At 46.6% G+C, this 134,328-nt stretch overlaps 23 protein-coding genes, 3 long non-coding RNA genes and 1 pseudogene across 28 annotated transcripts; 14 read left to right on the top strand and 13 right to left on the bottom strand.

The window, feature by feature from the left end:
* Positions 1 to 6,428: 6,428 nt before the first annotated feature.
* Positions 6,429 to 7,449, bottom strand: LOC117836862 (non-specific lipid transfer protein GPI-anchored 11). The gene is made up of 3 exons (XM_034716380.2): positions 6,994 to 7,449; positions 6,822 to 6,896; positions 6,429 to 6,743 (listed from the first exon to the last, which is right to left on the bottom strand). The coding sequence occupies exons 1-3, from the start codon at positions 7,316 to 7,318 to the stop codon at positions 6,610 to 6,612; spliced, it is 534 nt and encodes a 177-aa protein (XP_034572271.1). The 5' UTR covers positions 7,319 to 7,449; the 3' UTR covers positions 6,429 to 6,609.
* Positions 7,450 to 8,966: 1,517 nt separating this feature from the next.
* Positions 8,967 to 10,101, bottom strand: LOC117840236 (non-specific lipid transfer protein GPI-anchored 16). The gene is made up of 4 exons (XM_034720704.2): positions 9,686 to 10,101; positions 9,556 to 9,582; positions 9,417 to 9,452; positions 8,967 to 9,328 (listed from the first exon to the last, which is right to left on the bottom strand). The coding sequence occupies exons 1-4, from the start codon at positions 10,026 to 10,028 to the stop codon at positions 9,150 to 9,152; spliced, it is 585 nt and encodes a 194-aa protein (XP_034576595.1). The 5' UTR covers positions 10,029 to 10,101; the 3' UTR covers positions 8,967 to 9,149.
* A 504-nt stretch (positions 10,102 to 10,605) lies between these two features.
* On the top strand, positions 10,606 to 17,694 carry LOC117840237 (uncharacterized). 2 transcript variants are annotated; one of them, XR_004636969.2, is made up of 5 exons: positions 10,606 to 11,131; positions 11,219 to 11,309; positions 14,708 to 14,767; positions 15,896 to 16,020; positions 16,798 to 17,694. It is a non-coding gene; the product is annotated as an uncharacterized lncRNA (long non-coding RNA). The 2 variants fall into 2 exon arrangements; XR_004636968.2 differs by having other exon boundaries at positions 10,609 to 11,131; positions 15,917 to 16,020.
* A 496-nt stretch (positions 17,695 to 18,190) lies between these two features.
* Positions 18,191 to 20,603, bottom strand: LOC117836712 (uncharacterized). Its single transcript, XR_004636146.2, has 2 exons — positions 18,688 to 20,603; positions 18,191 to 18,540 (listed from the first exon to the last, which is right to left on the bottom strand). It is a non-coding gene; the product is annotated as an uncharacterized lncRNA (long non-coding RNA).
* LOC117836710 (non-specific lipid transfer protein GPI-anchored 15) lies at positions 20,524 to 21,517 on the top strand. Its single transcript, XM_034716188.2, has 3 exons — positions 20,524 to 20,919; positions 21,023 to 21,121; positions 21,213 to 21,517. Exons 1-3 carry the CDS (start codon positions 20,571 to 20,573, stop codon positions 21,329 to 21,331), a joined length of 567 nt encoding a protein of 188 aa, XP_034572079.1. The 5' UTR covers positions 20,524 to 20,570; the 3' UTR covers positions 21,332 to 21,517.
* A 149-nt stretch (positions 21,518 to 21,666) lies between these two features.
* Positions 21,667 to 22,577, top strand: LOC117836711 (uncharacterized). The gene has a single exon (XM_034716189.2). The coding sequence runs from the start codon at positions 21,842 to 21,844 to the stop codon at positions 22,397 to 22,399; it is 558 nt and encodes a 185-aa protein (XP_034572080.1). The 5' UTR covers positions 21,667 to 21,841; the 3' UTR covers positions 22,400 to 22,577.
* A 1,083-nt stretch (positions 22,578 to 23,660) lies between these two features.
* LOC117839586 (uncharacterized) lies at positions 23,661 to 24,314 on the top strand (annotated as a pseudogene).
* A 3,589-nt stretch (positions 24,315 to 27,903) lies between these two features.
* LOC117838567 (uncharacterized) lies at positions 27,904 to 30,588 on the top strand. The gene is made up of 2 exons (XM_034718641.2): positions 27,904 to 28,698; positions 28,878 to 30,588. The coding sequence occupies exon 2, from the start codon at positions 29,917 to 29,919 to the stop codon at positions 30,430 to 30,432; it is 516 nt and encodes a 171-aa protein (XP_034574532.1). The 5' UTR covers positions 27,904 to 28,698; positions 28,878 to 29,916; the 3' UTR covers positions 30,433 to 30,588.
* Positions 30,589 to 30,735: 147 nt separating this feature from the next.
* LOC117838565 (uncharacterized) lies at positions 30,736 to 31,833 on the top strand. Its single transcript, XM_034718640.2, has 2 exons — positions 30,736 to 30,949; positions 31,075 to 31,833. The coding sequence occupies exons 1-2, from the start codon at positions 30,867 to 30,869 to the stop codon at positions 31,664 to 31,666; spliced, it is 675 nt and encodes a 224-aa protein (XP_034574531.1). The 5' UTR covers positions 30,736 to 30,866; the 3' UTR covers positions 31,667 to 31,833.
* On the bottom strand, positions 31,741 to 37,369 carry LOC117838564 (glutamate dehydrogenase). Of its 2 annotated transcripts, XM_034718639.2 has the most exons (11): positions 37,051 to 37,369; positions 35,058 to 35,142; positions 34,829 to 34,969; positions 34,522 to 34,635; positions 33,718 to 33,939; positions 33,539 to 33,613; positions 33,145 to 33,261; positions 32,684 to 32,934; positions 32,457 to 32,532; positions 32,279 to 32,365; positions 31,741 to 32,170 (listed from the first exon to the last, which is right to left on the bottom strand). In XM_034718639.2, the coding sequence occupies exons 3-11, from the start codon at positions 34,934 to 34,936 to the stop codon at positions 31,985 to 31,987; spliced, it is 1,236 nt and encodes a 411-aa protein (XP_034574530.1). In that variant the 5' UTR covers positions 34,937 to 34,969; positions 35,058 to 35,142; positions 37,051 to 37,369; the 3' UTR covers positions 31,741 to 31,984. The 2 variants fall into 2 exon arrangements, with proteins under 2 accessions (XP_034574530.1, XP_034574529.1); XM_034718638.2 differs by lacking the exon at positions 35,058 to 35,142 and having other exon boundaries at positions 37,051 to 37,368.
* Positions 37,370 to 43,900: 6,531 nt separating this feature from the next.
* On the bottom strand, positions 43,901 to 44,340 carry LOC140221485 (small ribosomal subunit protein uS13z/uS13y/uS13x-like). The gene is made up of 2 exons (XM_072291163.1): positions 44,236 to 44,340; positions 43,901 to 44,188 (listed from the first exon to the last, which is right to left on the bottom strand). Exons 1-2 carry the CDS (start codon positions 44,338 to 44,340, stop codon positions 43,901 to 43,903), a joined length of 393 nt encoding a protein of 130 aa, XP_072147264.1.
* Positions 44,341 to 45,093: 753 nt separating this feature from the next.
* LOC117837817 (5'-3' exoribonuclease 4) lies at positions 45,094 to 54,362 on the top strand. The gene is made up of 22 exons (XM_034717592.2): positions 45,094 to 45,523; positions 45,610 to 45,712; positions 45,796 to 45,872; positions 45,951 to 46,142; positions 46,237 to 46,356; positions 46,436 to 46,498; positions 46,637 to 46,771; positions 46,909 to 47,073; positions 47,177 to 47,254; positions 48,330 to 48,416; positions 48,925 to 48,996; positions 49,102 to 49,200; positions 50,239 to 50,309; positions 50,930 to 51,058; positions 51,156 to 51,232; positions 51,358 to 51,398; positions 51,480 to 51,554; positions 51,702 to 51,853; positions 51,936 to 52,040; positions 52,129 to 52,204; positions 52,889 to 52,965; positions 53,188 to 54,362. Exons 1-22 carry the CDS (start codon positions 45,317 to 45,319, stop codon positions 53,954 to 53,956), a joined length of 2,970 nt encoding a protein of 989 aa, XP_034573483.1. The 5' UTR covers positions 45,094 to 45,316; the 3' UTR covers positions 53,957 to 54,362.
* A 5,529-nt stretch (positions 54,363 to 59,891) lies between these two features.
* LOC140221273 (H/ACA ribonucleoprotein complex subunit 3-like protein) lies at positions 59,892 to 61,433 on the top strand. The gene is made up of 3 exons (XM_072290659.1): positions 59,892 to 60,078; positions 60,174 to 60,216; positions 61,147 to 61,433. Exons 1-3 carry the CDS (start codon positions 60,025 to 60,027, stop codon positions 61,242 to 61,244), a joined length of 195 nt encoding a protein of 64 aa, XP_072146760.1. The 5' UTR covers positions 59,892 to 60,024; the 3' UTR covers positions 61,245 to 61,433.
* A 1,485-nt stretch (positions 61,434 to 62,918) lies between these two features.
* Positions 62,919 to 67,388, bottom strand: LOC117838047 (folate-biopterin transporter 1, chloroplastic). The gene is made up of 9 exons (XM_034717916.2): positions 67,051 to 67,388; positions 66,232 to 66,500; positions 65,964 to 66,028; positions 65,697 to 65,859; positions 65,160 to 65,308; positions 64,815 to 65,069; positions 64,046 to 64,214; positions 63,876 to 63,968; positions 62,919 to 63,370 (listed from the first exon to the last, which is right to left on the bottom strand). The coding sequence occupies exons 1-9, from the start codon at positions 67,316 to 67,318 to the stop codon at positions 63,089 to 63,091; spliced, it is 1,713 nt and encodes a 570-aa protein (XP_034573807.1). The 5' UTR covers positions 67,319 to 67,388; the 3' UTR covers positions 62,919 to 63,088.
* Positions 67,389 to 67,695: 307 nt separating this feature from the next.
* Positions 67,696 to 70,168, bottom strand: LOC117838048 (uncharacterized). Its single transcript, XM_034717917.2, has 2 exons — positions 69,412 to 70,168; positions 67,696 to 68,139 (listed from the first exon to the last, which is right to left on the bottom strand). The coding sequence occupies exons 1-2, from the start codon at positions 69,780 to 69,782 to the stop codon at positions 68,076 to 68,078; spliced, it is 435 nt and encodes a 144-aa protein (XP_034573808.1). The 5' UTR covers positions 69,783 to 70,168; the 3' UTR covers positions 67,696 to 68,075.
* Positions 70,169 to 72,533: 2,365 nt separating this feature from the next.
* Positions 72,534 to 75,337, top strand: LOC117838899 (pentatricopeptide repeat-containing protein At2g02980, chloroplastic). Its single transcript, XM_034719098.2, has 2 exons — positions 72,534 to 74,482; positions 75,072 to 75,337. The coding sequence occupies exon 1, from the start codon at positions 72,601 to 72,603 to the stop codon at positions 74,416 to 74,418; it is 1,818 nt and encodes a 605-aa protein (XP_034574989.1). The 5' UTR covers positions 72,534 to 72,600; the 3' UTR covers positions 74,419 to 74,482; positions 75,072 to 75,337.
* Positions 75,338 to 76,521: 1,184 nt separating this feature from the next.
* LOC117838902 (leucine-rich repeat extensin-like protein 6) lies at positions 76,522 to 78,261 on the bottom strand. The gene is made up of 2 exons (XM_034719102.2): positions 77,502 to 78,261; positions 76,522 to 77,398 (listed from the first exon to the last, which is right to left on the bottom strand). Exons 1-2 carry the CDS (start codon positions 78,053 to 78,055, stop codon positions 76,756 to 76,758), a joined length of 1,197 nt encoding a protein of 398 aa, XP_034574993.1. The 5' UTR covers positions 78,056 to 78,261; the 3' UTR covers positions 76,522 to 76,755.
* A 5,633-nt stretch (positions 78,262 to 83,894) lies between these two features.
* Positions 83,895 to 87,249, top strand: LOC117835846 (uncharacterized). Its single transcript, XR_004635970.2, has 2 exons — positions 83,895 to 86,246; positions 86,835 to 87,249. It is a non-coding gene; the product is annotated as an uncharacterized lncRNA (long non-coding RNA).
* Positions 87,250 to 90,358: 3,109 nt separating this feature from the next.
* On the top strand, positions 90,359 to 93,217 carry LOC117839832 (uncharacterized). The gene is made up of 2 exons (XM_034720259.2): positions 90,359 to 90,581; positions 90,855 to 93,217. The coding sequence occupies exon 2, from the start codon at positions 90,963 to 90,965 to the stop codon at positions 93,114 to 93,116; it is 2,154 nt and encodes a 717-aa protein (XP_034576150.1). The 5' UTR covers positions 90,359 to 90,581; positions 90,855 to 90,962; the 3' UTR covers positions 93,117 to 93,217.
* A 3,035-nt stretch (positions 93,218 to 96,252) lies between these two features.
* Positions 96,253 to 99,176, top strand: LOC117840485 (PITH domain-containing protein At3g04780). The gene is made up of 7 exons (XM_034720993.2): positions 96,253 to 96,611; positions 96,858 to 96,981; positions 97,576 to 97,624; positions 97,718 to 97,778; positions 97,903 to 97,949; positions 98,039 to 98,116; positions 98,852 to 99,176. Exons 1-7 carry the CDS (start codon positions 96,432 to 96,434, stop codon positions 98,898 to 98,900), a joined length of 588 nt encoding a protein of 195 aa, XP_034576884.1. The 5' UTR covers positions 96,253 to 96,431; the 3' UTR covers positions 98,901 to 99,176.
* A 52-nt stretch (positions 99,177 to 99,228) lies between these two features.
* On the bottom strand, positions 99,229 to 101,477 carry LOC117840484 (protein LIFEGUARD 2). Its single transcript, XM_034720991.2, has 2 exons — positions 100,151 to 101,477; positions 99,229 to 100,048 (listed from the first exon to the last, which is right to left on the bottom strand). Exons 1-2 carry the CDS (start codon positions 100,407 to 100,409, stop codon positions 99,582 to 99,584), a joined length of 726 nt encoding a protein of 241 aa, XP_034576882.1. The 5' UTR covers positions 100,410 to 101,477; the 3' UTR covers positions 99,229 to 99,581.
* A 149-nt stretch (positions 101,478 to 101,626) lies between these two features.
* On the bottom strand, positions 101,627 to 104,120 carry LOC117840483 (protein LIFEGUARD 2). The gene is made up of 4 exons (XM_034720990.2): positions 103,741 to 104,120; positions 103,529 to 103,642; positions 102,165 to 102,322; positions 101,627 to 102,016 (listed from the first exon to the last, which is right to left on the bottom strand). The coding sequence occupies exons 1-4, from the start codon at positions 103,988 to 103,990 to the stop codon at positions 101,810 to 101,812; spliced, it is 729 nt and encodes a 242-aa protein (XP_034576881.1). The 5' UTR covers positions 103,991 to 104,120; the 3' UTR covers positions 101,627 to 101,809.
* Positions 104,121 to 104,633: 513 nt separating this feature from the next.
* Positions 104,634 to 107,976, top strand: LOC117840480 (heat stress transcription factor A-2e). Its single transcript, XM_034720988.2, has 2 exons — positions 104,634 to 105,450; positions 106,734 to 107,976. Exons 1-2 carry the CDS (start codon positions 105,163 to 105,165, stop codon positions 107,463 to 107,465), a joined length of 1,020 nt encoding a protein of 339 aa, XP_034576879.1. The 5' UTR covers positions 104,634 to 105,162; the 3' UTR covers positions 107,466 to 107,976.
* A 522-nt stretch (positions 107,977 to 108,498) lies between these two features.
* Positions 108,499 to 111,070, top strand: LOC117840482 (stem-specific protein TSJT1). The gene is made up of 4 exons (XM_034720989.2): positions 108,499 to 108,955; positions 109,488 to 109,728; positions 110,445 to 110,565; positions 110,652 to 111,070. Exons 1-4 carry the CDS (start codon positions 108,762 to 108,764, stop codon positions 110,837 to 110,839), a joined length of 744 nt encoding a protein of 247 aa, XP_034576880.1. The 5' UTR covers positions 108,499 to 108,761; the 3' UTR covers positions 110,840 to 111,070.
* A 12,162-nt stretch (positions 111,071 to 123,232) lies between these two features.
* Positions 123,233 to 124,221, bottom strand: LOC117837935 (uncharacterized). Its single transcript, XM_034717751.2, has one exon. It carries the CDS (start codon positions 123,916 to 123,918, stop codon positions 123,412 to 123,414), a length of 507 nt encoding a protein of 168 aa, XP_034573642.1. The 5' UTR covers positions 123,919 to 124,221; the 3' UTR covers positions 123,233 to 123,411.
* A 130-nt stretch (positions 124,222 to 124,351) lies between these two features.
* On the bottom strand, positions 124,352 to 129,586 carry LOC117837933 (uncharacterized). The gene is made up of 4 exons (XM_034717750.2): positions 128,443 to 129,586; positions 128,154 to 128,289; positions 126,142 to 126,499; positions 124,352 to 125,228 (listed from the first exon to the last, which is right to left on the bottom strand). The coding sequence occupies exons 3-4, from the start codon at positions 126,481 to 126,483 to the stop codon at positions 124,692 to 124,694; spliced, it is 879 nt and encodes a 292-aa protein (XP_034573641.1). The 5' UTR covers positions 126,484 to 126,499; positions 128,154 to 128,289; positions 128,443 to 129,586; the 3' UTR covers positions 124,352 to 124,691.
* A 157-nt stretch (positions 129,587 to 129,743) lies between these two features.
* LOC117837932 (large ribosomal subunit protein uL4z) lies at positions 129,744 to 132,435 on the bottom strand. The gene is made up of 2 exons (XM_034717748.2): positions 131,268 to 132,435; positions 129,744 to 130,070 (listed from the first exon to the last, which is right to left on the bottom strand). Exons 1-2 carry the CDS (start codon positions 132,366 to 132,368, stop codon positions 129,957 to 129,959), a joined length of 1,215 nt encoding a protein of 404 aa, XP_034573639.1. The 5' UTR covers positions 132,369 to 132,435; the 3' UTR covers positions 129,744 to 129,956.
* Between the last annotated feature and the right edge of the window lie 1,893 nt (positions 132,436 to 134,328).

Raw genomic sequence — 134,328 nt, 5'->3', positions numbered from 1 at the left:
ATATAGTAGAAGATATAGCAGAAGAGAAAAAATGGAGAAAGAGTTTCTATTGATATCGCAGAAGATATAGCAGAAGAGGTCAAGGTAGGAAAAAAATAGAGAAAGAGTTTCTATTGATGTAGCAGAAAAAATGGAGTGCTATTTTTTAACCAATATTTTTTAAGCTATAGGCAGAAAAGTTATGGAGTGCCATTTTTTTTAACAAACATTTTTTTGAATGAACCGTGATATGGCCTTGGGAAGCCACGGGCAGGAAAACGAGTTTCTATTATATAGAAAAAAAATGGACGGAGTGCTATTTTTTTAACCAACATTTTTTTAACGAACCACGTAAGATAGATAGCAGAAAAACAAAAATACAATACTACGGTCGGGAGGTCATAGTCAGGAAAAAAAATTCAATTGATATACGAGAAAAAATACAAGACTAGACCCTGGGAGTGTTATTTTTTTTGAACGAACCGCACGAGATAGTGCGAGTTTGATAGATAGTAGAAAAAAATACAAGACTACGACCCTGAGAGGCTATAGGCAGGAAAAAGAGTTTCTATTGGTATACCAGAAAAAAATACAAGACTACGGATCTGGAGGTCATAGGTAGGAAAAAGAAAAGGAAAGGAAAACAAAAGCTAGGCCACAACCCTAGGACATAAGCAGGAAAAAGAAAAAGAATGGAAAAAAAACTAGGCTTGTCCGGTTGGATTGGGACATCAACACGGGTAACCACTCAACTTGAAACCACCAAAATCCGACCGGTTAGATTGGGACATCAACGCGGCCGCACAACTCTACCGCAGCATCCACCAACAAGCTGAATCTCATATAGTCGCCGAAACCTCCAGGCGTGGCCCCGCAAAGATCGAAAAATCGAAAGAAACAGACCACACTGCATCGCACCGAGAAGGCCACTGCCATACGGGCCCCTTTGTCATCATGCCGCTGCAACATCACACTCCACCTGACGGAGTGATACCACCAGATTCGGGCAGGCTGCCTCGCAGTCGCCACCACGATCACACAAACGAGCGGGGGCCTCGCCACATCCGCTGTTGGACTCCACCACGCTCTCGTTGCCTCGAAGAGACACCGCGCGGCGGCCTCACCACGCCCGCCACAGTACTCATGTTAGAGATCCATTTCTATTGTCGCCATCAGAATGACGAGCAATGTTGCCTTGCTTCCAAGGTCTCCATCCAACCAAGCCGCCGCCGCCGCAGATCAACTTCGCCTCGTTGCTCCACCTGCACACATAGCCTCCGCCGCCGTGTCAGCAAACCAAAGTAGTCGCTTGCGCCGTCTTCTGATGATGTACTGCGCTGGAGTAGCCCAGCAAATTTGAGCAATCCGCCACAATCCGTTGCAAGTCTAGTCGTCCCACGATGCCGTTGCTACGAGCGCCATCTTTCAACGCACTCCCACACCGCATTGACAGTTGTCGAGCAACGCTAACCACCGCAGTCCGCTGCAAGCAGCCACCCCGACAAAACGCGACAACCCCTGGCCACCACCAGAACTGCGATCACCTCCACGTGAGCTCAGCAAACCTCGTCAAGCCTGCCATCCTTCACCATGCCACCTTGCCCCCGTCACCATCGGTTGTAGCCTCCCATGAGCAACACGTCACCACCAATACCACAAACCGAGTTGGGTCTCTAGATACGATGCCTCCAAGGAGGGGACGACGCCAGTGGCGCCACCGCCGCTCGTTCAAAATCTGGACAGGATTTTCACCCAGAGGACCCCGTGCAGCAGGGATGGAGCTCAAGATGACAGCCCCAACGAGGAGAACGATGCCCTAGGGCACCACCACCATCACTGCTGGCAAGATCGCCAGCAAAAGTTTTCGCTTGGAGCATCCCACCCCTTGCACTGCACGTACTCAGCTCGGCATTCCTGGATCACAGCCATGGGAGCCCATCAGCAGCGCTGTTGTAGCGCTGCTGCCGTGCCTCCTAGCATCGCGACGTCGTCGCTCGACCACCCTCGCCTCACGCCCGCACGCGCGGCCGCCATCGGGCCTGCGCGCCCCGGAAGCAGCACCTCCTTCCCCAGGTCCAACAAGCTCGCTGCCCAGGCCACCCTATGCACGAGGCCCACAGCGCAAAAGGGGCGCCTCCTCCGCGCCCACACACAGGCGGGCCAGCGCGCTGCCATCGCTGGACCTGCCATGACCAGCGGCGCCGCGCCATGGACGAGGCCACCATGCACCGCCGTTTCCTTCCGCCGTTGGTTGGATCCACTAAAAGGCCGCGCGGATTCGACCAAAGAGGCACCGGAGCCCTGAGCCCTGACGGTACCCCATGGCCACGCGCGGCGCAACACTCGCCCATTGCCGGCCGTTGTCCCCCACGCCTGGAAGCAGCCTGTCGGCGGATCCGGCCGCGGGAACACCAGATCCGCACCCGCCAGCGTCGGCGCTGGATCCGGCTATCCTTGCCGGCGCCGCCACGGGCCGCCCCTCCAACGACCGAGGCGGTCGCGCTTGCCTGGACGCGCAGGAGAAGAAAAGGCCGCCCCACCGCCGCCGTCCTTGCGGGCCGCTCGTACTGCCGACGGCCGGCTAGAGCGGCGGCGCGGTGAAGTGAAGGGAGAAGGGAGGGAATGGTAGGCGGAGGCGGCAGTCCGCCCGCCCGTGTCGCCCATGCAGGAGCGACGCAAGGGGCTGAGCTGTGTCACTATGCTAGCAATATAACAAGTGCCATTAGATTTGAAGAATATTTCGATACGATTTACATTTCCTTCATGAAATATGTTGTCATGAAACTTGAGGCACTGATACTCTCTAAGGATTTGCACGTATCACTTGAAGCAATCACGTATCACATAAAAGCTAATCACCGGTGATATGATCCTCCAGTGCTTTGCTGACTTATGTTGCCGTTCACTGTAAAATGACGGTCAGTCCTGCATTTCAGCGTGCAATCAACCTATGACCTGAACTGTAAATGCCAGTAGGCATTGCTGTGCCTGTAGCAAACTGGTGTGTCTCACCAGCAAACATCACAGAGCTGTCATTTTCTACAGGCTCATACATTGAAACATCAAAGATGAAGGCGGCAAGTTTGAGCATTTAGATCCGCAGTGTCTTTCCCCAATTCCCCTCCATTTCTGATGGGATGTCTGGCAGTAGTAAACTGTAACAGCCACGTTGTTGCAGCTGATGTTTTCATGCATCGAGAACCCGAAAGAGGAGGTAGAGACGTCTTTGCCGTCTAATAAACATCGGAAGCCTTCCTCACCTTAAGCGCATCAGTCGGCCTGAAGTAGCCATCGAATTTTGCAAGTTGAGGCCCTCCGACTCCAAGTCCAAGCGGCGTGCACCCAGATTGCTGGAACATCTCGGCGCGGCAGATCCGCGGGCGGAGGAAATGCGCGCGACGGGGCTGCGCGGTGTCGTCCCGGGCGGCGCTGACCGCGGGCAGGGCGTACGCCATACGGCGCGGGAAGATGTCGGCCGGCGGCGGCAGCGGAGCGCAATGCGGCGAGCGGAGGCGCGCGGAAAATGGCGTAGTCGGGGCCTTATGCCGCGGATATGACGCTTGGGGAGGGTGGTGTGACGTCGCCGGCGCCGGCGATGCCAAGCCAAAGCGCGACGGCGCGAGAGCGCGCCAGGCCTGGATGCTCGGGGTGGACGGTATTTCAGCCCTAGAATATTTCTAACCGTTGGATCGGGAGGGTACGGCTACGATTCGATCTGCTGAGGAGGGAAGGGGCCGCGGCCGCTCAGATGGGCCAAGAGGAGGCCCAGTTTGTTGAGCCCATCCTTGTTCTGTTCAGGCCCGCGTTGGCGAATTCGGTCCACGTGGCCCTTGCGCTCGCCGTCGTCGCTTCTCCTTGGTTGGTGATCGAGTGATGAGTTGTTGGGCGTGGGTGCAGTTCCGACTTCCGAGTTCTGCTCTGGCTGCTCTGTAATCTCTCGTCGTACTTTTGCGGACTACAGAGACACCCAAGAGAGCTTTCTCTCACGAATCATGCATTTGGCAGTAACTGGTCTCTGCACTCACATATACGGAGTACTGCCAGATCCGCATTATGAAAAATCCTCAAGAGCTCCGGTTCCCGTACGTGCCTTCTCAATGTACTCGCTAACATAAAAATATACTAGAAGAGAAATGTTGTTCATGTGCAGCGATGTAACCCACACCATGTTATTATTCGTTTTCTGATTTCTCTGCTTATTGTTTTTCTCTTGCACATTCTTTGGATCAAGCTCAAATTCTACACACGCATGTAGTAGATGATCTGTAAGAAAAAAAAATATATGCCATCTAATCACCTGCAAATTAGTCGCCTACACTGGATGCCACCTATAGTGCTAGCATTGACATGTTAGCCTGCGTGACAACAAAAGTAAGACGAGCATCATCAATACAAAAATTCAGTTAAGTCTGAATCGCATTTTTCATATGCTAGACAAGGTGAAATAAACAAAATAGGCAGTGGTATATCAATTAACGCAGTAAAAATGGCTAGTATTTGTTCACACGAAGCAGATGAGTGGAATGGGGGAATCGTCTTGCGATTCAGGCATGTGCCTCTGCTGGCACCTTCCTCTCGCGTGGTGGAAAGGGAGGAGGAAAAGGAGGATAGCATTTGGCGAAGAAATCGTAAGGCAAGATGACAGGCCCAATGGTTTCGTAGTCGCAGACACGCCCGAAAAACTGCAGGCTCTTGCTGCTCATGTTAAAGCTGCAGATGTAATCCTCGTCCTCCTCGAGACCCCTCGTGTTCGGCAGCAGGAGGCAGAGGGCACCATCCGGCATCAGAACGGGATACTGGGGCTCCGGCGGCTCCACGTCCCTCAGCTTGGCGTCCATGACGCCAACCTGCTTCCAGAGCTCGATCCAAGGGCAAGGGAAACCCTCGTCTTCCCTCCACTGCCGGCGATCCAGGTCCGGAGTCAACACATTCACCATCTCATCGCCGGGACGGCCGTCGATGCAGACAAACTTGACGGTGTTTGGCTATCACGAGGATGACTTGAAGGCCAGCAAAGTCCATGAAAAACAGCCCAAAAGTTGCTCACAAGCCTAATTCTTATGAGCCATTGATTTCGGTTGGAATCAACGGTGGAGATCGCTTCTTGCAAGAGAAGGAAAGCGAAGAAGACCCTAGCCCCACTTCTCCCAGGTCCTGGACGCCATATTGGGAGAATGAGAGAGCAGAACACACACAACACAATCAAGAGAGGAGAGGAAGAAGAAGGGGAAGGAAATCTATCCAGATTTGGTGGCTCGGGATAGATCTGCCTCAAGCTTTCGAAGGCTCAAATGTGCTTGGATTTGCGCCAAATTTGATGAGCTCGTTCTACACTTAGAGTACTTCGATCTGGTCAGTTGGTTCTGGTTTGAGGTTTGGTTCAGCAGAACATCAGATTTGGGAGTGGTTTTATCAGTTCGGGTGACTGCAGTTTCAACACTGAGCAGTTTCGGTTGATGGTCAGTTTGGGTGGTGAAACGGTGTCCGATTGAGCTGAAACTTTGTTAGTGATTTGGGAACTCGTGAAACTAAAATCCTACCAAAATTTGTGTACAGTGGACCTGTAGTTTGTGAGATACGAACTGATTTGAAGGGGACAAGATATGTGTATTCTCTATTTGACATAGTCATACCTCTTGTTAGTGATTGTGGTTGCTGCTGCAAATGCCAAGTTACATTATGGTGAATGTGTTGCTGCTGATGTAATCCTTTAGAGGTACTAGAGAAGACTTCTTCTAACCGTTTGTTGATTTAATGGAATCTTGGAGTGGACAGGTTTTCCCGTGTAAATCATTATGTCTTTGAGCATGTGATTATTATTATTCCACTGCATATCTGTTCTCCTTATTGTTTATTACAAGATGAGGGATTAATTGGTATATTGGTGCTGCCATTTATCCCAACAGACGGAGCCCTCAGCGGCGCCGGTCCGGGTCACCTTGGTCATCTTCGCCTTCGTCGCCGGCTTCGATGGCCGATGCAATGGCTCCGGCGAGTCCGGGTAGTCAATCTGGAACTCATCCGGCATGTCGATGAAGACGGTGTCCACGGCGGAGCCGGTGGCAGCGTGCAGGTCGCTGCACGCGACACCTTGGGAGAGGTCGGTCCAGAAGGCCTTGCCTTCGCACGAGAACATCACGTCCGCCGAGAAGGGCTGAGCAAGCTCCGCCGGGAAGCGCTGGAGCTTCAGCTCCCACGGGCTGAAACGGGAGAGGCCCATGTTCCTGCAGCAGGAAATACGACGACATCCTTGAAACAAAAATTCTCTGACAGACAAATCTTTTTCCCTGCCCAGTGACAGCAACGGGCTTCTTTGGTAGCTACATCTATCTACTTTAAGGCTACAACTTATGAAATGAACAGCAAATCATAGCTTAGAGTTGATTCAAACCGAACAACATCAAACTCAATGCCGGTGAGGTAATGCAGAGGCGAAACTGAACTATTGCTGAAACAGAACCAACAAGGATATTCTTTATTGCGATAACCAGATACAAGCAATAGTACAAATGCGACGCCCAAAACTCAATGCAATGATCAACCAATTCACGGTACAATGACGCAACACATCCTGAACGGCAGTGAATCTCCAAACGCCGAGGGCAACAGGGGCTCGCTGAGCCGAGATGCTCAGACGGCATAGATGGCGACAGCCGCGAACGCGAGCGCCAGGCTCACCGCCCCCCGGATCGACGCGCCGCCGGATGTCGTCAGGTACGGCGACGTCGGCGTCGCCTTCGATCCGCCGCCGGTTCCTGCACCAGCTGTCCAGCTCCCGTGATGTAAGAAAGAGGCCGTGCGGATGTATCAGCTCAGTTAGTGGGCGACGGTGGATGTCTTACCTGCGCTCGCTGGCACGCCGCCGGACGACGGCGTGGTCGGCGTCGCGGCGCCCGGAGAGTTGCCACCGCCGGCAGCTGCAAGCAAAAGCAACGAACTCAGTTACAGTCTGCTTCAGCAAAGCAAGAACCACAGCTCGCATCACCCAGGGATTTCGTCGAGCAGAGCACTCACAGTTGCACTTGCTCGCCGGCGGGGTCTTGACGTTGCAGGCCTGGGGGAGCGCGAGCGCGCGCGTCTTGTCGATGGTGACGCCGCCGAGGGACGACGAGTCGCCGCTGAGCGCGGCGCAGAGGCACTGCGGGTTGGACTGCACGACGCTGGCGAGCTGCGAGCAGCACGACGACGGCGGCGCCGACACGTTGCCGCTGATGTAATTGAGGCACGGGTACAGGCTGATCAGCGTCGTCGTGCACCCGGACGACTGCGCCGACGACGACGCCACCAGCGCCGCCGCCACGGCAGCCACGAGCAATAACGCTCCTGCTCTTGCCGCCATTTCTCTCTCCTCGGTCGCTCCGCTAACTAACACGAGGGCAGAGATGCCTCTTGAGTTCTTGGATTTGGTGGTGAAGCTGCTAATTGCTTGGTTAGTGATCGCTGTGTGCTTGTGCTCTTTGGATTTGTGTTGGTGAGGTTTTTATAGGACTGATTGGTTTGGAGGTTGGATGGGTTGGTTAACTTTGGTGAGCGGCCATCAGCACATCACTCACCAAAGTGAACTTCTGAAATATAAAAAAAAACTTTGGTGAGCGGCCGCTTCCCAATCTGTCAGGAAGTAATCTTTTTTTTCTTCGATTCGTGCAGAAGTGGTTGCAAAATTGGCAGTGCTTGATTCGGGGGTATCTGCTGAAAAATTGGTGAGCGGAATATCAACATGGTGTCGGTTCTTTGCCGTGTTAGGTGCTGCTAGCAACGGTGCGGAGTGTCACGATTAGTCTTATTGGCTGCTGCTTGATGTGCTTTCGTTTCTGCTAGGAAGCAACGTGTGTCATCCTGAGTCCTGACCACCAAACCGCATATAGTTTCCTTCACAGATGTTTTTTTTCAAGAATACGTAGGAGAACTGCGTATCTTTGTATTAAGAAGAAAAATTACGGCCTTCTCAGGTTTTTTTCTCAGACGTTACTTCCTCCTAAGATAAAAAAAGTATATCCTCTATTTAAATATATAAGTAGTTTAAAACAAACTAGTTAGTTAAAATGAAGACTTTGTTCTAAACATCTTTTTAAAAAAGTAGTGACCAACAGTCGGAATCTAGTTTACATTTGGAAGCAGCACAAAGTTAAATTGTGCAAATATTTCGAAATAAAGGGGAAATTAATTGATTGTAACCACACAACTCGGTGCCATAATAAAAAGGGGAAAGTTTGGCTTGAACATGAGAATCATCTAAAATATTTCCCCACTGCGTATGCATAGCCATAAAGCAGAACAGCAAGGCTGCAGCATGTGTTTCTAAGCTGGAACTGTAATATAGAAACTTTTGCAAATGTGCACTGTCAATTAAGGACTTTTCCCCGTGTTTGGATTCGGCTAAGCTCTAGTTAAGTAGGAGTTGGCTGCTTGGCGCACAGGTGAAAGGTGACGTCCTACTTACTCGTATGGGCTATCCTAGGCTGCTAAGCCGCCAACCAGTTGACGTCTCTGCATCATTTCTTGTTGTTCAACTACCCCAATGACATTAGCAGATCCTTGCTACCTTCTTCTTGTTCTTTCCTCTTAGCTGACAGCATGCTTTTGATTCTGATAATGTTATTAAGCGTCTGCCGCAGATATCGACCTGTCTACGGTAAAACTTGCTGCATTTTCCAGATAGTAAAATGAGCAAGTTATTTTTATATGGACAATAAAGTGAATTGTTTAGATAGTAAAAAAATGATTTTTTAAAAAAAACTTCGTGCTCCAGATTTTTTTTAAAATAGTACCAATACATTTCATAGAAATTAGCTAGAGCCTTGCATGTTCTTTCTGCTTGGTCCCATCTGATATTTTTTCTGAAAAAAAAAAATCTGAAGATAGCAAGACGATAGGAAAACCGCATGCCAAAGGTGGCCAATGGTCAGGGGAAGCGATCGACGGTAGTGTCTAGTGGTGATAGTAGTCCGTCTAGATATCATTAGTTGTATGGTTTGTTCTCGATAAACTGAAAAATATAACTTTTTTGCATGAAAAACATATTTCATTCTGAGTTCTAATAATGTCCCTATCCTGATATACAAAATTATGATTACACAACCAATTCGATTCCCCAAAAAGTAATCTCCGAGTAGCAGTCCCTTCTGAAACCACATAAACACAACACATGCATCCTACGATACACATCCTAATCAAACGAAAATGGATGCAGCTATCGACAGCACAGTGGCGACAGCCGTGGACACGTGAGAACTCCTCCATGCCGAGCTGGGCACCACCACCGGCCTCTGGCTGAATGGCGGCGAGTCCACCGCCGGCGACGTCGCCCCCGGAGACTCGGGCTCCTGTGAAGATTCCGGTGGAATCGGTGCTGCAAAAACATGTCGATCAGATCTGTCAGTGGAAATTCAGACGAAGGAACTTTGCATCTTTGATATGATGCGAGCAGAGATCCTTACGCAGAGGGGGCAGCGCCGGAGCAAATGCGACGGGGCCTGCAAGAAACAGAGTTCAGTTTTAAACTGTTGACTGCTCTCTTCAGTAATCTACACTGTCCTGAGTTTAAGTTTGTCTATTCAGATAAGGAAATGTAATTACCTGGAGCTGGGATTTGTGTTGCTGTGTCTGCAATCACCGAGATCAAAAAGACATTTGTCAGTGAGTAATCTTGATCGTTGAAGAAAGATGGTTTGTCTATGCGTGAGGCGATGAGTCTGCGGCAACCAACCTCTGCACTGCAGCGGGACGGACGTGGAGCTGCAGAGCTTGGGGAGGGAGATGGCGAGCGTGCGGTTGATGGGGAGGCTGAAGGGCACGTTCCCGGTGAGGATGAGGCAGGCGCAGTCGGCGCCCGTGCGCACCATCTCCGCCAGCGAGCCGCAGCACTGCTGCGTCGGCGACCCGCCGCCGTTGGTGCTCCCCGTCACGAAGTTGAGGCACGGCGTGAACGTCGTGATCAGCGACGCCGTGCACGATGTCGCCACCGCCTGCCCCGATGCCGGCGCCGCCGACATGGCCGCCGCCAGCAGCAGCAGCGCCGCCACCGCCGCCGCCATCCTGTCGCGCCTCATGGCGTGCGCTTTTGCCCTCGGGTGCGTAGCAAGTTTGGCACGTACTACGGGCTTTTGGAGGCAAAAGGATTTGGAGCAGTAACCTGCGATCGTGATGGTACATATATGGAGAAGGTTTGGAGTGGTAGATGAAGATCTGGTCAGGTTGGTTGCACGAACCGAGCTAATGTTGTGCATGAATCGTGATCTTGTCACTACTTGTCGATCCAAATGCTTCTGTTCTAGGTCAAGTAGGAATGGTTCGTGACCAAACGAGAACAGAAAGAGAACAGGACGCATTGCTACCACTAGCAGTAGAGTTTCTAGACGTGTGCTAACAACTCTACAAACCAAGTTCAGGCATGGAAAGGATTTGGCGAGGAGTTGACCAAACACAGCACACACATGTCAAAGCTCATCGGCGCTTTCTGACCGGCTTACGTGGCCTGCCACCACGTTTAGTGGAGGGCTAATGCGAGAAAGTTCAAGTAAAAATGGAGATGGACCCGCAAAATTTCTCATCGCGGTCGAAATTAGGAAACGAAATTTGGGGCTATATGCAAATATTGAGGGCTTAATTTGCAAATAATTAGACAGTGATGAATAGCGGGAACCAAACTTGGGCCATTTTGCGAAATTATGATCGCCACCGGATCCATCGGCCGGCATCGCCTTGGTCCGCCGTGGGCTTGCGCAGCCGCGCCCCATCGTCGTCTCCATCTCCACCCACCTGGCAACCTCCCCGCGAGAGCCGACCCCGCGCTAGGGCTTCGCGGGCTCCGAATTCCGCCGCTAATGCTGGGGCCAGGGCCTTCCGCTCCTGCGCTGGTGGCGGGGGCCGGAGAGGAGGAATGGTGTGCGTGGATGGGCCGCGCGCAGGTCAGGCGCCGGAAGGAGCATGGCGGGCCGCCGCCGATACGGAGAGGGGGCGGGCGCTCCTCATCTTCTCGCCGGTGCTATTTTGCTCTTGGGGGACGGCGGCGTAAGCATCCCTCTTCTTTGGGTGCCTTGGAACGGGGATCGGGTTTGCTGCCGCATGGGCGGTGGATGAGGAGGAGGAGAGGAGGCGGCTGGTGGCTGCGGGTCGAGCTGGAGCCTAGCGCGAGCGGGCTCCGGCATCCATGGTACTGACTTACTATTGAGCAGTTCGTTTGTGATCGTCTGTTTCACATTGTGAATCGTTTCACATTGTTGGGTGTCATTGCTTGCAGGCTGTCTGCCATGGAATGCCTGGATGACCTGGGAGGAGATTGGCACCACCAAATGGTGATCTTGCCTCGATTAACGGAGGAACTTTATGAGGTTAGTGTGGAACTGAGACTGAGATTAGTACTGTAGTTGTTTTTTTGGCATCGTTTGGGCATTTGCATGGTGTTGGTTTCTTCCTAAATCTCGAGAGGTGAAAAAGAATGTGCAGCGTTGAGCCTCCGCGTTCTATAGTCACTGGTCGGTAGTTGGAACTGTAACATGAGGGGACCAGAGTAACTTTTCCAGTTGTCAACAAAGAGGCGAAATGCTTTGTTTTCATGTACAACAGAGAGTGCTGTGATGTGAGAGCCAACATGCTTGAAGTCAAGAGAACCTCACGAGAAGGAGAACTTCTGGAATGAGCAATTATGCAAACAAAACACACAATATCGACCTTTTCATAAGAAACAGGCAATTTAGAAACCATATCTTACCTTGGTATCTAAGACCTCTTGACGACTTACTTTTACGTGGGAGGTTATAGGCTTGATTGTAATAATAGAACCAGAAGAATTGTGGGCAATTTGTTAGGACTGAAATGCCAACTGAGGGGGGAGTGGGGGCAGAGGTAGATGGGGTAAAATAGCCAGCTTGATGGACATGGCAGTCTGGTAGTGATCGCAGACAAGCAAAGATGTCATGCCATCTGTAGTGGTGATTTAGAGGAGGAAGAGTAGAATGATTAGGGAGAAGTTAATATTGGGGCTGTTTCAATTTCTCACTGAGATGAACATGGGAAACATTGTGGGTGGTGGCACCATACAGCTTTGAAGAAGTCGGTTGCAGTTAATTTCCAATAAGGGTTTTCTTCATGGCAATGAAGGATTAGAGTAAATCAGTAACAAATCACTTAAATTGAGGTGTGTCCTGTAGTGTTGGTCGTAGGAGTTTAGGTGAGCCAGAGGAGGGCAATCATAAGAGGTCTAGTGAGGCCGAAGTCAGCAGAAGTGTCACTCTGATGGAATGAGGACAAGTTCATAGGTGAATAAGGAAGGGTATTATCTGTCAGCATGAACTAGCAAACGTTCGTCTATTAAGGATTGGTGACAGATTGTCTGCCTGGGGAGTCGAGAGGACTTTTTTTTTGGAACAAACTCGGGCGGGGGGGGGGGGGGGACCACCTACTTATGTATTGATCGAAGGCGTGAGCACACTAAGAAACAGTTACACCCTGGCATACCAGGGGGAAACAGAGGGCGGCAGCAGGAGAGGCCACAAAACAGAGGGATTCGAGAGGACTTCAATCTTCTGTTGAATCCCACTTGCTATGTTTTACTTGAATGTAAAAATAAATAATTAAAAATGGTGAACATCTTGAAAGGTTTATGAGATTTAGTAAAGGTATTTTTTAGATGAGTAAAATACACTAGTGGTCCTTAAACTTTTCCTGCAGACACCTAGGTCCCTAAACTCTTAAAATGCATATCTGGCTCCCTAAACTTGTTAATTGTGGCATTTAAGGTCCAAATCACCATAATTAGCACAAACTTAGTGTATGTGACATGCAAACGTGTCTCCTAATATACACTGTGCACGATATTTGAGCATGTAGTAGAGGCAGAGCTTGGGGACATCTCAGGCTCCACACAAGAGTGCCACATATCCAATTCGTTGCTGATAGGGCGATTTGAACCTCAAGTGACACAGTTAACATGTATCTATATGTGCACTTTAAGAGTACAAGGACCTATATGACACCATGGGACAAGTTTAAGGTCTGTTGGTACATTTTACTCTTCTTAGATGTTTTGTAACTGAACGGCATCCAGTTAGCAGCTTCCTTTGGAACTTTCTCCGATATAAAGAGGATTAGCTTTAGGTGGATAAAACCGTAAAATAATGGACTTTCATGTGTTTTGAATTGCAAAATTTGACTTCAAGTTGGATGATTAAGCAGAAGTGCTAATTTGTTACCAAAGGATTCTTACAAGCTACAAGTAAGTGAAGAGTTTGTTGTTTCACTGAACCTCAAACACACACATGTTCAAATAACTAGCTAGATGTGTCTTAGGTGAATTGTGTCATGTGGCATGGTCACCCAAGGTTCAAAAATAGACTTGCATTTGCTTTACCTTGGCATGTAATTAATGATTGCACAATCCAGCTCACAATTGAATGGTATGACGTCTTGTTCACACAGCAAGCATATCTGGAGTTCTTGACCTTTGTTGAATTCATTAGATATGGTGGCTACAAATACTAATTTACAGATTTACATGAAACAGAATGGCAACATTGAGTTCCCTTGTAATATTACCCATAAGGTACTCACATAGCACCAATATAACACAGCTAAAGGTAAATAGAAATAATGTTATATGCCATTAGAATACAAAGCTTAATGATAGAAGAACAACTATTAAACAGAGTATGTACATTGTAATCTACACTTATATATGGCAATCCAAAAGTTTACTTAAGAATATTAGACAAGTTGACTGGAAATTTATACAGTCAATATGTCCCATCTTTCTGGCTCGGTAAAATCTGATACTCCTATTTCATATTTTTGAAAGTAAACCAACTGCATACCATGTACTTAATTCATCATATACACTTCAGTTCGTTTTCACATTGTTGGATACTATAAATGGACAATTATCGCTACGGCGCGGTTTAGCAATGTAGATTGGAGATGCCATTATTATTCTTATTTTATTACTTTCCGTTTGTCGTATGCGTATCTGCTACCTCTAGCATTTAGTCAATCGTATCGTAAAGAGGCTTCTCTTGCCAGCGTCATTCTACCTGTTGCATTTAGATACTGATGACATGACGGTGTTCTACACATACCATTTATATACTGATGATATGATAGTGTTCTGTACGATTTATATACTGATGACACGATAGTGTTCTTGAGCATTAAGGAACGAATCTGCATTAAATTGTTGGGATTTTATTTGAGAAGGTGAACGTTACTGCTCCTAGGCCATCACAGGCTATATATACGCGTCCACACCAGAGCCCCCTCGTCTAGTCCGCCCCATAATCTCCGCGCCGCCTCTTCACCAGTAGCGGTATTTGCTTTCTTAACCTTCTTTTGCATGTCTTGGATATCTTCTGCTCCGATGTTTGTGGCTATTGTTGCATATAGTGGTCATGTACTCGTGTTTGCTTGGAATCCTAGAGCCGGCTGCCTGACCCAGGCAACAACACCAACCGCAAGTCACTGAAATCCAACCAACGCCTGGATTTGCTGCCTGAGTCAGGCAGAGTGGCTGGGGCCGGAACCAAACATGCCCATCATGCATAGCTTGGCCGTGTTTTCGATTATTTTCTAAACTCCGTATGATCCTTATGATAGGATAACTCCCATACTTCAATATTCCGTTCTGTATTTAGAGTCTTTAGATGCATCTCTTTTTTCATACCACTTCTCTCTCCATATATTTTTTTATTATTATACCATATGATGTTTCTTTTCTTTTCTGCATGCTTGTGATAAGCAGCTCTAAGATGTTGAGCTTCATGGGCTGGATTTGAAGCTGTTACCCTATCATTGTCTCAAGGTGAGGATGCTCTTATCTCTCTTTAAGATATTTGTACTTTATACATAGACCATGGGCTGGTGATGGATTGATGGGTAAAAATGGGAAGAATGATTTATTTCTGACCCTATAGCAGATATGGGGAAAATCTGCTTGGGATATGTTTTCTAAACGATGATTAGTGTGTGGTATGTTGCATATTCATACTATGGAATTTTACGAGACATATGGGTCAAGATACGGGGTGTGCAATATATACTCTATTTGAATCCAGTAGCCAGTAAATTAAAAGGTTGGAGTGTATGTTCTATAAAACGTGAAGTAGCTGTGAAATGTTAATAACCTTTACTATAGATTTTGATTTACCAATCTTTGACTCGTTGTAATGTGAATTTGTGAAGTGCATGCGGTTTAAGCTGTTAATTGTCACTAATCTAACATATTATGAGACTGTCACTTTCATCGGTAATGTTCTGTATTTTCTTTACGTGTGTACTATCCATTAGTTGATCTGTGACCGCTTTGAATCTGACCTGTATAACCTGAGTCCATGTCCTGAGTGACCTGTAGTCACATTCCTGGAAGGAATTGAAGTACCAAACTGTTTGTTGAGAATTTCCTGAACTACAAATAGGCCCTGATCTGATGTCGATCTTATATCAGCATGGGATTTAATCAGACACTGTTGTAGAATTTCCTAATGATGGTAACTTTTGTACAAGAAAAACAGAGGATAAAATCCAGGACCTGATCCAAGTGTCCTTTTGTGAATCGTGAATAGATTTGACTGGTGAGACTATAATGGATCTAGGTGCATGCACAAGACAAATAGATATTACTACTGATGGTCAGTGGTCACCTACATACTACAATCATGAATTCTGTTAATTGTCTCAGTAGATTTTGTCGAGGAAACTTAAGTAGAGCTTTAGTGGAAATCATCTCTACAGAAAGCATCAAATATATTCATATAACTGACTTGATCAGAGTTTTTGGAAAGCTTTCTTTTTTGTGGTTTGTATTGGGATTTTCGTTATGCATGGAAGGATTTTTGGTCTCTAGCTACTTAATCATTCATTGATGTCTTAGTTTTCACCTCTTATTCAATAAGGACCCTTGATGGATTTCATGGATATTGAAATGTAACAGTAGCTGCTTGGTGGCATTTAGATCCAGGGAACACAGCAAAGGCATATGAGTGCTCTGCTCCTGCAATACTGAATATGTCCGCAGAGTATAATGGTTCGTCTGAGATGGGTGTTGGTCAGCAAAAGGTAAGAAGATAATGGTTCATCAACCTTGTTTTTTTTAATCTTGAAAAGGACGAAGCCAAATACATTTGGACTATAGGCATAATGCAATACTTTTCTGAATGTCCATTTTTTTTTACTGAGTTAATGCCATGTTTCTTACACAATTACCCCGATCCTGATAAACCATAGTATGTCCTATTTTCTCATCATTTGAGATGATTATTAAGTTCTTTAAATGAATGTTTAGTTCAAGTTAATTATGAAGTAACTACCTTTAATGACTACATGTTATCTTTGACTTGATTCTCGCATTGTGTGCAATAGTAGCATGTAAGTTCACTAATTTTTTCTTAAATTCAATTTGTGTGAGCTTCTCTCAGTATTAGATGTATGTAAGGCTGAGTTGTGATAGAAGGATGTATATATTATTATATGTAACCTTACTTTAGCACAAACTCGAATTTGAAATTGCAGAAATCTCATACTGATTCTTCCAAATTATTGCAAACTTGGAGACTTAAGTGTTGGCGTCTCCATGTGGCATTAACTGTTTTATAAAATGTATGGTTAGACTTATTGATGTTTTTACTCCGTCTTTGCATCACCCTTTTCTTTTAGCTGTGACATGACTTGCCAGTAACATATAAGATAAAGGGTCAACCTCCAGTAATATCCTGCTACGAATACTACTTTCAAAAGTTAATATCATGAGTAGGAGTATTAGTTGGAGGTTCTATCTGTCAAAGCAATGTAAATAATCCTTCAATGTTTGTTAATTTTCTCATTTTTCAAATGTAGGCTGTTCGCCGGAGGCATCTTCCACGAGGTCCTAATGGGCGCTTTATCACCACAAAGGGCAACCAGGCAGCAACCAATGGAAATAGCGAGGTTCATAGCAGTACACCTGCAATAGGCTTCTATTGCCCCTTTGTCGCAACTAATGAAGGCCGGGGAAACGTCGGTGAAGTCATCCATTTTCCCTTGGTCGCAACCAATGTAGGTGAGGTCGCCTATGGCAGTGAGGTGCCAAGCAACCCCGCAGGAGACTTCTGTTGGCCCGTTGTAGCGACCAACGATGATGAGGAGAACATCGGCAAGGTTGCTTACAATAGCATCCTGAACCTTGAATCGCCTGATCCCACCACACTACTCAGGATCATGATGGGGAACAAGTACAGCACCAACAAAGTCTCGGAGCAATTCCAGAATGTGGCGCGCCTCCAGGCTCCTGACTTTGCCACCCTCCTGACCGTCATGAATAATGCTGGCTATGGTGAGACCGCAGACGACGGCCACTATGATGTGGACAAAGTAATGACGAATTTAGAAGGGTGGTAACCAGCGACAGGTCGTGGTTAGGCCGGCCTGCCCCTGCCATGATGCCATCATTGTATGTAGGCTTGCTTAGTTATCTGGTTGATGGCTATCTGTATGTTTTCTTTTGCTCGTGTTCTGACTCCAGATTGCCAGATTGTCTGGTGGTCAGCTCAGAAGGTTCCTGATTCTGAAGTTGTTTGGTTAGTAATAAGTCTATGCACTAAGCTAGCTCCCAAGTTCGAGTTCAAATGGACTGGATCTAAGTGTCTATTTCTTCTTAGGTTGGTCGAGTTTTCTTAGTAAAACCATATACCGAATTGGAGCAAATGGTTGTATGGACCTGGTTTTCGTATGGTACTAAATATTGGATTTTATTAATTTGGTAGCCATGTGGATTTGCGATTTTATTATGCGTGAAAATTTTTGCCTGTAAGAAAGTGCGAATGCTTCCAATAATTTGCAGAATTATGGAGTCTTTGTTGCAGGGACGCATGAGCATGGACGGACCGCACAGACCTGCATTTTCTTGTGAATTACCTGATCCTGTCAGATGCTGGTGTGAGAACTCGCACGAATTAGACTGGATTCTATTTTTTAGCTGAATTTGAATGGATTCTGAGTTCTGACCGAGTTGCATAGTGGATTTGTTTGGTACTTTTGTGTTTCACAAAATAGCTAGCACATAAATTCGCATTAAACGATGCACCACGATCAAAACATAGGCACATGAAGTCTACGGTAAATTGAATAGAGGAGTCTCAAACATCCATGCTAGAATCGAAACGTTCTCAGAAGCAAGCTTGGCCGTAGTGATAATTTTATAATGATCGGGAAAAACGAGAGCCATCCATCTTATTTAACGGTAGAAACAAAATAAAGGACGTAACTTTGAGTACCTAAAAAGAAAAGAAGTATCAAGGACTACCAAATTGGTAGGACCAAGTACAAAAAATAACCCTTAAATTTAATTTTTTAAATTATTTTTTCAGTCAGATAGTGGACAAAAATCACAGACAAAAGTACCAACAAAGTACCAGTGGGTACACTTTTAAACCAACACATAGAGCTAATGTATAAGCAAACACACTCATTCTACTTTGGCACGTCAACCCAACTAGGAAGAAAATCTAGGCAACAGAAGGTCCGGATCCAGCGGAGACGACGGGCTCCTGCTGTCTTGTTGCCTTTCATCAGCATGCTCCCTGACTCATAATCGATCCCTTGCTGTAGAACAAAACAATCATCCAGGATTTAGACATATATGATACGAGTGTGTAGCTATGACTGCATGTTATGTAGCTGACACATAAGGACAAGCATGATTTCACAGATCAAATGAAGCACAGTGTGGTAGTAGAAGTGTAGAACAACCTTACTCCCTGCCAGTGAAGCCGGCCCTGCTGCAGGAGGAAGGTGTTCCTCGAGCTTCGTCCTGCCTGAACCATGCTCCCTTCGGAAGAAATCGGAAGGGAAGATAACTGGATCACAGAAAGGGTAGTCGTGAACAAGCCCGTGGCATAGGAGCCTCTTGTTAAGCACGTCGACGCTGCAGACGTGACCCACCAAAGGATCTCCACGGGATCGTCGTCCGCGATAGGCAATCATCACGACGAAGAGGGCGCCGTCCGCCGTGAGGACAGGGTAGTAGGGTACTCCGGCGCCTCGTCCGGCAACCCCGCCTCCCTGAAGCCGTCGAACCCCCAGAGCTCTCTGGCAGAAACCTCCCACTCTTTCTTCCACCGCTCCCCAGGCAATTCCAGGGTCCACATCGTCAGCACGTCGTCGGCGACTTGCTCGGCTTGATCGATGCAGACGAACCAGATGGACTCCCCGACGCGGGCCATGGTCCGGGTCAGCGTCGTCCGCTCGTCCCTCACCTTCAGCATCTGCCCCAGGTCAAGCTGGCACTCGCGCGGCAGCTCGATGAAGCCGAAGTCCACGGCGGCGGGGTCGCCGTCGCTGGTGGCGGCGCGCAGGTCGAAGTGCACGAGGCCTTGCGTGACATCGCCCCAGAAACCCTTGCCATGGAGAGGGAAGGCCGCGTCCGCGATGAATGGATCGCGGACCTCCCGCGCGGGAAGCACCTCCCCTTTACCCGCCACGGGCACGCCGTGTCATCCGCCGCCCCCGCTGCCGGAGAGAACACGCAGAGAACGGGCGGCAGGCCGACGAACTGGAGCATCGGCCCAGGAGGCGACTTTTGAGCCATGAAGAGCAGCTCGCAGGCGCCGCCGCCGCCGGCGCGTTGGGGACGGACTTGTACGCATTGGAGGCTTTGTAGAGATCTGTCAGGTAGTTCATCATGGAGAGCGACGCGTCGACGTCGTCGTAGACGAGGAAGTAGGCGAGGTCGCGGCCGCACTCGAGGTGGAAGATGACCACGACGACGAAGAGGCCCTGCTCGGCCAGCACGATGCGGCCCACGGCATACATCTTGCGGCGGTCGCCAAGCTCATGACGCACCGACGAGTTGAGTGCTCGAAGCGCCTCGTCGCTCACGCGCGCGGACGGCCAGGGAGGAGGTGAGGAGCGGGGCGTCGCCGAGGCGCATGTAGAGCGTGAGCCCTTCCACCGCCTCCTGGCCGTGGTTTCCGCATCCGTAAGCCTTCTTGCTCGCGCACTCGATCCTAGTTCACCCTTGACCTGGATCGCCGGTAAGTTGCTCCACGGTGCCGTTCAGCACGTAGATAGGAGCGGAACGCCGGGGCGCAGCCATGGCTGACGCGCAGGGCTGGTGCCTGGTGGAGGAAGGGGGAAGTGAAGGGGAAGGGGAAGATCGACGTCGTTGACGTGACGTCATAAAAGAGCACTAAAGCCGCCGGCATCCGCGACGATATTCTCTCGACGACGTCGACAACCTTAACGCCGCATCAAAGAGATCGTCGACATCATAAGTTGGTTGCACGAACCCAGCTAATGTTAAATCCAGCTGCTTGTTGATCAAGATGCTTCTGTTTTAGGTCAGGTAGGAGAATGGTTCTTCACCAAACGAAGGAGCAGTGCGCATTGCTACTTTGCAGAGTTTCTAGTCGTGTGCTAAGTGACTCTACAAAACCAAGTTCAACCACGAAAGGATTTGGTGAGAAGTTGACCAAACACAACACGCACAGGTCCAAGCTCACCGGTACGGTGCTTCTGCTTCCTAACCAGCAGCTTACGTGGCCAACCAGCTCACAGGGCATCCAACTCAACAAGATTGTTGCTATAAATTAAATCAGAAAAACTTCGATGGCCACCTGTCAATCGAAGCCAAAATGGGGCCAGCCTACGCCGCCGCCGTGCGCGGCCTGGGCATCGCCGTGGCGGCCGCGCTCCTCCTATCGTGCCGGTGCGCGGCGGCGCAACCGTCGGCGGGCTCCGGCTGCATGCCGGAGCTGGTCCGCCTGTCGCCGTGCATGGACTACCTGTCGGGCAACGCCACGACGCCCGACGGGCCGTCGTGCTGCTCGGCGCTGTCGGGCATGCTGACGTCGAGCCCGGGGTGCCTCTGCATGGTGCTCGGCGGCACGGCCGCGTCGCTCGGCGTCGCCGTCGACGGCGCCCGCGCGGCGCAGCTGCTCGGGGCGTGCAAGGTCCAGGCCCCACCTGCCAGCCAGTGCAACGGTAAGTGTGCGCTTATCCAGATTAGCAGATTGACAGAGTACGAGGCGATGGCAAACTGATGATTGGGATCGACACGAGTTGAACATGTCGCGCGTTTGTGCAGCCGTGGGAGCTCCAACGTCGTCTCCGGCGGCGCCGAGGACAACGACACCGGGGGTTCCGGCCGCGGCGGCGCCGTCAGACGCCAACGCGAACCCTGCAGGTGCAAAAGTAACCGTACATAGTTCAGGTTCAGAAACTAGCATTTACTAATCACGCCATCATTTTGTATCTCTGAATGTCTGGCGCTGTAGGTACTGGATCGAAGTCTACACCAGCATCCACCCTGCCATACTCTGACGGAAGCACAGGCAAGCCTGGAGCGATCTTCATCTTCGCCGCCGCAGCACTGGCGTTTCTCCATCGTTTCTGAGATGCTGCGAGAGCTTCCTGTGTTCGTCACGGACGAACGATCGTTTCACACGAGCAGCTTGTACAGTTTGCGGTGTTGATTGCTTCATAATTCAGAGGGACGGAGCATCTTTTGATCCTTTTTGAACATAAAGCATCATTTGATGCATTTCAGAGTTCAGAATCAGAGGCTGCGTGCTTTGAATCATGATGCGTTGGATTTTGTTTTCCCCGAAATCTGAACAAGTTGCAAAAGTTGAAATCTGAGTTAGTCAGGTTTACCGTTGGACTTCCGTAGCCGCCCACACCCGACATGGACACCTCCACACCTCCTTCCTCCCGCCTTCGGCCTTCCAAGAAAGCGATAGTCTAATCTACACCAAGCTTGGTGGCCAAGATTCTCCCTCTCTCTAGTCAAAGTCAAACCAAGTCGGCTCTTGCTCTGCCTCATCCACTGGAAGTATAAGAACAGCTGAACAGAGGCCACTGCTGCTACATCGAGACATCAAAGCGGCAAGAACACAGATCAGCAATGGAGGAAGCCAAGCCCGCGACGGCGAAGGCGCCCGTGGAGGTGACGCTCCGGAAGTTCGAGCTGTCCGACGTGGACGCCATGATGGCGTGGGCGTCGGACCCGCAGGTGGCCGCCGTCTGCCGGTGGGACCCCTACGAGTCCACGGAGCCCCTGCTCGCCTTCATCCGCGACGTCGTGCTCCCGCACCCGTGGTTCCGCGCCATCTGTGTCGCCGGCGGCGGGGACGAGGAGCCCCGCCCCGTGGGCGCGGTGTCCGTGTCGCCGACGGGGGACCCGTGCCGCGCCGAGCTCGGCTACGTGCTGGCGCGCGCGCACTGGGGCCGCGGCGTGGCGACGGCAGCCGTGAAGCGGACGGTGGCCGCGGTGTTCGGCGAGGTGCCGGGGCTGGAGCGCGTGGAGGCGCTGGTGGACGTGAACAACACGGCGTCGCAGCGCGTGCTGGAGAAGGCCGGGTTCACGCGGGAGGCCGTGCTCCGCAAGTACGGCGTCGTCAAGGGCGTCGTCCGGGACATGGTCATCTTCAGCTTCATCAACGCCGATCCGGTGCCCGAGTGACTCGCACAAACAACGCGTTGATGCGAATCTGTTGGTGAATAAGTACATTTATAGTTTGTAAATCGGTGTCTGTATCGAATCTCCTCTGATTTTGGGTCTTCGTTGGCATTTCTTGGATGGAAACTCCATTGATCTTACATATGTACAATAGATCCATTGACGAGGAGATCGTAATTCAGATTGAAGCTGAACCATGGCGAGGTCGCCAATCCGGAGGTTTCTACACCTCATAGACGATCACCACCGCGCTCACACGGCCACACGCTACGCAAGATCGACACGACGCCCTTCTTCGCGGCGGGCGCCTGGCCAGGTCGTCGTCCACTCGCCCCCGCCCTCTCTGCTCCTCGGACGCGGCGGCGAACGCGAGGCAGCGGCGCGGTGCAGCACCGTGGAGGGGATTGCGGCGCAGCTGCACGAGCGCAATCGCTGGATGATGCCTACGTCCCCGCCTTTTCGATCCCTGCGCTGCGCTGCGCCGGCGGTGGGGGCGATGCCTTCCCCGTCGGCGTCCTCAGGCATCTCGATGCTGGCGTCCTGCCGTCCTCCGCGGCTCCGCCGAAGCTGGTTAAGACCCTGGGCCGCCATCACTCTGAACCAGTTATTATCCCTTAAATGAGGCCGCGGCGGAAGCCTCCGGGCTTGGCGTCCACGTCGGCGGTGGCCGCCGGCGATCCGAGAAGGGGCGCCGGCGGGTGGACTGCGGCGAAAACATTTGCAAATCAGCCCCTAATTTGGATCGTGATTATTCTCCGCGATCCATATGTTTACATAAAAACCCTTATTTGGATCGCGATTATTCTCCGCGATCCAAATATTTGCACAAAACTTCCTGATTTGGATCGCAATTATTCTCCGCGATCCAAATATTTGCACGTTGATCCCTGCTTTGTGCTTTCGGCTGCTCTCTCATGACCCGCGCCGCCCTTCCCGTCCACCGCCGCCCGCCGCGTGAGATGGACTTGGCGGAGAACCCAACCGATGGTGCAATCGGATAGTGCGGTCGTGGTTTCCGCTCGTCGTGGCTTTTTTTCGAACAACTCTCGTCGACGTCGTGGCTTCCGCCGTCCTCATCCTCCCTCCCTCGCGAGGTCGGCGGCGGCTATGCCGCCCCCCCCCCCCCCCCCCCCCCCCCACGGACACCTCCGGTGGCACACCTCGAGTCCTCGCCCGGCCAAAGCATCACCCAGTTCTTCCCCCTCGGACGCGGTGTCGAGAAGGTCGTCGGAGTCAATGACCACCGCCGCACCATCATCTACTTCACCCGCACCGCGGCCGTGCGCGCCGGTGGGACCCCTACGAGTCCATGGAGCCGCTGCTCGCCTTCATCCGCGACGTCGTGCTCCCGCACCCGTGGTTCCGCGCCATCTGCCTCCACGGCGGACACCCCGTGGCGCGGTGTCCGTGTCGCCGAGGGGGTCCCGTGCCGCGCGGAGCTCGGCTACGTGCTGGCGCACGCACATTGGGGCCGCGGTGTTCGGCGAGGTGGAGGGGCTGGAGCGCGTGGAGGCGCTGGTGGACCTAGCCAACCCGGCTTCGCAGCGCGTGCTCGAGAAGGCCGTGCTCCGCAAGTACGGTGTCGTCCGGGACATGATCGCGTTCAGCTTCTTTACACCGACCCAGTGCCCGAGTGACTCGCATTGATGCAAATCGGTGTCTGTATCGAATCTCCTGTGATTTGGGATGTTCATTGGAATTACTTGGATGGAAGCGTCAACAGAAGGGAGGATAAAGAACAAACCCGTCTTATGTTAGCATCATCCATTGATCTTACGTCTGTTGTCTGTACGATAGATACATCATACATCGACGAGATCAAAATTCAGATTGAAGTTGAACGATGGCGAGGTCGCCAATCCGGAGGTTCCTCCACCTCCTCATCGACGATCACCACCGCGCCCACACGCTGCGCAAGATCGACACGACGCCCTTCTTCGCGGCGGGCGCGTGCCCCCAACTGGGATCGGTGTCGCCGGCGGGCGGCGGCTATGCGCCCCACCCCGCTGCCGTCCCCGGTGGCACGCTTCGAGTCTCGTTCGCCGACGCCGGCGCCGGCGGGGCCTCGAGCGGCGCGGCGTTCAGGGTGTCGACGCGGCTCGGCGGCACGTACGCGTTCGACACGGCGCGCGGGGCGTGGCGCAGGGAAGGCGACTGGGCGCTGCCCTTCTACGGCCGCGCGCAGTACGTCGCCGACTATGGCATCTGGTTCGGGTTCTCGGACTCGGACCGAGGGGGCTTCGGCCTTCGGCCTGCGCGCGGCCGACGTCGTCGACGGAGGCAGGCCGCCGGCGCAGAGGCACCTCTGGCCCGACGTCGACGGCCTCGCGGCCCACGCCGACGAGTGGTACCTGGGGCTTGACTATCTTTCTTACCTCGGGGGTGGCAGGTTCTGCGTGACAAGGTTCTTGACCTCCACGCATGGGCGGACCCAGAGGGTAGTCCAGATAGGCCCAGGACTACCCTAAAATTTGGCCCAAACAATTCTTAGCAGTTCGCTTTCATAACCCAAAACGAAGAATTAGTCCAACAGCCCAAAAGAAAAAAGGGCCCTGCAGCCTGCTAATCATCCGTAAAACTTCCCATCGCTGACCGCGGATCCCGCTGACCGGTGACCACACCCGGTCCATCCCTAGGACTTAGAGCCGCGCTCTTCGTGGCCACCCGAAGCACGATATTTTGACACGGTCCAAAGCACGGGACGGCACGATAAATTTTGGACCGTGCTGGCACGGTACGAATGCGAGGGCCATATTGTGCCTAGGATCTCGGCACGGCTCGTATTTTGGGCTGTGCTCGGGTCGGCACAGCACGAAAATAGCATATTAGCACATTTATAAACTATATCGTCCTAATATCATTGGTTCTACGTGTCATATAGCCTAACATAGCTATTGCCATGAAGAAAATCACAAAATCTACCTTAATCATGATAACGATCGTTCATAACATAACAATGTTGCATTCTCGTATGGCCACAGACAGTCATAATATTCACCTACATCACCTATATAATAATGTTTGTTTCATCTATTAATTTTAGAATTTTTCCCTACGTATGAGAGCAAAGTATGTGCAAGTAAAATGAGCACCAATAAAAGACAAGCACATATCTCGTGAGGGCCGTGCTTGGGCTGACACGGCACGAAGTCGTGCCGGCGTGCCACGGGCCGTGCTTGAATCTAGTAAAAGACTTGTTGTGCCATGCCGGCACAGCACGACGTGCTTAACATGCCTAGAAGTCCAGGCACGATGTGGCACGAGGCACGAGAGGGTCAGGTTGGGCTCCCAGCTCTACCTAGCACATACTTGGCTCGGGCGCTCGCCGCTTGGCCACCCGTTCGACGCGTCGCGAGCCACTGACGCCATCTGTCCGTGTATTCACCTTCCCCAACTCTGTAGCATGCTATTCCCCTCACGGCGACGGGTGACATTTGTGTACTCTATTGTCTACTCCATCTCAATCCCTCTGTTGGGGAATTAGCCCACAATCACGGGCCGAAGGGACCGTTTCCCTTCGGAGCAATCCCGAGCTCCCGGAGGTACCTCTCCTCACAGGAAGCCACCCCGTCCTTCTCCCGCCTTCCCAAGCCATGGAGGTTAGGAAGGCGGGAGGCTGTGGAGGAGGGAGGCGGGAGGGGGTTCTGGAACCCCCGAAGGCAGCATACAGGGGTCAATTGAAGACCCCTGAGGTCCCCAGTGGGACGCGACGATGGTGGGACGGCCCGCGGGACAGTAGCGGGGAAGGAGGCTCCCGTCCAAAGTCGTCTGAGGCCCTCGCGGAAAACCTCCGACTCCTACGAGAGCATCCTCCCCCGAGAGGGATTGGTGGGCGGGGGCCGATCTTCGGGCTGGACCCCAAAAGCAAGAATCTTTACCTTTAGGCGTCATCCAAAGAGAAAAGGCGGCTACAGCGTCAGCCCTAGGTATGGGGGCGCCATGCCCACCCCCCATACGGAGAGACGCCACCACATTAGCCCTAAGTACGGAGGACCTCCGTACCCAAGAGAGGATGTTTACCTTACTACCCCTGCCGTCCCCTTCTAGCGGCTCCTCCTCCGGGAGCGCCGTACCGAGGGTTGAGGAGTCTTTTGACTGAAAAGGTCTCGTCCACCAAGGCTATAAATAGGAGGAGCCATGGGCTAAGCAAGACACAACATTCTAGCCACTCGGTCCCCTAGAAGCTCTTAGGATAAGTGCCTTATTCTAGAGCCACCCTCTAGTGTTTGGGCATTTTGTAACCACCAACACCCGCTTTCTGATTGCAAATTACAAGTATGGATTCACTGATTCAGTGATCGATGGGTGTGTCCATAGTCCATTGAGAGATGTGATTCAGTTGTTAGGGGTTGCTTAGCCAGATCAGTTTACCTTCTGGTTATTAATCCCACTGTTAAACTGTACTCCAATCCAACTTTCAATTGCAAATTGTAAGTGTAGATTCTAATCATTGTGATTTAGGTTATTAAATACCTGTATTCGAATTGTTGGAGAATTTTTGTAGTTTGATTACCAAATTGTGCATTGGATTATACCGTATTATGTATTAGTAGAATTTTGTACTAGGACTATCCTAATTTCAAATTCTGGGTCCGCCCCTGCCTCCACGAAGAACTTTCTGCACATCGCTGTTGTGACGGCGCTGGAGGCTACGCCCGACTTTTTTGTTTTTAGCCCTTTTTGCGAAAGATTCTCACAAATAGGCACCTGGCGGAACCAATTCCAAAAATGGACCCTTAGCTTGGCGCCATCCACGCTGGCGCCAAGCTACAACGTCTCGGCGCCATCCATCCTGGCGCCAAGGTCTATACATAGCGGCTGACGCGGCTGCCGACGTGGCGGGGGCTTGGCGCCATGGATCTTGGCGCCAAGCTTGGCGCCGTAGATCTTGGCGCCGAGCTTTCTACCCCGTCCCTCTACACGTTTCGAACTAAACAAGTATAATTATTTCAAGGAGTATGCAACAAACTAAGTTGCGGTTCAACTGGTTAGGGGGTGGGATTCTTATCCTGGAGACCTGAGTTCGAACCCCTCCAGGATAAGAAGCCCACCTCCTAACCAGTTGAACCACAGCTTAGTTTGTTGCATACTTCTCGGAATAATTATACTTGTTTAGTTCGAAACGCGTAGAGGGACGGGGTAGATAGCTCGGCGCCAAGATCTACGGCGCCAAGCTTGGCGCCAAGATCCATGGCGCTAAGGCTTGGCGCCATCCATGATGGCGCCAAGCCCCCGCCACGTCGGCATCCGCGTCAGCTGCTATGTATAGACCTTGGCGTCAGGATGGCTCGCGCCGAGACGTTGTAGCTTGGCGTCAGCGTGGATGGCGCCAAGCTAAGGGTCCATTTTTTGAATTAGTTCCGTCAGGGACCTATTTGTGAGAATCTTTCGCAAAAAAGGCTAAAAAAACAAAAAAAGTCGGCTCGCCGCGGGGAGATGCATATGGTCAGGAAGGCGTCGAGGTGCTACCACTTCTCCGCTCCCGCTGAACTTGGGTGGGCGTTCTGATGCATGAGTTGTCTTTTTGAGTTGGAACAGACACACGCACACTCTTGAACTACGAAGCATAAACTTCCCGTAGATTTGTTGCCGGACACATACCTTCTTTTATTTTTAGATAGAAGAACGTCCAATTTTCGGTGATATTTATTTATTGTTTTGCTCTCTGCGTGTGCGTGATGCTGTAAGCTTTGTGGCGTCGAAATTTCGCCATGGTCGGTGAACGTGTAGTGCTTTCTGGCCGCTTTATAAGGGCAGCGATGACCGCTCCCGGGCTCAGAGCCTCAGACCAAGAAACGCAGCACGCGTCCGCCGGCGACGCCATCATCCCACCGGCTCGGACGCCATGATGGCGTGGGCGTCGGACGCCATCATCCGGTTCGTCTGCATTGACCGTCACTCGTCCAGTCCCGGCGACCACACGGTGAACGTGTGGACTCTGGACCTGGATCACCGGCAGTGGAAGGATCACAAGGGCTTCCCTTGCCTTTGGAAAGAGATCTTGAGGCAGGCCGGCTTCATGGATGCTGAGGCGAGGGACGTGGTGGCCCGGTACCCCGTCCTGATTCCGGGCGGTGCCCTCTGCCTCCTGCTGTCCAACATGCCCGGAAAGCCTGGTTACATCTGCGGCTTCGACATGGGCAACAAGAGTCTCCTGTGGTCCGGAACTTCGTGACTGTGGTACCATTTATTCTGTTATCCTGCCTCGCAGTTTCTTCAGCAAGTACTATCCTCCAAGCAAGGGAGCACGCAAGAGGAACCAGCCTAGCAAGACAGAGCTGCCAAGGAAAGCCAGGTTTCAGGTTGATCCACTAGTACACCGCTTCATATGAACTTGTGCATGTCATTCATATTTACTGAATCTGCGGATTACTACTATTGTCTTGATTCTACAGAACTGTGCGAATCATACTTGCAGAATCTGTGTAATGGTGTTCCATTTTGTCTTAACCGTTCTATCATCGATTGTTTTATTTGGCAGAAATGGAGGGACTAAAGCCAGAGAGCATCTGATGAACATGCTGAAAGGCATCAAGATGAGAGTTATCTTCTACTAGATCTGGACTCTTCCAGAGCTTGCTTACTTGTTTTTTGAAACTGAAGGCCCGAGCTTGCTTACTTCATTACTTGTGCTTGCGTCTTAATCTTGATGCACTAAACATGCATGGATTTATCTGATTGCTTCCTGTTCCATGTATGTTCTAATGGTAGCTCCGTTATTAAGAACAATATATATTTCAGGGAGATTCCTATGAATATTCTGTGTGTGCCTTGCCTGATGATAATATGCTGGGTCTTGTGTATTTGTTTGGGATGTTTAAGATGTGTTTTCATGTTTTTGTCGATCCGTTTCTTTTAAAGTTCGATACATGTGGCTCGTGGTCAATCGGTTCAATAATTGGGTTTGGAATTTTATGCTCTATACAGATAGAGCAGGAGGTAGCAGATAGCAGACTCAGTGAACATCGTGTTTATTTTCTCTGAGTTGGATTGATTTGCATGCATGCTGTAGTCCTAGTTGTTGAAATGTTTGGGCTTGTTACTGTTATTCAGCTAGGGTGCAATATCACGTGAAATGGACTAGCTTTTTGAATGTTGATAACACAGTGGAAACCATAATAGATGGATCTAAAAGAACCCTTGAATTATTTGTAGGATGTATGCCTTGTCTTTTGAGTTCCAATGGCTTGGCGTTCTGATGCATGCCTTGTCTTTTGAGTTGGAACAGACACCATTTTGTCAAATCCCCTTCTACTGTCAGTGTGTCAACTAAACTTCCAGCAGAATGTCCAAAGTTGGGTGATTCTTGTTGTTTTGCTCTCTGCGTGATGCTGTCAAGTGCGAACTCTCCTCTGAAGTCGAAATTCCGCCAGGGACAGTGAACATGCTGTTGTGTTTTCTGGCCGTCTTATAGGTGCAGCGGTGACCGCTCCCTGGCTCAGAGCCTCAGACCAAGAAACGCAGCGCGTGTCCGGCGGCAACCGCGATCGGAGCCCATCATCCCACAGGCTCTAGCGCCGATGGCGGAGGTGACTCTCCGCCGCTTCGAGCTCACCGACGTGGACGCCATGATGGCGTGGGCGTCGGACCCGCAGGTGGCCGCCTTCTGCCGCTGGGAGCCCTACGAGTCCAGGGAGCCCCTGCTGGCTTTCCTCCGCGACACCGTGCTCCCGCACCCGTGGTTCCGCGCCGTCTGCGCCGTCCCCGGCGGCGCGGTGGTCGGCGCCGTGTCCGTGGCGCCGACGGCGGAGCGGTGTCGCGGGGAGCTCGGGTACGTGCTGGCCCGCGCGCACTGGGGCAAGGGCGTGGCGACGGCGGCTGTGCGGCGCGCGCTGCGGGACGTGTTCGCGGAGGTGGAGGGGCTGCGGCGCGTGGAGGCGCTGGTGGACGTCGACAACCCGGCGTCGCAGCGGGTGGCGGAGAAGGCCGGGTTCCGCCGCGAGGGCGTGCTCCGTCGGCACTACTGGCACAAGGGCCGCGCCAGGGACATGGTCATGTACAGCTTCCTCACCTCCGACCCCCTCCCCGCCGAATGATCCCATCCGGCCATCCCATGGCTGTTCCATGCGTCTCATCTTTCCTACGAAATCGTTGGTGTTTCTCCACAATCTTTTATGCAATCCAGAACAGTTTGTATCGATGCAAATGAAAACCTCGTCTGCCTGAATGAAAAACTGCTAATTTCGCATCAATGTTGTGTTGTTTGGAGGATGAAGATGTTTGGACCGGTGCCGTTTCTGGTGGGCCGTGCCGGGATATCGATGCTCTTTGGCTGGTGTCTTTGGACGAAGCAGCGCTCAGTTGTCACTTGTGAGTTCCATGAATTTCACTGGTGTGGTTGATGGATGATTGGAGTTGGGTTGTTTGGTACCGCACGTGGTGCTCCAAGAGGAACTGCTTCGCCGCTTGGCGCCGCGAATAAAGCTTCTCGGTGCCCCGTGTCCATGAGCACGACGTCATACCAGACGCGATGGAGACCATTCTGACCATCCATCTTGGCTCAAACCTCACACCATCAATCGAACACGTCACTCTGCTGCTAATCCAGATTAAGTAAAGCCCGATCCTTTTCTCTTTCATCATTTCATGAGATGTGGCGTGCAGGCGTGGGAGCCCACTTTGATTAGTGCGCCTGAAACCAGCCATAAAGCAGTGACAAGGCTCCACTAATGACACAGCTTAGCATCGGAGGCTCAGAGGATGGACCAAGAAGAAGCGCCGGCCCAGCCGGGGTCCATCCGTCGCGCGGACGCGGTCACGCTCCGGCCGTTCGAGCTCGCCGACGTCGACGCCATGATGGCGTGGGCGTCGGACCCCGAAGCCACGGCGTTCATGACGTGGTGCGCCTACACGTCCCGGGACGTCCTCCTCGCGTTCCTGCGCGACGCCGTCCTGCCGCACCCCTGGTTCCGCGCCGTCTGCCTCGCCGGCGGCGACGGCGAGCCGCGCTGCCCCGTGGGCGCGGTGTCCGTGACGCCGACGGCCGACCGGTGCCGCGCCGAGCTCGGCATCGTGCTGGCGCGCGCGCACTGGGGGAAGGGCGTGGCCACGGCGGCGCTGAAGCGCACGGTCGCCGCGGTGTTCGGCGACCTCGAGGGCGTGGAGCGCGTCGAGGCGGTCGTGGACGTCGACAACGCGGCGTCGCAGCGGGCGCTCGAGAAGGCTGGGTTCCAGCGGGAGGCCGTGCTGCGGAGCTACTGCGTGGTCAAGGGAAGGCTCAGGGACATGGTCATCTACAGCTTCATCTCCACTGACCCTCTCGTAGACTAGACTGATGATGGTATAGAAAGATGAGCTGCACATGTATCTGCAGATCTCACAACACGGTTGGGTGATCCAGAGTCTTGCAAAATAACCCAAATGGCATTGCTGCTTGCAAAACAAGAAGCATCTCATCTGTGAATTACAGATTTATTACTGATGTTTTTTCGCCTCAATTGATCTCCAACAAGAGATACGCACTTCGTGTAATTATTGACTGAACTTGTTTTTCTCAAAACCCCGTTGATCGTTAACCTAAAGAAAAATTAGGCTCGAGAAAAACGCGCGAGGACACAGAGACACAGGGCATGGTATGAGATGATGAGATCAGGCTTCCCATCCCCTGAGGACGGTGGCGCGCGCGACGCGGTTGACGCCGAGGGTGAAGGCGCCCATGCGGAGGTCGCAGTTGTGGCTCTGGCACATCTTCTTCACGTCCCCAAAGGCGCGTGTCATGTACGTCCGGAGCTCTGTGTTCACCTTCTCTTCATCCCACATGAACCCCTGAATGTTCTGAACAATCGAAGCACATGCCCATGGTTACATTTACATTGCACTGAACAAAGCACAGGAAATTGTGCAGTAATTGACAAGCAGTTTCAAAGGACAGGAACTACTGACCTGAACCCATTCGAAGTAACTGACTGTGACACCGCCGGAGTTTGCGAGTATGTCTGGCAGGATGAGAACGCCTTTCTTTGAAAGGATCTGGAGATGAATACAGGGGAAATCAGAAAACATTACAGAAAATAGTCAATTTCTTGTCAATCTGTCTTGAAACTGTAAAGACAAGACTTGCCTCGTCTGCCTCAGGGTCTGTGGGGTGATTGGCAGCCTCAATGATGTACTTCGCTTTAATGTCGTTAGCATTGTCCCTGCAAATCGATGATAGAAAGCAACATATTATTCAGGTTTGAAGTTACAGGAACAAAAGGTATATATATAACTGAAAGGCATTACAGTACTGATGAAATAGAAGTGATTTTTTCAGTAGGGTGAAATGTACAGCAATGAGAAGACTTTTACTTGTTTATGACTCCCCCAAGTGCTGCGGGCATTAAAACATCGCACTCTTCAGTGAGCAGTGAGTTTGGATCGATCGCGTCTCCTCCGTTGAAGCCCTTGATCCCTTTGTTCTCTGCTGAGTGCTTCACTAGTTGTGCGATATCAATGCCATTGACGTTCTTGATAGCGCCTGTGACATCACTGATAGCAATCACCTTGCCACCAGCTTCAGTGATCAGTTGAGCTGCCCAGGAGCCAACATTACCGAATCCCTGAAAAAAGGCAAGCGAGGCACCTATTACTGAAGAGGCAACCTCTGCAGATGATATTTTTAACTGTGACTGCTTGAAACAGAGGTCAGCTGACAGGGCAGCCTTAACCATGAAGTTGTTCTCGTAATCGGAGCTGAAAGGCGCAAATATTGCAATTCACGGACTCCAAAAAATTATATATAAACCATAAGGCTTAACCATATTATTTACCTGTATTACGAAACGCTGTCCTGCAATGCCTTTGCCATGCTCTGCAAGCAAAGCTTCAGTAGCAAACAGAACTCCCCTTCCAGTAGCTGCATCTCTTCCCAGTGATCCTCCAAGGTCCTGTATTGAGCAGGAAAATTCACAAAATATGCAAGACGCTGAGAAGATAAACCAGCTTCCCCTGAAGAATCAAATCCTTTGCTTCCATCCAAACAATCATTATGACTGCTAAACACACGATGTTACTGCAACCTAGATAAATTCCAAAGGATTGTTCTTGGAAAAAATGTTTTGATAACCTTTGCAGAAATCTTCTTAGTACCTTACAATTTTAATTCGGAAACATCATTTTCAGTACACATACATGTCCAGAATTGCAGGATAGATAGAAACTTACAACAGGCTTTCCTGTCACCACAGCAGGTGAGTAACCATGGAACTTTGAGTACTCATCAAGTATCCATGCCATTGTCTACATTCATAAAACAAACAAAATAGGTCATATTAAATAAAATATAAATATGACTAATTTTCATCAAAGTCTGTTGTGAAATAATATATACAAAAGAAAATAACCTGTGAGTTGGTGCCCATATCTGGTGCTGGAACATCAGTATGGATGCCAATCAAGTCATGGATTTTCTGAGTAAAAACTCGGGTAAGCCGCTCAAGCTCAGAAATGCTCAGTTCCCCAGGACTGCATCCTATTCCACCTTTAGCTCCTCCATACGGTATGTTGGCCACGGCTGTTTTCCATGTCATTAGTTGTGCCAAGGCATTGACCTCATCAGGATCAACCTGAGTTACATAAGAGTATTTAAATTTCAAGACATGACATGGTCATACATGATCTGGTTTTACTAACACCTTTCAAAGATTCTTAAATAAAGATAATCAATTTTATTGCGAGCTGTCCCTAGTTCTGATATATATTTGTTTTTCATTGCTTCAGGAAGATACTGCAAATCTAATCTAATAACATGAACAGCAGAGCACTACTCTTACAGTGGATTCCTAAGAAACCTGGAATTTATGCTTAAGGACTATTCCAACTCTTTATGCTTATATGGAAATACAGCCAGAATGTGACCCCATATAGCTCTGTTAGTTGTTCCTAGTTTTCAATATACTTGGTCTCAAAAAATAAATTGCAATATACTTTTGTTTTTCATTTCTTCAGGTAAATATTGGAAAACTAACATTATCAACTGAGAACTATCCTATGTACAGTGGGTTCCTGAGAAAATACTAGAATTTATGCTTAAGGATCGTTTCAATCCTTTATGCTTCAGGACAATTTCGAGTCAGCAAAAGTGTTGCAAGAATCAAATGCTGACAAGTGCTACCGAGAAAAAAGAACCGAGCAATATATTTGCATACCTCATGGTGGTATCTGATTCCACCCTTCATAGGCCCCCTAGCATTGTCATGTTGAACCCTAAAACCAACATAGGACGCTAAAGTCCCATCATCTTTTGGGATTGTGCATTCAACCTGCAACCACAAACTCCTTGTTACTCAAAAGTTGAACATAGTCTTTAGAGGAACCTTGTAGAATACTGAACCTATTCAAGTAAATATTTTTTATATGTTGGTCATATTCATCAGGAATACAGGAGCCAACACGAGCAAGTAAAACAACAGAAAACAGTTTCAGATCTAAAAAAAACTGTAGTGGTTTCATCACCTTGATCTCCCTGAATGGAATGAGCAAGCTCTTCTCCAGCTTGGAGTCGAGGCCCAGCAGCTTAGCTGCCTGCTTGAAGTTCCTGCTGGTTGCTGCCAATGCATTCATCCTGCTCGATGAAATCTCCCTTCAGAATCGCACCTGAAAACAAATCAAGAAGACCAATGGGATAAGCAGGAATCCAGAAAACCTAACCGCAAGAGCTAGAAGAAGCATAAACAAATCAAACCTGTTGGAGAAACCAAAGATATATTTTTCTTTTATCTTCCCAAGGCACAACAAAATATAGCTACTGAGGAGAGGCCACCCAAGCTCTGGAGGAGTTCCAATGTTAGCAGGTATACTATATATAGCTGCTTGGTGGGTTGGTGTATTTCAGTTTGGTCAAGAAAGTATAGGCAAGTTGTTGTGAGATGCTAATGGCGACAAAATGCTGTTACTGCCCTATCAATCTATCACACATCTGACCTCTATAGTTGTAATTAGAAGTATTTACTGTATATATGGGGCAAAAGAGTGATTGGGAACTAAAATAACTGCACGTGTTCTTTTCTTTTAGAATAATCTGCAGTCAATCTATGTGATGTGAAGATACCAATTCTTTACCATTGCTGATGCTGAGACTGATCTTTGATCTGGTCATGGATTCATGATTCAGACAGCCGCACGGAAGTCAGACACTCGGTGCTTATTTTTTGCAGGAAAGCACCCACAATTTCAGTCACAAAACCAGTATAAAGAGTGCTCAAGAAAGTCTCCAGCAATAGAAATATGCCCACTCCGCTACATGTGTACTTGGCTGGGTGACCTGGGCTTGTACTGATTGTACAGCCACAGTGTCACATGCTGAATATTCAATTGCTGATTTTCTAAAGGTCGAGATAGCACATAATGAATTTTTTTTTCTTTTGAAGTGATAAAGCATAAAGCACATAGTAAGGCTGCCTTTTTTTAAAAAAAATGAACCAGCAAGAGAGCTGCCTGTCCGATGGGTCAAAAATAGGTATGCAACATAACACGGCTGCCATTAGTTAGATACAATTATGACTTCTGGCGCGAAAAGGCTTCATTATTAACGTTACTGACACAAACCATTGTCTGTGATTCAGAAATACCACGAGGATAGGCAATTTTGAAAAGCACATGGCTGACTCAGCAATGACACGCTATGGAATTATTTAGGCCTTTAGTGCTGCATTTGTTAGTATAATATTAACTAAAATACAAGTTTGTCATGAATCGGAAGGTTGCTTTCACCCTCGAATAAAGCCTTAAGTTCAGACAATGCATTACACACGACATAGCCATAGGTGCGTAGCAGTCTGCAGTGCAGCATGTGAAGCATATGCCCATATATAGGCCAAATGATGCGGTGACAAGATCACATGCCATGAGTTAAGCAGTGCGGCTCATTTTAATAAATAGACTCGCTCAAACAATAATATAGACCTATTAGGATAGTATTCCACCTTAGTTATAGGATAAGGCCATAAGATAGCATTAGTGATTAGTTCCACCAACCCGAGAGCATATTCTGAAAAGTGATAACAGATCGAGAGAGAGAGAGAGAAGATATGCTCTGTCCTCATCTTTGCTCTCAAGAGTCAGACAAAATGCATTGGCTAGACAGCCAAAATTCAGCAAGCTAAAGTCCCCAAACATCAGGATGCCTGTATTATAATAGCCATTTTAGTTTGTCATTGTAAAATCTGAAGAGATGTTGAAATAAACTCCCTAAAAGGTAGATCGGAGAGATCTCCCTCTGAACTTTCAGAATCTTACTGAAACTTAGGAGGGCATTCTCTCTTATAACCAAGCAAATCATTGGAACGCAAGCATGATCTTGAAGGTATGTAGCTGAGTTCTTTCAAAATTAGTACCAGTAGAAGTGTAATACACGAGACCAATGAAACATGGCATATCTAATTTTTTTCCGGGGTCGATGTACGGGTGCCTGATAATTTGAGACTCATGCAGTGGTTGTGGGATATTTTCCTTGACCTAAATGGAAACAGACCAACCACTACATATTCTAGACCCAGCAGTACAATCATCTAAAAAAAAGGAATAAAATCGCAAGCAGGATATCAAGATGTGTAAACTAGTCTATACATCTCAGTGTAAACACTACACAGAATAAAACTAGCTAGATTCCCACGAGAAAATAAAAAATCTGAAGCTTTCAGTTCAACCGGAAGCAGTTTCAAAACAGGGTGCCTTACAAGCAGGGCTAGCAGGAAGGCGGAGAGACGAATTGACTCGACCGAGGAATTCTCCACCACAGTGTGTGCGCCGGTGCCATCAAGGCGGGGGATTGGAAGGGGTTTTATAGGGGGAACGCCTGCGACCGCGATGCATGGGATGTTTCTGCTGGGGCGATCAAGATATGGGGGAATTCCGAATTGGTGCTAAAGGCCTCGGCGGAGGGGAGAATTGGATGATGACGCCAGGACGACGGTGCTGGCAATTGGAAGAATTGGATCCACCTGTGATTCCAATTGCTTTGGGTTTGGGGTGAGCTGGGCTCGGTGCGTGTGCGTGTATCTCATTCCCTTCTCCGTGACGAGAAGTTGAGAAGAGCAGATAGGGAGAGGGCCCACGCCGTCCTCTCCCGTCTTCTTGGCCGTTCGAAGATGATCCGACGGCTGGATTTGACCTGTTTCTCCGGCTTTTTCGGCTCATAAAAGGCATGCTGTGCCATAGGGGTTAAGGTATTGTTTGGTTCTTTAGTTGCTGGACTGGACTAAACCTTAAACTTTAGTCCCTACTTTATTTATGCTGGGGACTAAAGACCATTAAAGCAAATGAACAAAGATCAAAATACCCTTAATCAATACATAAAATCCAGAAAAACGGGACAATAATGAGGGGCAGGGGGCGTCCTCTTGGGCCTTTAGTCACCCCCAAGGGACTAGATAATTAATCTCTTTAGTTCTCCATTTAGTCCCTCTGTTTGGAAGTTTAGGGAATAAGGGGGTGTTTGGTTGGGGCTGTTAAGTCCCTTTTAGTCCCTAAACTGCCAAATAGGGTGACTAAAAGTTGCTAAAGTTTAGTCCCTAAAGTTTAGCCCTTTAGTCCTAAGGGGTTGCTAAAAGGGGCTGAAAGGGACCTTGAACAGGGTGTGCCCCTCATTAATGCCCCGTCCCTCCCTCCCTCCACCCACCCTGCCCTTGCGCCGCCGCTCGCCGAGCCGCCGTCCTCCCTCCCGCCCGTCCCCCGCCGCCGAGCGCGCGGTAGCGCAGGCCGCCGCCGAAGAAGGCCGCTACATCGATGGCCTTGCGGGTGATGGAGAACGCCACGGTGACGGTGGAGGAGGAGGCACACACGACGAGGTCGGTGCGCCAAGCATCCTTGCGAAACGCCTCGACTGCGTCGTGGAGGAGGAAGCGTGGTGGGGATGCTGAAGGCGGGGGGCCGCGGGCGGACGCAATTGTGAGCGGGACGCTGCCGGCAGCAGCCTTCCTCCAGGTGGGCGTAGGCCACCTCGTACCAATCCGGCGCGTTGTGGGTGTCGCGGCGGCGGGCAGGCACGAACCCGACGACGGTGGCCTCGCGCCAATGGCCGTGGAAGTCGTCGACGACGAGGACCTCCACCTCTGCGTCGGGGGAGGCGTGCAGCCGGCGGCGACGGTGGCCATTGGGGTGGGAATTCGGGAGTGCGAGTGGGAGGGAGTGGAGTGGAGATTAGGGACAGTTTGATTTTTGTTCAACTCATTTAATGTCCTTTAATCACTGGAACCAAATAGGGATCGGGGACTAAAGGGGACTAAAGTTTAGTTTAGTCTCTACAGGAATCAAACAGAGCCTAAAAGAGACTAAAATTTTAATCCCATGAACCAAACAAGTCCTTAATATGTGAATATCTCCCTGTCCAGTGGTCCAGCCTCGTGTGATGACGCGGCATTCCAACTCATCCGTCGGTGGTTCCTTCTGCGAAATTTCACGCGATGATGATTCCAGGCAGTAATCCCCGCATTGCAAGATGCAAATAGCGTGCTCATCCAGGAACCAAGCTGCCTGGTGTGATCAACATGCTGGGCATGAGTCAGTCCATATCCCTAATGCAAAGGGAAGAGAATCATACAGGCATTCCAGATTCCAACTCGATGCCGCAACAGCAATGCGGGCACAATCACGACGTGACATGTCTTGCCAGCCTTGCGTCATCCACGATTACCGAGGGAGCTCTCCAATCCCAAACGGAGATGCGTTTCTGCAAATGGCGCGGTTGGGTTCCAACGGCATTTTGCATGACCTGAGCTCATAATGACCTAGCGCGTTGACCCCATTGTTTACCATGACTTGCTTTGCTAAGCACGATTAAAGAATTTGGCGAACAAACTGGGTGTCGATTAGGATTACACTTAGCGTGCAGAAAGGAAGCTCTTAGCATTCCCTTCCTTTCGGTTATGTTCGATTAATATTTTACAGGACAGTGGGCAAAGCGAGAACAGGTCCATTTTGAGCTGCAATCATTATGCGCAGGGTCATAAAACAAACCAAAAAGGATACTAGACTGTCACACCTTGAAATTTTTGAATTTCAGGATGTGATTAAAAAAATAATTAAATAATAATTTTCTCATAATTTTTTAAAAAATCAACATTTATTTTCTTGATAGGAAATTTAGTATTGGTTGTTCCTTTTAAATTAAACAAGGTTTTTCTGTGTGTTGCATTCATGCCGATGCATCTTGGTGTTTCTTGAGTGCAAAAGGTTTTAATATGCGTTTATACAATGTCCAGACCCTTCTGTGAATTTTCTAGCTTTTTTCTAGTATTTATTCTCATTTTTTTAGAGCTAAATCTTTTTATTAGAAGCTGCTAGAATCCTTTTCACGAGCGCCAAACATTTTATTTGGAATCATCGTGTTCCAACCTATCTCTATAGGAATTTTCATGGAATTTTTAAAATTTTACTTTTCGTGATTTAAATGAATTATCTAGAATTTTTCTGAATTTTTCTTTCACAAGAAATTATTTCTGAAAAAAATAAACCTATCATATCCTACCGGGCGAGCCTTAGGGCACGACCCGCTCTGGCCCAGCAACCGGCTCGCCAAGGCCCATCCGGGCCCAGCCGCCCAGTAGCACCGCTGCACGGCAGCGCCGCCGCTAGTCCGTCCTCGTGCGCGCCACGCCAAGGCCGCCCCCACCTGCCTATAAAAGGCGAGCGCCCGAGCCCTACGCCTCCTGCTGCAGCTGCCTCCGCCTTGCCTCGCTGCGCCGCCGCTTAGCTGCCCGCACACCCGCCGGAGCCGAGCGCCATTGCCGCCGCCCGCTACTCCGACTCGCCGTGGCGAAGCGCCATCGGGGGAGCCGCCACCGCCTGGAGCTCCGTGTCACCGATCCGAGGATGCCCCACCGGTCCTCATCGCCGAGTCCGTGCCGGAACGCCGCCACCCCGTGAACACCGAGCCAGCCACCGCCAGCTCCATTGTCCGTCCGATTCCGGCAGCTACCGCACCTCTCCGCCGCCGATGAGCACCTGCACGCGATCCCCTCTAACTCCTCTCCGTTTTCCCCGCCTCGGCTGAGCCCATCATCGCTCGGAGCGCCGCCCATTTTGCCGACCAGGAGCTCCGTCCGCCGGCCATTGAAGCTCTTTGAGCTTTTGCGCATAGGCCCCTAAGAACTCCTTTAATTTTTATCTTATTTCTTGTGTCTTGCGAGTTTCCCATAAAACCCCCTAGATCTTTCCTGATCTTTGCAAACCAGTCTTAGCCCTGTTCTTTTGCAGATCTTATCCCGAGATTTCACCTATTCACAGTGACTATTCACTGAGTCTAAGGTTTCTTCTTTGCTAGCCTCTGTTGTCTAGGGTTAATCACGACTAGATCCTTGTAATCTTATTTAGCTCATAGATTCTACGTTTAAGCTCCGTTCCTATCGGTTCTTGCTGCGTTAGATCAACTTAAATAGCAATGTTGATATATTATCTATCTTATAATTTGTTCAAAATATTAATATGATTAAGTACTTATATACTTTTCTAATTAAAATCTAATTAGAGTTCAACCCGCATTTTCATAACTAATATAAATTTGGTTAATGTTTATTTATACAACTCTTAAAAGCTAATTAGAGATACACCTTGATTTTTTTATAAATTAAAATTAATTTGATTAATATTTAATTAATTTATTTTATGAATAAAAGCTACGTAGGTTACACCTGGGTTTTTCTTTATTAAATATTAAATTGACTAATACCAATATAAATGTGTTTTAAATTATATTTGATTAGTTCAACTATACTTTATTTCTAAAATAAATGTTTAATTTACATAAATTGTACTTGAATGTTTATAAATAAAATTTAACTAGTTCCTACATCATCTTTTCATATATAAATATAACTAAGGATGTTTCTCTAAAATATCTTTACATTGTTTTCTTTATTAAAATAAATGAAGCACATAGAGTTTTCTCGTTCTTTTATAATTCAAATCTCTCGATCACTGTCTTTTCAACCATAGTTTCGTTCCCAGCGTTTCTTGCGTTCGCGTGACCTTAGATTCGAGCCTTGTCCTTTAGTGCGTTCTTTTAAAGCTTTCCTATGATTGATGTATTATTCTTAGTTGTACTTGTTTGTTTGCTTGTATGTTTGTATCGGTGATTGCTTCGAGTAGAAAGATCATTGTTTGAAAGATTTGAAGATTAAGAGTTTCAAGAGAGCAAGAGATGAAGAGCAGCAAGAATAACTTTTCTTTGGAGAAAGGCAAGTGTCCCTAACCATCCTTCTATCTATACTTATTTTACAAAAATACCATATTAATTGGAACATGGAGCGACCACCCAGGAAAACAATGCAACCACAAGGACTATATGGCTCTGGTCTTGGCTAATTAATTAGAGACTCTAGTTTAGGGTAATCTTACCGAAAGGGCAAGAGGGGAAGCGTTGATGGGGTATAACCCGACCCTCAGTCTGATCTACTCTATGGTAGCTTCACAGTCTTGAGAGAGGTTTATGCTCTACTTCGACTTGAAACCTTAGCGGGTTACCACTTGGAATCTTTGTAAAGGCCTCGTAGCATCCTTGTGCAGTCACACCTCCGTAGTGTGATGAGTGCTTGATCAGCACAGCATGGTTGGGTTTAAAATTCTTCTGAACTTTTACGCGACTTGTAGGTAAAGATGTACAACTTCTGCAAAGTGTAAAACTGATATATCAGCCATGCTCACAGTCAAGAGTGCCCTGGACCCTTAACATGATTAATAAACTTAAAATGGATTTAAATCATTATTCTAGTTATTTCTTTTACCAACCATAAGTGTACTCACCCTTGCTTACTGTTGCTTAGAAAAAGAAGGCGAGTTCTAGGCGTCCGCAGGCCCCAGTCGATTGCCTGTGAAGTTGGGAGCCTTCGTTTCTAGGATTAAACTCTAATATACTCTCTTGTTGTTTACGTGAAACTATTACTGTTATTCACTTATGATGTCATTATATGTATGAAACTATATCTCACCATACATATAGGTAACACTTTATTTTATTTTAAAACCGGGTGCTACGTAGACGCCGTGACAGTGAACTGGGGGAGGGAGGAACTGCGTCCAGACTCCAGACCAGAATGGCCTCTCGAGACTCCATATTCCAAATCCGCGGAGCATAGAGAGGATGAAGCACGACGAAAGGCAAAAAAGAGCAGATATGTTAAATAGCAGGACCAAACTAGAACAAGAAAATGTTCATCATAAGTGATGATGCGGTGATGATTCAACCCATTCCATTCAAAAACCAAATAAAAAAAGGCGATGATGGAGCAACCCATTCAACAAACTGAAGTAGCGCATAACACAGTACAGCTTTCAACATACAAACTCTTCAGAAGATATCACTCGAGATAACAACGAACAAGGTAAAGAGCCAATCCGCAGCAGTATCATCAAAATCAAATTACTCTTAGAAGTTGCAAAAACACATTGCATGATTGCAGGATAGAATATATTAAGGTTCCATAACTGCATGATTATCCTAGGGCTTATCGTTTCAGGAAACTGCCTGAACATAAACAGTTTCATACAGACTGTTTGGACATGAACCAACACATTAGTACGGCCAAGATTTGTCGAGATATACACCTTATCGCTTCTTGGAGACACCAACGGTCTTTCCACGAGTCTTGGTGTGCTAGCTGGCCACGGACACGGAGGCCCCAGTAATCAAGACCACGGTGGTTCCTGCAGAAAACATAACTTTCAGCACGCACAGTGACAAATGATAATTAGGAGTAGGAGTATATCACAAGTACTTAAGCAAGCAAGCAGCATATAAATAAAAAAATAAATAAAATGACACAAGAAAGCGCACTGAAAGGATGTGTAAATTAACATCAAAGCTCATTTCTTCTATGAGATAACAGTATAACACAAACTGATTTCCAAGTAACTAGTGATACCCTCCAGTGTCAGGATTGACAAGATGATGTGCATTTCCAAGCACTACCCACAGCTTGACACTAATTGCGGAATCAAACACATAACTAAATGATACTAGTAAAAGTAGAGCTCAACGATAACATTTCAAGAACCTGAAAAAATAAAATTCATAGCACCCATAACCAGACTTATGCAGTGATGCAGATGCCCAAACTAACAACACTTATCAGGTACCCATCTCATTTCACCAAAAAAACAGATGATGAAAACCAGGTCAATGTGCATATGAAACTGGACAAACCGGTATTCATTGTAGAGCAGGCCTTACTAGGTGACATTGTTGATACACCACATCATCAATTCAATGATGGATAATTCACATTTGAACCCAAAATTCCAACACAACAGAGATATAGCCACCCAAACACCCTTGACCTCGTTTAACATTCTTGCTATCCTGACTGGTGTCACTAAGCATTTCACAACTTGATTAAGCATTTCACAACTTTATTAGCCTGCACGTTTCAATTCAGTAGAACACAAGCCCAACCAAGAATCAACACGACTAATCATAGTGCTAGGTAATGTATTAAATCAATAGGTAAGTTAATTGCCATTTAGCATGTTCCGCAATGAAAATCACAACCACCCAAATGCCATATACAAGCCATTGAGCATCTTATAGCAGCATCATTTCTCAACAAATGTAAAGATTACTTTACTAGTAGCAGTAGCAACTAACAAGCAGGGATTAAAGGGAGTGGAGTGGAGTGGAGTGGTGACCTGCCTGATCTTCTTGAGTCTCTCGAGGTCGTCCCTGAGCTTCATGTCGAGAGCGTTGGAGACGACCTGCGAGAACCTGCCGTCGTCCTTGTAGTCCTTCTTCATGTTGAGGAACCAGTCCGGCACCTTGAACTGCTCGGGGTTCGCCACCACCGTCATCAGCCGCTCCAGCTCGTCAGGCGACAGCTCGCTGGCCTTGCACACCCACAACACACACCAAAACGTATCAGCAACATCATCACTAGCAAGATCTGGTAAGATCCGCGGTTCATGTCGATGTCGGCCTTCTTGCAGACGATGTTGGAGAAGCGGCGGCCGATACCCTTGATGGAGGTCAGCGCGAACATGATCTCCTGCTTCCCATCCTAAGTGATGAGAAGATCTTTTTGCCTACCACAACGACGAGAAGTAATGATGGGTGAAAGATACAACAGAGTTACGGTTATAAAATTTTGTACTCCTACTGCATCGTATGGACATGTAACTGACTGGCAAATAAATTTTACCCGAGAAAAAGATACTCTGACAATTATTAAACAGAGCATCGCTAAAATCCATTATGAAGCGAAAATCCATTATTGTTATCATACGGTCGACACATTTTCGTGTTTACAGACGGCCAGACGGGACTTGCGATATCTATCTTGGTCGCCGAAATGCCGAGATTTTTTTTTAGCACGAAATGCCGAGATTTTGTTTCGAATCACGAAATGCCTAGATTTTTACTGGCTTCGGTAACAAAACCTTACGAGATATTTCGATATTTGACATCCAATTTGTAAGCCTTTCAATATTTGACACTCATTTACAATAACATGTGGGGTCACTCTGAGTCATTGACATGTAGGTCAGGGTGTTAAATCTTCTTAGGAACTCAGGGTCAATTTTCGAAATTTCTCAAAACTTACCCGACATTTCTGAGCCGCGGTTACAAGCGCCACGTTACGATCCTGACCGTGGAAGATACGAATCGTACGGCATCCAGCCATCTCTTGCAGATTTGCAGGTCGTAGTTACTGGCTACTGCAGCCCATCATCTCCAGTTTCACCCCCCCGGACCGGGCGGGCTAGAAGCCGCACAAAAACTACCGAGCCGCAGTGGTCGAGACGGAAGAGCCCAACCCGCAAGCGCGAAACAATCGCCCTCCTTCCCGCAGCCTCGCCCCCTTCCTCCCCGTCCCCCACCCAGATCGAACCGAAGAGGGAGGAGGCAGCAGCAACCACCGCACGCCACTGCCGCGCTAGAAGCTTCCAGAAGCGCCGCCCCGCGAGAGGGAGGCCTGAGCACGGGGGAGATCCGGCGGCAGGGCAGGTCGGTCGGAGATGGGAGTCCCGGCGTTCTACCGGTGGCTGGCGGACCGCTACCCGCTGACGGTGTCGGACGCGGAGGAGGAGGAGCCCGTGGAGCTCGAGCCCGGCGCCTTCGTCCCCGTCGACCTCCGCCGCCCCAACCCCAACGGCATCGAGTTTGACAACCTCTACCTCGACATGAATGGCATCATTCACCCCTGCTTCCACCCCGAAGGCCGGGTACGCATTCGATCCTGCTCGATTCCGGCCCCCCCGAACCCCACCTGGTGTTTTCTCAGCTTGGCTGCGGTCTTTTCTCCCTGCAGCCGGCGCCCACCACCTATGACGAGGTGTTCAAGTCGATTTTTGATTACATCGACCACCTCTTCGGCCTCGTCCGCCCCAGGAAGCTCCTCTACATGGCCATTGGTGAGTCGCTGCTGCTGTGATGCTACTTGTAATGTACCCAGCTTGTGCTCTGAGTAACAAGCTCGGTCAATTTTGCCACTTAGATGGTGTTGCTCCAAGGGCAAAAATGAATCAGCAGAGGTCCAGGCGATTCCGGGCTGCAAAGGACGCAGCTGATGCGGTAAGTTATAGCTCTTGTGGTCATTTGACTCATGCAGGTGGTGGCAACTGTTTTCTCATTTGTGTTTACTTTGTTCAGGCAGCCGAGGAGGAGAGGCTGAGGAAGGAATTTGAGGCAGAGGGTAGGACTCTAGCCCAGAAGGAGAAGTCAGAGGCAATCGACTCGAATGTCATTACTCCCGGGACGCAGTTCATGTTTGTACTATCTACGGCGCTTCAGTACTACATACAACTGAGATTGAATCATACACTTGGATGGCAGTCTGTCAAGGTGTGTATTACACTGGCTTGGACTTGTAAATTAGTCTCAATCCTAGTTAGGCTGTAGTGTACTAACTGAGATATGCATCGTGTGTATTTTCAAGGTAATATTGTCTGATTCCAATGTCCCTGGTGAGGGAGAGCACAAAATTATGTCATACATCCGCCTGCAGCGCAATCTTCCTGGCTTTGATCCCAATACACGTCATTGCTTATATGGCCTGGTAAGTCTACTTCAAATTTTAAACTAGTAGTGCCTGTTTAAACTGAATATGCGTAACAATTAGCCACTCTATTCTCCAGGATGCTGATTTGATTATGCTTGCTCTGGCAACTCACGAGGTCCACTTCTCAATTTTAAGAGAGGTAAACTTCTGATAGTACTTTATTGGGAAGTATATTTATACACTTCTAAGTATGGCCCATTTCTGGATGTTTGATTTTGTCCTCTTTATGGTAAATTAGGAGTATTTCCGTAACTACATAATTCAACTGACTTTACAGGTGATCTCCATGCCAGGGCAACAAGAAAAATGTTTCCTGTGCGGTCAAGTTGGGCATTTGGCTGCTGAATGCAGAGGCCCTAGCCAGGTTGATAGTGCTGTGGAGCTACCTCCTATTCATAAAAAGAAATACCAGGTACTCTGAACTATATCACTGTTTGATCTAGTATATTATTTCTTGGAGTTCACTACGTATTTATTTCTAGTGCACATGTAAGATATGTTATCTTTTATCCCTGTTGGTTCACTACGTAACTATTGTCCTGTTAACAGTTTCTTCACATATGGGTGTTGCGTGAATACCTGGCAAAGGATTTGGAAATTGTAGATGCTCCATTCAAGATAAACTTTGAACGGCTTATCGATGATTTTGTGTTTATGTGTTTCTTTGTTGGCAACGACTTTCTGCCTCACATGCCGACTTTGGAAATTCGTGAGGTTTGTTAATCTTAAAAAACATCCATTATATTCATATAAGCTTTATTTTACTCATTAGATGATTTGTGCATAACTGTGATTAATTGCCAGCTGTATTCTGCAGGGTGCCATTAATCTTCTGATGAGTATCTACAGGGCAGAGTTCATATCAATGGGTGGTTACCTGACCGATGGGGGCGAGGTAACGTTTCATAGATGCAAATTCTTGTATTGTTTGGAACCATACGATTGCAATGTTTTTTTCGTGGTAGCAAATACTTACAGAATGTGGGAACATAGTCCCTCGACAGCTTTGTAGTGGACTGTTGGCTTTCTTTAACCATGTACATTGAGTTGTTAGATAAACATGTTGTATCGTTATGTCTATTTAGGGAATCCAATTGAGAAAGGAATTATCTCTTTATGGTTATGTTGCCATCTTGTATCATTATGTTTTCTGTCAGAATGTTAGTACTCCTTAAGCTTAATGATAACACATCTTGCAAGTCTGGTATTATGCAACCATATTGGTCTGAAAGCCAAGCTGGTAGGATCCAGTGAATTGCAGAAATTATAGTAAAATTACTTAAGTTGACTGTAGACTGATTTGAACTTTATACCATTGTTTGTGCCAGATGAGTTACGGGAGCCATGTGTGTGTCCAGTGGTGTATTCTGGACATACCCAATGTTCTAACTTTATACCATGAAAGCAACTGTTTTTACTTTTTAGAATGTAGGATGGCAAACCCAATATTTTAACTAAAGTAGCCAGTGGCTTTGCTGTGTTTGGCAAGTGTCTTTTGTTGCAACTCAGTAACAAATAACTTGAGTCATACATCATCTCTGATTCTCTGGTCGTTCTTTTCCTTGTTTCGCAGGGCCATTTTGCTAATTAATGACACATATTGGTTTTAGTTAGAGACATATATGCGTTTATTTGTAATATGATGTTCTTGCTGCAACAGTGGCATATTCTGGACATCATGCTGTTCAATAGCATACGTGTATAAGTTCATTATGCCACCACAGTTGACAATTTAAGCCATTTTGGAGTTCCTTAGTTTCCCCCACTGTACTGCTGTGGTGTAATTCCCAGATCAAGTGTCCGCAAAGAGTGAAGGTTGTTCTATGAAATCATAAGAATGACCTTTTGTTTGGTCTCATCATTCAGACATTCACCAATTTGCTCTGCTGAATGCCCATATTATCCTTTTTTTCCCTTTTAAATGGGGTCAATGCCTGAAATATTGACATTTTCACCATTCCAAAAAAAAGGTTGTATTGGACCGTGTGGAACATTTCATTCAGTCCGTTGCTTTCAATGAAGAACAAATTTTCCAGAAACGTGCACGCATTCAACAGGTACTTTCTAGCCGATCTTCATCCATGTTGTTCTTGATTTCTGTACTTCTATATGTTCTTTATGCATAAAAATCTAAGGAGATTGACCTCTTTAAACATGTACTTCTGTATGTTCATGTGGTGAAAATATATGATCGTCGTGAAGATTGTGAGCATCTTAGAGTGAGGTTAAGTTATTTCAGTGACTCTAGGCCAGTCATATTATGCTACGATTATAAGTTTATAGTGCAACATCGTTCTTTAACATCATGTCGCTATGTTAAGATACCATAGCGCTGATGCTTTTTTAAATGATCAATAATAGTATCTTTCAGTGACTTCTCGACATGGAATGCAGTTCAATTTCCACATGAGCATATGTTTCCAAATAATTTGAAAATTTCATGATTCTTGCAAATCTTATGTGTTAATACTTCAATTGCAAAAGCTTGTTTGTTAAATCTTTGCATTGACATTGCTACCTGAGAAGACAAATTGAGTTTATGTCTTTATGATTGCTAAATTGCAGGCACGCGAGAACAATGAAGAGAGAAACAAAATACAGAGAGAAAGTACCGAGGAGAATCAATATGTGGACAAGGTCTGTTTTTCCCATAAAATTTCTGAATATGTTTGTTCAGTAATGTCTCTGATGATTGTAAGTATGAAAATTGTTTGCTGTCCCTCATTCTCTTTCTACCTTCAGGTCAAGTTAGGAGAGCCAGGATACAGGGAGCGGTACTATGCTGAAAAGTTTAAAGAAGAGGCAGAATCAAAACCCATTGATCAAGTTCGGAGAGATGTCGTGAGTCTTCTTTCTAGGCACTGTTGAATCATGTGCAGCAACTCCTAACTAAATGACTAAATGTTACCATCGAACTAAGCTCTGAGACACTTCATTTTAAATTTGGTATATATTATAAGGTTTGGTAGATAACAAATACAAGGTAACCATGTTCTGAATGTTGTGACTTCATTTTAGATTTGGCAGTATATATATTATAAGGTTTGCTAGACAACAAATACTCAGTAACCATGTTCTGAATGTTGTCCTTAATAACAGAAACAGCTACGACTTAGACTAACTGGACTAATATTTGATGGTTCAGCGTTGGAAATAGTCACAAAATTAATACACCACCGAGATGCCTTTTTTGACCTTACGACATTAGTCTATCTGATTTCCTAGCACTTTACAGACTGGAACAATCAACCAGTTTTTTTTTTTTTGACTTGTTGGTTGCATGGTCAATTGCCGAATACACAAATAATGTTGATTTAGCTTCGCTTAACTTGATCTACATGTTTTAGTGTGGTTTTGCGAGTTAGTCTCAACCTACTATAAATTATTCATGTCTGATAGTGATTTTGAAACTTTTTTATCTTTTATTTCTGCCTATTTTGTTTAACATTACTTGCCCCAAGCCAGGGTAAAGGAGGATGGTTGTGATGCTGGATGAGCAATAGTAAAAACCCAGCCATCAGATTTAATCATAAATAAAAGAAGTTGTAGCGTGTGAATTTAGCAATCCACGTGTGCTTTGCTTTTTTATTTAAAAAATAGTACAATCCTTTTCTTTTGTTCATGTGGTTCTTGTTGGGTTTTTATCTCTAGCCTCCCAAACTTGCTTGGTATAAAGGCTTGTATTGTTGTTTTCGTTTGCTTATTAAATTTATATATTGTATTAAATACTTGGTTATGGTGTAGTAAAGTGTAAGATGAGCAGGTTTCTTTGGTAGGACTATGTGGTATACTCATACTGGCCCTTGCCTTTTGGCCAGCATTTGCTCTTAACACTGGTGTCATTGTTGTCTTCAATTGTCTAATTTATTCATATTTCAGGTCCAGAAATATGTGGAAGGTCTTTGCTGGGTTATGAGATACTACTATCAAGGTGTTTGTTCATGGCAGTGGTAGGTAAATATTGACCATCTACTGTGAGAGTATGCTACCACTGTTCGTTTGGTAGATAAAATCTAACTTCTAGATTGTCAAAGTATTGTTCTTCACTATTTCTGACCTTAAAGTCATGGCCGCTCTAAGTAGCCCCCCTTAAAGTTTCTTTAATTACACGGACATGCACAAGAAACCTAAAAATCCACTATTCTCAATTATCTGATTAGTTGTGGTGACTAGACAACCAAAATTTGGTAGCATTAGAATCAAATCATTGCCACTGATATGGGCATGTGGCATTATATGCTGTAATGCACAGATCAGTTGGTTCTTGACTTCTTGTTCCAAGACTAATCATTATATTCAAGTGGTAGCCCTGTATGACTATTTGAAGTACACACTATGCTGCAGTTGTAGAATCTTGAATAGGCTGTACAGAGAGCTCCTGGCAATCTATAGTGAGTTAGTGACTAGTATAGTGATCTTTTTCCTGATGGTTGTTTCCTAAGAGATAAGGAGTGTTTTAAATCAATATGCGTGCCTACTTGCCTAGCAATCAGATTGACATGCTCTTCTTGGTAGCACTTTTCTCGTGTTCAGTATGACATGCTAATTCCAGCCTTGTCATCCACGTCAGGTTCTATCCATATCATTATGCGCCTTTTGCATCTGACCTAAAAGACTTGGCTGAATTGGAGATTACCTTTTTCTTGGGTCAACCTTTCAAGCCATTTGATCAGCTTATGGGAACACTACCAGCTGCCAGGTTTGGTATCCCCTAAGCAAGTGAATATGTTCCATGTTTGGATGGAAAGAGTGTAAAATTTAATGAGTTCTGAGATGTTTGCTATATTCTTCTGTAGCTCCAATGCACTGCCCAAGTACTATGGGGATTTAATGACTGATCCAAATTCACCTTTGAAGTCTTTCTATCCCAAAGGTATTAGCTCCTATTATGTAACACAAAATAAAAGTATTCAGGAACTACCAAATACATAGGATGATATTGTGTATTTATAAAATCATACTAATTCATGATGCCTAACACCTTTAATGCACGCGCAGATTTTGAGATAGACATGAATGGAAAACGTTTTGCATGGCAGGTAATGCATATGGATAAACCATTCTTTTTCAGGCTACTGATTTGTTATGGAGATATATTTATGTTGAATTCTTTTATCCAGGGTGTTGCAAAGTTACCTTTTATTGATGAAACACGTCTGCTTGCCGAAACAAGAAAACTAGAAGATACATTGACAGTATGTATATGTTATGGTCCTTCTTTATGAACCCTCTTGGCTTGTTATTTTCATTGTGGTTGTACTTTATTCTCTCTCTGCAGCATTCTGGGTTTCTAATTTTTATTTCAATTGTTCAAGGTCTTTATGTTTTTGCTATCTTTGCAGGAAGAAGAGAAATTCAGGAACACGACAATGTTTGACATAATATATGTTCGGGAAACTCATCCATTGACTGCTCAGATTGCGTTCCTGTATCGGATGTACAACCATCTACCAAGAACAGATCCTTATGTTATTCCCATTGATCCTGCTGCTAGGTCTGCAGAAACACTAGATACTGATATTTTGTTTCTCTCGGCATTTATTTACCTTGTTGTGATATGTGAACACTATTTGCAGTGGTGGAATGAATGGGTTCCTTTGTTTATCTGAAAGGAACTGGTATAGCATCACTGTAACATCTCCAGTTAAGTGCTTCAACGGCATTGCCCAAAACAGAGTTTTGTAAGCATCTTATCTAAAAGCATACTATAAACTAAAAGATATCCTTTAAATATTCTAGCGCTATATTTACTTTTTCTATATTTTTCAGGAATGCTACGTATCTTAATCCTCAGTATCACAAACACATCCCGGAGCCCCCAGTGGGGGTCATCGTACCTGGGAAGGTATTTGCTAACCCACACCCTATGTGCATTTTGGTGCATATAATTCTTGGTCACACAAAAAGTGTAAGAGCATATATTTTTCTTTAAGGAAAAAAAAATGAAAACCTACGCATGTATAGTTCAGTGTTGTTTACATCAGCAATACAGAAATGTTATCTTCTTTCCATTTTGGGAAAGAGTAATTGCTGACTCATAAGCAGAAGTATTAGGTGATGTGTTGTTTAATATTTTCTATGTTTGCGCATATGTTTTTCTATGGCATTTTTCTTCAACATTTCATGTTTTGCAAGACGCAAATGACTGTTTGCTAACATTATCTTGTGAATACCATAAACTGTAACATCCTTGGAAATTTGTAATGATTATATATTGATCTGGTGAACCGAAGTTCTTTTCAGCTTTTGTATAAGTTGACAAATTTTGAAAAGGTTGGCAGCAAGCAAAGCACATTGTGGCACAATGACTTGTAAATGTGGAACACAATCATAATATCTTCTTCTGTGAATGATACTAACTTTATAGAAGTATGCTATTTGAAATATATGGTGACTTTTCTCCTCTTTAGAAATTTTCATGCTGGTTTGCTAAGCAGTTTAAGATAGTCCAACAAGTGTACCATCTTTTTACGAACTTGCTAAGCAGTTAAGATGAATTCAATAGTCCAACAAGTGTACCATTTTGTAGATATTGAAGCCTAGTGATTTCAAACCCTTTCCTGTGTTGTGGCATGAAGATAATAGTCGTCGGCAAGCAAGAGAAAGGTATGATTGATATTTCTTATGCTTTTAGCAGAATATTTCAACTTGGACTATAGAGTATTCATAAATTCTGGGCATCTCTTATAAATGAAATACTGTATAAGTTGAACACAAAGAAAGAATGCACATTTGATTCATTCTGCTTAGCCCTTTCTCTCTGTTAACTTGCAGCCTTACCAATATGGTCATCTGTTAGCTCTTTTCATGATATCTTTCCAATTACAGGCCTCAGGTTTCTGGAGCTTTGTCAGGTTCTCTCTTAGGACAAGCTGCACACCGTCTGGTGAAAAACTCCCTTCAGATCAAATCTGGTAGCGCTGCTGGGCTACTTGATATGCCATATAGAGGTGCACCCTATGGCCCTGGAAACAGACCAAGGCCTGCTGGACCATTGGGATATGAGAGGGGTTTTGTGGACAACCCACACCATGCACACACGTCCAGAAGTGTCCCGAACTCTCATCCTCAGTTCTTTGGTGATGCTCAAGCTAACAGACAGCCTATGCGGATACTGGAACGTCCAAACTCCGGAAGCCATGAAGCTGGTATCCATGCATCAATGTCAAAACTGACAATCCATGAAGGGCCAAGGCTTCATCAGAATAACAGGATGCAGAATTCCGGGTACTGGCCCAACCAACCACATCCTAATCACTATGCTGGACCCCCACCTCAGCAGCCTATGCAGAATATCAGTTTCACACCTCAGCGGCCTTTCCAAACTGGAGGATTCCCGCAGCAGCGACCAGTAAATGGGGTTCCACCACCATTACCTCCCAGTAACTGGATTGGCAAGCAACCAACTGGAGGCCCCCCAGGTGTTCCTGCAAAGCATGATCCAAGGACAGCTCCGGATAGACAGCTTAAGCAGGATAACCCAAGATCGCAACAGGATAAGAGACAACAGGCTACCAAGGTATACCGTGTCAAAACCCAAGCTACTAATGGTAACGGTTTGTCAGAGTCAGGTAAACAGGAAGAACCCGCAGCATAACTGGGCTGCTGAGCTGCTGGAGATCCGAATGCTGTGTTGCGGGCATCCTGCTGCCAGGAGATAAACAAGCTCGTGGTGTAAACAGGCATAGTGTTTCCATGTATCCCTGTAATTTATATTCGATTGTTGAATTGTTTTGTTGTATTACCTGAAAAGGAGTTGGTTACATTTAGGACAAGGGATTTAGAAGGAGCCTTGTTAGTTGTTAGGACAGGATATGGGCATGCACTGCTGTAGTAGAGCTGTTAGTTGGATAGCTGAAACTTTTGTGCTGACTGCTGAATAATCTCCCTTGCTCGGCGCGAAGGATGAATCACCTGCCCTGCTGTATCTTGTGAAAGAGTTGCGGGCAGGTATTCTTGGCCCTTCCGCGGAGCGAAGGTAAATAAACCTCGACTTCATGCAATATTCTGTTTTTTTTTTTTGTATAAGGTATATTTGGCCACTTTGGATCTTCAAGACAAGATGGCTGTCCGCACATCCGTAGCCAATTTTGTAGTTGCCATGCCGCTGGTATTCTGCCAACCGAGCGCATCTTGCTAATCGGGTAGCCTATAGATCAGGCAACACACCTGTTGCTGGCCAACCGAATTATAACTGAATTATGAGTCGTTTTGGATTGTATCTAGATATATGTAATTGCGTAGTAAAATCTATTGGTTAAAAAAGTTAAAACAATTTAAAATTTGGGACGGAAGAGTATAGCAGACAGAGCCAACATGATCGGAGAGGGCTGAACATATGAGCCACCCTGCTATTGGTGATGATCCGGGTCTCATTACATGTGCGCATCAGAAATATATTCTTTCGGCACAAGTGGATTTTGCACATTTTAGAAATTTATTTGTTCAATTAATTAATTGAGTTAAAAGAGTTGGCGACGACCCTTAGTGACCAATTCGCACACCCAATGCCATCTTCACTATCCAGTAATCAGAACTACATTTCTCATTCAAACCGGGCTACCAGGTTACAAGACACAGAGGTACGCGCAGGAGCCTTGGTGTCGTCCTGCTCCTCACCGCCGGTCGCTGACGGGTAAGGGAAGAGGAAGAAGAGGACAAGACAGGAGCAAGATTGTGGTTCATGTGAGCTAGAAAAGGAAAAGAAGGAAACCGAGAGGATTGCAATTGAAACGAAAAATTCACATATCTCAATGTCAAAATATGAAAGGTTTACAAATCAAGTATTAAATAGTAAATGACGTGAATTGAGATTCAAATGAAATATCTCTGCAGCAATGCAACATAACAAAACAATGACATGCCTTGACCTTCAAAAGAGCTTCAAATTTTTCTTAAAAACTCTTAATAGAGGAGCTAATATACATATCCAGTCTAATGGGGGGAGCTTGGAGTAATTTCCAGAAGGCCAGCACTGCAAATCTAAAAGGGTTAGCTATGTTTAAGTGTAAATAAGTACAATACATATCCAATCTAACGGCGGCGAAGACCAACATTGCAAATTTTAAAGGGTCAGTAATGTTTAAGTATAATAAATATTCCCTCCATTTAAAATTACTATTTATTTTAATTTTTTTAAATGCATAACTTTTAGTATACATCTAGATATATACTGTGTCTTGGTATATAGTAAAAATTATTATGTATTTAGAAAAATTAAAATGAATAATAATTTGAAATGGAGAAGTAGCTCAAATTATTATGTATTTAGATATATAATGACTTGACCTATGAGTCCCCCCCGGATGCCAAAGCTGTTGCTGCGCACCAGAATTACATGCTACTGTGTTTCCTTCTCCCTGGTGAAGGTGGTCTCAATGAGGAGTTCTTCATCTACCAGTCTGATACTGTGGTTCTCAAAAGGCTTGGCCCTTGTGGACACGCCTTCATCAACTTCAACGCAGGGAGCAATACTGGGATTGTTTGCCGTGAAGAGAATGATGAGTTTGCGGTAGCACACCTTACCGTGACCCCAAAAGAAGGCGGTGGCAACTGTGCACTGTGGAGCACTTGCCCAGTGACAGCGGAACTTTGCTACATTCTCAGCAAGGTTGGGTCATGGCGCACCACGTGCCTGCCACAATTAGAAAAATGATCTCTCATCTCGAGACTTTGTACCGATCAACTTTAAAAATATGAGTATTAGGTCTAACGGATAGTCCCTGGAGCACCCCCGTGACCCCCTTTAGTACCGGTTGGGACAACAACGCCCCAACCAGTACTAATGCGCTACCCACCCTCTAGTACCGGTTGGTGGCAACAGCCGGTACTAATGGGTCTCCAACCCGGTACTAATGTGGCACCCCTCTTTACTACCGGGTTGGGGCACCAACCGGTACTAATGGGCGCCCCTTTAGTACCCGTTGTTGCTCCTAACCGGTACTAATTTTCTTTTTATAAATACCCTCCTTCTTCCTCCAGCCCGAGCCATCTCCTCTAGTTCGAGCTTCACCCTATCCATGGCGAAATAGGGGGAGGTTTTGCTGGATTTGTGACCATTCCTTGGGGATTTCACTCATTCAAGTGTTCTAAATGTTAGAAACTTCATCCTCTCTTGATACATGGATAGTATACTAAGTTTTATGCTTTAGAGCTAGAGTAATTTGTGATTTTTAGAATAAGCTACAATGGAGAAAATTCTCAACAATAAGTTAGTTCATGTGTATGTACTTCAAAAATCAATTTTGCTAATGACACAGATGATGTGCAGGAAGGATAAACTCCTCGAGACAGAAATTTTCTGGGCAATACAAGAACAACTAAATGGATTTCTTCTGGACGAGGTCACAAATCCTGCGGAGGAGTTTCATAATGATGGATCAAATCTAGTGCAGAGTCAGGTTCAGAATAGTAGAAACAATATGTGTACGCACAATATGTCTATATATATGTGTAATATTATTCATGTATGTGTATGCACAATATGTATATATATAATAGTATCTCAAATGTTATATAAATGATAAATAGAATTTTATATATATTAGCATATTAGAACTAGTATACGTAAAGAAAATAAATATGAAATACGAATATAGAATAAATAAATAGAAAATAAGAAAAGAAAGGAAAAAATAGATTAGTACCGGTTGGGGAGACCAACCGGTACTAATTAGGCCGCTCTCGTGCGCGGCATGGTAGACTCTTTAGTACCGGTTGGTATCCCTATCTTTTAGTATCGGTTATTTTAACCGGTACTGAAGGACCCTCTCTAGTATCGGATTGTCAGTACCGGTAGAAGTGATTTCTCCAGTAGCGTGCCAATCCGCTATGGTGAGGGCGAAGCTCAAGAACTGATTTGGTGGCAAACAGATGCTGTTATAGCTTTTGGTGATTCTATTTGCTGGGTGGATTACTTGAGGGGAATGCTATTTTGTGACGTCTTCAGCCCAAACCTGGAGCTGCGATACGTCCCACTGCCTGTGATTCCTTACGAGGGCTATAGACATCCAGAGCTGGGTGATAGAGGTGGTGTGTTTGCGTACAGAAGTGTGTGCGTGACACAAGATGGCGCCGCTATCAAGTTCATTGATGCCGCAAACAACAACCTTTGGTTTAATGGCAACCAATCTGGTCCTTCCAGCATCACCTCCTGGATACTGAGCAGCGACAGATTCACATGGATGCAGGATGACACAGTAGAACCTGACCAGTTCTTTGGTCTCACCAGTTGCCTTGGACTTCCTCATATGCAACCAAAATGCCCCCTTTGGACATGAAGTATCCCCAAATTGTTTACTTTGCATTAAAAGAGGAAATATGTTCGGGGACACTGCTCGTTCCAGTTAACATGGTCAGTAAGACGCTCGGTAGGCGTACTGCCTATGCATTAAGAAGTTCGTTGTCGAGTGATGAAGATGAGAGCGACAGAACTTCGTGCAATCTGTTCTACAATGAACCCTTTCTACCTTGCGGCTTTTCCAAGTTCCTGGGTTTGGATGTGCCTTGCTCCAGGTAGTAATACCACAAACCTGTTAATCTATGATGGTAAATTTTTATCACTGATCACTGAAAAACTGCCATAAAGCAGTGTCATGTGACGATTTCGCATATCGTCGTGTATTGAGCGTCACAAATTATACCTCGTGACGTTTTTTTGCGTAATCGTCGCATATCAAATCAATCCGTGAGTTTCTAATTCGTCGTAAAATAGCCTCAGGCCTTACTTCAATTAGTCCCCATGTTCTTCGAATGGATCTCTTAATTGTTGAGAGGGTTGCCCAAACGCGGCAAATCCATGTATCTTTACCGATTAACCAATTTCTCGACGCTGGGGTTGATCCTAAAGAGATACCATCTTAGCCCAACCCATGCCCAACTTTAATGACGAAAATAAATATCATAGACAGTTGCCATATATGCTAATATTTGTCATGGAACAAACAGCCACGTTAGGAATAGGTGACATGGCTGATGATATGGAGGATACTGATAACGTGATTGATGACATGGCTGATGACGTGGTTGATGACGTGATTACTATTCTGTCAGTCTTCTTTGGTTATTCATCACTGTTTACCTTCTTTCATTACTCGTCACTTTTCCCAGGCTAGTCCTGTTACGCATTATTGACCAGCAAGATAGGTCAACTGACCTGTAGATTGAGCCTACGTTATGTCGCATTCCCAACTAACCTATCTTGCTGATCTCCCCTAGTTCCGGTGTAGAAAACTATTATCAACACTTCTTGTTCATTTCTAGTGAAGGGGGCTTCTCTGTGCGAGGGTGGGTGATGAAGGAGTACGACGACGCGCTGCAGCTTAAGGTGGCGATGCCGGGGCTAGGGAAGGAGCACGTGAATGTGTCGGCGGAGAAGAACATCCTGGTGATCAAGGCCTCAAGGGCGAGGGTGACAAGGACCCCGAGGACGTACGGCGACAAGGCCCCAGAGCCGAGGTCTTCAAGATGGACCAAATCAAGGCGGAGATGAACAACGGCGTGCTCAAGGTGACCGTTCCCAAGATCAAGGACAAGGAGCGCAAGGACGTGGTCCAGATCAAGGTCCAATAGGGGTGGGGATCGAATTGGTCCATCCAGGTCTTGTAGTTGCTATCTATGATTCTATATCGTAGTTGCAGTGCACTAGTAGTAGTTTAGTGGAGTAGTCGTTGGCTCGTTGCGAATTGAGAGAAGTTGCGAGCGAGAGGGATAAGTTTCTTTTTGGTGGTGGTGTTGTCTGCCTCATGTCTGAGCCAGCCTATTTACCTTTCTGTTCGTCATGCAGAGTTTAGTTTCTTAAAACACATGATGGCCACCGATGATCTCGTTATGAAAATCTTACGGTAATGGCATCTGCAGTTACTGATCGGCATCTATCTTTGCCTAAGCAGGATAACTCGAGGTCACGGCAGGGTAAGAGACAGCAGGCTACCAAGATATACCGTGTCAAAATCTAACAATGTTAATGGCTTGTCGAAGTCAGGCCAACAGGAAGGACCCGCAGGGTTGCCAAATCGCTGGAAATCCACACACCGTGTTTAACGTGCATGGGCATGCAGAGGGTTTACATGCATTCCCTCTTACTTTTGTATTACATGGAAAGGAGTTGGTTACATTTTGGGAAAGAGAGTGAGCTTTGTTAGTTGCTAGGACAGGGTAGAGCATTTGCTGCTGTTGTAAAGCTCCTAGCGGGATAGCTGAAACTGTTTGTGCCGATTGCCGAACAATCTCCTGCTCTCCATGCAAAAGGCTGACTCACCAGCTTGCTAAACACTGCATTTAGTGTCTTCCTGTTTGTGCAGCATATGCTATAAGTTTAGTAATACTGCACACTTTATACGTGCCATTCCCCCTCCTGATGGGCCGTGCCTTTGTGCCGGCACAAGGCCCACAGCTGCTGGTACGAGGCCAATCGTGTTCGGGCCGGCACAGTGGTGGGCTTGACACGGCACGGAGGAGCGCGGAACCACACAGCCCAAAAAAAAACAGAAAAGCCCACCTCCCGAGCCTCTTGTACTCCCGGTCTCCCCCATAAACCCTAGCCGCCAGGTACCGTGCTGAACTGCTGATTCCTTCTCGCCTCCGTTCCTCTCCTCCCTTCTCCCCTCCTCCGCCATCCTCTGGTAACTTTGCTACCCCTCCGCAACTCCTGCGCGTGGATTCAAGATGTATCTCCAGTACTACATCAACGAGAAGGGGGACAAGGTTTACACCACGAAGGTTTGTATGACCTTGCGCTTAATCTTCGCTGAATAGCTGATGGTTTTGAGGTGTCAGCCCGTGCTGATGTGCGTACCTTGTTTCCTCCTTTGCAGAAGGAGTCGCCTCTCGGTGTGCCGACGCAGTCTGCTCACCCGGGTACGCCCCTTTCGTTCAATGGAGTTCCTTTTGTATCTGCTGTTATCTTACCTGTCAAGATGCAATAGTATGGTTTTCTTGTGTTGTGAAGAGAGATGCAGTATACTCACGGTTGTCTAATTATTAGCGTGACTATGCATATTTGTTGTTGGAGCTCCGCTCGGTTATTTAATAGTTTTTGTGATTAGATATGCGCTGTAGATCCTTTTGGGGAACTTGTTATGCTTTTGTTAATCCGTTGCTAGACTCAACGTTTTTCAAACAGAAACATGGTTTATTTTTGTCAATTGTAGTTTCTGAGTCTTGGAACATTGATGCTCATGGAAGGTTGCTCGCTAGCACCAATTGATCCTAATTTCTCATTTGGTACTGGTGGGATAGGATCATAGGATACCAAGCATATTATTGACATTTTTGTATTTGTATCTGAATCAATCTTATCCCATCAAGATATAATTTCCAGTAATGTTTGTCCATTAGTACATTGTACTTTCAATTTCTTTTGAGATAAGGATTATGGGTATTTTAAGAAGATTGCTTGTGCAACTCTTCTGTAAGATCTTAGTCTACAAAATTTCAGATCATTCTTTCTTTTCAAGCAACAAATCCCTTTGCAATATGACTTCACCTGACATTCATATAGGACCGATTTTAGTCATCAATGGCCTTAACGTGAACTGTTTGCCAGATTAGAGTTTCATTCTCTTGTATAACTATTGGACTAAATAGACTATAGAGATAATGACCGGTTTTAGTTTTCTTGGGGTGAACAATTATATCCTACATGCGTAGGACCAAAAACAGATGTTGCAGGCAGAAATGGAACATGTGGAATTAGTTCCTTTTCATGGTTGCTTTTCTGGTCTTGATTTATACCTTTCTCTCATAGTTGCATCGTGAATTATCTGATATCTTTTACTCTTGGTGCAGCTCGCTTCTCACCAGATGACAAGTACGCTCGCCAGCGGTACCTGTTGAAGAAGAGATTTGGACTGCTGCCAACCCAGAAGCCAGCACTTAAGTACTGAAGTTCCAACTGTTCAACCATGGACGTTCAGGAGAAAATCATCTGTTTTGCTGCTTGTTGTTTGGAATGTAGATTAGCTATCTGAAAAGAAACCAAACACTGCTAGGTGCTACCATGGTATTTCCAGCACATTCAGACGCAATATGTAATGCTATGCTATGCTATTGACATATCGTGGTTCCTAATGTTATGTGCGCAGTGTGTCTATCACTTCATTTAGGCCATTGACACTATCATCCAGGATGAAGCGGCTCCACATGATGCCGTCAGATACTTTGCCGCCGGATGTTGAATGGACCTGGTCAGGAGGAACTGCTCGTTTCCTTGGTAGAAATAAGATCCAAACAAAACAACTAGGCTCGGGTGATTCCAAGTCAACCTGTGATGAAAACCAAACAGGCAATAAGTATAACGTAGTTAGAGTGTTACGGTAACCTCTATTTTCTTCCCAGTTTTACCAGTTCATGTCTTCCCGCTGGATGAAAACCAGTTTTTGGCCGGTTGATGTTGGAAAAGTTTAAATTTTGGCATAACTCAAGTTATGTCAATTTGGGACTCATATGGTACAATTAGCAAGTTTGGGGACCTGATTGTGCATGGGATGACACATCATTACAAGTTTGAGGACCAGTGGTGTAGTTTACTCTAATTTATTGGAGTACTCGTTGGCTCGTTGATGGAGAGAGGTGCCTCATGTCTGAGGCAGCTTATTTACCTTTCTGTTCGTCATGAAGAGTTTAGTTTCTTAAATCATGATGGCCACTGATCATCCTGTTATGAAAATCTTACGGTAATGGCATCTGCAGTTATTGATCGGCATATATCTGTACTTCCTTACTTGAATTCTCGTGGATTTACTGCGTTGCTCATGCTTTTGCGAAGCTGTGTTTGACGTTGCCTGAACGTGAACTTGTTGATGGTTCGGACTTGCAGCAAGCCTGCAAAGTTGCAGCCTGTTGAGTTTCTTGGATGGGTGGCGATTGATGATCTCTTGTGAAATTTGAGCCAAATGGCATGCCTAGTTACTGGCATACATGCCTGTTACCTGTTCTTGTTGGTTTCCAGCTGCAGAGCTAATCGATTGTGAAGTTATGTGTTTATCCTTGGTTAGATCTGAATGTGTCTATCCTTGGCTAATCTGAACTTGTCCTTCCTTGGTTAAACCTGAACCTATTGCTTTTTTAGATAATGGATATAATCCAGCTTCAACCTTTCTCTTTCGATGGGAATCAGTCCATAATTATTACAAAGTAGTAGTTTGTTGCCACACCCACATACAAGTTTGGACAACATCAACCGACTCAAAATCTAATTCTCAAATTAAAGGACCATCCATTTGAACTAAAGCAACGAACGAGATGGCAGCACTTCGTTGTTTTAGTTCAAATGGATATGGTTCTTTAATTGAGTTACATCTCAAAGGACCGACATGCTGTTTTCATTGCGCCTGGAGAGCGCTGGAGAGGGCTGCTTCTCCCCTACATCAAGGGGAGAGGAGTTGAGTTTTTGGCAATTGCTGGAAAAAACTTTGGTATTGGAGATCTGATTGGTAGTTTGCTGGAGTTCTCTTCCATCTCCAAAATCTTCTAAAGGGTAGTTTTTTTAGTGTTGGGGATGAATATGAACAACCTGCTATAGATGCTCTTACCTCCCCTTCGTACATTTTGAAAAGAGAAGCGGCGAACAATCTTGGTTCAATAAAATTGTTTACCCCTTGTACATTGTCAGCGCACCGTTCTTTATATACAGTGATGAGCACTGCACTGCTCTAGACAAAAAGCAGTCTGACATAAGTTTCTGGCGAAAGAGTATCCACGTCTTGTGAAAATCCATCAAAAGAGAACGTCAATCATTTTTTGTCGGTGCACTATCTGTAGGGGATTCATTAGGCAGGAGACCCAGAAGAGGAAGAGGTAGCAGGGAAGTGAGATTGCAGACGGCGATCAGCAGAGCCAGATTTTCATAATTGTCTCTGGTGACTCCCAAGAACTGAGTTAGACCTGCGCCCACTAGACCACCAGCAACACCGCCCGCATTTGAAATGGACATCAAAGTAGCAAATAAAGTTGCTTCCACTCCTGGAGGGCACAATTTCGCAGCCAACACCAAAACAGGCATGAAGGAAGCCTACAGCATAGGTTTATATATTAATTGAATGTAATTCTAGGTAGGAAAAGAGATGTTAAAAGCATGGTTCAGATCCAGACGTAATGATATTTATGAAATCCAAAGGGTCTTTTATGTTGAAATGGTATGATAAAGAAGAATTGTGACGAATGATGCCACATTCAAATCTGGATATTCGACTTTTGCATGAAACAAGTCGCTTTGGTAGCATATTCATATTTAACCTAATCTTTTGCCCTTGCCAATCCTGGAGTGGGTAGCAGTCATATAAAGACACTAGGTTGATGTCAATTTTCATGAGCAGGAACAGAAATAGCTCTATTGCAGCATATCACCTTACATAATTCTTCTGAAGAGTCCCAGTACATGGCAAAAATAAAAATGCTGATTGAACAAAATTATGTGAATTAGAAAATCACAATTTCAGAATTTTGCTACATGTAGTTCATGACTTCAAATATCCCAATGGTTATTCCTCTATAGTTGTTGCAAAAGTGTCGCATACCTGACCAAGGACTGTGATAATCAAGGAATCCCCAATGGAGAACCACTCGTCGCTTATGCCAAGCTTCCGGTTGAGGCCAGTGACAAGAAGAACCTGAAAAATACACAAGTAAACTAAATTTGACAACAAAGATTATAGCAACAACACAACAAGTAAGCACAGAAGAGGACCTGTGTCATTCCCAGAGCAGAACCTAAAATTGTTGTCACAAGAAAGATTTTCCTCAATGGAACTTCCTTCAAAAACGAATTGTACAATCCAATACCCAATAAGGATGCAATAGATGTAACAAGCGTGACACGTCCTAGAAATTCTGGAGAAAATCCAAGCTTGTTTGTGCTGAAAAAATGCATCAGAAAGTAGCACATGAGGATTCAACTATTTCAATGAGATGTCAATCACAGATACTTCTAATGTAAAGCAATACCAATTTATGGCCAAGTTCTGACTTTATGTATCTAGGGTATTTAGGCTTCTAAGTAGATGCAACATGATTCACACATAAATTTGGGCTTACAGAGATATTACTACAGAGAGAAATGTGATGAAGATGATACTTTGGTCACATTACAGAGAAGCATGCAACAAATCTAGTTATCTTCAGATATTGCTATGAAGGAACTCGTAATATACATAGCCCATACCTCATGGGATTCCAATTGATTACTAATTGTGGTACAAGGAAATCATCTTAGATTAAGGAACTTTCGAATGGAAGGAAATCATTTCGATTCAAATTGTAGCTACAAGAACAACACAAGCTAGATGCAGCATCCAGCAGCGTTCAGCAAGAATTTGAACTTTCTTCTGGTACTTCCAGAACTACTCTAATTATTTTCAAGACTCCAAAACTGTGATCAGACATTATCAAATTCAGAAATAAATCTAACAGAACAATCCAGAGCAATTAAGCAGACAAAATGAGTCTGCAGAACATACATAAAGAAAAACATAGCAGAGTCCGATTGTGGCGTTGCTTGCCAAAGGAATATGAACAAGGTGGGTAGGAATATGCTCGGTTGCTTTATTGAATTCCAAATCTGCATGATACGCTGCTTAGAGCTCTCAATCAATTCTGAACCTGAAACTGAAAGTGAGACAGAACGTTCGCCCAAAGGTAAGCGTTCTTCATTTACAAGAACTGCAACAGTAGACGTCATCAGAGGCAAAAGTGCCGTAACACCAAAGACAAATCTGCATTGAAGGGAGCACCTGATCAGTGAACTGTAACCACACCAAGAGGCTTCATCAGCTGTTATCAGGTTTGTTTGCTACACAACAAACCTTACGCCATAAGTGTCCACAAAAGAACCACTGAAGTATGCACTCACAACTCCACCAAAGGCTGAGGATCCCCAACATAGTGACTGGAGAGATCCAGATGTACTCTGTGATTCACCTCGAGCTCTCTCAACCACCATAGAATCAACCACCTGAAAAATTTTCAGTTGCGTTATAAAAACAAATAAGAAGTTCGAATATTTCTGTCCCAGAATGTGTTGAACACATGTATGAGTTCAGAGGTGCAGATGTATATCTTATGATGTTTTATAAAAAATTTAGAAATTAATTAATGAGAACTTACACCTGAGGCCTATACAGAGTTGAGTTGTTTCAACAAGATATAATGGCATGAATAATGCATCTGTGATGAGTATATCTTGAGTTTCTTTAGGTTGAAAAACTATTTGAAAACATAATTAGAGTGAGCACCATGGATTGCAATTGCATAAATGGAATGAACCAAGCATAAAGAAAATGTTAGAGAGATACACTCCAAAGTTGAACTGAAATATTGTAAACATGCATATTCTGACTCACAACATCAGCGACAGCAACTGCAAGAGATCCAAGAATAATAGAGAGTGCTGCACTGTATTTATCATCCACAACAGTCGCCATCAAACTCCAGGAAAGTGCTCCAAGGAGGCCTGATAGAAATAGGTATGACCTTCTTCGATATCCAAAGAGAGGGAAGGAATCACTGTGTAGGAAAATAACAACAGTACAGTATTGCAATTAAGTGCATATATATAAATAGAAACTTAGGAAGGAATGCAGGAAGGAGATTTGGTATTTTGGTGAAACCTGATAAAGCCATAGAGGGGCTTGACCAACCATGGCAAGGCTGAGAAACCAGATACAACTGCAGTCTAGAAAACAGAAACCATGTTAATATATGTATAGACATATATTACTAAAAAGTTAAAATGTTCACACAAAAGAGTTCCTAGAGAATAAACTTGATGTTCTCATACTGCTTATGCTCCAGTGAAACAAGCACACATGCCCAGATAATGAAAGCTGAAATGGACTAGTATCTGAATGAAGCAAATAAGAATTGTCACCATCATACCTCTGCTGGATCAAGATGAAGATCATCTTTTAAGTAGAAACTTACAGCAAGCCTGGAAAGACCTAAAACTCCTTGCACAAAATAAACGATAGCAACAGCCACATTATCAGGGGACAAATCAACCCCGAATGCTTTGAAGTAGCCTGACTTGGATCTGCTCTTTGAAAACCCATCTGTAGTATGTTCCCTCTTTTGCCACCCCTCATGGTCTGCATCACTTGTGTCCCCTCCTTTCAAAGTTCCCTGATGTCTTGGCGCTGCACTCCGAACTGAATGGTGAAAATGAAAGCGCAAGATATAATAAGCCTGCTCAGCATCCAAACATTACAGGTAGCTTCCAAGTAGGAAAAAAAACTAGCCCAGTGTTAGGCGCCACTAATTTGTGATGACCATTATTCCAGGAATTATGCTATCAACAAGGTTTATGAAAACTTAACTGAAAAAAAGGTTTGTGCCATCATTGTAACAATTGTTAACCAGGGTGCAGCAGTCATCATGATCATGACGCCAATTTCTCACCCGGACACAGAAAATATCTCCTAAATGTTTTCTGGATGACCCTATCCACTTTAAGGCACTCCCACGACGGCTTTGCTAAACTATTTTATCTAAACTCTAGAAGTTAGCTACAGAAAATTCAGTCATAAGCTCATGGCACTCCAATAGTACTTGCTTTCGCATACAATCACACGTTTCGCTCTATCTCCGATCGCACTGCAAAACCCCAGCTCAGAATTTCGTTAGTGAGTAGAACCGGAGCCAGTGAACGACACGCACGAATTGCTCTACGACTACGATAACTAAGTTTGCGCGGCTCACCCGTTTGACGGCCCGAGGAGGATGCGCTGCTTCCGTCTAGGCCGAGGGTCCGGGGAGCGGCCTCCTCGTCGTCGTATGAGTCGCGGCCGCCGGAGCTGCCACTGAACGCCGTCTCCGGCGGGCGACCGCAGCGGCAGCCGTGTTCCAGCGGGCGGCGGTGGCGCCCGTGGACGGCGGAGATTAGGTACGAGGAGGCCGTGGCGGTGGCGGTGGCCGTGGGGCTCGGGAGCGGAAGAGTCGGCGGGGAGAGCAGGAAGCTGAAGGCCATCTCCGGCGTGGTTGGCTGGTTGCGAGCTTCGTTTTGCTTCTCTCCTCTCCTCCCGTTTACTCGGGCTTCAGTCTCGCCGCGCCAACGTCTCTCTCTCTATCACCCGAAAAAGGCCCGGTCACACGTTGGGCCTGACTCCATTGAGGCCTACTAGGCTGAAAAGGCCTAGCTACCCAAAATGTAACTCCAAGGCCCAAGATAGATCAGGCCCAGCAATCCTACTAGTCTGGACTTAAATCCCAAATCACACGTCTGGGACAGCTGGTGCCAGATCAGAAAGTTTGGAAATTACCAAGTAGTGTGTCACTGGCATATGGTCCCTTGATCCACATGTCAACGTTTTTCAATTTATACCTTTTCATTATACCTTAATGAGATTTTAGTACTAAGCTAATTTTCTATTAGTATAAAGCTTTACAAAAGGTAGCATTCTGCCTGCAACTAGACAACCAATGTACCACTCTGAAAAACCAGCTGCAGCCTGCAGACCCAAACACAATCCTGATAGACTGACACCAACCTATGGCTAGGCTACGCAGCATCTAATGGCACGTACTGATGAGACTGGTTTACACATGACTGTTTCCCTTTTTTTTTTTTTTTTGAAAACTACACACGATTGGTTCTGGTTGGGCATCTTCGATGGAGCTCATGGAGGAAGCAACAAAACACCCTGGCCCTCCACTGGAAAGAACACATCATGGCTGATGCGAACCACCCTTTTTTTTCTCACAGAGTTTACAGGATTCTCCTTGACTCATTGGATAACGCAAACACATGCCGAGATGCCGTCTCCGTCGTCAAGAAAGTCTCCACGTTCGCTGTATGGAACCACAAGAGCATGATGTGAGATTAACAAACCAACAAGGCTCCAGCAGGAAAGGTTCTGAAGTCAAGCAAAAAAACAACATCCAAATGATTTCCCCATGAGCAGATGGGTCTCTAGAAGATGGAAACGAGAATTATGTCCATATAATATTCTCATCACCAAAAAGAACAAAATAATGCTCCTCTATTGTTTGATGGCTGGACATCCCAGTACAGTTCTATGGAGCACTTTGAAAACTTCCACAGAGAAGTCACTTCTATAAGGTGAAGTCAAATAACATGGTCATCAGTGAATATGGATTTCTTGTTGGAAAGCAGCGATGACCAATAATTTCAGGGTTCGATTGGAATGTCTTTATCTGTCTGTCTGTATTTATAACACTGCATTTTATGTATGGACACACTTGGTCCTAACTCCTAACTCCTAACTAAGAATCCATGTAAGAAGACTGATATACCAACCAATGTATGTGCAACTGACCTGCAGGTTATTTCAATGCACTCAAAAAGGAATACGCAGGAACAGATATGGCAATAGCGAGGCTATAAAAATAAATATTGACTGACTGCAGTATCAAATTGGATACAATATCATAGCTGAGAGCACAACAATGATAATTTCCATCCTTTTCACAAAACAAAGTTAAAATATTTTGTGATAAACACTAAAAAATAAATAAAGCCCCACATTTATGATTTATGTGCAAAATTGGCATGATCATCTAAACAATAAACACAAGCTTAATCTCTGCTAAAAGTGTACAATCATGCACAGATAAATGCAGTGTAGCACAAAAATATGTCCTGATTACTGGATTTGTAAGACCTACGCGTCGTCACATGTTGACGTAAACATTATGACCAAGTTTCTCAAGTTGTATAATACAAGACGACCTGTTCCATCATACGGTAGATTTATTGGAATAACAAAACAATGCCAGCCATCATAGGACTCGGACCTAAACAAATTGGAGGTATCTGTGATCCATCTGGCATTAGAGCATGGTTTCACACTTTCACTCAAGTCAACACCACATAAGCTGATTTAGTAAGAACCATGCTAACAGAAAATTAGCTTGCTACGATCCAAGCATGTAGAACATTCACCTAAACGATCTAAATGAAAGAGCAACCGAACATATACAGCAGGCATAGCAATTCACCCATCAATTAACTGGATATCGCACTAATCCAAGATTCCAAACTCATGGACAGTTGAAAGCTTGCAGCAAGCCAACAAGTTCAGAGAGGAAGATTAGACATACCTGGGCTCATATTCCTTAACCTCTGTCAGATCCTTCCCGAGCAAATCCAGCCACTGCACATTGCCTTTGACGGCACACTTCCCATCGCCGCAGTTGGCCTTCTTCAAGCAACTCTTCGTCGGCGCGGCCGCCGTTGCCACCGCCGCCTTCTCACCATCCTCCTGCTCCTCAGCCTCCTCCTCGTTGCCGTCCTTTCCGGCTACCGGCACCTCTATCTTCTGAACCGGAGGCACCACCTCCTCCTCGGCGACGGCAGCCAAGCGCGGCGCCGGCGCAGAGGCAGCGTCGCGGCTCGCATCTTTGGATTTGGGGAGGCAGGTGATGAAGCGGAAGGGGCCGGCGCAGTGGCTCTCACAATGCGAGAGCCTCATCAAAGTTGGGGATCAGAGCACGGGGAGCGGCTGCCGGATTAGAGCCCCTGGCTCCAAGAGCACACCACATCAATCGAATCTGGCGGGGGAGCAGATCGAGGCAGCCGCTGCGGAATGCAACCAAGAACCAAGCCTGCCGACAAGAGGAGGAGCAAATCTCTGTGCGGGAGCGCTGCGGGAGCAAGAAGAACTGCAGCAGGTTGAATCTTCGCACTGAGAGGTGTACTAGCTTGACAGAATGACAGGGAACAGGGGAAGGGGAGGGGAGAGAGGGGAAGGTGAGGTGGGTCTCCAAAGCAACCAAAAAGGAGGCGTGTGAGAGAGAAACGAGGAACCGAGCCCAACAGATAAAAGTTGGCCGCTTCGGCCGCTTCCTCCCTTCCTTCACTGCTTGCGCTGCAGTTGTAGGCTTGTAGCCCACGCCCCCTTTCACCCGCATTACATTGCTGCAACTGAAATGATCGATCCTCTTTCTGTCTTTCAGTTGCATTGCACAAACTAGAGAAAAATTATCAGAGACAACCGCTAAAAAACACCGAAGGGATGCTTTCTTTGGACGAATAGTTATCTTCAAAATCATGATTTTGTTGGTAGTTTTACGATCCATTAGTTCCGATATATCGTCCCTTCGCAAAAAAAAAAGATATACTGTTCAATTGTCATGCACATATGCTCGTGGAGTACAAACTCATGTCGTGCACTCATGCATGCTATATCGGCTTGTTGACTTTGACTATACCATCGTCAAAATTCATTGTTCAATGCAAACTAATTCCATATGCAATAAAAGCGAATCGAGCGCCAATGTATGGCACGTCGCCATGACGTTGCATGGCCGCATGAATTTCGGGCAATAGATTCATTTGGGTTCAATCGCGTTCATCTATTGGTTGACAAAATATCGACGTAGGAACCCGCCATCATCATTTTGGTCCGTAGTTAGCAACAGAAACAACAATCATAGCAACACGTGGTTCCACTCGCCGAGATCAGTGTCCAACCAAGCGTAGCGGGCTAGCAGTTAGCCGTCTCATATGGAGACAACATACGAAATGTTTTCACATTGATCAACACATGTCATACATCTCCCTGTGGTAAGGTTTGGTCACCACCGTTTGGTCATATCCGGGGTGCAATTAGTTTTATAATTAATTTATATTTAATACTTCTAATTAGTATCTAAACATTCGATATAACAGGCTCCTGAAGAACCAAATGGGGTTATAATGTAACTATGACTCACGCAGTAAACGGTAAAGTCATTACCCTTAAGAAGAAATTTTATTAAATTAAACTAACTTCCATGTTAATGAGTCGCCTTGTAGGACAAATAAAATTGGTTGTTTCATTTGGTAATAGGTGGCCGTAAACAAGCGCGAAGAAACATACGCTGCACAGAGCTCATCTCGAAGAATGTGTAGAACAGCTACCTGTAGTTTCGAAGACATAGCGTCCTAAAATTTATTTCGGTTATTGTCGCATGATACTAATTAAGAGTATTAAATATAGATTATTTACAAAACTCATTGCACAGATGGAGTCTAATTCGCGAGACGAATCTATTAAACCTAATTAGTTCATGATTTGATAATATGCTGCTACAGTAAACATGTGCTAATCATGGATTAATTAGGCTCAATAGATTCATCTCGCGAATTAGTATAGAAGTTCTGCAATTAGTTTTATAATTAACTCATATTTAACACTTTTAATTAGCATCGAACATCTTCTAAAGTTTAGAAACTCGTATCCATACACACACGTGTACACTACTGCACAGTCTCCGTACGGACCAATTTGAGCTGCAGACACGAGCGCATCTCGTCAAGCAGTCTCTTCAGGTCCGCGTCGCGTCCGGCTGGCAATGTTCCACGAGCAACAGTATGAACAAGCAGATCGAAGGAGGAACCGGTCGCTTCCTCGGCGCTTCCCATCCATACCACGCTGTCCTATACCCTAGCTCTGATGTCAGAGGTGGCCATTGGCTCTGGCCTCTGGCTCGTGTCGTGTGTGGACGAGCGCGCGCCCAAGCCCAGCAGGTCAAACGTGAACAGGTGCGCGCTCGCCTCACTCCGCTTGTCGGGTTCTCGGAAAGCGTACTAGGTGACATGGACGCGTCACGTACACGTATGGTGTACGTAGCTGTCTGCGGGCGCTGTGGCCTGTGGGTGTGTGTGAGCTGCTCGGTTCCTCGCAGCCGCAGCGCCCACCAACTCCGTTTCCAGGTCACGTATGCCACGCCTGCCGAGTCGCCGACGGGTGTGTGCATGCGCGGCGGCGGCGCGGTGCGTACACGGCTACGCGTAGTTTATACGCACGGGTGACGGGGTACGGTATAGCTGCTGCGTATCTCGAGGATATTATAAACTTGTACTCCATCGGCGTACGAGCGTATACAAGACAACTACTGAGGTATCGCCTCGATAACGGTGCATGAGGCCTTTGTTCCCCCCCTGTTTTTTTATTGAATATTATTTTGTCTGCTTTATTGAAATTCCATTTTATACGATAAATTTGTTCTATTTACATACAGAAGTACATCAGAAATGAAACTGCTATTTTTGAATGAAATTCAGTTAAAAAAATTCTGTTTGGTGGGGAGGACATAATTTTCAACATGCTTCTGTACTTTTTTTTAATAATAAACCAGCCTGGTCCGGCCCGATTCAGTTAGTTCTGGGCCCAGCTTTGTTCGGCCCAGGGGCCCATCTGCAATTACAAAGTACCAAGCCCCATCCCAAATCTCTCTTCCTCCGGATTACGATCCCCCCACTCCACTTGGCTATCGTCGTCCTCCACGCACGGCAACGGGACGGCCATGTCGTCTGCACCCCTGACATCCACGCCTCCCCCTCTCCTTCCCGCCAAATCCAAGAGCCCGCCACCGCACCACCCGCTCCTCTCCCACCTCCCGCACTGCACCAGCCTCCGATCACTCGCCCAGCTCCACGCCGCCGCCGTCAAGGCCGGCCTCGCCGCGCACCCGGCCTTCGTCACCAGGCTCCTCACGCTCTGCACCGCCCCGGGCGCGGCCCCCGCGCACCTCGCCTACGCCCGCCAGGTGTTCGACCGGGTGCCCCACCCGGCCGACGCCGTCTGGTACAACACCCTGCTCCGCGGCTACGCGCGCGGCTCCCCGTCGTCCTCCGCGGCCGCCGAGGCGGCGGTGCGGGTGTTCGCGCGGATGCTGGAGGAGGGCGTCGCGCCGGACACCTACACGTTCGTGTCGCTGCTCAAGGCGTGCGCCGCGGCGCGCGCGGGGGAGGAAGGGCGGCAGGCGCACGCCGTGGCGGCCAAGGTCGGCGCCGCGGGCCACGAGTACGTCCGCCCCACGCTCATCAACATGTACGCCGAGTGCGGGGACGTGCGCGCCGCGCGCGCCATGTTTGACAGGATGGAAGGGGACTGCGTGGTCTCGTACAACGCGATGATCGCCGCGGCCGTGAGGAGCAGCCGGCCTGGGGAAGCGCTGGTTCTGTTCCGGGAGATGCAGGCCAAGGGGCTCAAGCCCACGTCCGTGACGGTGATTAGTGCGCTCTCGGCGTGTGCGTTGCTTGGGGCGCTGGAACTGGGGAGGTGGATCCATGATTATGTCCGGAAGATAGGGCTTGATTCGCTCGTCAAAGTCAGCACTGCGTTGATTGACATGTATGCAAAGTGCGGGAGCTTGGAGGATGCCGTTGCTGTGTTCCAGGGGATGGAATCAAGAGATAAGCAAGCTTGGTCTGTGATGATCGTGGCCTACGCTAACCACGGGTATGGCAGGGAGGCCATTTTGCTGTTTGAAGAGATGAAGAAGCAGGGGATAAAGCCTGATGATATTACATTCCTTGGTGTGCTCTATGCCTGTAGCCACTCTGGTTTGGTGAGTGAGGGGCTTCAGTATTTCGACGACATGAAAGATAATGGTACCATTCCAGGGATCAAGCACTATGGTTGCGTGACAGATTTGCTAGCTCGATCAGGGCAGCTGGAGAGAGCTTACAAGTTCATTGATGAACTACCAATAAAGCCCACCCCCATCTTATGGAGGACGTTGCTTTCTGCTTGTGGAGGCCACAGAGACGTCGAACTTGGCAAACGTGTCTTTGGGAGGATTCTTGAGCTGGACGATTCTCATGGTGGTGACTATGTAATATTCTCGAATTTGTGCGCAAACACTGGAAAGTGGGAAGAGATGAATAGTGTACGGAAACTGATGAATGAGAAAGGTGTGGTAAAGGTGCCAGGCTGTAGCTCAATCGAGATAGATAACACAGTTCATGAGTTCTTCGCAGGAGATGGGAGGCACCCCAAATCACAAGAAGCAAGGAAAATGGTTGATGAAGTGATTGACCAACTAAAACTGGTTGGTTATGTCCCTGATACTTCACATGTGTTTCATGTTGAAATGGGTGAGGAGGAGAAGGCAACAAGCCTGAGATACCATAGTGAGAAGCTCGCAATTGCTTTTGGGCTTCTAAATACAGCTCCAGGAGCTACACTACGAGTTGTGAAGAATCTCCGTGTATGCCCAGATTGCCATTCAATGGCAAAGCTTGTCTCAATGGTCTTCAATAGGCGAATTATACTCAGAGACCTGAACCGCTTCCACCACTTTGAAGATGGACTCTGCTCTTGTGGCGACTACTGGTAGATTTTAGGAACAGAATTCTTGTACCACAATATCTTCTTCATGTACTACAATGCTTTCCACTCAGGTATGATGAATCTGTGCATCCATCGAAAGCCTACTAATGACCAAAGATTCTTTTTAGTAACAGTGATGAAATGATAATTATTGATCCAAATCTATTAGTGAATATCTAGCACTCAATCATGCCCTAAGTCCATTAACTTACTGATTTTCTGGGTTGAATGCATGTCATGATCAGCATTACTCACTGAGTTCTGCCTACCACTAGGATTTGGTTTATCCTTCCCTGTTGGTACAATTAATGTACCCTTGCGGTTTACATTCTTGTAAAAACTGAAAAAATGTTACCATGGTAATTAAGTAATGAATATTTTTTATAAGAAAACATGCCTTTGTTTGCATTTCATTGATACCGTTGAATCTCATTGAATGAAACCAGCACGTCATCAAAGACTGTGCTTTATTGCCTTGTTACTATGCTAGGAACCAATACTCTATATCTGAGGTCCTTCTTTCGGAAGTCTAAATATAGTCATAATTGTTGCTCAGAACTCACATGTTATGTTCTACTGACACAGTAGTGTACTGTTTCGGTTCCATTCCATCATAACGGCGTTATTTCACAAATTGAACAATAAAGCTTGCCTTTTCAGCTGAAATCACACAACTAGGCCTGAACTAGAGGAGCAACTGCAAAGACACAGCATGAATCTGAAAAGAAGAATAGCTCAAGCAGAAGCATCCAGCCATCCACCATGCACACATATTGTAGTTTGCTGAGATATGCTGAAATTGCAAGTAATCCATGTAAATTGGTTAGCAGATCTTTGTTTTGCATCTTCTTTCTAATATAACTATGTATCAGGTTACCTGCTATATTACCAGACTTGATTATGTGATAAGCTGGCCCTTAACACTATGTCTGATTACTTAAAAAGGGCAGTAAGAATGGTGTCATCAGCTTGTTTGTCATGTTTTAGGGAAAATGGCCACATTACACTTGGTCTACTACTGGTTTAGTCATCCCCATTGCCACAATTCATATTCTTCTTCCACCGTGTACAAATCTGCACAACTTTTCTGCAGTTATTATCTGTCGGTCTGTCCCTCAATTGACCGACTAGTGACGAATAGGTCAGCCATCCCATGCAGCCGAGCCTGTCCACTCAGTTTCACTATTAAGACCATATTCGTCAATCATACTTGCGAATATCATGTTACCATCAGCATCATGTTTATATACCATAGCCATCTCTGTCATCCATCTCCAGTAAATCGGTGGCATGCTTTACACTAATGGATATACTTAGAAGTTAGTACACCATATGTTTTTCGGTTATGTAATCTTTTAATAGGTTTATCCGTGCGACAAGGACATGTAGAAGTTACATGGATAAGATAAAAACGCATGTTCAGTGCATGAAGAAAACCCAGCCTGCCTGGAGCCAGCCAAGATGAGAGGTAGGGGAAGCTTCTTTCCCTTTGAGTTGATCAACCATAGAGTAAAAGAAAACGCTCTTTGCAGCTGGAATCCATGAGCAGCACTTTTTTAATTCCCCTTTGACCAATCCTTATCAAAAGCATTATTCCATTACTGTTCATCATTTGTGTACCTGAACTAGATTCTTTTTAATTTACTATGCTCTGTTTTTCTTGTTCCTCTGTTTCCTTAGCTTCCATATCTGACTAGGTCATATATTATTTCAAACATAACTTTTTAACAATGGCTGGTATCTAAATTACCAAACTGGCTCGCAGTAATGTACCAACTCTCATAAACCCCCAACGTTTGCATGATTAAAACATTTTTATAATCTTTTCAACATGTAAAATGCAAAACAATTTTTTTATCCTTCTCTTTTTTTTCTTTGTTTTTTCTCCACTTTAGCAGTGGTCCTATTTCTGTCTAACACGGTCCCCATCTAAACTGTAGCTCTGGTTCAACTATTTACTGATGAAAAGGTGATAAGAAATAAGTATTTGCAGTTAGCTTTTCAAAAAAAATGTATTTGCAGAAGTCGAACTGCTATGAGCACATTATTTTCAAATGATTTAGCTATGACTTTAAGTACTAGAACATTAAAACCCCAGTACAAGAAACAATAAAGGAATACACTGACAAGTCTCTTTCACCAAACTTTCAGTTGAGTTCTGCAATGCAAATACTTTTTCTTTTTTCAAGAACACGCATACCATTCCGAAAAGCAAATCTATGAATCATTATTACTCTTTTGTTGAAAAATAAAGATTACAGTATATACCATGTGTATGCACTCACCCTTTAATTTTCGCACCACAAAGGCAGCAAGCAATTACATGTTACAGTATTACCACAGATCAGTACGCCGGCGGAGGGTGAGCGTGCACGGGAGGGGGTGGCGGTGGCGCGACGCACCCGTGGGCGTCGCAGTGCGCCTTGGGCCGGTGCAGGAACGAGATGCACTCCTCGCCGGGTCGCTGGTCGGGGCGCCCGGCGATGCAGTTCTGCCTGTCGTCGATGCGCGGCACCTCGAGGCACCGGTGCGGCTCGCCGCAGAAGAAGTTGTACGAGTAGGTGAAGTTCTTGAGGTGCGGCAGCTCGCAGATGCTCTCGGGTATCTCGCCAGCGAGCTGGTTGTGCGCGACGTCGAGCTGCTCCAGCGCGCGCATGTTGCCGATGGTGTCCGGCAGCGTGCCGGTGATGCTGTTGAAGCTGAGGTCGAGAACGGTGAGCTTGTCCAGCTTGCCGATCTCGGGCGGGATGCAGGAGGAGATGCCGCTGTTGAGGAGGATCAGCTCGTTGAGCGTCCCGGCCATGTCGCCGATGCTGCTCGGCAGGCAGCCGCCCACCCGCGGCAGGTTCGCCAGCACGATCACCGACGCCGTCGAGTTGGTGAAGCTCTCCGGCAGGGTGAACTCGAAGTGGTTGTTGTTGATGAATAGCGCGTCGATCTTCTTCTCGAAGATCGCCGCCGGCACCTCGCCGCAGAAGTTGTTAAACCTTCGCACGTACATATGCAACACATCAGGTGCACTCATGAAAAATCTTCGCAGGTTCGCAGGTTCAGCTGTATTTGTGCATAGTATAAGGGTGCTGAGCTTACCTGATGTCGACGTACTGGACGTTGGGGAGGCAGAGGAGCTGCGACGGGAAGGGGCCGGTGAGCTGGTTGTTGCTGACGTCGATCTCGTGGAGGAGGTGGAGGGAGCGGAGGGACTCGGGGAGGGAGCCGGAGAAGCGGTTGGAGTTGAGGTGGAAGACGGCGAGGTCGGACAGGAGGCCCAGCTCCTCCGGGAGCGTCCCGGCGAGGTCGCCGTGGTTGAGGTCCACACCGGCCACCGTGCGCTGGCACGAGTCGTCGGGCGCCGCCGCGCAGTACACGCCGAAGTAGTTGCACACGTCGGGCCCGCACCAGTTCTTGGTCAGCTTCTTGGGGTCGTCGGTGATGGCGCGCTTCAGCGCCTGCAGCGCGACGTACGCCTTCTCCAGCCGGGAGTTGTTCGTGGCCGCCGCCGCAGGAGGGGACGGCGGAGGCATGCTTGGCGCCGGCTGGGCCGAGGCCAGCAGCGGCCAGGCGACCGCGAGCACCAAAAACACCACCGCCGCCGCCGTCAAGCTCATCCTCGTCATGGCCGGCCGGGCCGCGCGTTCCTGCATGCAACGGTAAGGACAATGGAATGTTTGGTTGTGCCTACTGCTGATTTGTGTTCAGTGCGTGTGCTGTTGCCGTGTGTTCAATTTGGTATATATAGGCGCTTCATTTGGGGCTCCTGTGACTTGTATTTTAGGCTTTGTGTGCGTGCATCATTTGCTCATGGCTTCTATCTTTGTTTAATGTGCTATTGTGTTTGGATCATTGGCGACGGTTGACCACTTCGTTTGTGACGATTTTGTTCGTGTTGAGGGGCACGACAAAAGGGGTGGAGTGACTCCCTTTTTCCCTACCTAATTGACTCGGCTGCTCGTGAATTCGTGATCCTTTCGCTTTCTTGCTGTTGTGTCGAAGTTTTTGGCCCTTTTCGTGGCGGTGGGCATAGTCAAAAAAAACCCAGGACCAGTGTTTGTTGCTAGTGACAGACATTGTTGTCCCGTGCTACTCACTTGGTTCAGGATTTGTACCAACATGGAGCGTAGAGCCATTCCCCATTTATTGTTAATGAATGGACAACTGAGTTCTTCCAATTCTTGTCTTGAACAGTGGGGGTTGTTCTTGTGACTGCAAATCTCATCCTTTTAAATAAGATGATCTTGAAATCTCACCCACTCATAAGATCCTGTTACTGTTAGTGCCTTTTTCACTGATCTTGATTGATTACGTTCTTCTTTCTCTGATTTTCAAATCATGCACACTAAAAGATGGTTTGTAGTGCTCAATCAAATGATGACATGAGAAAGCCAAGTATCGGTACCTTTAAAATCGTATCAGTACTAGTACTTTTCCTTGCACTAAAGTAAAAGACATAATTGCCTTTGGGTCTAGTTATTCCCCGTGTTTGTTGGCCGCTTGTGCTATTCCTTTAACTTTGTTTATAATCTTTTTTAGCCTCTATGCTTATGCTTGCACGACCTAATCAACAGAAACAACCAAAATTATGCCGCCTGCACGAATTTTGACGATCTGGCGGCTTCAAGGATGCTTCCTGTTTGGAATAATAGTAGAGGGGGAGCAGCTTTTTTTTTCTGTATTCACTATTCTGTCTCAGTCTCAGTCTCAGTGGTCATCAATTTCAGCTAGTGTTATAGTCTACTTTTGTGTGAGGATTTAGCCGATCAGCCATATCACTTTGCTACTAATAGCCTAATTTCTTCTTAAAAATAAATTAAGCCCTATTTCCTAGGCCTTTTTGCTCTACTCTAGAAAGATTCTTTTTAACTCTATCAATGATACATGACTCCTAACTCCTATCTAAAGAAACAAATACTCGCATTTAGTTTTGAAGGTATGAACAACCATTGACTACAATTTGAGTAGATGAAACAGGGCATATAGTTGTTGTACTTTTTTTAGCTGAAAAGTTGGTGTACTTAAAACCAATAAATAGTGGACTAAGTAATCAGAATGATAACGCGTTGGATCACGTCAGGCTCTGTAACTTTCCAATGGGATAAACTGAAATCGGCAGGTTTATCAATTTGCCAGTTGCTGTCATGCCTGATAAAAACTCAACAAACACTATTATATATATATCTGTGATATTTTTAAGAAAAGAATACGGGCATAGAAAAATATTGAGATATAAATACTACTTGTCTGTTGGTGCAGAAGTGTTGCTTATGATAGGCCTGCATCTTTGTTCCAGATCTCTTTTGAAATATATCTTGGTTTCAGATGGTGGTCAATTCATCGCATTATATTGCGGATGTAAGGTGGTGGGTCAACCATCCTCCATAAACCCTATCTTAATTCATCCTCTTTCTCTTGACCAGTGGGATTTTCTCATCATAATCTGATCACATGATTTGCACTACCCCAGGCTGCAGCTCGAGACCTTCACATCACACCCCGGCACAGAACCGTTTGCATCAGATTCTGACGTGACCTGCGGCTTGCTGCTGTTGTTCATCGCAGCAGCACAATCTGGTGGCACGTCAGGTTCGTTGAATCGCCCATTGCATTGGCCGTTGGTGAGATATTGCTCTCGTTTTCGCCCATGATGTGTTGATGTGTGATCCTTTCATTTGTTGCCCTGAATATGTAATTTTCATTTACTTTAATAATGTGGTTCTAGTGCATTGGTGCCATGGTACAGCGCCCATTTAAGCATCATCTGTTAAAACATCGGTTTCTCCAGTTGTGCAGGCACTATTTGGAAAGCAACAATGCCGCTGCAATCTCTAATGAACTGGTACCAAGGGATACGGGTACCCATGGATCCCCTCAACCAGGATACTGGCCGGATCTAACAAGTGGGCCTACTCGATCAGGGCGTGCGGATCAAGGATGTGAAGATACTTAGAGTACAAGGTAAGGAAGGTCAGATGATTCAAGATCAGCTCGGATATTGCAGGACGCGGGTTGTAGCCGAACTCTGCTAGGTTTCCATGTAATAGCCGACTAGTCCAGATCCAAACCGACTTGTAATCCCTCAATCAGCAGCCAATATAAGCGGCCAGGGGCGCCTCCCGAGAGCAACCAATCCAATCCCAACAATCTCATCTATCTCGATTTACAAGCAATACAAACCACTAAACATACAGGACGTAGGGTATTACCCTCCGGAGGTTCGAACATGTCTAAACCCTTTGTGTCCCTCGTGTTCTCGCAATCACCTTCGAGTTATTGATCTTGCGATCCCCTCTGTCTATAAATTAACCACTTGGGTAACCCTCTTTGGACTGCCGGGCCACAAAATACGACACATGTCCTATAAACTTGCCCTAAGAAATAATAATCCCTCAAAATTCTCGTGTTTCTTTCGCGAGACGGCCCTCGTATGTTTCTGGGAATTTGTTATCATTTCTTGGTCAAGTGTTTGCTAGTTGTTGCAGCTGATGGAGATGGCTGTTCTAATTACCAAATAGCTATCATTCATGCTATGCATGCATGCATGCATGCTAAGAGTTATTGACACGCTTACTTCTTCTAATTGCTCCCAGTTTTTTTTATTGCTTATTATGACGTCTTAGCCGCTCCCCCTGTGTCGGCTGCTTGTGTTGACCAAATACTCCATATGGCATTATGCTTCTGAATTATGCCAGGGGTCTGTGCAACCATCATTGGAGATAATTTCAACCCAAATGTTGGATGATGTGTCATACTACATACATGTATTGATCTGGTTCCGCTTTGCTGAGCATTTTAATTTATATGAGGTCGCCGATGGCATGCATTTTTCGTAGACGAGAAGGTACAACATTCATCAGGTTTGAATTTTCAGTTTGATAAAATTAATGCCACTAGCTCGATGGAGTTAGTCACGTTCCACTACTGGAAAATTGAGCATTCGTCCCTAGGCTAATTACGTGTTACTTTTTGGACCCGGTACTAATGTTAGCATTAGTAACGGATCTAGCGGCTAGTCCCCGAGGAGACCCCCGTGACCCCTTTATTACCTGGTGGAAGCTTCACCCGGTCCCCTTTAGTACCGGGTGGAGGCTTCACCGGGTACTAAAGGTTGCGAATTAGTACCGGGTGAAGCTTCCACCCAGTAATAATGTGCCTGAGGGCCTTTAGTACCCGGTGGAGGCTTCACCCGTTACTAAAGGCCCCTCACACGTCAGCCCCTCCCCCCAACTTATCTCTCACCCCACGCGCTCACCCGGCCCACACCCTCCTTATCTCCCACCCCTGCTCCTCTCTCCCTCCCTCCTGTCGCCGCCCCTCTTCTCCCCCCTCCGCTCACCCCTCACCTCTTACATGTGGCGAGGAGCGGCGGTGGGGCAAGGAGCGGGGGAGGCAAGGGAGGGCGCGATGGAGCTCTGGCGGGAGTGCGCGACGGCGGAGCGTCAGCAGGAGGGCACGGCGAAGCTTTGGCGAGAGGGAGCGGCGGGTGAGGCCTCCCTCCCTCTCTCTCTCAGATCCGACGTGTGGCTAGGGCGGTGGCGGGGTACGGCCAAGGAGGGGCTGAGGTGCTGTGCGGCTAGAGCTCCGGCAGACAACGACAGGGTGCGGTCGGGCGGGGGCAGGATCTAGCGGGTCCGGTCGGGGGATTTTTGTTTTTTTTTAATTTTTTAATACGCCTTTAGTAACAGTTATTTGACCCGGTACTAAAGGTCCCCTTTAGTACTAATCTAGCGATACTGGTTGCACAACCAGTACTAAAGCGGGTTTAAAGGCGCTTTCCCTAGCAGTGTCCATTCGTCTTAAGACATGTTCATACATGCTTTTTTTCCTGCCCAATTAGATGATTGTAAACAAAATTTTCCTAGGTTCTAAAAATATTTATTCTGGGAAAAATGCTGACAAATACTACGTCGACGACATTTTGGTTAGTAACTGTTCATTATGAAAAGTGTATAGTACGATATGCAGAAAAACGCATGCATATAGTGATATAGACACGCCGAGACGACGTCTGCTCTGCTCTTACGTCACAACGAAGACTAACGCGTGCAACTTGCACTTCGCAGATCAGATGTGATCTTTTTCACGATAAGCTACACAAGAAAGAAAGAAAAAAGTATCGCGACAAAAAATAGAAGCTTCCTTATCTCGTTTGGTTCTCGGCGTCGTTAGGAACGGTGAGGGCTACGAGGCGACCATTTCCATCCCATCTTGGAGAGGGGAGGAGAGGGATTTGCTTGACGTGTGCCTGCCCAACCACTGCGTGCATGCTCGATCACCAACTGCAGGATAGGAAGATTCGGTTACGTTTGGTCACGCACGCGTGTCGTGTCAACCGCGGATTACTATGCGTAGCACCTACACTACACTCCCATTTATTTTTCTCTCATTTTAATCTTTTTTCAATAGAACTTTACCTGTTGTAACTGCAAGTAGCTGCTTCTCAGTTCCAAATTGTAAGTCCAACTTTTTGGAAAAGTCAAAGTATCTCAAGTTTAATCAAATTTATACAATAAAATATTAATATTTATGTAAGTGCATATAAGCACCGTTAGAATTTTTATTAAATATATTTTCATAATATAGTTATTCAGTACCATAAATCTTTATAACTCTTTTTATAGTTTTGATCAAACGTAAAATAATTTGACTTTCTAAAAAGTTAGAATAATTTAGAATTTGAAATAAATGAAGTATTGTGCCAGATAAAGTAATACCCCGTGGTCGGCCGGCAGTCTGTAAAATGTGATCAGAGCATGTACGATATTTTACCGCATCGGCTCGATAACGAATTGAAATGAGACGGTCTGAACGACGACGAAACGATGTACATTGCTAAGTCCTCGTCAACGCGCAAACGGCGTGTGCGAGTGAGAACAAGCAGTGACATGGTCCCGACCGTAGTAACTACCCTGACCTTCCCTTTTTCCCTGGCAGTGCGTGTCAGCGTGTGGCATTTCACAATGTAACAGTGCACGTATGGGACCGGCATTAAACCGGAGAGCTCACGCACGTAGATTATTAATTAAGGATGGGTTTGGTTCCGTAAATCAAATTATAGATGATCATAGATGGTGTAATTCAATTAAATTCTTTGAACCATATAATTCATTACTCTTAATACTCCCTCCATCCCAAAAAAAATGTAACTCTCATTCCTCGAGGAGTCAAACTGTTTCAAATTTGATCAAATTTTGTCGTTGTTTTGTACCGCCAACTAGTAATTGTACGCTGCGTTCTCCTCACTTCCGATAGCTTGCACACGAGACACAAAGGAATTATACTAGTTCGGGAAGATACCTACATCCAGTTTCGGCAGGAGTCGTGTTTCTTGGATCGAGTGTACTGGGCTTACAACAAGGTGCTTGCAAGCAAGCGTTCATGCAATGTAGGTGTGTGTGCGAATGCGAGAGAGAGGGAGAAAGAAGGCCCGATTCCTATTATATAGTTCAGGGACTGGACGACAAATGTTAAGAAATGGAGGGGGTCCTCGACCTCAGAGGTCGGGGGTTGTGGCGTGGTCGGGTCTTCTTTGTACCAAGGGGATTCTTTGTCCTATCCCCTTGGTTGGTCGTGGGCTTCGCACGCCTTGTACGGTGACTCCTGTGCGGCATGAGCCGCTTATGCACGGCCTGGCCTGTCCCGCGGTGTGCTTCTATCCCGTCCGCCAACCCCATGGCAGTGAACGGAACGGGAGCCGTTGCTAACGTCCGTATCGACAATGAGTGGGCAGGCTTGGGTTGGTGGTCGGGGCGGGGCGTGTCGCTCGTCTGGGCTTTCCCCGACCTCTTTAGTATGATTACGGCCATCCCACGCTATCACGCCCGACGCTGGGCCCTGCCTTGTCTGCGGGCCTGTACGGGACCTAACGTGGGGGCAGAGTCTTGACCTTGATGGGTCGCTCTGGCGGTGCTGATGATGACGACATCGGGGCGCGTGGGCACGTACAACCGCGCGCGGCCTCGTCCTTCGAGGTGTCCTGGGCAGTCCAAAGGGTGTAACTTCACCCTCGGACCCTCTGGCTAAAGGTCGGCTCCCCTCGCCAGGTCATATCTCCGCGCGGGGCAGTCAGGAGGCCACGTCCGCATTTAATGCCTCTGGTACAACCCAGTTCTTCCTGAGTCATGAAGTGGGCAGGGTGTTGTGGGGCCTTCGCAGGTCCTGCCCTGATCTTGTAACATCCCCAAATTTAAAACACTAAAAAATAGGGACTTATTAATTTTTTTTAAATAAACTAGATTTAATCCTTAATTCTCCATCCCTATTTAAATTTCATAGAATATATTCATTCATGCATAGACATCATTTGCTTGTGCATTTGTGTGCTCTAGAAAATAGGAAAGATCCAAAGCTCTTAAACATCTCTCCAACTTGAACATCTCTCAAAATTTGAACCTAGTTCAAATTTGAATTCAAACCCTAAACCCTCTCAAACAAATAGCTAAACCTCCTAACTGGGCTGCCACCCCTTCTCCCGGCTCGGCTGACTCGGCCCGCTTCTCCCTTCGGCCTGGCCCGCCTAAACCCTCTCCCCTCTCCTCCTTTCGGCCCGACTCGCTCGGCCCCTCCTCCCCTTCCTCCCGTACGGCCCAGCTTGGCCCATCCCACCGCGGCCTCGTCGTTGTTGTCTTCCTCCTCTCCCCCTTTTCCCTCTCTCGCACGCCCGTGCATCCCCCCTTACACGCCGGCGCGGCCACTGCCCGATCCGCCTCCCCCGGCCGCCTCCCAGTCTGGTGACGAGCGCACCGCACTATTGCGGGAACGCCTCGCCCACCTTCCCTGTCAGGAAGCCACCTCCCCTCTCTCACCGCCGGCCACACGCACCTGCACGCGCGACGCCACGGCGTGGCCACGACGGCCTGCTCCTGCCACTCCGAGGAGCGCCCTGCGTCCGCCACATCACGCCACGTCAACCCAACCCCTCACCCCACGCCAGAGCCTCCCTCTTGCCCTCTGCACCTGCACCGCACCGGCGCACCCCGCACATGCCCGCCATTAATGGCCGGCGAGCTTATCCGCTCGCCGCTAGCTCCGTCCGCCGGCACAAGCCCATCTACGGGAAATTCCCGGGGCTATAAATAGCCCCGCCACCCCACCTCTCCACCTCGCACCACCTGCTCTCCTCTCCTCGCCGGCTTAGGAAACCGCCGCGCCTCCTCCACCCGCCGCCACGCTCTATCCCCTAGAGCCGGGCCGGGTCGAAGTCGAGGAGCACTGCGTGGCGTTAGACACCCTCCCCCGTGAGGCCTTGGTCCTAGAGCGGCCGAACCTCGCTATCCCAGCTCCGCCGCCGCTCAACCCCGTCGCCGAAGACGCCGTCGCCTCTGGTCCACGCGTCCACCATCCCGGTCCACGCCACAGTAGACCCCGGCGCGTCCCACTGACCACGTTGACCCGTCCCCACTTGTCAGCCTCCCATCCGTCCCAAAATTGCTAGGTACTCCCCACTTAGTGCACACCAAATGTTATTCTACCCATTCCTTTTATCCAAAAATTCCACCAAAATTCCCCAGAATATTAGATGATCCCACAAGCCATTTCGAACAATCCAAACTCTTTTTACACATCTCTAAGGTCTTAAACCGAATTCCCTAAACTCAAAGAAGCGAGCTGCATCAAGTGAATGTGCAGATGCACCTGCACCAAAGCGGCTCAGGCCATCCCATCTGCCCACGGAGCTTAAGATTGGTTATTCTGGTTCAGCTGGTAAGCCTAACCCGCTGACAAACCTCTCCGAGTTTGGCTACTCTGGATTTATCAGGGTAGGGAAAATCGCTTGCAAAACTGAAATAAAGATACCAGAGATTCTAGGATATCTACTCCCTCCAGAGTGATGTATCAGAGGTAAGTTAACCTCTGTTCAGTTTATTTGCAAACTAGAGTAATGGGTAACACAATCTTTGCAGCATGTTATTTGAAAATTGCTGATGCATTGCCATGTAGATTGCCCCGTGCTGTGCCAGTGGGTTTTGTTTCCTACTGTAATTTGCTCAGTTGAAGCTTGATTCACTGATATAAGCTCTTTTTCTGTGAACATAAAACTTGAGAAAATTTCTAGTTCTTTGATATTCTAACTGCAAATTGTAGTAGTGGATAACACAGTCTTGGTAGCATGTTGTTGTATAGCCAAAGTAGATCGGTTCACTGAGTCACACATAGTATTCTTAATGTCTCTGCAATGTGTTATCTGAATTTTCATTGAAATAAGTAGCCAAAGATATTGTTGCCAACTCTAAAATAATCTTTATCTGCTGGATTCATGATCATATTTTCTTTGTTATGGTTAATCCTACTGTTGCCTGTAAGGCTGTACCAATACTATGAGCATCTACTTTCTTGAACCGTACATCATTTCTTGATATTCTTATATGTTGTAGTTGTTAAATATTTGTTTAACGAGACATCACTGATGGGATGCTCTTTGCTTTCCAGTCGCGCCTGCCTACTATGCCCACCTTGCTGCATTCTGTGCTCGCTACTATGTGGAAGGAGAAAGCTCGGACGGTGGCTCGACCCCTGGTAGCAGCGGACAGGCAGCTCGTGAGGGTCCTGTGGAGGTGCGCCAACTTCCGAAGATCAAGGACAACGTCAAGGACGTTATGTTCTACTGCTGAACTGCTCCAAGTTTGGTTAATGATGGGGTGTTCTCTTTTTTGATCGGGATGCCAAGATGTTGGTGAGAAGTGGTTGATGGTGGTAGTTTTCTTATGATGGACTTGTCCTGATTTTGGTCCTGGTTACCGTACTGTCATCTTGGTATTCGAAGTAGCTAGATTATAACTGAGCTTGTTGGTTTTCAAGGCCTGAAACTCTGGATGGAACCAATGCAAGTACTCTTTAAGTTTTATGTTCTCGATGGCTGCTGTTTGCCCATCTGCCTTGCTGCTCGGTTTGCTTAACATGTTGTGTTTCTGGAGAAAATGAGATTTATTTGAATCTTTTTTATTACATCGGTCCTGATCTATTTGGTTTTGGACTTTGGATGGTCAAGTCCCTTTACAAGTTTGTACTTCATCAAGTTCGTGGCTTGTAACTTGACTTCCAATGAGTTAACAGAACCAAATGGATGTTGACAATAGCAACTGTGGGCCCTTTCAAGTCTTGACGGGTTCGCAAGTTTTATTCGTTGTTGTTTCTGGCCTGCTTCCACTGTACAAAGGATAGAGTGGAATCCTTTGCTGCATTGTCATAATTTCTGTAAGTTTGGATACAGGATAAGATTTCATTGCTGGTGTGTCCTCTGCTGGGTTTTGGTCTGCTTGCCATGGGGACACGGGCGCTAAGGTCTTGCGCCTCCTTGGCGGGACTCTGCAAGTGATGCCATCCCACTAATTCCAGAGTCCAGGAATGCTTATCAGAGTGAAAAGTGCCCTGTTGTTGGTTTGGTTCGTGATTATTGCCTTTGGTTGGAATTCAATAAGCCGTTTTGACTTTTAAAGGTCTAGACATATATTATATCTAGATGCATAATAATATCTATGAACTTAAAAAAGTTAAACGACCTATAATTTGGAACGGATGGAGTAGTACGTATCTCCATTCTACTGAAAGTAGTTTTGATAGAGAACTATCAGCTTGCTAGGTTGTAATATCGTACAAGTACAAACTCCCAAAATGGGGAGAAATCAGTACTGTAAAAGTGTGTTCTCATTTGGCACAGGATCTATGTCGAGGACGCATACTTGACTGTGATATCCATGTGAGCAGACGGCAGAACCGCCATGCAGCAGTTCAACGGATCCAGTTCTTTACTGCCTCCGAGGTACTACTTCAACGCCTGTAGCGGTAACGCTTGAAGTTGAAATAGAGATGGAGAATCCCACGCTCAAACGTACACTTGAACCCTTCTTGTGCGAGTATTCCCATTCCTTGTTCACAATAGGGAAAGCCTGTGGAGGAAAACAAATTGGGTAAGCTGCCCCTGGATAAAGCTAAGGAAAATAAAACTAAACAAATGCAGGCACAAAGCTTACAATATCCTCGTATATCTTTCTCTGTACTGTAAGTTGGAGCCTTTTGATTTATCGACATGATCAGGGTAAAATATATGGAACTTGTAGCCTTGGACAATTTTAGGAGGTGGGTTGTCATGGTCATAATGAGTTTGGTTGTATTTATTCCATTCATATCCAGTATGCACCCGATTGAAGTACTTGGGCTTTCTTGGTCGATACTTATTGTCATGCACTCATGCCACCAGTACACCTGCGAGCATATGGACAAGCATATGCCATCAGCAACCAGCTGAGTAAAATGTTCACATGCAGTAGGTTGATGCACCGTACCAAAAGTTGCTAAATTAGTGTGTAAAGCTCGTTACCATCCACGGTTATCAAACCCCAAATATATCATTAGCCATATCTGTCAGGGAAGTCGAAATATATATTGCTCTGTTTGCTTCAGCTTATCAGCCACAGAACAATATTTTTCTCTCACAACAAATCAGCCGTTTCAGCTTTTCAGCCGGCTTATAAGTCTAGCCGAACAGCCCCATACTCAACTACAAATTAAATGAATTTGGAATTCGATAAATATTATGAGATTATTTGAAAATTTTTGATAGTGTTCTATATGGTCCAGAATATATATAACAAGATTATTTGAATGTAACTATAGGTCTTTCAAGAGCAGCACTAAAAAATTGTCACAGTTATGCGAGGTCCCAGCTGGATTCTGAGAACCCCCTCACCAATCCAGTAACTATGTGGATACACAGCTACTGTCATGTTACAACGATAGAAAGGCAGTAGGATACAAAGTATGTCCAGAAGGCAAACAATGCAAACCTGTGAATCAAGGTTCCCTTCCTCCATAGCTCCCATCGTTTTTATGGTCTTCATCTCCATCTCATCAGGTACTCTTGCATTTGCTTTGATGGCTTCCTGAACTTTTCTTTGATGCTCCAAAACTACAGCTTCACGTTTTCGGTCCTGGAGATAATAAAAAGCACAGAGCATAAGTCTGAGTTTCCAAACTCATTCCAAATGTCTAATCAACTCATGAAAAGCACAGAGCTGCTTGGTCTGCTTGAAATTTTATTTTTCCTGAGGATGAAGCTTTCAGATTCGTTTGAATCTTTTTTATTGCATCGGTCCTGATCTTTTTGGTTCTGGACTTTGGATGGTCAGGTCCCTTTTACAATAAGTTACAAACTTCATCAAGTTCGTCTCTTGTAACTTGACTTACAATGAGTTAACAGAACTAAATGGATGTTGACAATAGCAACTGTGAGCCCTTTCATGTCTCGACTGGTTTGGAAATCACAAGATTCGTTCGTTGTTGTTTCTGCCTGTATACGCTGTATAAAGGATATAGTGGAATCCTCTACTGCTCTGTCATAATTTTTGTTTGGATACAGCATAAGCTTCCATTGCTGGTGCTGGGTTTTGGTCTGCTTGCTAAGGTCTGTCGTCTCCTTGGCCTGCAAGTGATGGAATCCCACTAACCCCAGAGTCCAGCAATGCTTATTTATTGGTTCGGTTCGTGACTATTGCCTTTGGTTGTGTAAAATTCATTTAGAGACCAGCAAAAGCTTCTCATTCAGTTGGATGCAGTCTGGGCAGCGTTCCGGCACATGGACGGCCACTCTGCCAGGCTATACAGGGCTACAGGCTGCTCTAGGTACAACGTGCAAGAGCAACCGCAGCCATACTGTGAATCGGTAATGCTAAGATACAGGATCCGGATCCTACGGCTGCGAGTCATCCTATCTCCCTTCCACCGCACGCCACTCTCCATTTTCCTGCCCGTTCCCTTTCTCTCTCACCCGAGGCGACTCCGCGGCGGTGGGAAGGAGGACGGCGGAAGTTCACCGTCGACCCTCGGTCGTGTGCCGGTGCCGCACTGTGCCTGCCTGCGGCCTGCGGTACACGGAAGCAGCCCGGGCCGTCAGCCCGGGCCGGCCCACCTGCCTCGCTCGCGGGCTCGCTTGAGTGGCCTCGCTCGCACCTGGGCTGTGCCTCGCCCGGCGCCCGCACACTCCTCCACTCGACCTCAATCACCCCTGGTCTAGAGACAGACCCTCCCCTACCGACGACGACCGGCGGCGCGGCGTGGGGGCGCCGGGCAGCCAATCTTGGCCTCCGCGCCGAGCACGCCCCCACCCAGCGCGGCCCGCGCCGGCCATCTCCCTTCCTCCGGAGCGCCACGCGGTGCTCACCTCACCTCCTCGTCTCGTCGGTAAGGAAAGCCTCCCAGCTTGACCGGGTGGCCGTCTGCTCGTTTAATCTTGTCCCGTACCATCTTCCCTTCGCCGTGAGCTCTCGAATCCGGCTCTTTCATTCGGGCATGGATCACTGATGCAAGTTATTAGTTTATCTTCAAAACCATTGGAGGTTCAGTCGAACCATCCAGTGTTGTTACTTCAGTTTTACTGGCCCTTTTACTTCTCTGAATTCCGGCAGTGCCCGATTCTGATTACGTTTCCATTTCTCGTTTTCATCTTGATTACAGCGGGGGAATCGCGCGCTCGTAGGAGGGTAAAGATGCCAAACCTCAGCGCGAACCCACAAGCTGTACATTTCCAGCTTCGCATGATGCTGTGACCATGTGGCTGCTTCGATGGCTCTGAAGGCTGTGTCTCGCGTACGGCCTGCGAGATGGCGCCTGCTATCAGTCAAACTCATGTACCGTTCGTGCTCAGATATGGCTTCTTCTGCTGATACAGGAAGTTCTTCTGAGTTTGATTCGGCGATCCGGTCGCTCAATAGCAATCTGCAGCCAGAGAGGCTGACCCGGGTTATTGATTCTACTTCTGATTCTAGCTTGGCTCTGAGGATCTTCAGATGGGCTTCACATCAGAGGTACAACGTTCGTACGGTCGACACCTACAGCTGTATGATCTCCAAGCTTACTGCTGCTGAAAATCGGGATGATATGGACAGCCTCCTCGGTGAGATGGTCAGATTTAGGATCCCTGCATTGGAGCAAGCCCTGAATGAATTGGTTCAGTCCCTTAGCAGTAAGAACCAATTTGATGAAGCTTTGCTGGTTATCCAGCATGCTACCTCTGCCAAGCTCAAGTTATCAGTCTCAGCTTGTAATGGCGTGCTGCGTGGTCTGGTCAAGCAAGGGAGTGGCCTGCGGTCATTCATGCTTGTGTACATGGAGATTGTGAAGTCTGGACTGCTTCCTGATGTGGAAACACTGAATTGGTTAATTCAGGCCTTGTGTGAATCTGGCCGTGTAGACCTGGCACTGATTCAGTTTGACAGGATGAGCAAGAAGAGATGTTCTCCTAACAGCCATACCTTTGAGATACTCATCATGGCGCTTTGTTCTCACAACAGAGCAGATGAAGCAGTGGAACTCTTTTGTAAGATGCTGCAACTAGGATGCACCCCTGATAGTAGTTTTTATGCTCAAGTAATTCCCCTATTTTGCAAGTTCAGTAAAGTCAAGGAGGCGATTAAGTTGCATCAAATGATGGAAGACAATGGCCTTCAGTTGGATATGCATTTGTACAGTGCCCTCATTAGATGCTTATGTGAGAATCAACTATTGGATGATGCGATAATGATGCTTAACAAAATGATAGCATCAGGTCATGCTCCAATGGCAAGTGCATATGCAGACATTGTGGATTGCTACTGTACATCATCCAAGTTCCGCAAGGCTTTGAGCTTTCTGGAGGAAAATGACGTCACAGATTCAGAACCATATAATGTGCTGCTGAGATGGTTGTGCATAGATGGCAGATTGCAGGATTCAGTAAGATATCTTGAGAAATTGCACAACAGAGGTTTGGTTGATTGTGAGTCATGGAACATTGTTATAACTCACTTCTGCAATGAAGGAAACATTAGAAGAGCATCTGAGCTCATTGGTAGAATGGTTGTTTCTTCATTTACACCGGATGAGAGTACCTATTCTGCCATTATATCTTGTTACTGTCGATTAGGATTGTACATAGATGCCTTAGGTATGTTCAGAAGGGTAAGTGTTAGAAACTTGTCCTTGAATTCAGAATCTTTCTCACAACTTGTTGAGGTTTTGTGTCACACAGAGAGGATCCAAGAAGCTATTGAGGTTTTTAAATATCACTCTAAAAGAGGTTGCAGTCTGACAAACAAGTCACTTGATATGCTAATTCAAGGGAGTTGCTTGTCGGGAAGGATTCGCGAAGCAGTGCAGTTGCGTTCATTAGCTGTTTGCACCGGCACTTTTTGTAGTTTTTTCACTTATGACGTAATTATTCAAGCACTACTCCATTTGAAGAAGGAGAAGGATGTATTGGTTCTCTTTGCACAAATGGTGATGGAAGGTTATCTGTTGGATGGGTACGCATACACTAGTCTGTTGCGCTCTTTCCTCACCAAGGAAACAATTTTTGAGGCTGCTATCTTGTTCAACAGAATGGTGAATCAGGCCCTTGTTCCTGACCAAGAGACATTTGAATTGTTAGTCAATGATATGGCCTTTTTTTCTTTTCTTAATATGGTTGCACAAAGTTTACTGAAAGTGGTAAGTACAAGTGGAACCGTGAGCCCCAGAATATATAACATTATTATTTACGGCCTTATTAAAGAAGGCTTCAAGAATGAGGCATGCAAGTTTCTAGATCAAATGCTAGAAAAGGGGTGGGTACCTGATTCAAGGACACATCAGGTCTTGGTTGGCAACATTGGTGGCGAGAAGGCTAGAGAAGTTGATCAAGTCTACCAGACAGTGGATGATGACAATGTGAGCAACATATTGTTAGAGGGGCTAGATTGAGGGTCGTAGACAGGCTTTTAGATTTTAGTCGTTGTACTATGACAAAGAGAGGAATTCCATTGATGATTTGAACTCCATATTTGGTACAATGTTTGAACTTTGAGGATACATTGTTTTGAGTTGAAAGTTCTCAAGAAATACTATCTCATTACTCCCATAAAAAATGCCATCTATTATACTAGTAGAATAGTAGAAAGACCTGCAGAAAAGATAATGAGAGGGTTGTATGATCTAGATAGACCTCCAGCAGCAAATATGACGAGTGACTAAGCTTTTCTGCATAACATCATTTACTTTTCTGACATTGCCGTGTCATTTTTGTGACATCATTTACTTTACTGGTCGGCTGTGTTTTCTCCCGTCAGGTTTGGGTTCTGATTTTCCAACACCTGGGTCTGATACATCTAGCCCCTGAATCTCCTGAGACCCGCTTCTTTGGATGGTGGAGAACTTTTTTGGCTGTACCTAAGGAAATGCATAAGGGCCTTAATTCTCTGATAATTCTGGTCGCCTGGGAGATTTGGAAACACAGAAATGATTGTGTTCGAAAAGGTTAGGCCAAAAACTCAGGAGGTTCTTAGGGCTATAAGCAATGAGGGCGGCCTATGGTGCATGGCTGGGGCTTCCAGGCTGCAAGAGCTAGTGTCCAGGTCGCCGCCCCTGGGAGTTTAGGCTCTGTAGGTTTTTGGTCACCTCTTCCTAAATCTGGTGGAGCCTTAATATAATTGCTGCTGTGGTGTGTGGGTGTTCTTGTACCTGGGTAGGGACTAGCCAAACCCATATATTTTCTTCTACCTTTATGAAATGACGCGCAGCTCTCCTCCGTAGTTCGAGAAAAAAGAGCAATCTTTGCTATCTAGGAGTATGTCATTACTTAAATTGTACCTGGGTGCTCTGCCTGAACTATGCACTACTATATTTGTATCCATTCTTGATTATTTATGTTATGCACTACAAAAGCAGGCTGGGTCACTTTCATATTTTTAAGTTTCTAACTTTGTATATAGCACCTTAACATTGGTCCTCTGTTTTTTCATACTTTCATGACTTGGTCCCTGTATGCTAGTGCTTCTCACTTTAAACTTTCAATGTGGAAGCACACCAACACCCCAACATTGCATGGACCACTGGGGCATCTGCTAGGTGTTACAGTAAGAGTGTGATGACAAATTGCTCCTGGATGAACAGTGCACCATGTCTTCTTATGGACTTACAATATGAGTGCAGGCAATAATATCTTCTTGGCAGCCTGTCAGGTACTCTATCAGTTGAGACGAGGCAGAAAGTAAAAAAGATCAAGAAGAAAAATATAAGATCCGGCTTAGAGGAACAAGAAAATGAAGAACTCCATTGTTTACTTGTCTCAAAGGTTGAAACCTCTTTGTTCTAACTGCAGCCTCCAGGTTCGCACTCTACTCTTGGATCCACTCTGCAATTGCGTGTCTGTTTGATTCTGTTTGCATACATTTGTGCGCTCATATTATTAATAGCTGAAGCAAAGGTGTTATATTTCAGTACCTGTTATCCAGATATAGGACGAGGTATACCCAGTTTTTCTGGAAAGATGGCAGAACCACCAGTATTATCCTCCCTATCGGCTGCTGCAACTCCGGATGTATGACAAACCCTGGACGTGAAGCCACCAATGCATCCTTTGTAGAGCTCACAGTAAGGTCCTCCACATAATCAGAACCACCAAATTTCAGTGGTGAAATATTGTGCACTTGCCCGTTTCCATTCATTGCTGATGGTAAATTGGTGACAGAAAATGGTGGAATCTCCTGTCTTCATGTAACCTTAGATTATGTGAAATCGGCCTGCCCTTGTGTTATGTACGTGGTGACTGTTGATAAATTGTATGCTATATAGGTCGCCAACCTTGAAACTCTTGCCCATTTCTGAACTAACATCAGCGTCGTTGCCAAATTGGTGGCCGAGAGATTTTTTTTGTTATTTTTTCTGCCTGTTTGGATCCCTTCAAAATCCCTTCATTTTGAAGGAATTGGAATCTATAGGCTATATATCTTATTCCACAACTTTCCAAAGTTTAGATACACGCCTATCTTAAATTCATAGAGGTGGGAGATGGAAATTAATTCTATAAATCCCCATACTATGTTTCTAATGTGAAACCTATAACACGCTCTTCGACTCGTTGCCCTATAGTAGAAGTGCAGCATATAAATATCTCTCTCGTTCGACCAACAATAATATACAAATATATTCCACGTACAACTATATTAGATTAATCAATTTATGTCTAAATTATGATTATTAGAATGTAATTTAATTCCAAAGATCCAAACGGAACCTGCGTTATTGATCTGAATCCGATCCACTGATTATTTTATCTCGATATCAGCCTTATTGTATAGTCCTATTTGATCAGAGACATAAAAAAATCATGCGTGTAGATTTGTCTCAACTACTTTCATAAATTGGGTATGGTGACTATACGGGGTCTCGTTCTAGTTCTACCGAACTAAGCTGACGAACTCAAAGCAACAATTAACTTCACAATGAATTAGTATTTTGTTGCTACTTTACATTAATCTAGTAGGGAGCTTTGCCACTGGCAGGGGAGATGCTTGATGCTTCGCTTGGACTGGACCCTTTAGCAACTCCGACGAAGTCCTTAACTTTGGATCCTTGTTCTCACAAATAAAGCTTGCAATTTAAATTCTTTCTTTTTTCGCCCAAATTTTTTAAAATTCTTTCTTTTAATTCTTAATGCTTCAACCGACCACTTGCATCTCTCTCCTCCACCACCTCAATATGAGATTGAGGGCCTCACGCATACGAGTGGCGTCGTAAGGCTTTCCTCTCGCATCGGCTATGCGCATGGTGGTGGATGGCCGGAGGATCGCCGGTATCAAGTTCTCATACATGATGCACCAGTACATCATTTTTTTTCAGAGAGCGTGTGGGGGAGATAGAGCGGAGAGAGGGAGGGGAATTCATTTTGTCCCTTTCTTTAACGAGTTGCAGACCATTTTTAATTTTGGAGCTCTTGTCCATTGTACAGGGACTAGGAATACGAGTTCGACTGCTAACCGCCTTTGACGCACGCGGCCCGACCGCACCGCGTCACGGAAAGATATCAGCATCCCACCGGCCCACCCCACCCCACCCGGCCGCAACTCAACTCGCAAGTCACCTCACCAGCCGGATTCGCTCGTCCACCTTCCCTCCCGCACGCGCGCAGGCACGCGAAGCACCTCTCGAACGAACCGCACCTCCTGCCTCTCCGGCTCTCCCTCTCCCTCCCCGCCGCGCGCCCGCCCTACCAGCAGCTTCGGGAAGCCGAGCCAACCCATGGCCGCCGCCAACACCGCCGCCGCCGGCGCGGCCACCCCGGCCCCCGCCCCCGCCGCCCCGGCCGCGCCCGTGCAGGTGCCGCGCGGGCAGGTGGATCTGGCCGACTTCATCGACTGGACCGGCGTCGAGTGCCTCAACCAGGACTCCTCCCACAGCATCACCAACGCGCTCAAGCAGGTACGCTTGCCCGGTCGAACCCTAGCTCGATTGGTCCCTCCCTCTTCTGGTTACAAAGGATTTTAGATTCTGGTGTTCTTCCCGCGATTTCGGTGGGCTGTTTTCCCCTGTTGTTTGGGAAGATTTTCCTAGGGTTTCGTCGGTGGTGGCGTACTGGCGTCGTACCCGATCGCTCGTGGTTAGCGAGATCGTGTTGTATTTATCTGCTGCGAGTTTCTAATGGCGATTGCGTTGTGCTGCTTGCAGGGTTACAGGGACGACGAGGGGCTGTACCTCGCCAGCGATTCGGACGAGCAGCTGCTGATCTACATCCCCTTCATGCAGGTGGTCAAACTGCATTCCGCGCTCTTCAAAGGGCCCGAGGAAGAAGGTGAGTTTTGCGTGCGTTGAGGCTAGATTTGCGCCCAATTGACAGCTTAAGTTAAGTGGGTATGTCTAGTACTTTCCTAAGTTAAATGCAATAGTGATAGCAAGAGCACATGATTCATGTTTGTGGTTTCATGAATTACTGTTTGCTCCTGATTAGGTGACCTCTTATAATGCTTTCCTAATTGTGGTCATGTGCTCCTCAACTTTTTTTTTCATATTCCCTTGTGTTCAGACTTGCAATGGAGGTGCTTGCTTGCATCTATGTCTACTTGCATTGGTACTGCAAATGTTTCAATGGGTGTTGTCACCATTTTATTGCCACCCTGTACTTTTCAAACAAATATGCGGATTGCATTTGGACCTAATTGAAAACATGTTCCCATTATGCTTACAATTTAACTCTCGGTCTTTTTTTGTATGTGTGAATTTCCTTATAGAATAAGGTTGATTTATTCAACTGTTGTTTCCGATTGCAATAATGCATGGGATAATATTCAGACAATCTCTTTGTTGATGGAACTGCATGTTGATCTGTCACCACAATTTTCTGGTTGTCCCTGTTTTTCAAATAATAATGTCTCTTTTGTCATCACAGGCCCCAAAACAGTCAAACTCTTCTCCAATAAAGAGCATATGGGTTTCAGGTATATGGCCTCTTGACTGGAATAGTTTGAGCTTTTCAAAGTACATTATCTTTTCTATTTGGTCTAACTGTAATTCTGTGTAACAAATGGCAGCAATGTAAATGACTATCCACCAAGTGACACTCTTGATCTATCCGCCGATCACTTGGCAGAGGTATGTTGTCTTCTGAATAACACTCTACTTGTAAATATGTTAATTGAAGGTCATCTGTGTTTTTTACATCACGGCTATATAGTTTTGCTCCACACTGATGAATCTTGGCATTTCTTCACTGCAGAACAAACCCGCGACACTAAAATATGTCAAGTTCCAAAATGTTCGCAGGTATGTCATATTAATGGTTTGTGTGCTTTTGCTCCCTTATTTCTGTGTTCTATCACTGTTTTTAATGGTCTATTGTTTTATCATTTCAGCCTGACTATATTTATTGAGGACAATCAAAGTGGAAGTGATGTCACAAAAATCCACAAGATTGCGCTTTATGGAACAACGTAAGTTTTTCTTTTCACTTGTTTGCTTACAGAGTATCAGCACTGGGTACATACTATTCTGTTTCCGTTTTGGTCGGTGCTACATTTTTTTTGTTGGCAAGAAGCCTTGTTAGTGTGTATAAGATAGGAAAAGGATGGTAGTTGTCTAAAGTAAAAGTGACTGAAGGAGATCCAGGCTGTAATGTCACTAACTTATTTGGGGAAGGCAAAATTGCATTTCTGGAATAAGAACAGGAATTGGAAAATCTATGAGCTAATTGGATTTGCGACAATTAGTGTCAGGCCATATACATAGACATTCAGACTGATTAGCTGCTCAGTGATCACTGATCAGTAAGATATATACCTGTGTGATGTTGCAAGGGCAGCCTTTGGGTATTGATTGATCCAGCTATGTATTTTACTGTTTCTCCCATCGTGGCCTTTTAACTTTGCAACAGATGTAGGGTTGAAAAATAGGCCTTATGTGCTTGCACATTTGTACAGGCATATTATGTTTAGGTATATCAGAAAAAAGTAGCTAGGAAAAACTTCTGCTCGATTTAGTAACTGGCCATTTTAGTCAAAATGGAATTGTTAGAAGCAATCATTTTACTGAATCAGATCAGATTGTGCTTGTGGGGGAGGGAGTCCATCTTTAGTCATTGTGAACTATAGTTTCTAATGCCTTCACAAGTGCATGTATGATGTAAATTGTTGTTTTCCTAAAGCTAAAATTGTTTGGTTTTCATGCAGCGTGGACACAACAAATATGAAGGACTTGAAGAAGATAGAAGAGCACTAAAGACCATACAAAGTTTGAGCATGTTCCAGTCAGCGTATGGCACATTAGAAACAGTTAACTGTTGAATTGAGCAATTTCTAGTTGATCCTGGCCAACTTTTTGGCGTATTTTTATACATGCTGAATTCAAAGAGTGAGTCTGGTGATGCCGAAGCTATTGTCTCTTGGCACCTTGTAGTCCTGCTATGTATGGCTTGGGTGTGAGTGATTGATGAAACGATATTTTTCCCCTCCCAGAAATCTGAATTCATTTCACGAATGAACCCAAATTACTCCATGCATGCATTGTTCGTTCGTTGGTCTTGCTAAATTTGCAAGCAATGTTTCGTCCCTGGGAAGTTTGGTTTTCTAGTGAACATTTCTGAAGCTGATGAATGCATTGTCGCGGCAATTTGTCACACTCACACGGTCCGTTGCTGGCCTGATGGTGTATTTTTGCGGCTGCTGTGAAGTAAACGAATTGGATTATATTGGCTAACATTTCCACGGTAATGTCCAATCACAGTGGTTCTGTTCTATCCTATCTAAAAATACAGATTGTCTTTGCAAATTCTTCGCAACCCATCCTGGTAGCTTATACATAACATACAGTATGATCTAGTATGCTCACGATTGGCAGCCGGCAGAGCTGTCTCATCCTCACGATTGGCAGCCGGCAGAGCTGTCTCATCCGTCGATGGCTTCATTTAAGCACTCTGAGGATCGCCTCGAAGAGGTAGATGATGTCGAGGTAGAGTTCGATGGCGGCGATGACGTACTCGTCGTAGCTGAAGCGCCTGATGAGGTTGTCGGTGTCGTAGATGATGAGCCCCGAGAAGACCAGCGCGGCGATGCATCCGTACACCATCGTCCCCGTCTTGCCCATCGGGAACAGGATCCTCACAAACGAGAAGACCATGAGGATGAGTACCGCGGCCACCAGGAATGGCCCCATGAACTCGAAGTCGTAGCCTCTCTTGGCCGCCCAGAAGGTGTAGGCGGTCAGGCCGGCCACCACCAGCAGCGTGATGGTCACCGCCTCCAGTATGATGACCCCATTCGCGTAGAGGCAGACCAGCCCGACGCTGAAGCTCAGGCAACAGGTGAAGAGCGCCAGGAGCACCAGGTTGATCGGGTGCCGCTTCCGCAGGAGGATCATCGGGATCATCACTGCGGAATATATAAATGCACCGATATTTATATATATGTATATGTATATATTTGCATCTCGTGCGACGCGACGAGAATTAATGAGGCCGCCGGACGACGTACCGATGAAAGGGGAGATCATGACGCCGATGATGGCGGCGAGCGCGGCCCGGGTGCCTGAGCGGAAGAAGGCGCCGATGGCGCCGACGAGGTTGACCGTGGCGGCGACGGCCACCGTGAGCAGAAGCTGCAGGGTGACGATCATGTACACCTTGCGGACGAATGCCCACCGGATCTGCGGGCTCTCCATCATGTACGGGTACATGCCGCCCGGCGGGTAGCAGGCCTCGGCGTCGTGGCTGCACTTGCCGTGCTTACCCATGGCTGCCTGCCTGCCTGCAGATCGCCTCCTCGTCGGTCTCCCGCGTGCCCGAGAGCAGGGAGAAGGAGAGGGAGACGGCGAGCCGGTGGTCGGTTCTGGTGGCTCGTCGATTATTGATGGGATGGGTTGCGCTGGGGAGGGATGTTTAGGCGTATCGGAAGCTTTGGGTGGTGGAGAAACATGGCGGGAACTGCAGGGGGACTTCTATTCTTGGTGCGGTCAAAATGTCGGGTTTCCGGTTGTACATTCGACGAATCATCATTGTGGTATACAGTACTACAGAACTTTCTGGTATATATTTTTCCGTTGCAAGAAACCAAGCTTTTTCTTTTTCTTATCTCAAGAAAGAAAGAAAGAAAAGAAAGAAATTGCCAGCTTTTCTCAACTTAATTTGAAGGCACGATCTCCTCCTCACCCGCCGCCACCCCCTCCTTCCTGCCGCCGCTCCTCCAAATCTCCTCCTCCGGCCGGCATCCAAGGTCGAAGAAACCTGACATGTGGACCCCACAGAACACACTCCATCCTACCGTTCCAAAAGTTAGGTTGTCAAACGGTGTTAGCTTTCCAAAAGACAGTTTTCGGAAAGTCACCCTTCTAGGGAGCAAAAACTAAAAGCTAATTTTCTGGGAAGTTTGGAAAGATAAAGCTCAAACAAACAGAGTCTAAGTTTAGATGTTTAGGCCAATGAATCAAGCCTGAAGAGTGCTGCAATTTCACTCAAGAAAGTGGCGCGAGAGAATCTATACATATTCTGAAAAAAAAAAGAAATAGGCTGCATGATTCCCAGGATTTCAGGGCTGCAACAATATCTGACTACTGAATAAGCAACCACATTCAGTGGGCACCAGGATCGCCAATCGGTGAATGGCTCTTTATGCTGATTCAGCAATCAGCATACAGTATCACTTTAGCCGAGTATTTCACAAATAGCAGACTTCAGATGCACAGGTAGCGTCTTCATCACGTCGCGTCCAGTTACCTATTACCAGCATTTTTCAAAGGAGTGGCATTGTTAGATGAAGATTTGGAAAACTTCGTCGGGTAGGATATGACCAGATTCTGTGCATACACGATTGTGCATTCATACCAATTTGCAAACCAGAGCATCTACGTTCAGCAATGCGTTTGAATGCTTCACCAAAGAAGATGAAAATAAAATAAACAAAAAATCAGGTCGTTTTACACAGTGCAGCACACCGGCATTCATACTCTGATCGTGCATAGAAATAAAACTGCATTTCATCTTTTCAGAAGCTGGTAAACAGTTTTGGTGGTTCCATACACAACGTTTTAACTACGGTAGCAACGACAGAATCTACTTAGAAATTGGAGTACCCATGAGCATTCATGGAATTTGTGATATGCACAAATGTACGTTCTCAAGAGAAAGCTTGGCAAGCTCAACTATCCGCTGCCCTCAGCACTTGCAGCAGAGACAGGAACAGGTTGATGACGTCGAGGTAGAGTGAAACTGCAGCCCATATGTATTCATCATATGTGTAGCGCTTGATGATATTGTCCGTGTCATAGATGATGTAGCCACTGAAGATAAGCGACGCCAGTCCACCATATATCATCACAGAGATCTTGCCCAGTGGGAAAAAGATCTGTGCAGCAAAAGCTCTATTAGTATCGTGCATCATAAATCAGCATAAGCAAATAGGTAATTAGATGATCCATAAAAAATCCACCACGGAAAAAAAATGGCATAATAAAGATACAGTATTCAAGGGAAACAAGGTTCAGCCATCCAACCTGGACTAGTGAAAACACCATGAGCACCATGAGAGCAGCAAACAGGAAGGGTCCAAGGAAGTTGAAGTCGTGGCCCCTCTTTGCAGCCCAGAAAGTGTAAGCAGTTAAGCTGATCACCACCACTGCTGTAAGAATTGCAGCCTCCAAAATGACTTTTCCTGTACACATAACATACTGCAATCAATTCCTTCATAGAGAACAAAATTTGAATTGATACGAACACCTAAACATGTTCAAAATGAGAACATCAGCAAAGCATATTGCAATCACAAATGGCAGCAATCCAGTCAGTAGATGAATTAACTTCAGACAAAAGGAAGTGGTCTCATTTCATAGTTTTGCAATATGTCAAAGGGCACTTCGAACTTCAGGACATTATACATATGTGCATAATAGACACATGTAATTTATCTAGGCTAGATTATAGACATATTTTGTTTGTACTGTCAAAAAGTTCATAACAATGACCGCATGGAGTTGCACTGCTATGCGGTGCCCATAAAAACAACTATAAAGGTAGAAACAAACAAAGGATATGTATCTCTATTCTCTAAAAGAAAGACCTAACAAAACTCCAACTTCTACCGGAGCATGTGAGCTCGAAAAATATAAACGTGTAAAAGGGAGAAACAAGATGAAGGTTTTTCACTCATTGGTTTCTTTGTCACAATAGGAGAAAAAAATAAAGGTTTTCACTACTGGACAGCCTTTCAATGAAGCCTAAACAAGAACTAACAATGATATTAAAAAAAAAAGACACAGACGGTGCAACATACCAAATGCCTTTGTGTTGGATGGGCACATCACAGAGATGCTTACACCTAAAGTTTATAATAGACCACGGTAACTAGCATCATGTTTGCTCAAAATTTGTGCAGGCTGATCTAAAGCTTCTAAGCTTGCTACGGAGCTGCCAATACACTACACACAAACCTGTGATCTAAAAATGGATCTATGAATGGGAGAACTTCAGATGAATTCTAGTTTTGCAGGTTCTGTGGTATATCACATTCTTTCGGCCGAAACATTCATCAACTTGTATGGACTCCAGCATTCCAACTATATGCTTGTGGTTGTAAACACAGAACAGATCTAGAATGTTAAGACTGGATTTCATTGCTAGCATTCATTCACTTGCTGAAATTTTCTGACTGATCAGGTATACCAACCAGAAGAAGTCCATAATTCGGTTACAGGACCATGAAAGAAGGGAAATCCTAATGCAAACATAAGCTCCAATTTGCTACAATCACTGATTGCCTCAAAATCAATTCGAGATGCTCAATTAGACCAACTATATAAATTCATTCACGCTGTCACACTTAACGATGATTTTAGAGCAAGTAAACAACTGAATAAGTTACCACTGGTGAAGGCGCATGTCATGCCGACGGCGAAGCTGATGGCGACGGTGAAGAGGCCAAGCAGCAGCAGATTAACCGGATGCTTCTGGTGGTAGTAGTGCAGAGGGCACAGCACTGCACACAAACGAAAGCAGACCCAAACACATCAAGGTTACACACCAATTTCAGTTCATTAAAAAAAATCCCAAAACCCGAGGGGGAGCTGGGCTTACCGATGAAGGGCAGGATGAGGAGGAAGATGTAGAGCGCGATCCCGGCGTTGGAGGAGACGAAGAACAAGGAGATAGCGGGCACCTTGACGACGAAGGCGGAGACGACAGCCGTCATGGCGAGCTGGACGGAGAGGATGACATAGATCTTGCGGACGAACGCCCACCGCAGGTCGGGGCTCTCCGTCATCCCCGGGTACAGCAGCTCCGACCCGCCGGCCTCGAGGTCCGGCGCCTTCTGGTACCCCCACATCGCCGCTGGCCTCTTGAGATCGCCTCGCTAGGGTTTCGTACGCCGACGGAGACGACGACGCGGGTGGCGACTGGCAACTGGCAAAGACAGGACGAAGACGGAAAGCAAACTGCTTGTTGTTTGTTGGCTGGAAGACGTGGATGGAAAGAAGACCACCAAAACAAACGACCTTCTCGATGCGGATGCCTTCGAGGGTAAGGAATTGTTATGTGGGCCGAATTGAGCGCGGGAGATGGTCCATTTATGGCCCATTGCATGCGCATGCGGCCCGTGATAAGAGAGTGGGCTCAAGCCGCCATCGCTCTCTGCCCACCTGAGCCTGACGCGTGTCGCCGCGTCGTCGTCTTCGTTCTGAGCTCTCTCCCTACCAAATCTCCCCCAGGTGCTGAAGAATTTCCATCCCCATTTGCGTTTCCACTTCCACCACCGCTTGCCGGATCCCTAGTCCACCTTCCGTGTCTATCTATCTCAAAGCGGCAGCCGCTTCCCGCCACTTGGGCGCGCGCCCTCGTGATCCCGGGCGACCGACCGAGCTCGCCGTCTCGGTCTCAGGTGCGGCCGTGCTGCTGGTTTCGCTCTCTAGGGGCGAGGGGTAGAGAGAGAGAGAGAGAGAGAGAGAGAGAGAGAGAGAGAGAGAGGGGGGGGGGGGGGGGGGGGCTTGGGGCTCTTTGCGCTTTCTTTCGGGGCTGTCCGGCTGTGGGTCACTCCCGTCGATGCCCCCTGATTTGGTTCGCGGTACCGGCGCATGACCTTGCTCGGAGAGATCTCCCTTTTGGTTTGGCGTCAGGGCTCTGGGTGGTCACGCGGCTTCTCTCTTCTTGGTGCGTTTCACATGTCCGAGTGCTGTGATTTCTGTCCACTGGGGGAGTGATTCTGCTGCTGTTAGGTGTGCGCGGGTCGGGATGGGGTGAACTGAAGTGTTCGTGAAAAGACCGGGGTTATTACGCCTGTCTGCTTCCCTGCACCTTGTTCTTGTGCCCATACTTCTTGCTTTTGTCACGCCTGAACCGTGTCTTGTAGTATCTGAGGCTTGGCAGTTGGCAAGTAGCAGCCTGTGCTAACATTAGATAAACCATTTCTGGTCCCAGGGCACAAAGGTGTACCAATATTACATACTAGTTCTGCTCCTTGCTGAGGTGAGATTGTTGGTTTGATCTGTTGATGGGGCTGCCATGAACCACGGGATGTTGAATTCTGTCAAGGTGGAGAGCCGACCGTCAGAGGTCACTGCCAACGGCCAGCCTAGGCCAATGGATGGGCTCCATGATGGTGGCCCGCCGCCGTTCCTAACCAAGACATATGACATGGTCGATGACCCAACCACGGATGCTGTTGTCTCTTGGAGCGCCACCAATAATAGCTTCATAGTTTGGGATCCTCATATCTTCGGGACGGTGCTGCTGCCAAGGTACTTCAAGCACAACAACTTCTCCAGCTTCGTTCGGCAGCTGAACACTTATGTAAGTTATTAACTCCATTGATGTTTGGTCGTATGTACTATTATGCGTTGGCCTGAGATCCTATTTCCTTATTGGTGGAGTGAATTGCAGTTAGGATTTGAGAATTGCCAGCATTCATCAATTGTGATTTTTGAATAATAGGTGAAACCGGTAGCTTGCTCTGTTGCACAGAAAAGCATGTGCATATGAAGAACTAATCTATAGCAATTAGCATGATAGCATGTGTGCTCGTTTTCTTTATATGCATATAAGAACTGGGAAACCAAAGTTGCAAGTTTGTGTGGAAGTAATGAAAGCAAGGTAGTCAGGATCTAGTTGAATATTGATTAAGAACTTATTACGCTTAGGAGTAGGATAGCACGAGCTAAGAGTTGGTTAAAACCTAGAAACCAACAAATGTACTCTAATAACCATATAATTGTAGGTGGAAAGAAAATCTGTAGAGAAGAGAGTATGTTAGACTAACTCGGTTATCACCATTAGAGTGAGACTGCAGATACTGTGAATGCTTAATATTACTAGCAATCCCGAAACTTCTGATTTTTTAAGATCTTTTGTGAACTGCATAATAGAAAATAATGCAGAATTGTCCTTCATGTGAAGTAGTTTATTTTGGGCTTGTTGCTCCTTAGTGCATGTTGGATATGTGTTTCTATAAAAATTGGATGACTTCATTTTCCTGAAGCAGTGGTCCGGTTTCAATGCTAAAACTTCTATGGTCTGCAATTTGTTTTTTCTGATCTTGTAAAAACTTGTAAAGCTGGCACCTGGTATCCCCATACCCCAGCTAACTTCATTCTTACAACTTACAATCGATGTTGAGATCATATATGAACTGCACAGACACCATATGGTCCGACGAAATTCATCAACTTTGTTAAAAAATGATGCACTGTACAATTTTTACAGGCAGGCAGGCAGGCCATCCCCTACGGTTTGAAATGAGCTCTTATTCTCCCTGAATATATTTGATACTTACTTTCCTGTTGTTGGCCTTGTGATAGTATTTTGGTGAGCAACTGGTTTCTATTCTTTGCGTCAAAATAATATGAATGGGTGTAGGGTGAAGAAGAACATTGGCTAATAGATTTAAGATTTAAACCATGAAAACTGAAACATGTGGTGAACTGTAACTGGTGAAAGATAAATAGTTGATACTCATCATAGAGTTACACTTTTGTCATTTTATCTGACCTGAAATTATTTGAGTGGTTCATTCTCTGTCAATGGAACATTTTCTTTTCCATTGCATCAAATGGTGATTGATACTATCGGTTTGGCAGGGTTTCAGAAAGGTGGATCCTGACAGATGGGAATTTGCTAATGAGGGGTTTCTGAGAGGTCAGCGGAACCTGCTCAAAAACATTAGGCGCCGGAAACCTCCACACTCATCTCCAAATCAGCAATCTCTTGGCTCTTACCTTGAGGTAGGGCATTTTGGATATGATGAAGAGATTGATCAGCTGAAGAGGGACAAGCAGCTGTTAATGGCTGAAGTAGTGAAACTGAGGCAGGAGCAGCAAAATACAAAGTCAGATCTACAGGCCATGGAAGAGAAATTAAAAGATACCGAGCAGAAGCAACAGCACATGATGGCATTCATGGCACGAGTAATGCAGAACCCTGAGTTTATGCGTCAACTGGTCTCCCAGCACGAGATGAGGAAGGGGCTCGAGGATGCCATCTCAAAGAAGAGGAGGCGCCGCATTGATCAGGGACCTGAAGCTGATAGCATGGGCAATGGTTCTAGCCTGGAGCAAGGGTCACATGCAGTGTTTGAACCACAAGAGCCAGTGGAATCACTTGCCAATGGTGTTCCATCTGATCTGGAAAGTTCATCTGTTGAGGCAAAGGGATTTGAGGTTCAACAAGGTGTTTCTTCCGGTGGCTCTGAGCGTCTGAAAGGCAGGCCAAGTGGAGAATTAAATGATGATTTCTGGGAGGACCTTTTGCATGAGGGGGGACTCGGTGCAGAGGCTGGTAATGCAGTTGTTCAGGATGATATGGACATGTAGTCTCAGAAGGTAGCCTACCTCAATGGAAACAACATAAACCCAGACATCAGCAGCTCTTGTTTTATCACAATGGCTCCGAGTATCTTTACTGTTATCCTCGTTATATCGCTGCCTGGACCTGATCAGGTGTCCTTCAACCTATGAACTGCTCTATCTTTTACAGTTGTTAATATAACACATTCAGTTCAGCATGTGGAGTTGAAGTATTTAGATTAAGGTGTCTCTATGGTCTCCAGAGATAATCATAATTTGTTTCACATGGCCGACACTGTTTGAGCAAAGACCATGGTCATGTTGCAGGCAGGCTATTAGTGTATCAGTTCTAACTAATGGCAGGATACAGCCGAGTGGCCTGCCTTGTAGGGAGGGAAGACCAGATAGCTTGATCCTTCTATCTCTGCTGATTTACCTATTACGTGAGAAACTACTTCATCTCGGAACTTGGCATTTCACTGTATATATATCATATTATCACCGTATCTGTGAATAACTGTCTTGGTTTCCCCACTTATTTTAAGTTGTCTTTCATTTTCATTTTCTCATTGCTGTGGGAAATTGTTATCATGTGGAGCTCCATGCTCTGCTGTGCAACTGATCTGAAGTGATCGTGCCGCTGAAACTCACCTGATGTGATTTGAGACGTTCTGAACCTGAACTTACACGTACCCCAGATATCCTAAAACACATTCAGATTTCAGGAACTCTGCGTACAAAAGTTGTTTTCAACTTCTGAAATGTAGAGTATTTATCTGCCAAGATGGTTACTCATCTGAAATGTAGATTATTTATTTCCCGAGATGGTTAAATTTGGCACTGTAGTTTTTTATTCTCACTCCAATTGTCAAGAAAAGGAGTATCGAAACGAAATAGAAACTAGTTTCCCCTTGGCTCGATGCTGTTTTGGTTTCATGGCTACATGGGCCCATTCCCGAAATGGGCCTCCACAACTTTTTCCCGTTTGCCTTTTCTTCTTTGATTTGAAAGGAATCCCCGTTTGTCCTTATCCTCTCCGCGCCCGACGAGTGCGCGGCGGCCGGTGACTGGCAACGACAGGTGTGCCGCGGGTCCCGCGGCGCCGTGTGGATCAGTCCCGATCCTTCTCCCGCCTTCCCCGCGCGCGGGCGCCGGCCACCGACGGCCACGTACCACCGGAATATAAGCCCGCCATCCATCGATCCTCTCCTCGTCATCCCGGAATCCTCCTGGCGATAGATTGGGCAAGCTCGCAGCGGAAGCGTACGAGGTGTGGAGAGAGCGAGAGCGACGCGCGGATCGCAGCTCGGTAGAGGCGACGGGATGCTGGCGGTGTTCGACCGGGAGGTGGCGCCGAGCCCCGAGGGGCTGCGGCAGCCGGGCGCCGCGGGGGACGGCAGCGCGGCGGGGCTCGCGGACCGGTTCAGGGAGGCGCGCCCCGACGCGGTCACCGTCAACCTCGGCAGGTCCGGCGCCATGGCGTACTCCTCCCACGGCCAGAGCCCGCTCCTCCCCAGGTAAGCTTGTCGGATATCGTGCAGGATCGCCCTCGCCGTGTCATTGTGTTTGTCTAGTTTGCTCGTGTGTAGCATCTCTCCTGTGACAATCCTGCATGATTATCAATCACTTATCTATTTTCCTGTATGCAATTGTCTGCTTCAACTTAGCAGTTAGTACCCGTGTTAGCATACACAATTTGGTGAGATGCTTACGCCTAGGATATCAATATATGATCACAGTCGCACGGATTCAGAAGCGAGTCAGCAAGGAACGAACAACCATGTCCAGGCCAACCACGCGTTAGCATCTAGAATCAGATTAAACTAGTTTCCTGATCAGGTTACTGAAGAGCCAGGAACTCTGCTCACATGACTGTTGTCAGGCGTTTCGCTTGATCCTTTTATCAGGAAATTCTCATTAGATAAAGTGCTACTCTGATGCCCGGCACAGATACTGTTTTTCCTTTTTCAGTGATATTATGCTGTACCGTGTCTTGAAGACTTTTAATCGAGTTGCAGCTTCCCTAACCCGAACCGTTTGTGTTGGCAGGTTGTTTGGTGCAGTGGATGGCATGTTCTGCATGTTCCAGGGCACAATTGAGAACGTTGCTGTCCTCAAGCAGCAATATGGATTAAGTAAAGGCGCTAATGAGGTCAACATCGTCATTGAGGCTTACAGGACGTTGAGGGACAGGGGTCCTTATCCGGCTGATCAAGTCGTGAGAGACATAAGCGGAAAATTTGCATTTGTTCTGTATGATTGCTCCACCAAGTCGGTCTTCATGGCTGCCGTAAGTTAATCAATTTTTTGCTTTTGTTGTATTCACATCTTATGAGCAAACATTTTCAACAATAACTTAGCTAGTTCTTTTTTAAAAAAAATTGTGCCTAGTAGTACTAGTACACTCTGTGGATAGGAATCCAAAATTGTGAGTTCATTTGGGATCCACGTAGAATTTGAATTACACATATATAACTGAATGTTTTGCTTCAGTTTGGGTCAATGCTGAGTTTCTTGAGCCGACTTGTGAATTATCAAGTTTTCTTTTCTTTTTTTAAAATGAGCCAGCAGGAGAGGAAAGCCTGACGGGCTGGTTACAAACGGTCTATACAAACTGTACACTCACATCCTGCAAAGAATGAATCATCAAGTTTTCCATACAGAGTAATAATGCAGGATCAACAATATCAATTTCCTGCTAGATAGGATTATAGTATCTGCTCCTGATCAATTGATCATGGCCATGAATGAGACTATGACACATGTAGGTCTTTGAGGTGTTGAGATCCTTAGTTAGTTAGTTAGGTATCAGCTTCAACAAGAACGGCCATCGTACTCTGTTTTCACTAAAATTAATGTTCTTGATGCTTCTGTCTAGCATAACACTTGTCAGCATCCTACACCGAAAGGACGGATACAGCTGCATTTTGTTAACTTATTCATGGTCGTCGTGATCATTCTTGGTATGCATGAAGCAATTGATGGTTCTTGTTGGTGACCTTGCAGGATGCCGATGGAAACGTCCCATTCTACTGGGGAGTCGACTCCGATGGCCGTCTTGTGGTGTCTGACGACGATGAAATGGTGAAGAAGGCCTGCGGAAAATCCTCTGCCCCGTTCCCTAAAGGTAAGAGAATAATCAGCAAAGCAACCACCATATACGATTCTGTCGTTCATACCTGATCCCTTGGCGCTGATCTATGGCTGCACCAGGCTTCTTCTTCACCACGCCCGGTGGGCTGCAGAGCTACGAGCACCCGATGAACGAGGTGAAGCCGGTGCCGAGGGTGGACAGCAAGGGCGAGGTGTGCGGCACGACGTACACGGTGGATGCCAAGGCCAAGAAGGACACCAGCATCCCCAGGGTCGGCAGCGCTGCAGACTGGTCTGCGCAATACTGATTTGGTTATCTGTGTGTTGAGCAGCTCAGGTAGCATCATATCCCCGGGGTGTTTGTCGTAGTAGACCGATGTTCATATGGAAGCCATCAGTCTTGTTCTAGTGTTTACCTGAATAAACTGTTCGTTCTCTGCCGCTGTTTATAATTCAAGACAGAGGTTTCTAATGTTTAAATGAGCATGACTAGCTGTTGCTTTGGTGTAAGAACTTGAATGAAGATGGGTTGCTGTCTACTGCTGATCACTAATAAGGGGGTGTTTGGTTCCTTGAGCTTGACCTCAAGTTTAGTCCGTGTCACATCGAATCTTCGGAGTCGGAGGTTAATTAGGAGGACTAATTATAAAATTAATTGCACGTATGGAGACCTATTAAGCCTAATTAATCCATCATTAGCAAATGATTACTGTAGCAGCACATTGTCAAAATCACGGACTAATTAGGTTTAATAGATTCGTCTCGCCATTTAGCCTCCATCTGTGCAATGGGTTTTATAAATAGTCTATGTTTAATATTCCTAATTGGTATCTAAAAATTCGATGTGACGGGTGCTAAAATTTAGGGGCGGAACCAAACACCCCTCGGTACCAATAACGATCTGGTTCACTCCCTGAGCTGCTGAAGCCATCGGCTCCTCTCGAGTCACCAGTGGGCATGCTTTCTTGTCTGCAGATGCCCAATGATTGCATTGAGAATACAGACCGTGTTTAGTTGCAAGTCTCTGAACAATTGGCTTGCAACTCTGGATGCAGTCATGCAGATAAGATCTATGAGACCTGGCTGAAACCCAAAGTAGTAGTACTGGTAGTAGCATATTGCGCTGCCAGTTGAGCATGCTTGTGTGAAGAAGAAGTATCTCAAGAGGACCGGGAGGAGCAAGTGGTGGGAGGCAGACACGGGCGTAACTGTTGGCGACAGTGTTGGATGCAACCGCCGTGTCAGGCATTCGCTGTGCGCGCGCATTCCTCTTGATTGTCACCAATAATTTGCGCGCATGGGCCGCCATGGACCGTCGCCCGTCGGAGGACGGAATGAAAGCCCGGTTCAATGCCATGTCGCTCACGGTTGCGCCAGACGGCAGACTGGCTCGCATCCCATTCCTTCCTTCCATCCTCTGATCCTCTTCACAAAACCTGTGTGGCTCGTTTCTTTCACTGTTCACCGTGCCCTGCCCCGGAGACTGATCACCGCTGCAGATGGCGTCGCCTGCTTTTCTCGATCGCTCCCGGTTGGTGGCGGCACGTGCCGTCGGATCCAAGATGGACGCTCCAGATCAGTCCATTGATGGAGTACCTCTGGCGGTCCGTTGCGCTGGCTTAGCAAGGAGCTCCCCAAAAAGAGGGGAACGGAGGACGCCGGCGACACCTAGGCGGCGCGTGCGCGGCGCGGCAGCTTTAGGTAGCATGCACGCATGCATGGCAGCGCACGCGGGAAGCACGCATGCGATGCGATCATGCGATCGATGCGAGGAGGGAGGGGTGCATGCAGCATGCAGGCGCGCGTACCCATGGCCACGACAGAAGAATACTCTCGAGCTAGCTAGCTGCTGTACTACACGAGTATAAACTATACGCGCGCTGCTAAGTAGGAGTGTAATCGTAGCTTAGATCGTGTGGTATACTGGCTAGCTACGCTACGCGTACTTTATCATGTAGCACACGGCTGGATCCGTACTAGAAACGACTCCCAAAACGAGCATGGCAGCTGCCGCAAGTTTGCTAGTACTCGTTAGGTTTTACCTCTGTAGAGATCTGAAGAAAACAATAGCCGTTTAACAAAGGGACAAACACTATACTACAAGATAGTACGGCCCTGAACTAATTTTCTTTTATTTGAAAGAACTACAGTGTGTAAAAACAGAAGGATCAGAGTGAGTTGTGAGTAGTGTAGAGGGAAGGGCATGCAGGACCAGGGCTGCAGCTTGCTGATCTGATCCATGCAATGCATCGCTGACACACGAGCCATAGCTAGCGATCGGAGCCAGGCGTTAATGCGGCCGTAGCATACAGCTGTATGCTTACCTTTAATTCTTGTCTTGCTCGACCGATCGGTCGTACACATACCACGCTGATACCGCCATGCCATCCGCCAGGCCACCCCGCCGGCCCGAGAGAGAGCGCCGTCCGGTCCATCACAGACCTGCCGGCGTCCTTTTTAGGTCTTGCCGGCGAGTGATTATTGATGGTGAACTCAAATGGTTGCTTGCATCTATAAGACTATAATCTCACAAAAAAAGTTTTTCAAAAAAATAATCTCACAAAGAAGAGTGCACAGACAAGAGTGCTTGGTTCAATTTCACAAACAGTATCCTTAGTTTGTATTAGTACTCCCTCAGTTCAAAATTATACGTCGTTTTAGTTTTTAGATTCATAAATTTTATTATACATTTAGATATACATGTCTAGATGTATAATAATATCTATAAACTAGAAAAGCTAAAATAACTTGTAATTTGGGATGGAGGGATTACATATTCTCTCCTCCTGTTATAAGGCCCCGTTCATTAGTCTCTAATGTAGGATTCCTACGTCGTCCACCTAAATATACAAGCAACTAGACATCTTTTAGAGGTTTATAATATAATCGATTAGGAAGGCTTATACAGAAGAAGCCCTCCTAAACAATCTATCCCTTGTTACTGTATTCACATTATAGGTCATTGCATCCGCTAATTCTTCTAACCAAATACTATTGTTTTTAATCACATATCTACTCAAACCTACTTCCAGTTATTTAGGACGACATAAGATACACAATGTAGCTCTCTACGAGGGTAACGAAAACACGTCCAAAGCCGCTGTAAGCGATCACTGACTTCACAGACGGGGCATCCGGTAGCGGGTCATGCATGCTGCGGCACGATCAAATGTTTTGGCTGGCTGACGACCTCGCCGTTTTGAATTTGATCCATTGTCTCTGCAACGGTGAACGGTGAGTAGCTAGACACTCGTTATATACAGATTACCTGATCAGAGTGAGACGCTTCCTTTAGCTTTGATGACTCTTTGCAGGGTTATCATCGAGACAAAAATGTTTGTATGGGTGGCCTGAGGCTGGGCCAGTTGGCTTCCTCAAGGTAGTAGTGTCAGCCAAGCAACCAGGAAAGCCACTATGTATATCTTAAATAAAGGCACCTGAATATTTAACATCCATTTTTCAGCTGGGGGCGCATGACTAGCCATAGCGCGTTGTATTTGATTAAAAAGCAGCGAAGTAAAGAAGTTGGAACCCTAAATTTATAATATGAATATTAAAAAACCCCATAATAATGTTTTATTCCATTATCAGAATAAGGAATTCAAATTCCCATCAAGAATGAAGACGAGAAACTAAGAATATGTCACCCTCCAAACGGAATTTCTGGTTCAGTTGGGAGCTTTAATTTGGTGCGCTCCGTTCTTTTTTCATATAAAAAAATTTGGCCAAGGAAGGAGGGGACGAGCATCTTTCGTTTGCACCCACGGAACAGCAAAAAAAACAGAGAGGATCAAGATAATCACATATTAACAGTCTGTATTACTGTTATCCTCTAACTAAAAGATCGACTAGCACTTCAAATCAAGTCAAGCCCAAAACCTAGCACAAAAGTAAGAGCATTTTTGTATCCGTGAAAGGTCTCAAATGTAGCGGCACCAAGTCCGTGCGCTGGTCTCCTGCCGAAAAATTGAAGGGCCTGACTACGACTTAATCAGCGCATGCATTCAGAGACTTTTGGGTCACATCAGGCAGCAGCAATATTGTATATCCGGCTATTCGCCTACCCCCGGCCCGTCAGTACCATGCTCCCCCAAATTTCACAGTACATCTCAGTCATCACCATTCAGATTTTGGCACCATTTATGCACGAGAGTACTAAAATCAGAACAGATGTAACATTATGCAATCGATTTCAGCTAATATGCTAGCTCCAGTTGCCAAAGAAATCAGTAATACGTACACTGTTGCAATACAATATTCAACCCTAAAAACAAGAATTTGAGAAATACAAAGAAATTTTACAGACGAATTGAAGAACAAAAAAACTAGTAAATACTTCATCATGCGATCACGACAGCCATGTGCAACATTGAGGACCGCGCAAGGCCAAGTTCTCACTTATATCGACAAGGCAAGAGCCACTCGAGTAAATACAGGGTAAACATCGGTAGATTTGAGTGTTTCTGGAGGACTGTAAGCAAGCTAGAGTGATAAAGGACATAATTAATATTAACAAGGCAAACACGGAGTGATTCAAATAAATAAACGGTAAACATCTGTAGATTTGAATATTTCTGCCCAGTCCTGCAAGCAAGCTAGAGGAATAGGACATAGTTATGAACTCTAGTTAGATTATATTCACACTCCAAGAAGAAGTAATTTTCACCACACACTTTTCCCCCGAAGAATGTACCTGAACATGTTATCACATTTAAGAGGATTCACGTAACCTAAATACCATAGTCGATTAGCTACGAAAATATTTTTCAGGATTTACAAGACAAAAACAAGAATTATCGTGGGTGCTCAACTAATCAAGATCATGTGCTTTTGCAATCATGGAACAGGTAGCATGGATCAGGATATGCAGCTACATGCCAAAGCTAGGAGCATCTGATTGCAAACAGTCGGATCAGAAATCATGCAATGACTGGACGCAACCAAAACAAGCAAATGATTGATCTTATCAGTGATCCATACTAAATGAAGCTGGATAGGACCACAAGCACAGTCAGCTCTGGATCAGAAACTAGCATTTAGACCACAAAGCAGCAGGAAATGGAAGCAAGGAATATTCTGCATTTTTGGATGTTGCCCTCGCTGCGCAAGAGAATTATTCTACCCGTTTCGTAGCTACCACGAGTTTGTTCGGCAAAAAACAGCACGGTGACTAACATAGACGAAAATGAAGCCAAGGAATGCACCAACAACAATTTACATCTTTAAGCAGTGAATCTATCATTATTCCGAACCTAACAGACGACACTAACAGCATTGAATCTTTTGAGCAGTGAATCTATCAATCAGAACCAACACCAACGTCAAGTGGACCAAAATCATACAACAGATCAATAAACATGTAGCGAATTAACTAAGGAAAGGAAACTGCTCATCAATGAACAGAACAAGTAATGAAACTCCCAAGAAATGCAAGGAATTAGACGCTGGAAATAATTAGAAATTGTTGGTACTACCTCCTTTGCCCAGAAAACAATACTCATCGTGATGTGCCCAACGATGGGAAGAAGTGAGGCTGCCGCAGCATGACCTAGCAAGGCATGACCACAAGAGCTCGAACTTCTGTTCCTCTCGGTGATCACCCAGAGCTAGATCATGCTGGCAGCTTCACTCATTCCCTTGGGCAGTTCCAGGCTACATATGTTGCATAAAATACCATGACTGGGTAGACAGAAGCCTCAAGCTTAGATCCAAAGCTCAGTAGATGGAACGATCTCTAAGAAAACGAAAAAATCAAGGGGGCGATGGCCGGTGAATCCAAAAACTAAACTGATCCCTCAAGATCAGCTACCTACTCCTATCCATCAGAAATTTGTTCCTTGATCTGATCTGGCATGGGATCAAGAAATCTAAGCCCCGAGATGTCGTAGCATCTCAAAATCCAAAGATTGTGGGCAGAAGGAAGGAGAATAGGCAAGAACATGGCAAGCTTCAAGTCCTAGAGAAAGAGAGAGAGGGGGTAGATGGGCAAGGAAGAGAGATGGTGTACAACAACAAGCAAGGCGAAGGGCAAGATTTATAGAGGGGGTTGTGGTGGGGAGATGTAACAATATTGCAACTTTGCAACTCCAAGCTGCTCAGAATAGTGGTTGAGTGAGAGTAAAGTGGAGTGAGAAAGAGATTAGAGAGGGATAGAGGGGGAGTGCAGTGCAGAAGAGGCCAAGAGGCCTAGGAGCTATGCGTAGGTCCTAGGGTTCTAGAGGCCTAGGGGACCTAGACAGCCACCGCTGCAGCGCTGGAGGCGTAGGGGTGTCAGGGCAGGGGGAGGGTGCAGGGCAGTGCAGAGGCAGGCTGCAGGAGGCGGCAAGAAAAAAGAGATGGGAAAAAACATTTGGTTCGGTTTGATGGATGGATCGGGGATGGGGAAATCAAGACAAACCCAAGCCGTACCCCATGGGCGCCACCTTTATGATTCATCAGCTTTGCTTTTGTGATGCAGCTTTTCTCACAGCAGCAGTGCTTATGAAATTGTTCAACGTCCTCATGTCATCAAGCTTTCAATCCAGGTAAACACAACCGCAAATTTTGGCGTCTAACTAACGCTTGTGTGCAAATCACACGTCATAGAGACCATAGTCCAGAAAAATGGATTGATATGCAAGTATGCAGCAGGGACTTCAGGTCACATGGTTGGCCTTTCGCCTGAAAGAAGCACATCAAACTTTTACACAAAAGTCAACAATGAATTCCACAATTCAAACACTCCATTCTCTGAATTTGAACACAAACAACCAAGCTTGAAACATCGAATCTGCGAAACTTCGTATTTCGAAGATATTGAGCTCCAAAATAAGAAACAACTCACTTTTGGGATTTTACTTCTCAAAGCCTTAAAAACGTACCAGCAAAGCAGAGGCATTTTTTGTGACACAAAATCTAGTAAATGATCATATATATAGGATCCGAAAGCATAAAAAAGAGCTAGACTAATCGCTAGGTTTAGATACGGATAACGTGATATTCACATAAAAGCAGTTCAATGAAGATACTGGCTGCTAGGAAGGAAGGATCACTACAAAGGACATATTGTGCATGAGCATTATGCTTCAAAATCTTGAAGCAATGCTCCTTTTCTACATAACTAAACTGTGTGCGTGATGAACTGATAATCATCAACACTAATTATCACTAGCAATGCTAAAGGAATGGAGGTTGGCAGGAAGCACGTACTGATGCCTTGGAACTAAGGCCAGTCCCAGCTCATAGTTTTATGGTACAGTTACAGTCTCAGTGTACAATTTCATGGCACAATTACCACTTGGTAACTGTGACTATTGGGTTTTATCATGACGAAACCCTCCCTCATCTCTCCTCCTAATGACCATGGTTATAAAACCAGTGAGACTGACCTAATCACCGGTGGAAGTGATGTCATCAAACTAGAGCATACAGCAACGCCCACGAGCCATGCATCACCAGCTGCAGCAGATTCTGAATTCACGGCTTTGCTTGAGAATAACTTCTACGCACTTTGCAGTCACATGCGCATCCAGGTTCGTGCACAGTGCCGGGACTGCTGGGCGCTGAGCCTGGGCACTGTGTGCTGAGACTGCAAACACCCAGCTTCTGTATGGATTTACAAGGACCATACTGAAAACAGCTCACTATCTGTATGGATTTATCTGCAAATTCAAGCGTTACAAACAATCCCTCCCCAACCAAACATTTCTAACTGTTTTGATATTAAGAGTAGTTAGTAAGTCCAGCATCATCAGAAATATATTGCATGTAACTTTCATGTCAGAATAGTGGTTGTATAGTAATAAAGCGGAGAAAGAGACCGGAGAGCTGAAGGCGCGTGAGGAAGAGGGTCGTAGCAGGATAAGCTGGAGCCTGATAGGACAAGCTAGCCTCGTCTAGGCCTAGGCTCTAGAGTCATAGAGGAGACAACAACGGCAGCAAAAGTATTGTAGGCGCATGGGCGCCCCAGGGAGGACGGCTATAGTGCAGTTATCCGAGCCCGTACGAATACTTCAGTAAAGAGAGAGCGTCACAGAATCACAGTGGGTATTTTTTTTTCCCCATAGGACGTATGAGGATTATTTTTTTCCATTAAAACATGAAATTTTCATGATGTGCTAGTTTTTGCCCGTTTCATTTGCTAAAGAAATACGATTATGGTTCCATACTGCATGCATCATATTGGCAGGAACACAAGACTTAAGGTTGTGCAAGTCTCGGCGAGTCCACACAACTCCAATGGATGCAGGTCCTCGACTTATTGTGCTCAAAGTAAGGGTTTACGTGGATTTTAAATTTCTCTCTGCATAAACTCTTACACTCGTTTATAACTATCAAATTATTCCAAACTACAGGATGCAAAATCTGCAAATCTCCATGCTCATGCAATTTTACTCCTTTGTACCAAAAGCTTACTGTACTTCCAACAGTTATACTTCTGTTCATGTTCCTTGTGTGGCTGAGGATGTGACAATACTTGGCAAGCTACCTGAGCTATATAGCTAGGGGGAGCTAGCCTGGTAGGACAGCCACCAGATCCTCCTAGTGAAATCAAATACTGTCGACGATGCCTTTCTTCTCCAAGGCGGCAGAACTGCAGGCAGGAAAAAGGTGCCCAGCCGCTAGGCCGCTACTGCCTTTTGCATGAGAGGCGTGCATGCATGCGTGTAGAGGGAGGGAGACTACTCAATGCTCATTAGTCAAGTCCTTGTTGACTGTACCTCGGCTTAGCAAAAGAGAGCAATGCCAAAAAGAAAAGCCACAAGGATACGCCCCGCTGGTTTATTTATGCCTTCCCAGTAGGTGCTTTGTTAGTTTGGTGATCTGGCTCAACTTCTCAAGGCCTTTTCGAGATCTATAAAGATCTTGTCTTTTCTATGGCATGGCGAGGAGCCGAGGATGAATGCTACCTTTGAATAGCATCAGGAATAGATATTCTTGCAGTGTATTTCAGGTTTCTGAATCCGTTTCTCCAAATTTATGACTAGACATTAAAAAATTTCATGAAGGTTATGGAAGCTGATGTTTAAGTTGATGGCTCATGATTAGATAACTTACCTTGCTCTTGCTGCCGGACCAGCGTCCGCTTATCCGTTGCATTTGCCTCTGATCTCTTTTATGTCTGTTTAGCGTTGAAGCATATCATTCAACCACAATTTGAGGATATGAACCCTGTTGCCAGTGGAAATAGACGCAATGTCAGATGCATTCTCATGCAGGAACAACTTTGAAGTGCACCATCTGCGTGCATGCGGTAGTAAACAAATTATAGCCCAAGTTTGAAATTATCATAACAAGTTTGCAAAGGCAAATTCAAATAAAATTTAACATGTCACCCTTGCACAGGCTCGAGAGTTCTTTTTTCTGACTAGATGTTCATCCAATGAGAAAAAAGGGCAGCATTTTGACTGTTTAAGAATAGCTTCTGCTTTTACCCTAGATCCACATTGAGCTAAAAAAACCAGCATAATTCGTTGTCCATATGGATCTTTGCAACTACAGCCAAGCCAAAACCGCATGCGTGAAGCGTCATGTCCTGCATGCATGGATGGAATCAGGCAGCTTGCTTGTACGTCTCTCATGAGTAAAATGCAGACAAATGTGCATTTGTCAAAACTGTTCAAAGCAGCGTTCACAAAAAGGATGAATCTCAGTGTACAGTCACACGGTAAATAAGTACAGCCAAGAAACGTCACTTATAGTTGCCAATACCTGACGAAATGTGCCCAAAAAACCAGGCAATGTACATTCCGTTAAATTGCACATAAACAGATGCTTCCTAGTTTTAACAGGCATAATTTTGCCGACTATCTGAGCAACTAAGATTCACAATGCAATGGCAAAGACGGTGCAAAAGGAATGCAGAGGGAAATGGGCAAATGGCATCTTGTATATCAAACTGTAAGTAAAGAAACTGAGAGCAGGAACACAGTTTCTGAGAAAAGGCGGATTAACAATATGCAGGCGTGCGTCTTGGCATACCATATGCACTTTGAATTCACCGGTGAAGTTAAAAATAATAGCATCACCCGACTTCTAGTTTATTTTAGTCTCAACTTGCAAAACGACGTACAATACCTCGTTTTGCACAAAGCCCAAGCCAAAATAAGCCCTCCAATCTATCCTCTTCAAATTCAATACGCGCATGCCTGCTGTGGTCCACGTACCACTGTCCATGGCCAGTACTATACTGGAGCAACACAATTCACAAAAATACTATATAGTATCAATATAAAATTCCAGGTAAAGCACCATATGCAGAAGCAGTCGCTGCACTGATCTAGATCTCTTAGCAGGTGCAGGCCTAGAGATGCTTAGCAGATTTTAGGTGGTCCTCTTAGGCATGTATGCATGCGTACTTGTGCTCCCTCTCCTCTCGCATCCAATGATCCAAAGCCGAGGCAGTGTACTCTCCACTCTCGAGCCTCGGCTCCCCCAGATCAGCTGAGCTGGGTGCTGTCCTTGCTTGGGAGAGGGCTGGAGGGGTGTGGTATACTGGTATGTGAGAGCAGTGACAGCAGCTTGAGCTTGAGCAAGGCTGTGGCATGTGTCACTGTTTCCTCTGTACTTGGACAGGACCAAAGAATGCAAGGCGAGTTTGGATCGGCGCAAAATGGTGGTACTGTTTTGCGAGAGAGTGCATTGTTTTTGACAAATGCAACGAGCTCTGCATCTCTCTACTGTACTTGAAGTGTTTTTTTGTACAGGCCAGGTGCGTACGTACACCCGAAGGCTTTTGCATGCACTGCACACATCTGGGAACAGTGCTGGATACTTTCACTCTACCAGTTACTGAAGTTTTGTTCTTGCTTTTAGTCGGCATACATTTGCTGAAACAAAAAGTATGAAGGCATACACAAGACCTACAGATTAATTCATGAATATAGAATTACCACACTAGTAGTTAAAATTGACATTGGGACAGATCATGATAATCTAATTTGGCAAAAGTAGGAACTTAAAATATGATGTATGGCCAAATTGCACTTATGTTTAGTTTTTTAACTGCAAATGGAAATATTAGTACACTACACGTTACAAAACGTGCAGGAGATATTACTGCCATTGATCAGGAGACTTTGGCAGTCAGGCAGTATGTTATTTCTACTTTCACTCGCGTAAAAACCAAACGAAACGCAGGTTATGCAGGGAAGCACGAAAAATATCTCCAGCATCGGACAGATTAGCCAAGCCAAGGTCAGGATCCTCAAAAATCAAATTGCAGCTTTGGTAGTTTAACCCCCCAATTCTTTTGGCGGCATACAGTGCCAGCAACATGGCGACATGCGTATGCGTGTGCCTGCAGCTAGCGTCGTCTCGCGATTCCTTTCCGCTGCGGCGCTGCCAATGGCGTGCGCGCGTGTCCTCGCGCGTGCTTTGGTTGTTTGGTGGTGGTCCTGCGCCTACTACGATCGCCTGCATCGGCCATCAAGGAGGCGCGCAGCCGGCAGCCGGCAGCCCTGTGCGGCGCGCGCAGATACGCGACGCGTCCCCCCCGTCCGTCCATCAATGCATCTCGTGTACCACCGGCCAAACGAGCCGCGTACGATCTGGCTGGCTAGCTTTCCATACCACCACCGGACATTGTTGATCTACCCGCGGTAACTAGCTCGAACCCTAGGACGCCAAGGTCCACGGCCAAATCGCCCCGTGATTGCGTGACCTAGAACTTGAGAGCGCATCCATGGCCGAGACTGAGGGTTAGGGCGGAGGAATCAGTTCAGGTAGCGCACCTGTACTCCTGTAGTAGCGTGCGTCGCGTCAGCGAGATCGCCGCCGCCTCCACCGCCGCGCCGCTGCCCCCATACCGATCGGCGGCGGCAGAAATGGCACGGCGAAAATTTGGAATGGTGCGGCCGGCCGCCGCGGACCAACCCCCCTCCGTCCCCGCGTGCCGCTCACCGAAGGAAGTCGGCAGCACGGCCACGCTTCAATCCTACGCCGCCGACTTGCCGAGCGTTCCTCTCTCTTCGCTCTTTTCCCCGACGGATCCGGCCTCCGGGCCGTACGGCCGCGGGCCTGTCCCTTCAAAGAGGCTAGGCCCACCTATAATCTCGGCTCGGCCGTGTGAGAGAGAGAATTCAGACAAAGGAAACAATGGGCCAGCACGAATTTAAAAGTGGTATAGAAGCCCATCAGGAGGAGTGGGCTCGATACAATCATACAATTGGACGGCCCGGCGACGCTGGATAGTCTCGTGCCGAGGAGAACTGGGCGGCGCGCCGCGGGCACGAATCACGGGCGGCTAGCGAGCGAGCGACCGAAACCGGTGGAGTGGAATTCGCAGGTCCCATGGGCAAAAGTGGCCGGTGAGCATGCGTGGAGTCTGGGCGATGCCGTGGCACGGCGCGTGTCTGTGCAGGCCGCCATCGGGGTTCGCGCCTTCGCGGCGGCGACAAGGCAGAGGCAGGAATACGAATAGGACGGCCACCGCGACAACCGGCGCGGCGGCGCCTGACGGGCGAGACGCACTGACGTAGAGTGCTGAGTGCGGCACGGGCGACGGGGCGAGCTTGGGGACTCTGCAGCCGCGGACGCGGGCACCGGGCAGGCCAAGGCAGACGCGAACCAGGGGAGCAAGCACGGGACGAAATGGCAAATTCTGCACAAGACCAGGACTAGGCCGAGATCGTCCACTGGCATGTCTCGGTTGGTTTCTTGTCCGGATCAACGCGTGCCATTGTCGCGATCACCCCCAAGCTACGGCATCGACCTTCCCCGAATTCGCTAGTTTACCTCCTTGTTCAAATTGAAAACGAACATGTACAGCCGTGAAAACTACTGGTTTGTTTTGTACACCCCTACACGGTGCCGTTCCATCGGACACAGCAACGGCTCTGCGACGCCGCCTTGTTCTCGGGCCACGCGCCGACACGCGCGACGCCACACGTCGAAGCGAGAGCTACACCAAGGGAGGCAGCACCGTCGAGGCGCCCGGCGGCTGCGGCGGCGCGACCTCGGGCGGCGGCCTGGGCGGGTCGACCTCGGGCGGTGGCCTCGGCGGCTCCACCTCCGGCGGCTGCGGCGGCGGGACGTCGGGGTTGGGCGGCACGGTCGGGATCTCCGGCACCGGCGGCGACGGCATCGCGGGGCCCGGCAGCTCCGGGCCGGGCCCCGGCGCGCCGGGCATCGGCACGTCCACGCCCGGGGGCGCGTCGAACTCCGGCGGCGTGTCGATGCTCGGCACCTCCTGCGGCGGGCGGTCCGTCCCAGGCACCTCGGCCGGCGTCTGGCCCGGGACCTCCGGCGGCGGGGGCGTGGCGGCGAGGCAGCGCACGCCGGCGCGCCAGGCGGAGGGAGGCGACGGCCGGTGCGCGCGCGGACGCAAGGCGCACGCCGACAACGACGCCGCGGCGCGGAAGGCACGGCACGGAGGCAGCACCGACGCCGTCACGAGGCTCACCGACATCGTCGCGCTCTGCTCTTCTTGGATCTTCTTGGGCAGTTGGGCGTGCACGATCGAGGACGAGATGCTAAAGAAGGCAAGGCATGGAAGATCTCTCAAGTCTCAACTCTCAAGCAATCCAACGCGACAGTATGGCGATGTCTTTATACGGCTGTCACCTTGACACGTTTGGGAACGAGCCGGATCACGTGTCGCGCGTGCCGGAGGAGGTGGCCTCTTTGCGACACGTGCGTACGTGCCTGTCGCCCAGGTGTTCCCTGTCCTCGCCTTCTCGGTGAAAAACAGAGATACTGGCGATACAGAAGCTATTACGTGGCCTTCCAGTCTTCCAGAGTTCGTACTACAAAGAACCACACACTGCTGTAAGAGTAAACTGGTTTATGTAAGATTCTTTGACTGAATGGTAAAGATGGATAAACTGTCACTGGAACACAAGTAAAGAACTTGTAAACATGGTTACTCAAAAGGAAAACTTGTAAACATGTTTGCATTTACAAGCAAGATCGATACACTCATAATCCAGTATGCACATGCAAGGCATGACAAAGACGCAGACTTCTCTCTCTGAGTCTGTATATATCCGTATCTCGAGTTCTCGACACTGGTAAAGATAGCATCCTACTTGGACTAAACAAGACAGGTGAACCATGCAAGAATAGTAAAAACCAGAGCTCGACCGAGCAGGACGCCGTCCGGCGAACCCGGCGTGCATGATGACTGATGATGGACACGGAGAAGGAAGGTGGCTGGCTGGCTGTGGCTGTAGTCGTCAACGATCACGATGACATGAGTCGCCGGAGCTGGAGCAGGTGCTCCTCGTTGGAGATGTTGAGCGACAGGCGCAGGTTCGTGAGCAGCGCCTCCTGCTCCCACGTCAGGGGCCCCGACGCGTACAGCGCCCGCATCGTCGACCGGTACGCCGCCAGCTCTAGCCCGTGCACGTCCACCGCGCCCTCGTGCTCCTCCTCCGGAGCCCCCGGCGAGCACGGGCACGCGGACATGGCGTCGTCAGGGAGGCACCCCGCGCCAGGGCGGCGGCGCTTGCTGATGCCGCCATTGTCCGGGTGGCATGGATCGTTGACGCTGCAGCTAGCCACTGAACATTCGGCGTCCTCTATGGCCTGCGAGGAGCTGTGCAGGTAGCTGTCGGCCATGGAAGCTGCGGCGACCTTCCGGGGGTGTGCTCTTCTGCTCGGATGGTGAGAGGCGTCTGCGGCTGCTTTCCTCTTCTTGGCACCGCTCGCCATTTGCTGCACTGCTCTTGAGCGAGGCAAGACGCAATCAGCAGGTTGGCGCTTGCCGCGTCCGGTGGCCTGAAAGAGGAGACGGCAGCTTGTAAAATCGTCTGCTTGGAGAGAAGTATACTGAATGCACCAAGATGGAAAAGTTTCTAATGTTTCAACATCCAGTGATCTTGTTTAAAATCTTTGGTACTGCAATCATACTGTTAAAAGGTTACAAGATTGGTGGCACTCTGGTGGTAGACAAATTCTACATCCGTGAGTGAAGTGTCACATTTTCCCCCTAAAAAAACATTTTTTTTTAAAAAAACAAACACTCATAGTGTGCAGCTCAAGTCAGTTAAATGATGCTGTAATCTACAGCTCTCAATAGTCTGAATTTAGGAGCAACAAAGCCATAGTAACATCTCTAGTGTGGCATCGCTTCCATTTTTGAAAATAGACAGAGAGAGCAAGACAACAACTCAAAAGGAGAGCTTGTCATGACATAATTCTAATACTGGACAAGTTGTGGTAGATACCATAGATTTGCTAGTTTCATCGCTACATTTGTAGTACCCAAGAAGAATGGTGTGACCATCATGGCATTTAAGTGGTCCCAAAAGAGGATAAAAGATCATAAAACATGGAGACAACAAACAATTTCCCTGAAAACAACTGAAGTATGTGGAGCGTTTTCCTTCAACAACATCAATAAATCACTCAATATGATGAGACTCCTGACGGTGGCTGATAGTCCAGCACTAATGAAACTAAGAGGCCACCAAAATCACAAAATGTAGCCGCTGTAAGCCACACAAGATAAATCTAAGTAATAGAACTAAGAGGACACCAAAATCACAAATGCAGATGTTGCTGTAAGCCAGGCAAGACAAATCAAAATAAACAATGCCTAAGCACCAAATTTATAAGAATTATTAGCTATTGAAATGGACACGAAAGTTCGAAACAAAGCAACTTTGCATTCCAAGGAAGTAGTAGTTACCTTATCTGCTGCAGGAAAGGGCTTGCTCTGTGGAGCTTCAACAGTATGTGGAATTCTCAAGCTAGATATATGGAACTCTTTCAGTTGGATGCAATCAGCAAGCCTGATAACAAAGTGATTGTTCTTTAGCATCTTTAAGATCTTGCCAAGCTTCCATGTGTTGCGATCCAAGACCTCAGTTACATCTCCAATAATCCATTTGCATCTTGTCTGAGCAACAGCTGGTTGGTTTGACATTGCACCATAATCGTCTTGCACTTTTTTAGCATGGAATTTTCCTTCAGAAGTGAAAATCATGTTGTTCTCCTTAAAATTCTCCACTGTGCTATTTTTCAGCTTCATGATTCTACCCAGGAGGCTGCCCCAAGAGAAATGGAAGAGGTCAGAATATGCAGTAGCCAGTAGACCAGAGTAATGAAAAGAAAACAAATGTAGATCACAAAGATATCATGGTAATAAAACTATCAGTTTCTCAATATTAGATCCAAGTAGAGCAGAATTCCTGCAACTCATTGTGTTCTGACATACACTCAATCTTATATGAATACACCTCCAGTCACGCATACATTTTTAATACGACGGGGTCCTCAGAAACAATATTTTGAGCACAGCTTCCATGTGATGTATTATTGAGACCTACTGAAAGTATTTTCAACATAAACACACACATATTGATTTCAATATTGATATTAACCAGAGTCTTTTATTAAAAAAACAAGCATAAGGACATCAATGTTGAGCTGATTAAAGACTACTCCAGTACCATTCAGTGGGATGCAAATATGAATGAACAGATAGCACGATATTATGGAAACATCTGAATCATGACAAAGAAACAGAATATAAAGAAGGCCTGGAATAGATGGTAGAATCCTGCAATCTTCACATGTTAAGTTTAACGATGAGAATGGCAATAGATCATACCAAGCTCAATTGTTTCTCTCATTCTCTGTCAGAGTTATAGCAAGAAACAAGATTTTCAATGTAGTCAAACATCTGGTGCTTGCGGCTAAAAGAAGATTCAAGATCTAATTGGAGACAATAAATCATTCCTGATGCAGTTATTCATGGAAGAACTGAACAAGTAAACCAAAGCCAAAAGGGATCACTCCTGCATTCTTTCTGTGACCTAATACATTCCTAACTTTAGTCCTAGGTGTAAACATCACCTTCTGATTGGGACCAGCAACTGGAATTTTGGTGTAGCAGATAAATCCCACAAGATACCAAAACTAGATAGAAATTGAAACTGGAAAGGATCATATATGAGATCTAAACAAGGAAAAGCTACGTCGGTTGCATCCATATACAGTAAAAAAGGACTCAACAGACAAGTCAACTACAATTCAGAGAAAACGATCCATGTTCAATTCCAAAGCTAATAAGGGATTCAGGTGGAAATTTCAACGCAGGAACTACCAAATTCGACACCTTCAAAACAAGTCAACGAGAAATTCTACGTCATAGGGGCAGGATGACCCAATCAATTCATCTACGATCCAAGCAAATATTACTAATGGAACCATAAAGGGGATCCGAGTTGGACCATGGTATCACAAAGGATCATCAGCGCGAGACCGATAAACTAAGTTTCCAAGAAAGGGGATTAGTTTTGGCGAACAAAGAACATGTAACAGCTACCAACTAAACTTGCCTTCAGTCCTAATAACCGGATTCCTCGATCGGGATTTGCAGCTATAAAACCAAACTAAAATGCGACAGTGAGAATCCATCAAACTATGAACACTTGCAACCTGTCAAAACTCGAACATTGGGCGTCAAAGATCGAACAGCATGGAAGAAACGACAATCAAGACATCACTGCGAAGAATATCTGATTGAGATTTCGAACTGGAAACTAAGAGCAGAAGCTCGAATTGGTTTCAGGAGCAGGAAGTCCAGAAGATCCATTTTATTACCGCGCAATCTAGAAAAGAAAGCGGAATCGAACGAGCAAGGAACCAATCCAATCCATTCCAATCGAATAGCTGTGAGTAGTCGTCAGTCCTCACCTGCAAGAAAACCAGCCGATTTGCGTCGCCGAATCCAAGAACACGAGGGACGGGCAGCCCCGGAGTAGCAATCCCAATTAACCCCCAATTGGGTTGCGCTCCAACCCAATTGGGATTAAAGCCGCGAGGTGAAAGCCTGGCTAGGACAGCAGTTCAGGTCAGAGAAAAAAGGGAAACAAAAGGAGCTGAAAAAAATTTACCACCACCGGACTCCAAGAATAGCAAAGAGAAATTACATGTGGAGTAAAAATAAATTGGAGAGAAATTTGGAGACCAATCGTAGACGAACCTTGGAGGAGGGACTAATGAATCAGGCGGTTACGAAGCGATCGAGGGGGTCGCCTGAGTTGGAAGGGCCGGACCTTGCATATGTTTCGGGTGCAGGGGTTGTTCTTTACTTCAGTTCTTGGCTCCTCCTTTCTTTTCTTTTTAAAATTTATTTTTGAAATTACTACCTTGAAATTAGTTTAATCTATGACTCGATGGCATTGGTTACCTCGTAGATTCATCCGGTGTCACCATCCTGCAGATGGTTTTCAGTTTGACGAACCCAGATTCCAAATTCCCCAATGCTAATTCTGACGGCTCCTCTGCGTTATCTACACCGTCCAAATCACAGGAAGCGTACCAAACAGGAACAGTTGCTTGCAAAATGTGCGAACTAATTCGTAAATGCTATAATTTATTGATAGTTCCTGGCAAAATGGATTATATTTAAGCACCTGCTATGTACTGAAAAGTTAATAATCCACCTATTATTCCTTTCGTTTTGAGCACCACTAAACGGTGGCAGGAACAAGCCATGTTTATGCCCATTTCGATTCTACTCTCTCTTAATTTAGGAGGCGACAACAAATGGACCCGAATTGTGCAAGCAGCCCTGCTCAGGCTGCACAAGTGCACAACACAACAATATTTCTAGCCTAGCCTAAACGACAAGCTGTGAGCATTTTTGCAGCGATGAAATGTTGACCACAAGAATCACCATCCTATTTCTCACTTGCTGTGAGTTCATCGATCCTGGCAAAGTTTACGTTTTGGAACGAAGAGTTGAAAACGGTAAAGCTAGAGGACACGAGGCAAGTTTGCTGGGTACGAAGAGAGGATAGGGTGGAATGCGGATTGGCAACTTGCAAAGGTGAAAGCGGATGCGAGAGGGAGACATCCGCATCTCAGCGAAGCACAAAAGCTCTCCACTTTCTCAGAAAGAATATGCAGAAAGTATATCTGGATAGCGATGCAAAGCAGCGAAATAAATTTCAAGTGGGGAGATCATTGGCTTTGCTACTAACAACGCAGACAGCTTTCACAAGCTTGGGCCTCCCAAACCTCCCATCCCCAATCCAATCAAGCAAACACAACCAGATGTTGGCCCAGAATGAAAGCATAAAGACTCAAAAACATATACAAGCAAGGAAACAAATCCTGAATGCTTTGCCAAATTCGTACATCGCAAGATCCCTTCAAGAAATATGACCATTTCAAAGTACTTCAGAGAAGCAAGGCAAACCGTTCTTCCATTCACCCAAACTAGCGATCAAGAAGCTACAACCAAGAAAGCATACCACAATCGATAGTAACAAACAAACGAAGGCACAAATTGTTTGTTGAAATTCGCATATACTTTGTTCTCATAATAGGTGTCTGGAAGTGAAGGTGCAGCAGCAAACAACTACCAAAGCCATAACCAAAACGAGATACCATGTCTGATGATCCCAATAACAAGTGACATAAGATAATAGAAACCAAAATCATAATTTCTGACTGGGCCAGTGATAAACTACGAAGGCTTGAACCAGAAGATCACTGTGTAACACCAAGCCACTTGGTGAAGTTCTCAAACTCTGTGTAGTCGCTGTCTGAGATCATGGTCTTGTACCACGCCTTTCCAGCAGCCTTGACCTTAGAAGCTTCCTCCTACAAGGAAATTTCAAACACAAAATCAGCACATAGGGATTGGGGACAGGATACAGAAAATGGGATACATAAATACAAGAAATGGACAAATCTAGTGGCTTGATGCACAGTTCAGTTAACAGCATCAATATGAGAAAAAAAGAGCTGACAAAAGAAAATACATTGCAAGCCCAGAAAACAAATTTATGTGCATAGTGACATGAACAAAAACATCAGCAAAAGATGAGCAGTCGTATGTGTCATTCAGAAAAATCTTAAGATTTGAGCTACCGTGAAACGTATAAGTACGGATCACCTGGCAGCGTACTAAACAAAACCCTATTGGGAATAAGGTACACTAATATACATAGACATCATTAACTAGATATCACAGTTAGATCACAACGCCCTGTTTGTTCAACTATTAATTGTGTGTTGCAACTTGCAGATTGTAACAATCTGGCCTGTAAGCAGCCACACACAATCAAGCGGGAAACAAACAGCACCTAAATAGAGGTCTGCATATCCAAACCATAGGGCATACATTCGGGACACCTTACACAAGAAATTATAGCAAGCTAGGTACTATAATAGCAAATTTATGCTATATGGTAGTAATTATCAAGACAACACATACAACACTGCATGGCACAGGCTCAAGCATTCACCATACTACATACATAATGCTTAATATTAAATATGCTTGGAAGATTGGATGGAAGTGTTAAATTGCTCCATCTGAACTAGATGAAAGCCACATCAACAACTCAACATTAAGTGCGCTGATATTTCCCTAGTGTGCATTGGTAGTTTGGCATGTTCCACAAATTGCAAACAGATATATTCATTAAGGAAACTAGCAAATTCCAAAACAAATCAAGAGATATGGCTAGCCTAGCAGCTGTGATGTACACAGAAAAGGCAGAATCAATGACAACAGTTCCTAAAGGGTGCAGCAGCATGCATTATAACTAAACATATCAAGACTATCTAGAAAGTGCAATGAGAAGCACTATCACTCTCAACAAACTTATTAGCGCTGAGCTACAAATCAAGAAGTATATCCTACACTATTCTATTAGGAAGCATAGGAAATGGTGAAACATCTAATACTGCAACAACAGCGAAGAAATGATAGTAACTAAAGCAATGCAACACTAAATAACGTACAATAAATATAGCACAACGCAAAAGAAAGAGAGGAAGGAATTATCATACTGGGCTGAGCTTGGTCCTCTTGGAGTCAAGCTTCTCCTTCCTGGCCTTGACACGCGCTGCCTCGGCAAGAGCTGCCATCTTACGCGCAGTCCCCAAGTATGGGTTCAGCTTGAGCACAGCGGCCATGTTCTTCAGCGGGTTCTTCCTAGCCTCCCTGCGCTTCACCAACTTGTTGATGGGCTTCACGACCGACTGCACCTCATCAGAGTTGATGAGCCTGGACAGGTCAGCGTTGGCCATCTTAGGCCTAGGGAGCACGAAGCCCTTCTTCTTGGCCGAAGGCGTCTCGAAGGTACCGTACACCTCATCCAACTTCTTGAACGCGCTCTCGGTCCAGATCACGAACCGGCCAAGGTGGCCACCAGGGGCGAGGTCAAGCAGGTTGAGGCGCTCGACATTGGCAACATCAACACCAGGGAGGTTGCGGAAAGCCTTGACGATCTTGGAGCCCTCCGTGCCGTAGACAATGAGGGGTCCCTTGCGGTTGATGTAGCGACGGTTGCGCATCTTTCCCTTGCCGGGGCGGATGCCAACGGAGTCCTTGGCCTTCTCAGCATCAGCGTAGGCACCGAGCTGCTTGAGGATCTTGATGGCCTGGGCTGTCTTCTCGATGGACTCGGCGGAGTCGGAGACCACGAGCGGGAGCTCGGGGACGGACTCCACGCGGTGGCCGCGGGCGAGGACGAGGGATGGAACGGCGGTGGCGGCGAGGGCGGAGGCGACGGCGACGCGGCGGAGGTGAACGTTGACGCGACGATGCCAGCGGCGCCAGATCTTGGTGGGCGCGAACATGCGTCCGCCACGGCACATGTTGCCGAAGGCTCCCTGGCCGGCGCGGTGGGTACCGCCGCCGGGAACACGGGGGATACGGGACACCGCACGCCCCGTCCCCCAGGACTCCGCGGAGGTCTGGTGGCCGGCGCGTCGAGACACCGCGTAGGGCTGGCGGCTGTTGCAGGACTGGAGCTTGTGGACGAAGCGGACGATGTCGGGGCGGATCGGCGCGCGGAGGACGTCCGGCAGCGCGGTGCCGGCAGAGTCCGTGGCCATGTCGCCCTCCAGGGCCTTGACGGAGACCAGGGGACGCGCGGCGGCGGCCATTTGCGGCGGCGGCGAGGGGTAGCGGCGCGGTGGCTGCGGCGGCGGGGTGGAAAGGGTGGAGGCGGGGAGGGAGTGAGCGAGATTATATGAGGGTTGGGGTGTGAGGGCTAGGGTTTGGGAGGTGAGATCTGGGCCGTTGATTTTGACTTGTGAGCGGGTGATGTGATCTGGACACCTGGTGGTGAGTAGTTGGGTTGGGCTTTCCTGATGGGTCGGGCGTAGTTTGTTGGTTTGTAATACAGTCTGCTGATGTGCTGAGTAGTTGGGTTGGGCTTTCCCGATGGACTGGGCTTGGTTTGTAGGTTGGTGATCACGAATTTCATGCTTAACCATTTTAAGCTCAGCTGCATTTGGGTTGCTGCTGCAGTAAGCTTATATCCTTTCGATACTAAAGAGAAAGTTTACATTTACATGTGCTATCCTCTAATACTAGATGTTTTTTCTAGTGAAAAGAACCGACCATTTCCATCAACAATTTTTTATTTCAGTTTCACTTGTAAAAGTGTTGATTGTTGAGTATTTGTTCCATCGGCATCCGTGGATGATCTAAGAGACTCTACTTGAATTTTATTTTCGCGGTGAACAGAAAACGAAACCAAGCACATCACAATGAAGATATGTAGCGCAGGTGTCTTAAGTTCTTACCATATACTCCTGTACAATATTCTCTCCATCCCAAATTAATATTCATTTTGTATTTTCTAAATACGTACCTTTATATATATTTAGATATATATATATTATATCCAGATACGTAGCATAAGTTATACATCTAGAAAAGTCAAAACAAATAATAATTTGGAACGGAGGGAGTAGAACTTAATATTTGCTTGACTAGATTGTGAGTATGGTATTTTCTCTTTGCAATCCATCAACAATTAGTAGGGCGCAACAAATACTAGTATGCCAAGAACAATTCCACGTATTAAATGGAATAGTAGCTTACACTATGTTATATAGAAGTAATAACATCGAAGATTTTTTCTAAAAGAAACTGACGGGCTCCGGGTACCCTTAGGAAAGGGCTTAAGGTAACAAGAAAGGTCAAAAGCCCAACAGTTAGAAGCATCTAGAAATGGCCCAGACAACGCTACAGTCCACCACCCGATCTCCCTAGGTCGGAAGCCAAAAGCCGTGAATTGCTACCTCAGCCACCTCGGGGACGGGGCACGCAAGGGGCCCACAACGCCTCACCCACTCCTTGACTCAGGAAGACCTATGTCGTACGAGAGGCATTAAATGTAGGGCGTGGCCCCCCTGACCGCCCCACGCCAGAGACATGACCGAGTGAGGGAGCCAACCTTTAACCAGGAAGTTTGAGGGTGAGGCTCCACCCTTCGGACCGACCGTACACGCCCACGCGCCCCGGCATCATCATCCCCTTCGCCGTTAAGGAGACCCGTCAAGATCAAGGCCATGCCACCACGCTAGGCCCAGTACGGTCCCACGGGTGAGGTGGGACCCAGCGATACGGTGAGGAGCAGCCGTGAGCGCACCAAAGAGGTTGGGGAAAGTCGGGATGAGCGGCACACCCCGTCCAGGCCACTAATCAAGCCTGCCCATTCGTCACCAGTACGGACGTCAAAGACAACTCCTGTCACGTTCACTGCCACGGGTTGGCGAACGGGATGGGGGCATGCCACGGAGCAGGCTGGGTCATGTGTAAGCAGCCCACGCCGCACAGGAGCCACCGTACAAGGCGTGTGACACCTACGACCAGCCAAGGGAATAAGACAAGGTAGTCTCTTGGTGCAAAGAGGACCCGACCACGCCGCAACCCCCAACCTCGAGATCGGGGACCACCTCCATTTCTCAACGATATCGCCCGGTCCCTGGCCTATATAAAGGGAGCTGTGCCTCCTTTCACTCTCTCTCGCATTCAACACATACATCCACACATCGCACGAACGGTTGCTTGCAAGCATTCCGTTGTAAGCCTAGTACATTTGATCAAGGAACA

This window comes from Setaria viridis, chromosome 9 (assembly GCF_005286985.2).
Source record: "Setaria viridis chromosome 9, Setaria_viridis_v4.0, whole genome shotgun sequence".
Lineage (NCBI taxonomy): Eukaryota > Viridiplantae > Streptophyta > Magnoliopsida > Poales > Poaceae > Setaria > Setaria viridis.
The sequence above is the reverse complement of the archived record's forward strand: the minus strand, read 5'-3'. Positions and strand labels throughout refer to the sequence as shown.

Bases quoted from the DNA above. Each gene is read 5' to 3' on its own strand.
- LOC117836862 (XM_034716380.2), bottom strand. From the start codon at position 7,318: ATGGCGGCAAGAGCAGGAGCGTTATTGCTCGTGGCTGCCGTGGCGGCG. The intron at 6,897-6,993 runs GTGAGTGCTCTG...TTTTGCTTGCAG, and splicing joins GCCGGCGAGCAAGTGCAACT to CTGCCGGCGGTGGCAACTCT. The intron at 6,744-6,821 runs GTAAGACATCCA...GGAGCTGGACAG, and splicing joins CGGCGTGCCAGCGAGCGCAG to CTGGTGCAGGAACCGGCGGC.
- LOC117840236 (XM_034720704.2), bottom strand. From the start codon at position 10,028: ATGAGGCGCGACAGGATGGCGGCGGCGGTGGCGGCGCTGCTGCTGCTG. The intron at 9,453-9,555 runs GTAATTACATTT...TGTTTCTTGCAG, and splicing joins AACACAAATCCCAGCTCCAG to GCCCCGTCGCATTTGCTCCG. The intron at 9,329-9,416 runs GTAAGGATCTCT...ATGTTTTTGCAG, and splicing joins TCCGGCGCTGCCCCCTCTGC to CACCGATTCCACCGGAATCT.
- LOC117836710 (XM_034716188.2), top strand. From the start codon at position 20,571: ATGGGGCCAGCCTACGCCGCCGCCGTGCGCGGCCTGGGCATCGCCGTG. The intron at 20,920-21,022 runs GTAAGTGTGCGC...GCGTTTGTGCAG, and splicing joins ACCTGCCAGCCAGTGCAACG to CCGTGGGAGCTCCAACGTCG. The intron at 21,122-21,212 runs GTGCAAAAGTAA...CTGGCGCTGTAG, and splicing joins CGCCAACGCGAACCCTGCAG to GTACTGGATCGAAGTCTACA.
- LOC117836711 (XM_034716189.2), top strand. From the start codon at position 21,842: ATGGAGGAAGCCAAGCCCGCGACGGCGAAGGCGCCCGTGGAGGTGACG.
- LOC117838567 (XM_034718641.2), top strand. From the start codon at position 29,917: ATGGCGGAGGTGACTCTCCGCCGCTTCGAGCTCACCGACGTGGACGCC.
- LOC117838565 (XM_034718640.2), top strand. From the start codon at position 30,867: ATGGAGACCATTCTGACCATCCATCTTGGCTCAAACCTCACACCATCA. The intron at 30,950-31,074 runs GTAAAGCCCGAT...CTAATGACACAG, and splicing joins CTGCTGCTAATCCAGATTAA to CTTAGCATCGGAGGCTCAGA.
- LOC117838564 (XM_034718639.2), bottom strand. From the start codon at position 34,936: ATGAATGCATTGGCAGCAACCAGCAGGAACTTCAAGCAGGCAGCTAAG. The intron at 33,262-33,538 runs GTAAGTTTCTAT...TGCTCAATACAG, and splicing joins TGGTGACAGGAAAGCCTGTT to GACCTTGGAGGATCACTGGG. The intron at 32,533-32,683 runs GTAAAAGTCTTC...ATCGATTTGCAG, and splicing joins CTTGGGGGAGTCATAAACAA to GGACAATGCTAACGACATTA.
- LOC140221485 (XM_072291163.1), bottom strand. From the start codon at position 44,340: ATGTTCGCGCTGACCTCCATCAAGGGTATCGGCCGCCGCTTCTCCAAC. The intron at 44,189-44,235 runs GTGATGATGTTG...TGGGTGTGCAAG, and splicing joins GATCTTACCAGATCTTGCTA to GCCAGCGAGCTGTCGCCTGA.
- LOC117837817 (XM_034717592.2), top strand. From the start codon at position 45,317: ATGGGAGTCCCGGCGTTCTACCGGTGGCTGGCGGACCGCTACCCGCTG. The intron at 45,524-45,609 runs GTACGCATTCGA...TTCTCCCTGCAG, and splicing joins GCTTCCACCCCGAAGGCCGG to CCGGCGCCCACCACCTATGA. The intron at 51,555-51,701 runs GTATGTATATGT...CTATCTTTGCAG, and splicing joins AACTAGAAGATACATTGACA to GAAGAAGAGAAATTCAGGAA.
- LOC140221273 (XM_072290659.1), top strand. From the start codon at position 60,025: ATGTATCTCCAGTACTACATCAACGAGAAGGGGGACAAGGTTTACACC. The intron at 60,079-60,173 runs GTTTGTATGACC...CCTCCTTTGCAG, and splicing joins ACAAGGTTTACACCACGAAG to AAGGAGTCGCCTCTCGGTGT. The intron at 60,217-61,146 runs GTACGCCCCTTT...CTCTTGGTGCAG, and splicing joins GACGCAGTCTGCTCACCCGG to CTCGCTTCTCACCAGATGAC.
- LOC117838047 (XM_034717916.2), bottom strand. From the start codon at position 67,318: ATGGCCTTCAGCTTCCTGCTCTCCCCGCCGACTCTTCCGCTCCCGAGC. The intron at 65,309-65,696 runs GTGAGTCAGAAT...AAAATTTTTCAG, and splicing joins CAGTTGCTGTCGCTGATGTT to GTGGTTGATTCTATGGTGGT. The intron at 63,969-64,045 runs GTCCTCTTCTGT...TGTATTTTTCAG, and splicing joins CTGCTCTGGGAATGACACAG to GTTCTTCTTGTCACTGGCCT.
- LOC117838048 (XM_034717917.2), bottom strand. From the start codon at position 69,782: ATGAGGCTCTCGCATTGTGAGAGCCACTGCGCCGGCCCCTTCCGCTTC. The intron at 68,140-69,411 runs GTATGTCTAATC...GGTTCCATACAG, and splicing joins GTTAAGGAATATGAGCCCAG to CGAACGTGGAGACTTTCTTG.
- LOC117838899 (XM_034719098.2), top strand. From the start codon at position 72,601: ATGTCGTCTGCACCCCTGACATCCACGCCTCCCCCTCTCCTTCCCGCC.
- LOC117838902 (XM_034719102.2), bottom strand. From the start codon at position 78,055: ATGCAGGAACGCGCGGCCCGGCCGGCCATGACGAGGATGAGCTTGACG. The intron at 77,399-77,501 runs GTAAGCTCAGCA...GTACGTGCGAAG, and splicing joins GTCCAGTACGTCGACATCAG to GTTTAACAACTTCTGCGGCG.
- LOC117839832 (XM_034720259.2), top strand. From the start codon at position 90,963: ATGGCTCTGAAGGCTGTGTCTCGCGTACGGCCTGCGAGATGGCGCCTG.
- LOC117840485 (XM_034720993.2), top strand. From the start codon at position 96,432: ATGGCCGCCGCCAACACCGCCGCCGCCGGCGCGGCCACCCCGGCCCCC. The intron at 97,625-97,717 runs GTATATGGCCTC...AACAAATGGCAG, and splicing joins AAAGAGCATATGGGTTTCAG to CAATGTAAATGACTATCCAC. The intron at 97,779-97,902 runs GTATGTTGTCTT...TCTTCACTGCAG, and splicing joins CCGCCGATCACTTGGCAGAG to AACAAACCCGCGACACTAAA.
- LOC117840484 (XM_034720991.2), bottom strand. From the start codon at position 100,409: ATGGGTAAGCACGGCAAGTGCAGCCACGACGCCGAGGCCTGCTACCCG. The intron at 100,049-100,150 runs GTACGTCGTCCG...TATATTCCGCAG, and splicing joins CATGATCTCCCCTTTCATCG to TGATGATCCCGATGATCCTC.
- LOC117840483 (XM_034720990.2), bottom strand. From the start codon at position 103,990: ATGTGGGGGTACCAGAAGGCGCCGGACCTCGAGGCCGGCGGGTCGGAG. The intron at 102,323-103,528 runs GTAACTTATTCA...TTATGTGTACAG, and splicing joins GACATGCGCCTTCACCAGTG to GAAAAGTCATTTTGGAGGCT. The intron at 102,017-102,164 runs GTTGGATGGCTG...TTTGCTGCACAG, and splicing joins TGGTGTTTTCACTAGTCCAG to ATCTTTTTCCCACTGGGCAA.
- LOC117840480 (XM_034720988.2), top strand. From the start codon at position 105,163: ATGAACCACGGGATGTTGAATTCTGTCAAGGTGGAGAGCCGACCGTCA. The intron at 105,451-106,733 runs GTAAGTTATTAA...TCGGTTTGGCAG, and splicing joins TTCGGCAGCTGAACACTTAT to GGTTTCAGAAAGGTGGATCC.
- LOC117840482 (XM_034720989.2), top strand. From the start codon at position 108,762: ATGCTGGCGGTGTTCGACCGGGAGGTGGCGCCGAGCCCCGAGGGGCTG. The intron at 109,729-110,444 runs GTAAGTTAATCA...GTGACCTTGCAG, and splicing joins AGTCGGTCTTCATGGCTGCC to GATGCCGATGGAAACGTCCC. The intron at 110,566-110,651 runs GTAAGAGAATAA...TGGCTGCACCAG, and splicing joins CTCTGCCCCGTTCCCTAAAG to GCTTCTTCTTCACCACGCCC.
- LOC117837935 (XM_034717751.2), bottom strand. From the start codon at position 123,918: ATGTCGGTGAGCCTCGTGACGGCGTCGGTGCTGCCTCCGTGCCGTGCC.
- LOC117837933 (XM_034717750.2), bottom strand. From the start codon at position 126,483: ATGAAGCTGAAAAATAGCACAGTGGAGAATTTTAAGGAGAACAACATG. The intron at 125,229-126,141 runs GTAACTACTACT...CTCCTCTTTCAG, and splicing joins CCTTTCCTGCAGCAGATAAG to GCCACCGGACGCGGCAAGCG.
- LOC117837932 (XM_034717748.2), bottom strand. From the start codon at position 132,368: ATGGCCGCCGCCGCGCGTCCCCTGGTCTCCGTCAAGGCCCTGGAGGGC. The intron at 130,071-131,267 runs GTATGATAATTC...ATTTCCTTGTAG, and splicing joins AGAGGACCAAGCTCAGCCCA to GAGGAAGCTTCTAAGGTCAA.